General features: G+C 46.7%; 4 protein-coding genes across 5 annotated transcripts; 2 read left to right on the top strand and 2 right to left on the bottom strand.

Annotated features, from left to right (window-relative positions):
• Positions 1-3,703: 3,703 nt before the first annotated feature.
• LOC119376171 (tRNA selenocysteine 1-associated protein 1) lies at positions 3,704-30,645 on the bottom strand. Its single transcript, XM_049411369.1, has 10 exons — positions 30,483-30,645; positions 30,202-30,299; positions 30,011-30,110; positions 29,477-29,532; positions 19,263-19,366; positions 16,970-17,117; positions 13,117-13,333; positions 12,761-12,872; positions 4,164-4,225; positions 3,704-3,810 (listed from the first exon to the last, which is right to left on the bottom strand). The coding sequence occupies exons 1-10, from the start codon at positions 30,510-30,512 to the stop codon at positions 3,733-3,735; spliced, it is 1,005 nt and encodes a 334-aa protein (XP_049267326.1). The 5' UTR covers positions 30,513-30,645; the 3' UTR covers positions 3,704-3,732.
• Positions 30,646-36,266: 5,621 nt separating this feature from the next.
• LOC119376177 (afadin-like) lies at positions 36,267-100,338 on the bottom strand. 2 transcript variants are annotated; one of them, XM_037646106.2, is made up of 24 exons: positions 99,963-100,338; positions 91,600-91,792; positions 90,668-90,777; positions 89,187-89,270; positions 87,222-87,390; positions 85,339-85,626; positions 80,976-81,193; positions 79,993-80,270; positions 76,906-77,039; positions 70,946-71,386; positions 66,775-67,127; positions 64,524-64,751; positions 62,913-63,086; positions 61,999-62,138; positions 58,439-58,659; positions 57,616-57,710; positions 55,823-55,926; positions 54,294-54,591; positions 44,909-45,039; positions 44,471-44,534; positions 42,797-43,000; positions 41,951-42,040; positions 40,183-40,677; positions 36,267-37,723 (listed from the first exon to the last, which is right to left on the bottom strand). In XM_037646106.2, exons 1-24 carry the CDS (start codon positions 100,071-100,073, stop codon positions 37,382-37,384), a joined length of 4,965 nt encoding a protein of 1,654 aa, XP_037502034.1. In that variant the 5' UTR covers positions 100,074-100,338; the 3' UTR covers positions 36,267-37,381. The 2 variants fall into 2 exon arrangements, with proteins under 2 accessions (XP_037502034.1, XP_037502035.1); XM_037646107.2 differs by having other exon boundaries at positions 42,824-43,000; positions 99,963-100,337.
• A 4,089-nt stretch (positions 100,339-104,427) lies between these two features.
• On the top strand, positions 104,428-106,923 carry LOC125756123 (U6 snRNA-associated Sm-like protein LSm2). The gene is made up of 4 exons (XM_037646105.2): positions 104,428-104,547; positions 104,735-104,802; positions 104,879-104,969; positions 106,632-106,923. Exons 1-4 carry the CDS (start codon positions 104,545-104,547, stop codon positions 106,755-106,757), a joined length of 288 nt encoding a protein of 95 aa, XP_037502033.1. The 5' UTR covers positions 104,428-104,544; the 3' UTR covers positions 106,758-106,923.
• A 1,620-nt stretch (positions 106,924-108,543) lies between these two features.
• Positions 108,544-124,355, top strand: LOC119376176 (uncharacterized). Its single transcript, XM_049411368.1, is given in 12 exon segments — positions 108,544-109,110; positions 109,950-110,040; positions 111,249-111,307; positions 112,472-112,550; positions 113,227-113,279; positions 113,281-113,313; positions 113,771-113,824; positions 114,102-114,209; positions 120,966-121,077; positions 121,489-121,648; positions 123,624-123,718; positions 124,165-124,355. Coding segments are annotated over 12 exon segments (1,011 nt in total). The 5' UTR covers positions 108,544-109,035; the 3' UTR covers positions 124,257-124,355.
• The last annotated feature ends 11,439 nt before the right edge of the window (positions 124,356-135,794 follow it).

Raw genomic sequence — 135,794 nt, 5'->3', positions numbered from 1 at the left:
ACCGTGAGTGACGTCACACATATGCAAGCGAGTAACGTCAGCGAATGCATCTACGATACACTAAGATGCTACAAACGTTTCCATGACTCGATTTGAGCACTAGTGCCTCAAACTCGATGATCTGACCGATCAGTGCCTCCTCTGCTGGACCGATACGCCACTAGCTGCATGCCTCATCGTCCTCAGGGAGAAAAGAACATTTTAAAGTTATGTCCAGCGTTCCAAGAAAGCACGCTGAGCAAACAGATACTTGGCAAAAGGCTAGTTCGTCTGAAAATTTCGGAATGGTACAGAGCGCTTTGCAGCCCCCATACGCTGCCTATACCACTTCCGCAATATATGGCATTTTCCAGCACTACTTTAATGGGATTCAAATGTAAATTAATAGCCGCGACGTGTGTCACACCTCAATATTTTTTTAATGATATTGATACAATGAATCAATTCAGACGGATAAATTATTCTTCGCAAGCTCTACTGCCGTTAATTTCACCATCATTAGTTCTTAATCGAAGAGAAAATGAAGGTCAATGTCTCATTCTTAAATTTCGCGCCGAAATCTCTGCAAATGAACGTTAGCGTGACGTCAGGGATTTTAGCGACTACATTTTTTTTTCATATTTTGGCCACATGGGGTCAACAAAATTTCCCAAAACTTGGGTACGTTATAAAGGGACACTAAAGGCAAATAACAATTTATGTCAGAGTGAAATCTCAATGTATGACAACGTCTAAAGCGACATCATCAACAGCAGCGCCCTACTTACCGAGAAATTAACTGCGCCTCCCTCTTAGGTGACTGAGGGGGGGGGGGGGCTAGTCACCTAAGGGGGAGGCGCAGAGTCTGCCCCATACATTGACTTAATAGGGAGGAGGGGCGCCGCGATGACCCTTCGGCCCCCCTGAAGGGGAACCCTGCGCATGCCTATGATCCCGATGACGTCAGAGCGTCCGACTACAATTAATCACAAGTAATCAAACTGGCTGCAATAAAAAAAGAACCTTCCGTGCACCGAGACGTAATAAAATGCTGCTTGTTCGTTTCTGTTTGATTCATGGAAAAAAGAACCTCTTTGGCGGGGAACGGCGCGCGTAGTTCAAACGTTCAAAGGTTCCGTTTTCGTCGAACTGCGCTTCGCCCGGCGCCCTGCTTCGTTCATGCGGTCGGGTCTCAGTGGTAGTTTCGGTAATGCATACTGCCGCGTGTGTTTTGCACGCTCGTGAAAGTCGCTCCGTCAGAAAGTTTGACAAAATGGCGCATGCATGTGGCGTTTTGTCGCATGCATGCGCAGTAAAGGCGGGCAACGTTGGGCACGACAACAGTGACGTCAGAAAGACCGCTTTCAGGCGGGTGATTTGAAGTGCGCTAAGGCGATGCGGACGACTAAAACGTGATTTTATTTCAAAATAAGCACTTCCTTGGCACAAAAGTAGCACTACGAGGTTTCCGGACCGCTATGTCAACAATCAACATCGACTTAATATTTGCCTTTAGTGTCCCTTTAAGCTCTGTTACCCTAAAACAGGGGCGTAGCCAGGGGGGGGGGGGGGGGAAGGAGGATTGGGGGTTCAAACACCCTCCCCCGAAATTTTTCAGTTTTGCCTGCGTATATATACACGCGCACATACAAACGCACGCACGAACATACATAATGTATTGGTGACCCCCCCCCCCCCGAAAAAAAATTTCTGGCTACGCCCCTGCCCTCAAAGGACAATGAGTCTCACTTTTACCGATTAAGAGCTACAGTTAAACTTTGGTACAACGAACTCCAATGTAAAGGTAATGCCGATATAACGAAGTATTTCAGCTTTTACAACTTCATGTTTTTGACAATATAAGGAAGCGCTTTTTTGTCCCCGCGATTCTACTTTAGCGAAGTTTGACTGGTACCAAAGATGAAGGCTAAAGCATTAAATCTAAGCATGGTTCATTGTACGAGATTTTTTTAGAGCACATTTCTCAAATCACGCGAAGCGCGAAAGAGCGGCCGCCCAAGCTAAGCAACGCGCAACTCAATGCAATCCTCGCCTTCGGAGCGGTGGCGAGGGAGATGATGATGATAACAACTTTATTGTTCCGCCAGAAAAGGAGGCCCCCTACTCCCCGTCCTCGGCACACAGGCCTAGGCAACGGGGGCCGGCACCTCCGCTATTAGAAGCAGGCGAAGAGGTCTTGAATCCTCGCGGCTTCTTCCGCCAGGCGGATGGCTTGTTGCTGTGAAGCGGGAGATTATGCGTCTGACGTGGGCATGCAGGAACCTTGGAGCATCGTGTCGCGCGCTCCTCTACCAGTAGCGTAGGCAGCAATTTTTTTCGGGAGGGGGGGGAAGGGCACCTCCCCGATTCTACATGGGTCTGGGCAGATAAACGCGGTCTAGCGTCATTTCGTGCTCTGTATCCCATGGGGAAGAAATTTCGAGGGGGGGGGGGGGCACGGGCCCGGTGTGCCACCCGCTGTCTACGTCACTGTCCTCTACCTACTTATCGGCTGTCCCTCCACCCTGCGTAGTTCCCTATTCTGACCCGCCACGGCGGTGAATTGGTTATGGTGCTCGACTGCTCACCTGCAGGGCGCGGGATCGAATCCCGGAGCTAAAGGCACGTGCACTTAGATTTGGGTGGTCGTTAAAGAACCCCAGATGGTCGAAATTTCCGGATTCCTCCACTAAGGCATCCCTCATAATCATTCGTGGTTTTGGGACGCATAAACCCCAACAATTATTATATTGTTATTAGTTCCGCATCTTGCTCGGCGCGTGACGTGCGTCAGCGCCCGAGTGGGTGCTTTTTTCATATCGCCGCGTGTCTAGTAAAGTAGCCGCAGGGGCGGTAGCAGTAACACAACCAGCTCTGTTACCTCGCAATCAATTTCGACGAGAGAAAAAAAAAAGACGCCGCTTGTTTGCTCGCAAACTCGCACTCCGTGTTTCTGAACTCGAGAGGCCTTTCTAGGCTCTGAAGAATAAAATTCCCAGCGAAAGCAATCGGAACAGGCGCATTTTACCATAAATGGAAGTGCTGGCGCGGCATCAAATTGTGGTCGCCGGATCTCAAATTTACGCAACTGAAATTAGTTCAAGTGAAGTTTTAACTGAAAATAAAAATTAACTGAATTTTTTTTATTGAACTGAAGCTATTTTGTCATCTGCCGTTAAACATTCTTGCGGCGCTTTCTGTGTAAAGATGAATCCTTTGGCAACAATACTGTGCATAAAAGATCGAACTTCAAATTAACAAAATACCCATATAACAAAGTGAATTACCAGTTTTAGTTCACTATATTGAGATATAACAGTATTTTACATTAAAAAAGGAATTATCTGCCAGGGCCTTACACATTTGACAGCAACTCACAGGGGTAAGGAGGTGAAAGCTTGGCAAGTTGGCCAGGCTGGTAAAGGTGCATGACTTCAAATGAATAGCGCACAAAAAAAAAAAAAAAAAAAAAAAGCGGAGGCAAAAGAAAGGTGTGGACAGGACAAGCTCTAAACTTCAAAGTTCAGCACCTGTCCCGTCTAGGTCTCTCTCTCTATTTTTTTTTGTCTCTGTTGTTTACGCGCTACACATTTGGGGTCAAGCTTACAGAAATTGTCACAATTCCTTTGTCTGCCTAAGCCAGCACCTTGTACAAACAGAATTTTCAGGTGCCAGAAAAAGTTTTCGAAAAACATGATTATGTAACAAACGAGCAGCAACACAATGGACAAGTACAGCTATTTATTTCAAAAATCATTTGACAGAGACCAAAGGTGGGTCCAGTCCTTCTGTTGGGAGCCACCGACTGCTGTCAAATGCCGAGTACAGGTCCTGCATCAAATGAAAGTAGCACATCAGAGCTAAGATCAACAGCACGACTGCACTGAAAGCTAGCCTCATGCATTTCCAGAAGTGCAACAGTGCACTGAAACTGACACGGTGAATCATCTTTTCTTCTTCTCATGCAGGTCAGCTCATAAGGATGCAATAGAATCATAGCTGAGCTGAAAATAAATATTACGAAGAACTGATTCCAAACAATGTGCTCAGATTCTCTTTCTCTCCTAACCCTATCCACCACAAACACCACCACCAACATATGCATTTTTAAAACTGCCACGAATAGCGTGAAAAAAAAAAAAAAACAAAAAAACATTCTACGAAAACTGGTTTTGGTGGATCACCTCAGATCGAGCCAGGAGGAGTTTGTTGCTGGCCTCCACGTCCGGCATGCCCATGTCGTGGTCTAGAAGAGCCAAGGGGTACAAACAGTATTGCCATCAGTGCATATCAGTAAGCAATCAGAGCAGGTTTGCTTGGAGTGGTAAAAAACTCGTGCACAAAACACACAGCATGACCGATACGAACAGACACCCAACCAGTGCAGTTTAAGCAATATAGTTCACACCAGGGTTCTCCCCAGAATTCTGCAAGGAGTGAGCTGGAGGAGGGGGGCTGAATACAAGCAAACAAATTCTCCCTTCCTTGCTTTTCTTCTCCATTACTTTTTTTTCAACATGAGCATGTGCCATATTAAATGCTACATTAAAGGGCACCTAACCACTCAGAGGCCGAAAGTTAGTTGTGGTGCTGTAGTTGTGCGCGAGTCTGCAACAAACATGTAGTGCCGCAATAGTGGAGTTTGTGGGGATCCGAGGCGCGCCCGAAGCCACTGCGCGGGCATTTCGAATCCTTTCCCTCTCCCGTTCTCCGCGACGGGGTGGCGCCATTTGCGCTCCGCGGCTCGTGGTGGCGCTGCGCGGTCGGAGCCGCGAAATTCGGCGGGACAGACGCGCGTGCAGGCCGGAACGAACTCTCTCTCTCCTCGGACGCCGCTGGGTAAGCACGTATTTTCCTTCCGGTCCAACGTCCCCTTTGGGAATCGCTGGACTGTAGCCTGCCTGGGTGCCTCGGCATCCTTGCAGGCGTGTTTACCTCAGTGTTAGCTCCGGTTCGTACGTGAAGCCAAAGAGCGGTGCCTAGTGCTCGCGCGCGGTCGTACCACGCCGAGTCGCACTTGCCGGAGGCCCACACGTACGGAGATTGCCCTAACCCTCGCGACCAGGCCCAGTGGTCATCGCGAGAGTGCGCAGCATAGCCGCGAGGGACCTTTTCCCGAGCGGCGTGTCAAAGCTCGCCATTGCGAGCTGCGACGTGCTTCGCGGAACCCCTTGGTGTATCGTCCGCGCGGGAGCCCTTTGCTTCCCCGTGCCCGGGAGCGGACGTGTACTGTGTGTTGGGGTGCCGCAGAAGGCAAATAAAGTGTTTGTGTGTATGTTAGCTCGAACACTGTGTTTATGCTGCGCGGCGCTCAACGCCTTTGCTAGCTGAGCGCGTGCGGAGCGGTGCGCTAAACGTAAGCAGGCGACGGTAGACGCGGCCCTGTGGCTCGCTAAGCCTGAACCCGCGGTAGTCTTCGGCTCCGGTGAGCATCGAGGCTACCACACTGGCGCCCAACGCGGTATCAAAGGCTCATTAAGCCTTTGATTAGACTTAGTCGAGTCAGCACGCCTTTGCGTATCAGGCTCGCCGTGTTACCCGCGTTATGTCTGCTAGGCGTGAGTTTTGTCCGCTGTCGTTTTTAGCAGATACCGCTTTGCTCGAAACAGGGCCAGTGCCCCCTTCGAGCAGCATGCGCAACAGGCGCTCCCCGAGAACGCGACGCCGGCCGGTATCCCTTTTGAAACCGCGCCGCTTATCGAGCTCGGAGACAGTTCCCCACCGCTCGAACGCGCCGTTAACGCAGACAGCTTCCTTTGAAGGGTGCACAGACGCTGCTGCAAAATGCCGCCCAAATGATACAGGCGCTCACAGGGGCAGTCCAAACGCTTTCGGCTGTTCCGAAACGCACTCATCCCGCTGTCATGTTGGCCGTTCCGACCTACAGCGGGTACGGTGATCTGCAAAGTGCACGCGATTACCTGGACTCCCTCACACGTTACCAGAGAGCCATGGGTCTGGACGATCAGGAGGTGCTCGGACGCGTCGTCCCGGCTGCACTGACTGACACGGCGGCGAGGTGGTATCGGCTTTCAGGCCACCGAGCAGCAACCCTCGATGAGTTCCGCGCGGCCTTCCTGCGCGAATTCTTACCCGCTGACTACGAGAGTAGGATGCGGCGCGAGCTCGAGCTCCGCACGCAAGCTCCTGATGAGTCGCTTCAGGAGTACGTACGCGCGATGGAAGACCTTTTCTCTATCGCTGAGCCCAGAGCTTCGAACGAGGAACGCGTCGAACGGGTGATAGGCAGGCGCATCCGACCTTTTCGGCGTACCTGCGCGGCAGCCGCTTCCGAGATTTAGAGGAATTGGCCGCCGAGGCGAAGCGCATTCAAGGCGACATTCTCGCCGCGCGCGCCTATCGCCCGCCACCGCCAGCCAGCGTGGCCCTTGAACCGCGCTGCGCGTGGGGAGGGGCCGTGCCCTCCCCAACGGCAACAGCCCGCCGGAGCTGCCTTTGCGGCTCCCGCTAGAAGCGGGCACAGTTGGGAGCTGAGCGATCGCGCTCTAGATCCCTACGCGTACGCGAGGCGCGCAGCAGCCTGTGCTGCACCGCAACTCGACGCGCGCGAGCAGGGACGCTATCCGACCCAGCGCATCGATGAGGGTGACACTCGTCATAACAGATCCTTTGATCAACAGGCGAACCGACCCCTGCCGCTAGAGGCTGCTCCTCCTCGGGAGAGGGGCCGCGACGGCGCATCTTCCCTTTCCCGACGGAATGCGCTGCTTCCGCTGCCGCGAGCGAGGGCACATAGCGAGGGAGTGTCCCGTATCTAGGCCTCCTGTGAGGCAGGGAAACGGGGGCGCGGGTCGTTCGTGAAGGCACGAGCGGCCGAACCCTTGCTTCTCCCCTCCGCGTACCGGGCAAGCAGTCTTGCTGGTGCGCACGCGCCGTTTATTTCGGTCATTATTGCCGGCCGCGAATTTTCGGCGTTGCTAGACACGGGCGCGAGCGCTTCGTTGTTTGGCGAACAGGTTTTGTCCCACTTGCGGAAGCACTCGGTGCGCTTGCGGGACAGCCGAACGACATTCACCCTCGCGAAAGGCGTGGCCCAGTCGGCTGGCGCCGCAAGGTTGACTGTCACATGGGGAGATCGAAGGAGACGCACGCGTTTCGTTCATCTTCCAGGGCTCAGTGTTCCTGTGATTCTCGGTCGGGACTTTCTCCTAAAAACCGGTATCGTTGTGGACATTGCGAATGGCGGCTATCGCGACGGACCTTTTTCCCAGCTCAAGCCGTTCATCAGCCCGCCGGCGTATACAACTGCCTGTGCAGTAGAGGCGTCGGAACCGTGTCGCGTGCAAAGTTCGGGGGCAGGCCCCTGCGCTATGCGCTCGTCGGCTCAAAATCCCCATCGGGATCGAGCGGCACGACACGCAGAGGCTCCGCATCCTTTGACCGCCTGTGCGACTCATTTGGATGATACACAGAAGGCTCGTTTGTCGGCACTGTTACGCGAGTACGACGAGCTCTTCACCGATCAGCCGGGCTGTACTGAGTTGGTGAGCCACGCGATCGAAACTGGCGACGCGCTTCCTTTGAAGTGTAACCCCAGGCCCGTCAGCCTGGCCAAGAGGCAGGTTATTGACGGCTTGCTGGACGATATGCTTTCAGCTGGCATTGTTCGCCGTTCGTCCAGCGCCTGGGCGTCTCCAATTGTGTTGGTGCCTAAGAAAGATGGCAGTCATCGCCTGTGCGTAGACTACCGCCGTCTGAACGGAGTGACTCGTAAGGATGCCTATCCGCTCCCCACGATTAGCTCCATCGTAGGAAACCTCGGCACTGCGCGGTACTTCACCACGTTAGATGCCTCCAAAGGTTACCTACAGGTCCGGATGGATGAGCGTGACCGGTGCAAGACCGCGTTCACCTCCCACAGAGGGTTGTTTGAGTTCACTCGTATGCCCTTTGGTCTTTGTAATGCTCCTGCGACTTTTCAGAGACTCATGGACCGCGTCCTCGGGGAAGCAAAGTGGTCATACTGCATGTGCTACCTCGACGACATCGTGATTTATTCACGAACCTTCGAAGAGCACTTGGCCCATGTTGCCGATGTGCTCGGGAGGGTGAGGGCTGCCGGGATGACGTTAAATCCCGCGAAAGCCCAATTAGCGCAGACTCGAGTTCAGTTACTTGGGTTTACGCTGGGCGAAGGCTCCATTGAGCCAGACCGGGAGAAACTTCGAGCAATCCTCGATTTCCCCGTGCCCAAGGACGTACGCGGCCTGCGCCGCTTTCTTGGAATGGCCAACTTTTACCGGTCGTTCATTCCGTCCTGTGCCCGAGTGCAGGCGCCCTTGACCAAGCTCTTGGGTAAGTCCGTGTGGCGATGGGGACCTGAGCAGCAAGAGGCGTTTTGCCATCTGTCTAGCGCCATTGCGGAGACAGCGCAGCTCAAGCTCCCCGACCTGACCAGACCGTTTGTTGTCCAGACTGACGCGAGTGATCTGGGATTAGGAGCAGTTCTCCTACAGGAATACGATGGCGTGTTGCAGCCGCTGGCCTTTGCCAGCCGCTCGCTGATACCCGCGGAGAAGAATTATTCCGTGACTGAGAGGGAGTGTCTCGCCATCGTGTTTGCACTGCGTAAGTTTGACGTCTACCTGGATGGGACGAAGTTCGTGGTGCAAACAGATCACAGCGCGCTAAGCTGGCTGATGCGGCTCCGTGAGCCTGCGGGCAGGCTGGCGCGCTGGGCTCTTAATACAGCATTATGACTTTTCAGTGCAGTATCGGAAGGGGAGCACTAACGTGGTAGCTGACGCGCTATCCGTGCCCCAGTGTCTACCGGGAGCCTGGATTCGGTGCGACAACCGCTAGCGGTGCCTTTGCGCAAGCAAGCGTCGGGGGCGAAACGGCGGCCGAGCCGCCGAGCGGAGAGAAGGGTGAGTGCGCCGACGAGCGAACCCTTTCCGCGAGCCAGGCAAGCAGCGCGCCGCGACGCGGGCGAGAGGGTGAGCAACACGAAGCGAACCCATGACGCCGACGCAAGCGGCAGCGATGGCTGCAGTCCTGAGTAACGATACCAGGCTCCCCTTTGGGAGAATGGGAATCGCTTTCAGCAGGCAAGAGCTACTGAAGGCCCAGCAAGATGATCCGTTTTGTCGCGAGTTGAGCGACGGTCTCAGGGAGACGGAGCGCCGTGACGCTGCTGGTAGTGCGGCGGGCGCAGGGGGACGGGAACCGGCGTGTGTCGCTGGGTCCCCCGCGGATACATACTTGCTGGACCATGACGGGCTCCTGCTGAAATACATAGCCACCGATGAGGAGTCCGTGGACCCGTTTAAGGTGGTTATGCCCAAAAGTCTGAGAGCCGCACTGTTGCGATCCTCTCACGACGAACCCATGGCCGGTCACCTGAGTGGCTCCAAAGTTTTTGCAAAACTGAGCAAGACTGTGACCTGGCTTGGCATGAAGCGTGACATTTTCCGCTATTGCCGTTCCTGCCATGTCTGTCAAGCGGTGAAATCAAGGGGTGGCAAGCCGCCCGGCCTGATGAAACCGATTGTCAGTGAGCGTCCGTGGCAAGTAGCCACCTGCGATCTAATGGGGCCGTTCCCCAGAAGCAAGCAGGGGTTCATACATCTGATGGTAGTCGTGGATCATTTTTCGAAGTGGGTGGAGTTGTTCCGCTTCGGAAGGTGACAGCGCGAGCGGTGCTGAGAGGCTGCAGGAAGTGTTTTGTCGGTTCGGCTTTCCGGAAAGCTGATACTGACAACGCGTCGTATTTCACCGCTCGGGTGTTTGGTGATACGTGCCGTTCCCTAGGAATTAATCACTGCACCACTTCGCCCTACCATCCCCAGTCCAATTTGACGGAGCGAACCAATCGTACGCTCAAACCGATGTTGGCGGCCTTTGCCGAAAGTCAAAAAGACTGGGCAGACCATTTGAGTGAGCTCGCGTTCGCAATCCGAACCTCCGAGAGTCGCTCTACTGGTTTCTCTCCTGCTTTCCTCAACTTCGGAAGGGAGTTGGCAAATCCGGTGACCAGTGTCATGCAATGCCAGCTCGGAGACGAGGAAGCACCAGCAGACTGTTCTGCTTACGCATCAAAGCTTCGGGACAGGCTTTGTCGAGCTCTCAGTAGAGCAAGGCAGAGTTTGGCATCGGCCAGGGCTGCGCAGAAGGCCCAGTATGACCGGAAACATCGCCATCTTTCATTTAAGGTAGGTGATCTTGTCCTGAAGCGCAACCACGCTCTTAGCGACGCGAGCAAGGGGTTCTCAGCCTCGCTCGCTCCTAAGTGGCTTGGTCCGTACCGAGTGGAGAAAGCTTGGACTCCGCTCGCGTACTTGCTGAAAGATCCCCTTTCGGGAAAACTCAGCCGTGCCCACATCGCAGACCTGAAAGCCTTTGCGTCGAGGTCTGACGAGCTCCGCCAGCGCCCAGTGGCACTGCGCGCAAGCAACGGGGCACACCCGGGACGGCGGACCGCATTCGGACCACGCACCGGTATAATCTGAGGAAGCGGTCACCTTAGTGATTTCGCGCCGGACGGCGGACTTATTTCCGCAACCGAAGGCCCTCACTATCTAGCCTCAGTGCCTAACTTCTTTACGGCCTGTGCTCGCAAAGAAGTCGGCCCCGCCCAGTTTGCTGCTTTTTTGTTTGTTTGAGTGTTCATGTTTACTTGATGTGTTTTTTTCTCGTATTTTTCGCGTATGGAGTGTCATTTTGTTTTGTTTGCTTTTCGCGTGTTTTTTCTTTGCCTGCGGAAGGGGTCGTGCATACTGGTGCTTATGCGGGGGGAGAGGTACGAAGGACGCTACGCGCCTTCCATCGCGTGGCGCGTTGGGAGAAGCCCGTCTTCGGAGCTGTGTGTGTGTGTGTGTGTGTGTACGTGCGTGGTGGATCTGTGCGTGCCCTGGAAGTGTGCGGCGTGGTGACGACACCATAGGAAACCACCTTCACCCTATCGCCGTGGACCCTGGAGGTGTTCGGGAACCCGCTGACGTCAGGCGGACGCCCGGCTGTGTCCTTGTCTCGGCCGTCGTCGAGAAGCCTGCTGCCGTTGCCTCACGGCTGCTGCGCGAGGCTAGCTGACATGGCAGCTGCGCCCGGCTCTCTGCCGACGCCGGGACGCCTTGCACCAATTTGGTTTGGCGTCAGGATTACAGCAGGACCGGCTGTCCCAGCGAGGTCTTTGGTCATCCAGCCTGGAATTCGGGACCTCCGAACCACCACCGAAGCGGCGTTCGTCGGACTCGCGGGTCTGTCGACTAGAGACGAGCCGAAGGTGAGCCCGTTCCGGGCATGCGGACATCAAACAGGCCTCTTGCCTCGCACTCTGGCCAGCAACATTACGCACCGCCTCCCCCCGCGCCGTGGACGCTCTCCCGTGTGAGCATCACGAACACTCGTCTTAATTTCTTTTACCCCCTTCCGTAGCACCATATTGTATAGTATAGTGTATTTCAAGTGTATTGTGTTATTATTTCTTTTTTTTTCATTTTTTTATTTGTAGAGTAATTAGCAGCAGTTGTGGGCCTGGGCTGAGGTTAGCTGTTGCTCATTGCATAACGCCTTTGCATGCATGGGCGACGACCGGCTGCCTTTGCAGACCGGTATAGGCGCGCCTCGGATCCCCACAAGTTACACGCGTTTTATGATCGAAAAGCAGCCCTCGCACGTTTCTCGCTTTCCTTCACTATGCTCCATTTGTGGGCTCCTCTCTCCTCCTCGTGGGGAGCATGTGTTCTTGAGGGCAGACTAACAGGTTTTCGCTGTTGCTGACATGAGAAGATATGCGTGGTGATGTCACGACCAACTCTGGGTATACCGAAAGAACCGGAGAGAAGCACAGGATTGTCTTTCTTATTTTTTGGTGTCTTTCTTATTTCTTGGCTCGCAGCGCTGCCACGTTTGGCACCGTTGATTGTGACGGCATTCTGAACTCTATGCGAGTGTTTACTTGAAATGATCAAAATATATATATATATATATATATATATATATATATATATATATATATATATATTGAAGGTGGTTTGGGGCCCTTTAAACAATTTCGCATTTTGGATTCATTAACAAAAGAATGCAAGCAGCGTCACAGTCTAGTACAAGCATGTCAGAGCGATTGAAATTTGCATCAGCCAACACTTCCAACGCACGTGGTCACAGTAACGAATCACAGAGCTGGTTTTCCACGTTTGCTTGTTCTCTCACTTTTAGTGTTGCACGTTAAAAGTGCGGTGCTGCCACTACATGAGCTATGACAATGCCAAGACTGCCAAATTTCATCAGCAGGAAACTTCCTGAAGGCCAATTTTCCACCCAAGAGCTGACTAGACATCACACCAGAAAAGTGAGATTTAGTGAACTCTACTTAAAATTACTTTTTAATATTTTCCCAAGTAATAATCACAATGACTATAGTAATAAACATCCACCGAGAGTAGCAGGAATGGAAAAAGTGAATCAATGACAGAAACTTTAAAGTTTGTTCTGAAACATCTGAGACAACAGACCCTTTTTATAATCCGCAAGTGCGCTTCCCTGGCCTGCATATTTGCCCAACTAATGGCGGCACCTGTCTTGCTCAGAATGGAGACAAGGTCCTAGTTGCATATGCTGGGGCTTGTCTATTATGCGTGTTTATGTCAAGAGAGCCGAGTCTACATTTTCCACGTCGTAGCGTAAGCGAAATTCACGTGATCACGCTGTTTGCAGTAAGTGACTAGCCGCCATTAGTTGGGCAAACTGCATAGCAGGAAAGCTAGCTTTACAATTGAGAAAAGGGTGTACTGTACTAAGAAGTTATGCCCGACAAGCTCACCTTCGACTTCGTTGTCCGACTCTGGTGCTGGGGGCGCCGTTTGAGGCAAAGGTGGGTTCGGGCCGTGGGGCACTGCCGCAGCAGCAGTCGCAGCATCCTCGTAACCAGTGTGCTGCACAAGGACATCACAGCTACTATGCCAGAGGCAATGCTAACTTGCTTCTACTGCATTATTACGTTACTCGTTCCTCTAACGATGACCAAAAGCAGTGTATAAAGAAAGAATGCTGCAATCTTGACAATTCATTTATATTTTTTTGTACCTTGAACAATTCACGATAATGAACTGATATTGATACTGGGCCCTTAGGGTAAATAAATCAAATGAAATGAAAAAAAAAAAAAAAAAGTCTCACAGCGACAGCTGATGGATCGGTGTGCTGTGGATACTCTGGCTGCTGTCCATAGTAGCCTGGGTAGCCCTGATAGCCCTGGTATCCAGCGTAGTACTGCTGATAGCCCTGCCAGGGGTTGTAGTAGTTCTGGTAGTTGTAGCCGTAGTTGCCGTAATACTGCTGGTAAGTCTGCTGACCCGGTGGTGTAGCCATGCTCACCGTAGTTGGGACGTTGCTTCTGCCGGAAAAACAAACCAGAGGAGAGAGAGGGATAGCACAACCTTAAAAACTGCCAGTTGCTCTCAAGAATAAAGCAAGATGAAAAAATAAAAATCAGACGTGGAGAAAACCTGACAGTCACAACTGTCTGGTTAGTGTGGTTAATGAGAGCTAACAGACAATAATGCCAAGGAAAGTATAGGGGATGTTTTTAGTAATAAATGTAAGGTAATTGTGAAGAACGAAAAGTGGACGAAAAGATAGCTTGCCGCGGGCAGGGACCGAACTTGCGACCTTCGAATAACGCGTCCGATGCTCTACCAACTGAGCTACCGCGGCGGCCATCCCCCGTCCAATAGGGTATATGTGTGCATTTAAACGTGGGAGCGTCAGTCAGCGCCGCCAGTAGCCATGACGGCGAGTGTGGAACACTCTTTTTCTGCCTTGTTGGCGTCACGTAGCACGTGAACTTATTAAGGCTTTACATTTTGTGCATGAAGAGGGCGAGATAGCGTTCATACATAATCATACAAGATGAGAATACTTTCCCCCAGGAACGATGTATTGCTGCTTAGAGTGCCACTTAGAGTGCCACCCTGTATTGCTGCTTAGTGTGCCACAAGCAAAACTGTAACGTAATCATTTCAGGGCGAGAGCCTCAAATGGCTCATGACAAAGGTCCCTCAGCAAAAAGCTGGTGCGTGGTACAAAAGGCCACATGACCACCTGAGCATTCACTTTATCTTTGCAGTGATCGTGTGACTAAAAAAATTTAACAAGCGGTGTTCATGCGATATGAAGTACACAGTAAAACAGCCAAACCATATGGCTTTTGCCTTCAAGTTATGTTAGGCAAATGCATAAGGGACCCTAGGAGTTTTTTCTTTCTATGTGCATCGTGGCGGCACAGATGAACCTAATCGACCCTTCTTTTCAGTGTTAGTACATTTCCAACACATAGTCAACAAGCCCACATTGAAACATTTTTCAAAGAAAAATAAGAAAGAATGTAGAAGAAAAAAAAAAAGAGGACTGGGCCCTCAAGTTCATCCCATGTTTTTACAACCAAGGAAGCAACCTTCCAAAGGTAAAAAAAAAAAAAAAAAAAAAAACACAGTAAGGATGGTAGCCAGGAAAACACGTTAAGCAAGCTTATACCCTAACCAAAGAACAAGCTCTTCAATAGTAACTATAAATCGCTGCCGCATCCCACCTACTAAAAGAACCACAATAGAGAAGACATTCTTAAAAAAAAATACGATTATTATTTACACAAAAAAAAAAGAAATATTGTCAAAGTGAGAAGACTAATCAGCAAGATGGTGGAGACAAGCTTTGTATGCAATGAGGAGGAGAAGGTTAGGACATGAGACATTCAATGTTGCATGCAATGAAACTAAGCCCTACCTTGCCCCTAAGCCTCCTAAAATTTGCATTCAAAGCTTCATATGAAAAGCGGAAGCCTAGCATGACAGCAATCTTTTTAACTGACAAACTTAAACACATAAGCTAAATGTGAAGACGAGAGAAGGGGAATGGACCTGTTGGTTCCATTAGATTGGTGGAACTCATTCTCTGCGGGAACAACTATTTAGGCAACAGTTTCGAGATCCAGTCTGCACCACCACTAAGGATAACCATCACAAAAATAAGGAAGGTGTGCTGTTCTGTTTTACGGCTTTTGTGATGTGACCATGGAACCACAAGACCATAAAAACCCATACTTTTAATTCAAAATGAACAAGAAAAATGCTGCCTATTGTTACCATTAGCCAATTCAACATCTTCTGAATGATAAAAGCCTTTAGCAATGTCAAATTAGCACCCCTGTCCTGTTTGAACCAACTTCACCACAAGCCTGCCAATTTCCTTATCCCATCGCACTACCTTATCCTCAGCTAGCCTTAACTGCTTTTGTACCCCTTTCCTTGGTGCGTTTTTTTCTTACTTTAGTTAGTCTGACAAACAACCAGTTACTCATACTATTTATTTTACATAACTTAGCTAGCTTAATTTCATCTCTCTCAATTTGAACTAACAATTTTTAACGATCAGATTCTGCCCTCTAAACAAGATTACTGTCACCTTGCCTCTTAATGCTGTCTAAAATTTTGTGTCATCACTATTTAGGTTAAAGGGACACTAAAGGCAAATAACCAATTTATGTCAGAGTGAAAGCCCAATGTATGACAACTTCTAAAACGGCAAATATATCAACAGCAGTGCCCTACTTACCGAGAAATTAAGCTAAATGTATCACATGAGCGCCACGAGTGGGGACATTTTCGAAGTATCCCGATGACGTAGGGAAGTCGGCCTACAATAAATCACTAGTATCAAACTGCAGCAGTAAAAAAAAGAACATTCCGAGCAACAAAAGACGTAATAAAATGCTGTTTGTTCGTTTCCGCTTGATTCATGAAAACAAAACCTCCGTGGCGTTGCCATGGGGAACGGCGCGCGTGGTTCAAACATGGTTCAAAGGTTCCGTTTTCGCCGAACTGTGCCTCGCCCGTCTCAGTGGTAGTTTCGGGATCGCGTATGCCAGTGCGTGTTTTGCGCGCTCGTGAAAGTCGCTCTGACAGAAAGTTCGACAAAATGCCGCATGCGTGGTGATATTGCCGGATGCCCGAATGGTGCCAAACGCCAGTGCTGCGCAAGGAAAACCGGTTGGCTTTTCACTGGGTGCCGCGGAATGAACCCTACGCTCGAAGTGGCTTAATGTCATGCCATTGCGCCAGTGTGCTAAACAGTAACCTCTGCGTGTGTGCTCGCTGCACTTGTTCGAGGATTACGAGACCAACCGCAACTTGGTGACGGCTTTGAATGTGCCCATCCGAGCAAGTCTTTGCCGCAGCGCCCCGTTGTTGCTACTGTGGGTCCCGCTACTTCCGCTCGGCTGCTGCTAGTGTCGGCGGCCGCGCAGTAAAAGCGGGCAACGTTGGGCACGGCAGCAGTGAGTATGAGAGTCGTATTTTCAGGCGGGAGATTTGAAGCGCGCTAACGCGATGCGGACACTAAAAACGTGATTTATTTCAAAATAAGCACTTCCTTGGCACAAAAGCAGCACTACGAGGTTTCTGGACCGCTATTTCAACAATCAACGTCGACTTAATATTTGCCTTTAGTGTCCCTTTAACTGCCATGCAATATGTAACTCGCTGAGCAGTCAATTTGTACAGCCACTATGCTCAGAGTGACAGTACTGCCACATTAGTACAAGCAAAAACTCACTTTTACTTCAAAGTTTACCAGTTCATGCAACATTTCACTGTGATCCCATTCATGCACTTATTCATTTTATATTATTATTATTATTCTAGCACCTTAATATGTGCCAATCACACATGGGAATGTTAAACAGGTGCCAGAGGTGTTACAACTTTTGTTTTTCCTTTTTCCATTTCAAAGTGGCAGTACATGCAGTGACCAAGAGTCATGGCATGAAAATTACGTTTGGCACACATATACAGCATCATCTTTCCCTTTCCATTCTCATTTCCACTTATGCATGCACTTGCTGCAGTGCTTGGCAAACCTGAGCTCTGTGTAAGCGGGACAACATGATGATGATGATGATGATAACAATGATGACCCCAGACAATGCCCTTCCAAGCAAAAGAAGGAGCAAAGGTGTGGAAGGGCTGGTGGCTACCTTTTGGGGGTGGCACTGCTAACGCGCAATGCCTTGCCGCCCAGCCCCTCGAAGCCGTTCATGATCTCAAGTGCCTGCTGGTGCTCCTCTTGGTTGCCGAAGCGTACAAAGCCATAGCCCCGGCTCTTGCCACTCTCGTCCAGCACCACTGAAACAACACACCGCGCCCGGACCACACCGGCCACAGACAAGCTTGCACCCACTCACACCTGCTGCTTCTCCAGGGGCCTGACCAGCAAAAGGTGGCAGCCTCACACAAACTACACAAGGGGGGGTGCCTTACAACAGTACTGTCCCCACACCACAAGCAAATTCTGCGTTGGCCCAAAGCAATGTCAATGCTAGGATAAAGGCAGAACCGTTACAATTACTGCAGCCAAAGGTATCGGATTCCACCAACATGAAGCACCATGCTGCAGATCTTCGTTGTTACGCTGACACCAACTAGCTACCTTTCTATGCCATCCGTGTTCACAGCTGTATGTATGCCATTGATCAAGAATCGCATGATATATCTGCATAACAGTTACCAAGCACATGTACTACTGGGAAGACACCTGGCAAGTAGCCAATTCATCAGCAACAATCTGCTATCATGTATACACCGAACCATCTGATTTAACAGAGCTACTCCAGGAGATCCCCAAAGTCAATTAAAGTTCCACACTACAAGTTTGGAGTTTTTAACAAACGAAAACTGTAGAAAAGAAGAAGGGATGACAAAATATGCAAAAGCTAAACAAAGAAAGATATTTAATTCTGACGGATCAATGCAATTTTAGTTTTTGCGCACAGGAATTAGAATCTTAATGCTCCACTATCAACAGTAGCCTGCCTGTCATCCAAATCCTATTTGACCCTTTGCAAACGGGCCACAGGTTTGGTCATAGGGTCACAGTACCTAAATGTGGCAAAGGTCCCTTTACTGCTGCTAATGTTGTCCAACTAAATTCACCGCACCAACATGCCCAGCTAACACACCACACTAGGCCTTTTGCAGCCTGAAACGGGCCAAAAGAGAGCCATGGCTCTATGTTCACCCCCTTATGTGCGTCTGTCGGGGTCCACCTTACTGGTAAGTGCCCATGGAGAAAGAAAGAAAATGCACACACGCGAGGCTTCGCAGCCATTGAAATTCCCACAGAAAAAAAGTACTGAATGTTGAAAGGCATACATGTCGTCAGCGTCCACAGTCATCCCGTCACCACGACACCTGAAGCCGCCACAATCAATTAGCATTAGTAAGCACATGTGCAGAACAGCCTCTACGAAATAATACGAGCAGCTCTTGCAGCAGTAACCAAACGAGAAATTCACACGATTTACAACGATCAAGGTGCTTACTATCGGCAGCTGTGGAATCCAGGGTTGCATCAAGCATGCTGTAAAGAACATTTATTTGTTCACATAAGTTAGCAGGGTGTCAAATGCAAGAAAATATTCTGGCTCACACACTGCACCTACGCAGGTACCACACACTATACAGTGAATGGCAAAACTCGCACCAACAAATCTGGAAAGCAAAATAGCGGTTGCCACGAGTACACGAGTTAAATGTGGAAAGCAAAATAGCGGTTGCCACGAGTACACGAGTTAACTGCTGTTCAGCTATGAATGTATGTGCTGACCCATACTCACACTTTCATACTTTGAACCACCATAAGATATTGGCCTACAGCTAAGGAACATTACTTTTGTCTGAATTCATTAAAAACGAGAAGTATTATATGCCCCTGAAGCAGCCTTGGGAAAAAGAAAAACACATGGATAATAATATAAGTACAGTTTTCTCATTAGCTTTAACCCTTAGCGGTCCACTGTCAGCCTCTGCCTGACAACACAATGCGGCCATAGTGGTTCCACGTCAGAGGCTGTCCGACAAGGGCGTTAGGAGTTCTATTTCGTGGGTTTTCTCTCTGCCATATGCGCGCTTTCTCCCCATACATGATGCACCATGTTTTGTCGATGTTTACTTTTTTTTTTCACACAAGGGTGCAGCACAATATTCGGCTCCTCAAACCTTCTAGATATCCCACCCCCCACCCAGGATTTTGATACAAAACTTGCTTATCTTTGGGAACCTTTTTTTTTCGTAACAGTAGGTAAATGCTGTACAATTTTAGACATTCGGCTGTACTAAGGAATTTTTATTACAACTTTATGACTAAGAATGGTGCATTTGTGATTGCACCCCGAAATAATTCAGGATTGCCAAACAGCAGGTAGAAGAATCCTTCAAACATAAGGCATGTTACAACATTCATCTATGCTTTCACGATGAATGTCGACTTACCCTTTGCTGCTTTCACCGATGGAAACCTTGAATGAAATGCTGTGTAGAGGCCCAGGTCATCAACCTCCGGAGTCAAGTTTCCAATAAAGGCAGAATGCTCAATTCTGGAAACAGATGCAGCAGGAGAACACTGATGTTTTATCAATGAAACTGAATATTCCATGAGTTCATAAAATGTGTAACTTGTAACACCTGCTTTAACTCGTAAGGTTTTTCAGGGTGTCTACCGAGTTGACTTTTCTAAATTCCCTGAGTTTTCCAGGTTTTCCCTGAGTGTTTTTGCTAAAATTCCCTGAGTGAAGCAGAACTTTGTTTTATGTCAAGATGGGTAGAGACCATATCGCTCGGTGATGTCACTCTCTAATACGCACGTTAGAAAATAAAAACGACTTAATCCCATTTGAATAGTACATAGAACAGTTAAACCTCAATATAGCGAAGTTGGTAAAAGCGGCAACTCACTTCGTTATATCGAAACTTCGTTAAACTGAAATTTGACCTTTCATGCAAGGCATAGTTACTGAAGGATTAATCGTAAACTGAAAATGCCACAAGAATGCTCAACTAATATGGCAACATGAAAAAACTTTTTTTATTTTTTGCGTGAAAAAAAAAATCAATTTTGTTGAGCCTGAAGTGCAGCAATCACAGTTAAATGCCTTGCCGAGTGTCACATGTATATACGAAACAAATGCGGGTTTAATATACTGTGGAATTGCGCTTGTTCTGCTGCTGCGGGTTGTTGTCAAATCCTCGCGCGTTGCCCAGAGCAATGCAACGCCTTTGCTACCATGTTGCCCAGCCGAACCATTTGCTCTCCACGAATGCAAAACATCGAAAACCATCCCACGTTAGAAAAAAAGAGTCACAGTTTCACCGCGAGAGCAAAACAGTAAATCCGATAGCAACAAAGAGGAATTTTATATGAATGTAGGCTGGCAGCTCGCTCCTTCAGAAAATGCAGCCGCTGCACTGAGAGGCTGAAGCCCTTAAAAAGGCTGAAGCCCCCGCTCAGCAGTGCATTTTGGTGGGTCACGCCTATTTAGAACAGCCCAGAGGGGATTATGGCGGTGTGTAAGAAGCCTTCGTTGTAAATGTGCATAGGGAAGCAGGAAAAGGTAGAGTGATGAGAGAGGTAGAGAGCAGGGACAAGATTCTCTTTACCCCTTTTGGGTAGTGGCAGGCAAAGCAACCTGAAAAAGGGGGCCAACTCAACAGGCAGCCTGACAAAGGAGGTGGACGACAGGCACTGAAGGGAGGGGGCGGGGGCTGGCTTAAGGGGGGGGATCGCCGCTACGCCCCCCCCCCCTTGGATCCGCCACTGCTATGGCTTCAACGGAAGTTTTGCAATTAGAGCACAATACCTGCAAAGGTATGAGCCGTCTGCTGATCCCCACTAAAGATACCGCGGCACACGCGACCACGCCCGCTGCTACAAAGTACGCACTTCCTGTCGGACTCACGCAGCCCCCCCCCCCCCCCCCCCCCCCCAACCCGCCGGCTCCTATCTCCATGTGCTCATCACGCGAACGAGACGGTCGGCTCGTTTCATCTCTGCTTAAGCCCCGTTCGTCGGCAGCGCTCGCGCGCTTTCACTCGCGCATGGAGCATACGACGCGCGGGGTGATGTAATCGCGATTTGGACTTGATAAGGAAGATCATGGCGAAGGCATAAAATTCGCGTCGGAGTGTCTATACAATTGCTATCGCAAAAAAAGAAACCAATATAGCTGCGGGCTAAGATCTCATGAAAGCACGGTAACAGCCTGAATTACGGCACATCCGATTATGGTGGAAACGTTACTGTTTTCCGACATTGCGCGCCGAATCGAGCCAATGGGACCCGTGCTGGAGTCGCGAATTTCGGTCGCCGCTATGCCTTGGCTCTGAAAAGTTTTGTAATTCGGCTTTGTAGCAAACATCCACGTGATGTGGCTGGTAATTGCGAGCTGCAGCCCCCCCAAAATATCGGTCGACTGCCTAAAACTTGTTTCAGCATGTGCCCTCATCGGGAAAAAAAGAAAAAAAAAAGCTTTCACTTGCTGTGAGTTACGCTAGCTCTTGTCTGGAAATTTATTCTATTCTTCACGGAGTCCTAAATAGCATCTTTGAAGCTCGGTATCCGAGCGAGTGAGCGCTCCGATAACAGCCAACAAGCGTCGTCTTTTTTCTCGCTGATCGGGATGGCTTGCCAGATACCAGCCTTGTCGAAGACATCCGCTTCCTGAACTATCGCGATCGCTTGCTAGATAACTCAAGCTCGTTACATCTACTGCTACCGCTTCTACAACTAATCATGCTTGTTACTTGACACGCGGCGATAACAAAAACGCCATATCGGGCGCTAACGTACAGCACGCGCGAGAAAGAATACAGAACTACACCGCGTAGTCACACAACACCCTGACAACATTGCGCGATACAATGTGTCGTGGTTCATGGTTCCTGCATGCCGCGCATTAGCCTGATTCTCTCCCACTCCACCGCTCCGAAGGCGATGACAGCATCGAGGTGCGCCACTTCCCCGCAGCTGCAGCGGCCGTTTGATTAGAAAAATGCGTTCACAAAATATCGAGCCAGGGCTACCGCGACTTTCGTTGCCTTTCAATAAAGTTACTGTGAATTTTCCCTGATGGGAGCACAATTTCCCTGAGTTTTCCCTGAGAATTTCCAGACTACCCAAAATCCCTGAGAATTCCCGGTTTTCCCGGTTTTCCCGGTCGGTAGACACCCTGGTTTTTGTATTTATGAAAGTGAAAGGGCCCTTGGACCGCTCAACTTCAAGATTTCTTCAGTAAAAATGCGAATGCATTTGATGACAGATCAGGTAAGGGCAAATAAGCGAGAAAGCTACTTTAGTCTCTCTATGACATGAGGCTACATTCTTTGCTGCATACTCACATAAGCCTTGTCTACAGATCAGTAATGTCTTTTTTAGTCTATTTTAAAAGTGTCTTAGGGCCCCAAGCCCCAAAATAGTGGACTGCATGCATATGTGCTGTCTACAGATAAAAACTTCAGTTGCCGACAACATTCTGCTGGCTTGAAATAAAACATCACACATCATAACAGCCTTCTCGTTCTGTGGTGCATCTTTCGGCAAAGGCATGTTTCACTTGGCGCATTCTCAACTCGTCCATTCATGAGGCTGGGATAATTACCTTGTGAGTGCTTTTGAATAAATATCAACAAATGCTTTTCTGCTGTATGTTTAAAGTGGTACTGACACCAACTTTCGAAGCTGAGTTTACTCTTGTCATACAAGTCTCCTGTACACAGAGACATCTCTGACCAAGTGTGAAGTTTAGAAAATGCTGATAACGTAATTTGACACTGAAGTGAATTTTCACATAGCAAACCTACTGACATCAACACTCGAACGACGTCGAGCTAGAAAATTCTGGCGACTTCACGCTGCAGTATGGCTAGTTGTGATTACATCAGGTGCAAAAACATACAAAATGGCCGCTCACACGTGCCTTTCTCATTCCTCACCATCGAGTCACCATAGTTTAGTGACAAGCGAGCGAGCAAAGTCGAACTTCTGCTCTATTGCCATGTGTGCACGCAAGTACACAGTCTAAAGTGATCACAAGGTAAGGGGATCGTTTTATTAAAGATGATATTCTTTCTTGGGATACTTGAAGGCAGAAATTTTGGTCTGTCTGTCTATCACACGATTCAGCCACCCGGCCAAAGTTTAAGCAATTGCTGAACGCCCAGCCATCTTGAACTGGTAGCTGCGTTCATACTTGTGAATACTGTCGATCAAAAAGCAATTATTATGCATATCTGCGAGTATTAGGTGGTCAGTGGCGTAGCCAGAATTTGGGGGGGGGGGGGGGGCTGGCAAGTCAGCAGATTACACATACACACACACACACACTCCCGAGAGCCAAGGAGTTGAGCAGTCCCGCAGAGTGCTGGCGAGCCTTGCATCGGTTGGGATTGCAGAGCAGTCTTTTCCCGGGAGTCTAGTTTCGCCACCTATGCAGGTGGCATTCTCAGTATACACTGGCAACAAATAAGCGGAGATCGACCAGTGTCACATACGTCCTTGTAAACTTCTGGCTGGGGGCTGCAGTTGTTGCTGCAAGCCGATGGCTTAAGATAAATGAACCATGGTCACGGGAGTTTTCTTTTGTCCCACTTTCGATTCCGAGCCAACGTCGTCACATCGTTTAGGTCAAAGCTATGTCCTGTGCAGGGGTCTGCATGGGTGCTGTTGCGACTTGGCGTGACCAGTGTGGACACGAGGGGGCATTGTGCCCGGAGCAGTCAGCAGGACAAATTGATGGAAGAAAATACTCTATGCACAAGTACAGTAGAACCTCGTTGATACGTTTCCGGAAAAAAAAAAACGCGGAAAATAAACGTACGATCCGGGAAAACGTACGATCCGAATCCAGTAAAAATTGAGGCTGACAAGCCCATATTGAGGTGCAAGGGCAAAAAACATTTATTTCTCAAAAAAAAAAGGGGGGCCATGAGGCGATGCGAAGCAGCGTTGCGGCATGTAGAGCCCGCGTTTCAGAGGGGGTGTGGAGAGAGGGAAAAGGGAGAGAGGGAGTAGAAAGAGGGAGGGGAGACGGAGAGGAGGTGTGTGGAGAGGGCTTGCACATGCGCAGTAAGGGTGGTCACGCTGCACACCACAACCGCCACCACCACTGGATTGAACTCCGCTATAAGATGCTTCATATCTAAAACATGGAGGGACTCTTCGATTTTCAAACTCCTGGCATCTCGCTGGCAGCCAGAGGTCAGCCAGCTAGTTCCGGTCCTGACCTAAAGTAATGTCGTGGTCACGTGCATTGAAATCCCGAGACAACCCGAATATCGCAAAATCAAACTCTGGGACAACCAGCGTAAACGTAAAGAAACGCTACCGCCGTGTCAGCATGCGAAACATTGCGCCGCATGAGCGTCGGTTCTTTGTGCATTGCCGCTTGGAAATATGGGGCTAGGTTTGCCGAAGAGCAGAAGTGATATTTTCGAGCATACGCATTTGGGATGCGATCACGTACGTTCGCAAGATCACACGTGACTTGCCCCGTCCGTGAAGAAAACTGCCGCCCCGCTAAAGGCTTAACAAGCTCAACTCTTCGCAGTGCATGTAACAATCGCGGTACAGCACGATATGCGAAATCTCGCGAAAGTGATAAGCGTCCCCGAAAGCGACAGCTGTTCGCGGCTATCGCATACTACGTCGCACACTAGCGCTGATCAGTTTGCGTTCTGTCTTAACTTGAGACATGCGCTGGTATGTTCGCCACCACTCGTAATCGCACCATCTCGCACGGCGGAACGGGCTTTAAAAGATAACGCCCGGCGTAATGGCAACCGAAGGTGACGTCCCCAAGCGTCCGCACTGCGATCTGTCGAGTCCTCAAAAAGATGGCGGCGAGCGCGCATCGTCTCGTTTTGGCGTCTGATAACCAGAAACCTCCCAGATATCTTCCAGCACAAGTCTTTTCTGGCAGCTTCTGACGGCCCGCTGGTAGACAGAATTGCCCAGCCAGCAACCCAAAAACGAATGCGCTCCGGGAGAAAAGTGTGGGGAAAATTATCGGCCATATTTACTGGGCACAATGGCGGCGTTGCTATGGTTACGGGTCGCGGCGATGCGGCGGCAGCATGTGGGTTTCCGCGGCAAACCGTTTGAAGATTTTGCCGGCCAGCGTCGCCGCCTACCTTCGGGTCGGTGTGTGGTTGACAGAGCGCGGCGATCGAGCAATTCGGAGAAGACACGGAGGGGACGATCGAGCAATTCGGAAGAGACGCCGAGGAGACAGTTGAGCAAAGCAGAGAAAGCGCGGAGGGGTAAAGGCATGCCGCCGACGCCGCGCGGCGACTGTCTGCCACTTCGCGCTTCACAAGTGCGAAAGAGGGCTCTTTTTGCACGCCTGAATGGGAGTTTCTGACTACAAAACGTATGATACGACCGCAGTTTTCCGCGGTGCTGAACGTTGCTGCCGAATAATCGTATTTTCCGGGAACGTATTAACCGGAACGTATTACACACAGCTGTATTGGGTTATTTTTAATTTTCGCGATTTCGAGCGTAGGAGCCGGGAAATCGTACAGCGGGAACGTATCAACGAGGTTCTACTCGTTCGATCTCAGTGAACAGGCACCAGCGCTCTTCAGTGCACCGGATTAAATAACATGGTTGGGGTTCACCTCCTCTTTCTCTCAATGCGGTGGCCGCGATTCCACCAATCCTGCAGCACCGGTAAGTGCATAATGAAAAGCCCATCTGAACCTCAAAAATCAATGTCCAGTTGACAACGTAGCGCTTTGAGGCTGAAGACTGACACCTCAGATGATCCTTTTTGGGGAATTGGCGGCTTGTTGACCCCACTTAGTCGCACCTGGACTGGATGAGGCCAGAATGGTGAGAGGATCTGCACGGTATTGGAGAGACGACACCACAGGTGCACGGAACGCTACTGTTTATCTCTTCCATCCCGCTCAGAAATGTTGTTTCCAACCACTGAGAAGCGTGGGAGAACGGCGACTGGCGTCGACGGTCGAGGCTGCCAAGGCAATGGCATAACAGTGTATATGAGGCGAAACGTCCATGTCATTTTGTTAATAATTGTTTTGTTAAATCGGGGTGGACCTTCTACAACCATGAATTCACCCATCTTTTGGAACATTTTTGCGTCTAAAGAGATGTATGCATCCTGCATCTGCGATTTTCTCATGGAAACTGAGTGATGTCTTCGTTCCCAGCCCATGTGGCACACAGTCATTTCATCGCTTTATAGCTCTGACACAAGGGCACTCTAAAGTCCTTTACGTAAGGGGACATCTTCCGGAAAGGCGTTCATATGCAGTGTGTGGGGATCCAAGGTGCGCCCGAAGTAACTACGCGGGCATTTCGCCGTTCCGCGAATCCTTTCCCTCTCCCGTTCTCCCGCGACGGCAAGTGGCGTCATCTTGCGCTACGCGCTGGCTCTCGTGGTGGCGCTGCACGCGCACGGTCTCTGAGCCGCGAGATTCGGCGTGACTGACGCGCGTGCACGCCGGGACGAGCTCTCTCTCCTCGGACGCCGCTGGGTAAGCACGCGTTTCCTTTTGGTCCGACGTCCCCTTTGGGAATTGCCGGACTGTAGCCTGCCTGGGTGCCTCGGCATCCTTCCAGGCGTGTTTACCTCAGTGTTAGCTCCGGTTCGTATGTTAAGCCAAAGAGCGGTGCCTAGTGCTCGTGTGCGGTCGTACCACGCCGAGCTGCACTTGCCGGAGGCCCACGCGCACAGAGATTGCCCTAGCTCTCGCGACCAGGCCCAGTGGTCACTGCGAGAGTGCGCAGCATAGCCGCAAGGGACCTTTTCCTGAGCGGCATGTCAAAGCTCGCCATTGCCAGCTGCGACGTGCTCGCGGTCCCCCTTGGTGTATCGTCCGCGTGGGAAGCCCTTTGCTTCCCCGTGCCCCGGAAGCGGACGCTGTACTGTGTGTGTGCAGGGGTGCCGCAGAAGGCAAATAAAGTGTTTGTGTGTGTGTTATCTCGAACACTGTGTTTATGCCGCGCGGCGCTCGACACCTTTGCTAGCTGAGCGCGCGAGGAGCGGTGCGCTAAACGTAAGCAGGCGACGGTAGACGCGGCCCTGTGGCTCGCTAAGCCTGAACCCGCGGTAGTCTTCGACTCCAGTGAGCATCGAGGCTACCACAAGTGACACATGATAAAGGGGTATCTCCCTCCCGGCAATGTTCCTTTCTCGGAAAGCAGATCCCGCATCCACCTTTCGAACGTAAAGTGTGCTTGGCTCTCGCACACAGCGTGCACAGCTCAACAATGCAGCCTTTTAACGAAGGTTCTGTGGGTGCCGCCTAATCCCTCTGTGATGTAATTATGACTAACCTCCCGAAAATACACTGCCGAGGCAGTGACATCACCCTCTGTGTGCCCGCATCAAGTTGCTAGTGCCGACATGTTGAATCCCGGCAGTGTCATTTTCTTTGTGAATAGTGCAGTGCATTGTAGTCTGCACAGTGGGCGCCGTCAACAAAAGCCCCAACTACAACAGCGTGGTTTTTTAAATGTTTTCTCTCCTGCTGATTTAAGCAGCGCCTCTTTTAGATGCGAAGCAGCTTATGGTCGACCCTACCTCCCTCCCTCACTCCGCCGTCCACGCTAGTACCGCCTCTCTGTGCTGCGCATGCGCCAGGCACAGTTGTGGTGCATGCGACAGCGGAGTGAGGGAGGGAGGTAGGGTGCCTGGCTGTGCCTGGCTCTGTTCCCATGCGCCGGTTTAGCTCGAGGTTTCGGTGCCACCCGCTTTAGGCGCCACGGTAGCTCAACGGTATAAAATGGCCTGCGCCCGCTCCACTCTTCATTCTCTCCAGTGACATGATGAACAACAACACCACCGGCAACGCCAATGCCAATGCAAATGCAAAGGCTGCAGAGGATGAGAAGAGGGCTTGAGCCACTGCCGCAAAATGGCAGCGGCGGCAAGCCGATCCCGAACTCCGGGCTAGAGAAGTGGAAGCGCGCCGTAAACGCCGGCAAGAAGCTACGGATACAATGAGGGCTCGGGAAGCCGAAGCGAGACGTCATGACGAACGATTCGAATCCGCAAACGGAAACTCTAACGGAAGCTCTTACTGAACTCCATGTCGCCCCCTCGACTGCTTCGCATGATCCTCATGGTTCCCTCACGAGGACATGTGCTGGATTTTTTTTTTCTTTTCTCTCACTTTCTTTTTCTGTGGCGCTCACTTGAGAAACTAATTAGGGAGCTAATCGCGGAGGCCACGAACCACCTAAGGAACCTAGTGCAGTGTCATGTGCTACCGACGGAACTTTTCTGCAAGTTGTCCCTTCAGAGCAACGAAATGGGCTTACTCTGAAGTACTGTACTTTTTGCCCACGCATGAGGTGCATTAATTAAAAAGACCAAGAAGTCTGTCGAAAACGACTACCCGCTGTCCGTACAGGGGCAAGAGAACGAAACGTCCCTGCAGCCAGCTGTCAAATATGACCACCCCCTCTTTGGGCCCTCCGCTAGCTGGATATGATCCTTTCACGTTCAAGACGTCCCCGCCGCAACGCTGCATTCACAATACCGTCTCTATAGCTTAATCATGAGCTTCCAGCTAGTCAACAATAATATGGCTCAGCATGGGAGAGCGGAGCTCGTGTCAACGCGTCACAATGGCAATCCATAGAGCTGTGCCTCTGCTTGCATGCTTGCAGGGAATTTTTGACGGTCATGCGCTGCGCAGCCAGTTACAGGACTGCCACGGGCGCAGTGAGGACAGCCAGTCAAATCAGCAATGTTCGCACCAAAATATCTTTTCGACCATGGAAAGCAATTCTAGAAAAAATCTGGGATGACTTCAGGCGCAGGTGGCTGTTTTGGTCGGCGGTACACGACAGTACGAAAAAATTTCGTGGGGAGAGGGGGGGCTGCTGCCCGGTCAGCCAACCCCTGGCTATGCCACTGTAGGCGGTGTGTTCCTTTACTAGAAAATACATAGATACGTAATTCTAAAAACCCTAGTGTTTCTTAGGCTGCACTGAAAATGCAATGCTATGCACGAAAAAGTCCTCTGCCGATGATATGATGTTGCCACCTGGCAGTGGCCCTGGGAACAGCATCACGGGTGGCCGCGGATGAGACCAGGATTCATGTAGTACGGCCAGCAGAAGACTATAATCTTTTGACAACATTTGCAGCGAAGCATGCAGATACACGGCCAATTTTTTTCAATTGGTTGCCATGGTACCGACATTGTGCCCCCTGAAATCTTGCACTTGTAGAACGGGAGATAATAGTTCCATATATTCCCGGTGCTCAAACAATCATGGGTCGATTGCGTGCGACACAGGCGAGGCAGCAACTGTACGCTGACCAAGAGCAGACAAAATTTCATTGCTTGCCACATGGGTGCGTGGGATGGAGTGGCTGTGGAAACATCACGATATCTTGAGCAAGCACATCACAAGAACACGATGTGTCTACACTGTCGTGATGTCAGGACATAGTACAGAACCAAAACTAGCTTTTAAGAAACATGTTGCAATTTTTTCAAGCGCACTCAAGCTTACTCTTACATTTTCTAGGCTCTTGAGGGTTTGGCCTTTCTTTTGACACAAAAGACTGACAAAGGAAAAATCGTGTGTCAGTACCGCTTTAAAATCTTTATAGAATGAACAATGCGGAATTACTTTTAGAACAGCATACACAAGGAACCAAGATACTCACTGCTGTTGCGCAGCGTCTTTGCTGTGACAAGCGTGGTTCAGTTTAAACTTTTTGCTCTGCAAAAGTGGACAGCAAAAACAAAAAAGAATTTCAAATCAATATTTGTTTCAACGTTAGCACCTGAAACAATACATATATTTCAACACTGTCAAAGATCAATCCAAGTCCTGCTACAGATTGTAAGCCTGGTACAATATACTCTTCACAATTTGACCTACTTCAAGTGGAGATTCCACAGCATCAGTACAAACCGCATGCCGTACTTAGTTTGATAAAGAAAATTTGAACAAGTGAGCCCGCTGGGTGCGATTACATTACACCCCCTCTTCTCTTGCGAGGCTACTGCTTGCAGGCGCACTTTTTTATACGTCTCGCAAGAGAAACCGAGGCTTGTTACCTGCACTGCAATAACGCAAGGGAGCTTGACACGTAAGCTTTTCTTAAATTTAACATCTTCGCAATTGCGTCAAGAAACTTGCTGGCGTACAGCGAGCGCACACATATATTTCACGCAGTTGAGAAAGCAACTCTTACAGGATTGGAGCCAGGTATCGGCTTGCCGTCGCACTTGAGAAGTATCCTCTGCGCCGTGTGTTCGTCAATGAACTCGAGGAAGCCGTAGCCCAACGGGAGTCTGCGAATGAGTGAAAACAAGCACAAGCAAGACGTTGAGCCCCTCGAGTAGGCCCGGTGCGTAGGGGGTTGGGTTGAGTGGGGCCACTTACCCGGTTAACTTATTCGTGATGATTTTCGTGGACAAGCAAGTTTCCCCCATCACGGCGAAGGCTTGCTTCAAGAATGCCTCATCCATGTAAGGCTCAATCTGGCGAGAATATAGCAGCGCGACTCCTAGACCCCTCCTTAACCGGCAAATCGTACCAATCTCGCGAAATGGCAAGCTCACGCTCAACCGCAGGCTAATCCCCGTTCCCATTTCGCACGCTAAGCCTAGTTACGGCGTTACTCCGCCACTTAAATATGGAAGCGAAGACAAAAATCAACTTACATCACCAATCCACAGCGTCCCTTTAGACATAATGATTTCCTTGTGTCGCTGATCCTGCAGCCATTAACAACAAACGCCTTACTTTTATTATATTACGTTAATTACGTGCCCGTTTCGCGCACTTCGGAAAATAAACAGCGTGGAAAAACAATGTTGCCCGATGAGCGTGACTGTTGTGGCTGTCTCAACTGTCCTTAAAATGACTAAAGAAAAATAAAGAATGCAAGAATGCTAAAAAGTTACTCCCGACAATTAAGTTATGAATTTCGTTGACAATAACACTAATATTTTTACTTACACTAGTTTCAAACAAATATTTTCTAGATATATGGCAGTTGAGTTGAAGAGTACGATAAAACACGAACAAATAAGCAAATAAGCATCATATGTTTATGTAAATAATAATGTAGCTATGAATACAGTAGTGGTCATCCCCAGGCCATTTGTATCCACGTTTATGAGTGGAAAAAAACAGCGCTAAAATGACGTGACAAGAAAGGACCACGACGGTCCTTTCTCGTCCAGTCTTTCTAGCGCTGTTTTTTCCAGTCGTAATCATGAACCATGCAACCAGCCCAAATGCGTACATTACTACCGTATCCACGTGTTATGATCTTCGCGGCCTTGGCGCGAGATAATCCCCGACACTTATCATAAAGGTGACGTTCCGTCTTCGCCGCTCGCGATTGGTCGAGGCTCCCACAAACGTCACGAACGGAGGAGGTGCGCCCGAGCGTCGACCAATCGTGCGCGGCGAAGACGAACGTTCTATTACAGAACGCGTAGAAGATCACACCCATGAGGCGATATGCACGTGTGAACAGTCGCGCGGTGACATCACAACGCTCTTCCTAAAAGCGCCGACTTCGCATGGCCCGACCAAAAAGGAAACGTAGGGCCAAACAGCCTCGGTCTGGTGCATTATCATTGCTTGTTGTTCTTATTATGATCAAATTCCGCAAAAAATCGCACCAGGCCATTCAAATGTCGTCAGTAATTTGATATATATTTTTCTCTCTCTCGTTGCCTAATAACCTTTCCAGGATCATTCTGTGTGAAATAGTAGATATGTGTTACCTCATCTACATTGAGAAAGCGATCGTGAAACTAGATACGAATCGGGCTCGATTGCTTCCGAAAGTGCCCCATGAGAATGGCGCTTTATTTTTGTTAATACTGTGCTTTTGCGTTGCATTAAAAGCCACATGGTCTGATAGCCTCATCAAAATTTGTGTAAGGCAGCACAGATTAATCTTCTTGAGTGACCAGCATCGAAGACATTGAATTCACTGTTTTTGTGCAACCTTTTCAACCGAACAACAGAGTGCACTGACGATCGACTTAAAGACGTACTCAAAAAGCTCAGGTGGAACTTGTGGCTATCAAACACAGGCAGTACTAAGCATCACATGAAATTGAGCAAGTATAACAATAAAACTCTCAGTGTTGCTGTGAACACGCAGCAGCAGCAAACAGCTCTTGCATATGATTACATCAAAGCAAGATGCGAGGTCAAGGTGTGCAGTTGGCAAGTATGGCCTCGACCCAAAACTAAGCTTCTGCATGTGAATCGCCTCGAATTTATACACAATGGCAGATGTAGAAAGGAACATTCACGCTTTAGTTGATTTTCATTCCAGCATGACAGTACATATTCCTTGTGTCAACACGTGACTGCCTCTACCAAATGCAAAAAGTGAAAGCTGGTGTTAATTATTTACAGCTCCTGGGCAAGTTCTAAGACTACCGAGAAACAAAGCAGCGGCACAGTCAGCCGGGCTGTTCGAGGTGTCCTTGGTCTTCTATGGAAACCAGTCATCTTCCTGATGGCAGCATGCACTGCTATAGTTGCTGGCCTTGGCAAATTCTGCAGATGGCCAACAAATGAAACATCTGCTTCTGTTCATCCATCACGCAGCCCACCAGATGTCATACCAGGAAAGGTGAGAGCTTATACTAAATAGTAAGCATCAGACGGCAATTCGTCATTTCTTTTGCAGGGATGTGGAATGCTGGGAGCAGTGACTGCTATGCCAGTGAACCTGTACATGCGTGCCAGGGACTTGTTGGCAGGTTCATGTCCCAACAGCAGTAAAAGCACCAGTCAGCCACTGCTGGGTTATTCTGAACAATCTACATTGTCTGGAACAGAAAGTCCGACATCTGATGATGCCCTGCTTCCCCAGCTGTTAACATCTTCTGATGAAGAATTTGGTGTTGATGGTAAAGAAATAATTACGGCAGATGATAGGGCAACCGAAAATGGAACACCGGTTGAGGATGTCATCAAGTGCCAAAATACGAGCTTCGTGTCCAAGCAACCCACAAGACCAACCAAGAACAGGGGAACGTCTGCAAAAAAGGAAAACAGGAAAGCTACTTCTACCCAAAAGGCAAAGCCACCTTTTGCAAAACCAAAGCTAAGTCAAACACACCTAAATGACAACATGAAGGCTAGACATGGATCTCATGCACATCATGAACAGACAGCAAGCACTAAACAAAGAAACACTATTGCCAAAGGTGTATTAGCAGGCCCAGCTGAGAAACCAAAGCCTAAAGCTTCTGAAAAAAACAGTACCGAGTTGCAGCGGCCATCGGAGTTGCCCAGAGAGGCAAGCAAACAGGACAGACACAAAAAGAATCGGGAGAGTCAGCCAAAGAGGTCAACAGAATCACTGAAACCGCATTCTGGGCAACGTATGAAGCATGCTGCAAGCTTCGAGGAAAAGACTGTGCTACCTAATAAACCGTCATCAGGAGCAGCTCCGTTGAGCATCCCCGAAATGCAAAACACAAGCAACAAGCAACCTTTAGGCACTGCTACTTGCTCCACTGCAGGACAAAGCAATGCCCCTTCACAGAATAAACCACAACCCAAATCTGAAGCAAGAAAAGAGAACACTGTGGGCCTTCCAGGAAAGTCAGGCATACCTGATAACTTGTCAGCACAAACAAGTTCACTGAAAGTACCTGCACCACAGACCACAATTGATGAGCAGCCTCCAGAGACTGGTGCTAGCTTTTGTGAAGTGCCAAGCATTTCCCCTTATGGGCACATGGATGAACCGCAACCCAAATTCAAGACGGGTGCAATGAACAATGCAGGACTTCAAAAAAAGACTCAATTATCTAGCAAGCCACCTACGCAAACAGTCTCACCAAAATTACTTGCACCAGAGAACACTAGCGAGAAGCAACCGTTAAAGGCGACTACCAGAACTACCAAATCACAAAACAAATCACATAAGCTGACAGACAGACAACCCAAACATGAGCCAAGAAAGAAACACCCTGTAGGTCTTCACCAAAAAACAGAGCCACCCAAAAATTTATCACAAAGCGTAAAACAAAAGGTATGTGCACCAAAGACAAGCAAGAAGCAGCCTTCAGGGACAACAGCCAGCTCCGATCAGGAACCAGCAAGCATAGGACATAGGCCAAGAAGCAGAATGCAAAAAATGTCTGATCCAAGTAGTGAAAAGCATCCTGTAAATGTTCAAGGAAGGACAAGTTTACGTAACAAGTCATCACAACGAGCTCCGTCAAATGCTCTGGCACCAAAGAAAACAAGCAACAAACGGCCATCAAGGACAGCAGACAAATCTGATGATGCACCGAGAAACATTCCTTCAGATAGACCGCAACCAATACATGAGCCAAGAAGTGGAAAGCTCCCTAGAAACCTTAAAGAAAACATCAGGTTGCCTAACAAATTGTCATCACAGAAGGCTCAATCAGATGCACCCACACCAAACAATACAAGCAACAAGCAGTATTCTAGATTAGCACCACGATCTGACGAGGTGTCGAGCTACATTCCCTCACGAGAGCCAACAAACAGACCACAACTTAAATTTGAACAAAATAATAAAAAGCACCCTGCAGATCTTCAAGGAATTGCAGGGTTAGTTGACAAGCCGGCATCACAAATAGCACCAGGATCGCCTCAGAACACAAGTGACGATCAGCCTTCACAAAACGACGCCCACAGGTCAAGAAGGGAACACAAGACTCCTAGTGACAGCACTATGGTGGACGACTCTGCAGACAAGAAAAAACATACGAAGCCAAAAAAACACCATCTAACTGCAAACAGAAGCCAGGAAGAACCAAAGGAAGACACAGAATCGAAAATAACTGCTGGGAACAAGGTTGCAGAAGCACCGATTGACGACAAAGACAACCAACAAAAAGACTCCACAAAAGAAACTAAGAAACAATCAGGGTCTCCAAGAGATGACCAGGCGGCATATGTTACAAAGCCACCCACGAGGTCTTCAGAGAAAAGGAAAGGCCTCAAAGTCGCAGGGCAGAATTCAGTGCCAGGGCCACAGCAAATTAACACTCAAGACTCGCAGGACATGCCGAGTGGCAAGTGGCCACACATTGTTTCTGCGAGAATTGAAGGTTTTGGACCAGCCGTAGTAATTAACGCTCGAAAGATAGAGCCGCAGATACCACACAGTCATAAGGTACCACATAAAAAGAAATCGCTGCTGGATGCAGTCCACAAAATCATGGAGGCTTGTGCCAAAATGACACATCTCCTTGAAACAAGCAGCACTGATGATTCCACATTTTCTAAAGCAATAAGCTCGAGTCCGAATTCCATCTCTAGAAAACCAAAGTTACACGACGATATGACCACAGCCATTGAAAACTATGGCACTAGAAACATGGACTCTGAGGAGCTGCCACCTGTAGATGAAAATGAGCAAAATGACAAAAATTTTAATTCTAAGAAAATTTGCAGGTCTAATGAGCAAATGGGTATCAAGAGTGATTTCTTTTCTTGGTCAACCGGGTCGAAAACCACACCACCTGTTAATCTAAACAAGCCGCCACCTAGAGTTGCAGACCAAGGTACCCAGACAGAAGGCAGGTTAAAACAAACCAAAAGTGTGGCAACAGACTGTACAGATATTTTACCTGCACCTACTGAAGGCTCAAGCGAACAACATACAGGTGCTGTCATCAGCAATAAAGCCCAGAAAGCTCTGCAGATAGACTTACCAAAAAATAATGTCACTTCACTCGTTCAACTCCTGGAAGGAAAAGCCCAGCAACGAGGCAGTGATGAACCAGCATCCCCAAAACAGCTTTCCAATGTAGCGGGTATGGGGCAGGGCAATGGTGTGGCGAATGCCGACATCACCAAAAGTGACAACGTGCGACCATCAGCTGTCGGGGAAGATGTGCCTTTGCCCTTCCAGAATAATGGAAAAGCTACACCCATAGACCGTCCAAAAACACCGCCTCCAATAAAACTGCCAAATGGTAGCCCGCACGTACACTCAATGGTCAATTTCTTTCATCAAAGATGTGCCAAGCAACAGGATCAAAGTGAGCCAGCTTCTACATCAAAAGGAGTTGGAGACCACAAACCAGCAACATACCACAGTGGTAACAAAACTGAGAAAGCGGAAGTGGTGGACATAATAAAGCCATACCAGCATACTGGAAATGCAGAGTCCTCCGAGATGGCTACACAAACAGCTATCTCCAATGGCCAAGGGTCAGTTCTGCATCTGAACGTGCCAAGAAATGTACGCTCACTTGTGCAATTGCTAGAACTGAATTCCCCAAAAAGAAACAAAACCGTCTCTTATAAACCAGCTTCCAAGCTCGCACGTACTGCTTTACAAAAAAGAACAAAAAATGATGAAATTAGTAGAAGTGAAGACATGCAAGCACCTGCCTGCCACAAAGACCAACCATGGCCTTGCCAGCGTCCCAGGATGTTCAGGCGTACTGTTTCCACGCCCAAGAAAACACGTGATGCAACTTTCAGGTAGCTCTTTATTTAGTCAATGCACAGTAATAAAAAAACAGGCACTCTGGTAAAATAGCACATCATATGACACAACAGCTTTTGTGCACAATGCTTTGCACTCCAACCCGGAGTAGTGTCACTGTGTGACAGTGGCTGTACACTCAGTATGTGTGTGTTAGCTGCTCTCAGTTAGCTGCACGATGATAAAAGAGGAGAGGCACTCCGGTGAATGAAGAGGCAAAATGAAGCGTGTTGTAAAGCACCATTGAGAAGCTGAGTGAAAAGCTGGCCCTATGGCCATTGTGACTCTCTTGCGCATGTCTGGAGGTGCGAGCAAATGCAAATATATATATATATATATATAGGTAGACATATATTTCTCTCATCAGTAAAAATGTTCTTGCAATTTAAAATTGGTCATACAACAAATGTATTTAACATCTGCATTGGAAAACTGAGTACTCCTCACACAACCACGCTTCAGTAATAACCCTTAATGTCTCGGCAAGTATAGAAATAATGGATGTTGCACGTTTAGCTTGAGTAAATCTGCATTCAAAGAGCGAGAGTATAATTAAAAACAGCCTGTAGTAGGCCAACTAGGCCATTGACTAAAGGCATCCTCATGGCTAGTGACACAACATAGCTTGCCACTAATGAGTACCAAACTTTGAGCTAAATGGTAATGACAACTTTCTTAGAATGCTATAGAATGAGTCGTAAAAAGAAAATGTCATCAGCCATAAGGATGAATAACAAGTTGCTAAACTAGACGAGTTCATTAGAAGTGCATAAAAACAGCCACATTTCCTCCTGAAGCAGCGTTTAGCTGCAGTTCATTACATTGTTATTTATAACAGCTGCCCTGTATGTTGTCCCTCACGTATTATGGTTCAAGTTGATCAGTAGGAAAGGACGTCGTAACAACACGGCTGGAAGGGCAGAACAGTAACAACCTACTCAAGCTGCACAAAAGTCCAAACAATGGCAGAAACCATATTTTCTGCAATTCAAAACACACAGTTTGCTTCAGTCTAAAGCAGCAGAGAAATGGTCCACCATTTAGTCCTTCAATTTGCATTACAGTGGCATTTGATTTTGCTTGATCGTTTTGGTGCAAGTCTCAACGGTTGGGCGTAGGCACACCGTTGAGGCTGGTCTCAATCTCCCGCTGTGCGCGAGATATCTTCATCTTGTCTCGTGGCGTGTGCTCCTCACCCGTCTCACGAGCAAACATGCGCATCTTCTCGCGGAAGGTGAGCTTCTCGGGTCCGGGTGGCCGACTTGGCTGCTGCAGGGCTCGCTGACGTTCGATTCTCTGTCGAGGGTCACGATATACCTCCTGTGCACCAATGACGCCTGGCGTGGATGCCACCAGGTAACCACCTGGTGGAGCATTCAGCACTGCATCAATATCCTGCAAGGTGTAGCCAGAATCCTCCTCTTCATCGTCCTGGGGGCACACCTGCAATTGCATTAACACAGCGAACGACTGATGAAGGACAAGGGCTCCGAGCTGGGCTGGTTGGCTTATAACAACAGGAAGCTGAGCTAGTTTGGATTCCTTATAAAAGAAGGTGAGGCGTGGATACACAGTCACATTAAGACAACAGCATCTGCATTGTCTTGATCTCTTCTCGTGTATGCATTTGCACACCTTGCCTTCTTGCCATCCTTGCCATCTGCAGCTGGGACGACAACAGGGACGACAACAGGAATGGCATGAAACCAATGCAAATGAGTTGAAGTTGCCTTCCACTTCTTCACTGGCGATTCTATGCGCAGCCGCATAGAGATTGCTCAAAATCTGGTAATAATTGTTAGGCTCACTGGCACTCACACAGGAAAAGCCAGCATGCGCAAAGCAGTTGGCAATGTGCAAAGTAGGCCATATGTGGGGCATGCATAACAAATCACTACAAAAACAGGTGTCTACGCAGTTTGCAACAGTCCAGAATGGATCTAGATGGGTGTGCAGTGGGCACTGAAGTGACTGAACTCTGAACTACGCGACCGCTGGCCACCAACACAAAGAAATTAGCGCGTAGATTGGGCAGTGCCGCAAAACGCCAATAGTGTGACTTGTGGTTGAGTGACGTTGAACTAGCACAACGCATGCTGCACGTAGCAGTACATCTGTGCGTTTCTTTGCACACTATATTTAGCCGTGCTCGCCTGCTCTGCGCCACTCTGCCCTGGATTTATCAGGTTTCCCGCGTCAGGGCCAAAGCCCCTGCACTGTGCAGCTTTTTTTCTCCCTTTGCTCCTTCGTGCACGCTGGCGGTGGCGACAGAGAGACAGAGAGGGGTCACCCCCCACTCGGTATGGCCGCTGCCATTGGGGCCATGGCCTCGCTAATTCGCTTTAAGTGGAGCGGGCGAATACAGTAGCATTCTTGGCAATACGAACCCGGCTGATATGAATTCGTAAAATTCCCCGGCCGAATTCTGCTGTGTCCAATGGGCCAAAATTTGGATGTTCCGAACACTTTTCCGTGTTGCTACGGGCGATACGAAGTTAGGTACCGAAACTGAGGAGCGACGGCTGACAGCAGTGTGCTTCAGAAGCTCTGAAAGTACACGCAGCCAGCTCACACAGAATCAAAGCTGTGCTTATCGTTTGCCACAATCGCTGTGGACGAACCCACAGTCACTTTCAGCACGATCATGTACGGGAACGATGAAAATCCTAAAGTACACATGCATCCAATGCTCACCGAGTCAAACTGATGCTGCTTGCCACAACTGCTGCGGACAAAAGTGCGGTGGTTGTGATATAGATAGCAATGATGCAGTTCTGAAGGCACGTGAGCAGCCAGTGCACATGGATTGAGTATGGAACTACCATTTATCGCAACCGCTTCGCACAAAACCGCAGTCACTATCGACGTGATCATCAATAGTGACTGCGCAGCTCTGAAGGTACGTGGCTCACGCAGCGGTAGATAAATGCAATAAAGTCGTAAAAAGGCGTGAAGTGTTTTGGCATTCCTGTCATTCGCTTATGACTATGGTGGAATTAAATAGTCAACTTCGCGCCAAAATCACATTCACACAGAAGAAGAAACAAGACAGGACGGGCGCTCACTTACAACTGTTTATTCCTTATTAATTCAGACATGTACCAACTAGCCCGACAGCGAGTTCTACTAGACTATGGTGGAGTAGACTTCGGCACTTGGTTTTCAGCTGGCCTCAAGTAAATACTGTGCACGTTCGCGGCAGCCCTTAGTGTTCCGTTCGCGTGTCCCCTCAGAAAGACATACACGAGTACTTTCTATGGAAATAGATGTTTTGTACATATATCGTGGTCTGAAGCAAATTTCACTAGTTTTTTGGTGATACGAAATTTTGGGTGACATGAATACTCTCACTCTCCCTTGAGATTCGTATCACCGACATTCTACTGTAGTATAGGGTACGTAACCTGGTGCCTGAAGGTGCAAGTGCTATGCTTTTGCAATCATTGTGTAGTCAACTTACATACTAAATATTTCGTTGTATGATATGCCAAAACCAAGATAGCATTATGCGGAGTCCCACGGAAGACTCCAGGCTAATTCTGACTACCTGTGGTTCTCTCAACATGCACCTAAATCGAAGTAGTGTTCTTGCATTTTGGCCCCATTGAAATGTAGCTGCCATGGACAGGAATCAAACCTACACTTTTGTGCTTATCAATGCAGCACCACAGCCACTCAATAAGCTACCACAGCGGCTCAACCTTTGCACTGTTGCAAGATTGAGTGCGATGCCGACACATGTCAGCCATCCATTCTAACTTGCTCTACATTTTAACTTCCATGCCAGTGTTGGCGAGACATTATCTGAACAAGCTATGCTAGAAAGGCTAGCAAGGGAGCATGTCGTGCTATGTTTACCTTACTGTGCAACAACCATAGGAATTTGTCACTAGTACACTTGCCTCAACAGGGGGTGCTTCCGTAAAGGACACCTTCTTGGAGGGTGGAGGTCTGCGGTCTGGTGGTGGCGGTGGGCATGCTGGCAGCGGTGGTGGCTGGTCATCCTGAGGCTGTTGCTCTTCCTGCTGATGCTGATGCTGCTGTAGCTGGTGGTGGTGCTGTTGCTGGTCTTGATATTGCTGTTGCTGATGTTGCTGCTGCTGCTGTTGTTGCTGCTGCAACTGTTGCTGCTGCTGCAATTGTCGCTGTTGCTGCAATTGTTGCTGTTGCTGCAATTGTTGCTGTTGCTGCAATTGTTGTTGTTGCTGCAATTGTTGCTGTTTCTGCAATTGTTGCTGTTGCTGCAATTGTTGCTGCTGCTGCTGATGTTGCAGCTGCTGTTGCTGTCGGCGCTGCGCCTCACGCAGCAGTTGCTCTTCAGCCATACGTTGAGCAGCCAGCTCCTGCTGCTTACCACTCTCCTCCAGTCGCAGCTGCCGCAGACGATCCTCTTGTTCCTGAAAGAAAATGCATCGACTGAGAGACTGACCACTAAGGCCAAGGTGTGCACCAAGGCTACACATGATGGCATGCTCCTTATATGTGCATTCAGATCTTACTACACATCCATCACAATTCCGTGCCACGAAAGCAACTATCCAGCAGTCATTTCTAGATTCTCTGTGAGTGTAGCCAACACATGAGACAGGCGCTCTTCACAAGATTTTTTAAGACTATGGAGTAGAAAGAACGACTATTCAATTCAGACTCTAAGCAAACCAAGTGAGCTGGTAGACACTGCAATCAAGAGTTGCAGCATCTAATTGACCCTGTGCTTCACAATGAGGCCGATGAACATTAGCCAATGCCAAGCTCATTTAACTTGTGCACCACCTTGATCCCACTTGCATGCCTGCTAAAGCTGTAAGGTCCGTTCAATTAGCGTGCACCACTCTGAACCGGTTCAAAGTGGTGCAGAAGTCCAGAAATTGTGCATGCCTAGTTCAGTGGTGCAGGTAGAATGCAACACTAGAAACAAATGGAGAGGTGCGGACATGGTGCAGGCTTTGCTTTTGTCCGCTTAATGTGCGCCGTCTACGTAGGATTGAGATGTCACAAACTGCACAAATGGTCAGTTTCTGAGGTGCAAACACACCCCATGTTGCTTAGAAACAGCAGATGCACGTAAGTGACGTTGAAAGGGTGGCTATGCCTATATGCTACATAGTCTGCTGTGCTGCTAGTGTACACACACGCCTACACCAAGCTGGCACTGTCAGCAGAGAGGGTGCAGGAAAATCGTGAATCAGCGCTTCATCTTTCCTGCACCTTTTGCAATGAATGACGTGGTTCAGGGGACACCACTGCTGCACCAATGCAACAGCTGGGTGCAGCACGTCGTGAACTGATTTAGGCGGTCCAGGCAAATCAAACGGAGCAGTAATCTATTTTTCAACTTAATAGTGTTTTCAGCAAAATACCTTTGACAGCATTGTAACATTAAATGCATTTCTCTTTTTATGAACACAATTTAACTCCGTGGATTGTTAACAACTTCTGAACATGAAGATCCTGATGATTATGATGTTTCTCAATGGCAAAAAAGCAAGCTCATCATCGAAAAAATTGGTTGAGGCTGACTGAAGTTGTGCCAAGCACTGCCATATATGGATGCACTGTTTGCAGTGCTTGTTCACTCTTATTCCTCTATTCTATAGAACAGGGTAGCAAACTGCAGAAGCCTTGGGCTTGCCCCCTCGTCCATGCTCTCTCTCTCTCTCAAGAACTCACCTCCAGATGACGAGGAGTAATTGCATGAACTGGCTCCCAAGGATGCTGGGAGGGGCGTTCCTTCATAGGTGGCACCTCAGATGACAAGTCCTGAAAGCGGGAGGAAAAGAAAGCCGGTCACGAGGTGTCCCACTGTGTGGCCTTCCAGGAACACATGTGCAAGGAACAAGGGACACCTACTTCCCCAGAAGCTGGACGTGCCAATCCAGTGCTTCCCAAAGCAGCATGCGTGGTATGCCAGAAAGCAGAATGTTAACAAGTGCACATAGACACAGCAAGCAAGCTGACACAAAGAGTCATCTCTACTTGAACACACAATGGCTGCAGCAACAACAACAGCAAAGAAAGGTTTGGCTTTTAATAAGCTACAGCTACTGCCATAATAGAGATGCTGCATTGAGGTGCATGAAATGCAAGTTATGGACTACCAAAAGTGACATCTTGGTGCACACAAATTTTTCCAAATCTGTAGTATCCTATAGGAGAGATTTTAGTTTAAATATCTTGAAAATAAGACAACACCTGATACTCCTGCAACTGCATCCTCAACTAGTCACCCCAGAGAACCCTAGCAGAGCTACAAAGGTATTGCAGGGCAGCAAATGAAGCTTCATTATAAGAATAAGTGGTTTCTAATGTGCCTGATGATCACTGCCAGACCATTCTGTTCCCTGCAATACAGCATCATAAAACAATAGTTTGGAGCGGCGCGGCTGGAGTGACTTGAAATGGCCAGCCGAAGCATCGCACGCAGGAGCAATAGAGCAATGTGTACAGTGCACCAAGAGCACTCCCAGCACTGCACTTGATGCAGCCAGTGCAGCCAAAGTGAGGAGACCCAATTACACGACTGCTCGATGCCGGCTCTAGCACCTGTTCTTCGTCGTCATCGTCCCCAGCAAGTTCCTGTGCCCGCCGCTCAAACTCGCGTTCCAGCCTCAGGGTCCTGAGACGTTCCTCCTGCCGGCTCGTCCGATTTGGTAGTGACTCTAGCTCTTGCAACTCCTCGTCTCGCATCTGGCGCATTTCTTCCAGTCGCTGGAGGCGCCGCTGTAAACACAAGTTTGAACGTTCAGCATTCAGCAATCCTCCAGCTCAGTGTTCTAGGCACTCCCATGTGCATCACATCAGCACAAGTGGATCATTCCAGGCTCTATCAGCAAAGGTCACAACTGACACTTATGCTAAGTGGTCCTCCCAATTTGTGGCAAAATTCTCCAGACCAACTGACTCCACACTGTACCAAGTGCAGAGTGACACAGTGGTGCCGTGATCTAATGCACTGGTCTAATATCTTAGTGAAAATGTGCAAAAAGGCTTGAGGGTGTCCGAGTTTGTGCGTGCTATGGTGCCAAGGTTCACTGCACACAGCAATACCGAAGACCGGCAGAAGAGTGAGCATCATCATGCTGCCTTCAAATTAGAAAAAGGAAAGCGCTATCGTAAGGCTCAGTGGTTCTAGCCGAGAGATTAAAATCGAGAGCACGTTTTAATTACACAATGGTGGCAATTTGGGCCAATCAAAAAGGCAGTAGCAGCTTTCCAGGTCAGTAGAAGTTGGCAAGATAATGGATTTGACCTTATTACTAGAATATTCTACTCCCGCACACACGTTTAGAGCAAGCACACTTAAACTCTATTACTGTCACTAGAGGTACAGTGTAGCACAGACTGAACACACAAGGCACCATAAAAGGGGCACAGCACTACCAATGCGGGGCAGCGGTTTCGATCACCGAGTAGCTGACAACACGTTTGTAACAAAGGAACACTGGTGGCAAGCACACAATTAGAACATGCTGAATGTTATTGCAGTTACTCTATTCACCGTGTCCTGCAATCCCAGGGAAAAGGTGGCTACTACCTAGAGGTACTGTAAATTCTTATCTGCTAGATACAACCATTATATCGCGAAACTGCACGGAACTAAAGTTGGGAGTGCAACCATTACAAAGGCAAAAACGAAAATCCTAATTTTCAAGAGCAGAGTTGAGGGTGCATTCATACAGAGTAATTCCACACCTCTACTACACAAGTGCTAAACAAGGTGTGTGCATGAAGCACACACACACCTACAGCTGATGGTATCTCGACCCTGCCGAGTTGCTGCATTAGTTGCATGGTAATACAATTAATCACTTGCCTTGCGCCTGCCGAGTTTTTCTACACATAAAGGTTTACTGCACTGCAAGCAGCTTTTCTGTGTGATGTCACGACACAACTGGAACTCTCCAATTAAAACAGATGACAAAATTGACAATTAAGAGCCAGCAGGAATCTACACAATCCTACGAGAACAAATCAATTATTTACAACTTCCGTAAAGCATCCAAAATCGTTTGTTCATAATTGCAAAAAGGAAAATAAAGACTGAATGAAGTGCAATGAAGTGCCTACTCTATGGTTTTTAACATTAACACAGTGACCAAAGTTTGCACACACAGCACAGTTAATGGAATTCATAGCCCATCTGCACTGCCTTAGCTTGCCCTCCATGTTTGTGGACAGGAAAGAACTCACCATTTCCTTTTCCTCTCGTTCCCATGGTGAGGGACTGGCCACCTGAGCAGGATCTCGGGGTATCCTGCACATTCAGTGTTCGTTGTCTTAAAATTGGAAGTCACAGCCAAGCAATAATTTTGCCACATTAGAGTTTAAGACTGAGGAAGCAATAGAGTTTTCAGATGTTGGGTCACTTGAACGAATGGCTGTTCTATCAAAGCATACACAACAAATGCTACGCAGTCCATCACTTCACTGATGTGAACACCCACTCATTAAAAAGCCGATGTAACAGAAACATTCACTTTTATAAGATACAAAGAAGTATGTGACATAACCCACTGATTGTACATTTATACAAGGCAGTTGTTCTACGAGTCTTTATGCCATATCTTGGCAACAAGAGACTGACGGACTACAAGACGGACTTGATTCCACTCCCCAAGGGAAACTTGCCTGTTATTTGGGTGATGCCCATTGCTGGTCTCCGGAGGTGGTGGTGACCTGACACCTTGCTGTGGGTGCTGTTTCATCGGCGGTTTCGTGATCAATGGCTGGTGGAGGTCCCGCTCCTCTCGTCGCCGTACCTGAGAATTGCCCAAGCATTTTTGTAGCGTTAGCTACACTGGCCGAAGTGGAGCAGTTTCGCGTGGCAGTCTGAGAGCCGTGCTGCATATGCGCGAGGAGCAGTGACGTCACACAGCGCACGCCTCGCTGGTCTACGCACTCGGCATCCCTTCTTCACGAGGAGACGCAGACGCAGTGCAGTCTGGGTAACGTCACCGGCACGGAATGCAGCATGTCGAATTTCACGCCGGCTGCAGCCGGGGCGCGCTGATGGACGCCAGATGCATCGGTCGCATCGCGCGTCGGACTATAGAGTGCTGCGTGCTTGTTAGCGTAGCGTCGCTGTGCCAAGCGTGTGCGTGCGTCTACGTTACACTGGAGTATACAGTAAAAGCTTGTTAATTCGACTCTCGTTAACACGAAAAATCGGTTAATTCGGACACGTCATCTGGTCCCTGTAAATATACGCATCACTCTATGAGACTGGGCGCTCGTTATTTTGGACAGACTTGACCGCAAATCGGATAATTTGGCGACTTTCGGGCCACTGCCGAGGCTCGAAAATGAAAAAAGAATAATTCGGAACAAAAGTGAAGCTCAAACGCAGCATCGCCATGGACATCAATTATCGACTTGGCTTGACTTGAGACTGGTTGGACGCCTTTTCTTCGCGTGTGGGTTTGGCGGTGCCATTTTGTTGCTTTGTTCCCGTTGGTGTGCTGCATCACTGAACGCCATTTTATCGAGGAACGATTCAGTACGGCTCCTTTAGCTTAATCGTTGCTGGTGCTTTTGTGCTGACTTCTCGTGTGAACGCACTCTCTTCCGATGGCAACGCCGGCGAAGCGGCCCAAGTACGAGGCCAAGGACTTCACCACCAAAGTAGAAATCCTGCGTGCCCTGAAAAATGGGCTCTCCCGACAAGAAGTTGCTCCTGTGCCATGACGTCGGCAAACAATACAACGCGAGTCTCCTGAGCACAGTTAGCATTCTTGCGTATGTGTGGCAGAACACGCTTGCGCACGCCATTGCCAGCTGTTTCAGGCACAGTGGCTTTGTTGTACCCGACTCCAGCGATGCTGAAGTGCCGCCGGACGACGGTGCCGATGACGGGCAGGATTTCGGAAGTGTTATGCCTGATGCAGTGACACTTGACAATTATATCGGCATTGATGATGGCGTTGCCACTGCCGGCTCTCTAACTGATGAGCAAATTGTCAAGGAAGTGATGCATGGTGACGAATTCGAGAATGAAGAGCCTGAAGAGGAGCAGCCACGCAGGCCCTTGTCGTCCTTGAATTTTGTTTTGGCATTGCAGATAGCATGTGAGCTGCTGCGCACCTTGAAGGGCTCAGGAAAATTGTGTCCACAGGAATTTCTACTCGAAAACAGACACGCATCCGCGATTACTTTGTAAAGTAAAGGTATGTTGAAAAAACTCTTGCATTTATTGTGTTTATTTCGACCATTCGATAATTCGGACATTTTTTCCGGTCCCTAGAAATCCGAATTAACGAGCTTTTACTGTATTAGCTCCCTAATTTGATGCGCATACGCAGACGTATTAGTGGGGAGGAGGAGGAGGAAATGAAAAATTGGACCATCTCCCCGAAGGGAACACTGATGGGATGCGAAGCAGCAGCGTTGCGCACAGGTGGCGTCACGGGTTGAACGGCGCTAACGCGGGTGCTGCGGTGAGCGCTGGAAGATTCGTTTGAAGCGAAACTCGGTGTAGCGTTTACTGGTGTAAACGTTTGTTTGAAACACAGACACGGGAGGCAGCGGGCAGCTGTGGCGCTCCGGCGGGTGAGGGAGAGTGTGACGTACACGCGCACCTGCGAGGGAAGCGTGCGAGGGGTGCGTGACGTCAACGCCCAGCTGAGGCGTGACCTACTTGGCACCGCTCCAACACCTGCACCGAGGGAAGCGCGTTGCCTCGCGTTTGTGTGGACGGACAGCGTTACACAGGCTAGTCAAAGAGCTGCTACGCATCTAAAAAACGGAAGGACAGGGAGGTTAGCCATTTTTCAGACCTGCTGGCTGGCATTTGCCAGTGTGGTACAGCCATGGAGAAGGAGAGCGCAAATGCTGCTAAGTGGCGCAGAAAAGCTTAGAAGCTTGACAACCAAGAAGACTAAGAATAATCAGCTGAACCTTAGCTAATGCTACGTGTATCCTGGCATAGCCGAGCTAAGCCACCGCAAATTTTTTAAAATGAACTTTTTAGTGATGGTGCCTATCAGAATAAATTACATATTGTAACAACATATTGTGAGATACATTTCCTAATACCACTTTTTATTGTCATCAGTTCCACTATCAGATTTTGATTACTAGGTCAAAATTATTTTTCAAGTAAGACATAAATGTGAGAGAAAGACACGCACAACACAGTGAAGAAACACAAGTGGAACAAGACAAGTAGCTTGTATCATTGTATGCGTCTTCCTTGCGCTATGCCTGTCTTTTAGCAACAATTATGTTTATCAGCAAGTACCAACTACGCCACAAACATGTTTTCTTGCGCAATTTCTGAATTTCGTGCTGAAACACCAACCGTAGCATGCCAGTGGGATGTCACAGAGTTCAAGGTTTTTTTTTTGCATTGTGGCCAAAGTTGCAAATAAAAGTAAGGGTGTGCGAATATTCGAAATTTCGAATATTTTTCGAATAGTGCTTGCTATTCGATTCGATTCGCACTGGAATTTTACTATTCGAACTATTCGAACTTCCCAAAAACAAATACAGTCAACGTCCTACTAAAAGTGACCCCTTCAGATTTTCAATATGGTTCACCTCATCACACCCTGGTATAGGCACCCGGCAATGCAGTTTGCTTGTACACGTCGCGCCGCCTAGCAGCGGTGATTAGAACCCACGGGGCGGCCCTTCTCGCCATTCCACCGTTGTGCGCATTGCGAACAGGCGCAATGGATTTACCGCAGTCCGTTGACCACTCCGTCGTCAGAGGTGGGAAAAAAAAGAACAAACGCAGATACTGCTGCGTTAAAGATTGCCACAATAAAGAAGGGGATGTCGGCATCGTGATGTATCGCTTCCCATCGAGACCGTGGGAAGCAACTCGGCGGCAGAAGTGGATCGCAGCTGTTCGGCGCGTCAAGTATGTGTCGCCCTTGCGAATTTTCGTTAAACGACATCAGAGCAACAACAACAACGGGAAGCATTCGTGCAACGCACGGCAACGTTACAACTGCTCACAAGCGTGTGTTAAAACACGCACAGTGGTTGTCACTCGTGAAACCTAACGTCGTAAAAGCTTGGACGCACGGCGCATTTTTCCACGCATTAATTTGTCAACGTGCCTTGGCGCTCATTTGTGCACCAGGACGATGACTAGACGTCTGCGGGCAGCTCGTACACGAAGAGTCCTCGTGTAGGTTTACGTAGAGTGCCACCGCTGCGCAGTGTTTACAGTTGCCCAAGGCGCCGTAACGGCACGTACAATTGCCGCTGAGAATTTCTCGGGGCGTTATCGACAACTTTGCATGAAAAAAAAAAAAAAGAAACGACACAAAAAGAGAAAAAGTGAGAGATGATCATCAGGCATGACACATGCTGGAACAACAACACTCGTATGCATCGCGAGCGGCTGTCGACATGAGCGTGGCAATGCCTGTCTTACGCGAGGTGCAAGTTCACTTATAAGTAGAACAGTAGATATAAAGGGACGGACGGAGACACACGTCACTGGTTATACGTAGAAAAATACCGTAAAAACCCGCATATAGCTCGGACCCGCATATAGTCCGGGGTGTAATTCGGGGATAGCAAACGTGAGAAAAAAAGTTTTCACCCGAATATAGTCCGAGGAAAATGGAAAAAATGCATTTATTGACATTTCATTCATCGTCGTCGTCGGACGCACTCTCTTCCGAAGCTCCCTTGTCGGAAATGTTCTCCCACAGCACATCATCCTCAGTGCCATCAAGCGCGTTGGAGATGGAGCACTTTTTGAAGGCGCGGCAAACGAGCGCCTCTGGAATGCAGGCCCAAGCCTCGACTATCCACGAGCAGAGCATCGCTGGCGAGGCCCGTTTCAGCCGTCCGGCAGGGGTCACTTCTGGTTCTCCGGACCTCATCCACTCCACGTACAGGCGCTTGACATGGTCCTTAAATGGCTTATTAAGGCACACATCAAGCGGCTGCAGCTGTGATGTCATCCCTCCCGGGATGACGACGAGCTCGGTGCGGGAGTCGCGCAGCAGTCGCTTTACGGAGTCGGCCAGGTGACACCGAAACGCGTCAAGCACAAGCATCGAAGGGAGCCCCAGCAGTGCTCCGGGCCGTCGACACCACACGGACTTTATCCAGTCAAGGACTAACGATTCGTCCATCCACCCCTTGTCCTGGCAGCGGACGACGACATTTTTCGGGAACTTCTCCCCCTTCGGCAGCGTCTTTCGTTTGAACACCACGTAGGGTGGCAGCTTGCGACCGTCAGCCGTGCAGGATAACATTACAGTCACCCGCGTTTTTTCGTTTCCAGTCGACCGCACGATAACTTGCCTGGAGCCTTTTTGATGCACCGTCAGCGCCGAGGGCATATCCAGGTAGACCGGCGTCTGATCCGCGTTGCCGATCTGGCCCAGCTGAAAGGGGACTGCCTTTCGCAACGCAATTATGTACCTTTGAAAAGCCACGAGGTGCTCTTCGTAGCTCTCTGGTAGCTTCTGGGAGATCGACGTACGCCGACGTAGGGAGAACCCAGCGCGGCGCATGAAGCGAGACACCCAATGCTTGCTCGCTTGAAATCCTCCGGCTGAATGCCTTTGTCTCGAGCGATCTCCCTTGCCTTCGCTTGTAGCAGCTCGATGTTGACAGCGATGCAGCTCGCTGCTCCCGCACAAAGTCTGTGAGTTCTCGTTCCACGTCAGGAAATGCTCCATTTTTGGTCCGAAACTTTTTCGCTGGCCGCTGCATGCAAAGAGGGCTTCCTTCTGCTTCCGCCAACCGCGAATGCTCCGCTCGTTGACTCCGAACTGCCGCTCCGCGGCACAGTTGCCGATGGTTTCGGCAGCAGCGATAACTTTTCTTTTAAAAGCAGCAGAGTACTGCCTGCGCGGTCCTGACATGGCGTAAAATCACAGGAGCAAAATCGAGGCCGTCGTTATGGGCACCAAGTTGAAGCAAAGGCCACTGACCAACTGACCAGTTAAGACTAACGCCGCTAACACTACCTAGCGCAGAAGCGCGCAGACAGCTGATGATGATGATAGCACCGCGCTATGCCGAAACCGAAACTGAATTTGGGCCGAAAATTCTTGGGACCCGCATATAGTACGGGGCCGAAATTTCGCACCCTAAAATCTAGAAAAAAACCCCGGGCTATACGCGGGTTTTTACGGTAACCCCAAAGAGATTCAACGTAGGCACGTGTCGCTGCTTTATTCTGTTCTTGCTTATCTTTCCCAACCCAGCAAATATTAGGCAAGCTCTTAGTAATAAGACAAGTGACAGCTGATCGAGAAACGTATACGGTCGTATTTGTGCGCTTAAGTGGGATAAGATAATGACTTTTCAACTTGTAGTTCAACGTCGTAAGCATGCTTGCTTTGCTGTGACAAGCACTTCGCTGCGATGTCGGTGTTCACTTCTTTAACACCATACACATGGTCGTTGTCGTACAGTGCGCGTCCCTTTTCAAGCGTCGGTGGTCGAAAATGGGCATCGATGTTTTCAATCGCCTTAAAACCGCAATACAAAACTAGCGACATGCTTCAAACAGCACGACAAACACACGCCATGCACGGTAGAAATGGCTCGTTGGCCGCCTCGACGCTACGCGGAATCGACACCGCGGCGCTGATGGCTGGGCCGATCGCAGCGCCACCTAACCATTGTCGGTTGCCTATTGCGGCAAAGCTGCCTTTCAAGCTCCGTTACGGTCGAACTTTGCTAAGACACAGTCAACGTCCGATTGGAAGTGGTCCCTAGATTTTCAATATGCTTCAGCTCATCACACCCCCTTATTGAGGCAAATCTGCCTTTCAAGCTCCGTTACGGTCGAACTTAGCCAAGACACCGTCAACGTCTAATTGAAAGTGGTCCCTAGATTTTCAATATGCTTCACCTCATCACACTTAAATATTGCGACAAAGCTGCCTTTCAAGCTCTGCTAGGGTCACATATGTACTAAGAAAACGCTGGTTCCAACATGGAAATGAAAGATGTGGCAGAGTTGGGGGCTCAATTAATGCTGTTGTTTTGGGCCTGAAATTTGGGCAGAAAGTCTGAAAAATCGGACGCCGAAGCTTTTTAGCATCCAAAATCTCAGATGTTCTTATATATATCGACGCCTACGAGGCAGATGTGGAACTCCGGACTTGAAGGGAGCGCACCCTTGTCCGCCACATCAGTCGGGCTTGCACAGAAGCTGAAAGAGGAGGAGAGGCTGAGGAAATGGCATCTTTGCCTATCACGTGCAAAGTGTTGTCGGCAACACTTTGGTTGCACCAAATCATGTACATAAGTACAATTCGGCCTCTACAGTGCCTCATTCTTGATAAGACAACCAGAAACACCACCACCCGCAGTGCTTCATCAACCTAGCGAAAAGAAACACTTTCATGTTGCTATCTCATAAGAATATGCTTAGGAATCCTCTCCAACTTTTTTTTCTGCAATTTCGTTTCCAAGTATTCGAAAAATATTCTAGAAATATTCGAGAAATATTCTAAAAATATTCGATTCGATTCGCACTCACACTTCAATATTCGAATTCGCTTCGCACCCAAAATTTTGCTATTCGCACAGCTCTAAATAAAAGTTAACTTTCCATCGTCTATGGTTCTTTACAGCCCAATGTAATCTACTTTTACCAGTAAAGTATCATGCAGTATTGGTAAAGTATTAAGTGTATCAATAAAGTATCATGTAGGCCTTAGCAGATGCCGCCAAAATCGACATCATGGTGAGCTGCTGTAGGAACTTCAAAACAGTGTAACCACCTCTTTTCTTTTTTGGTACATTTTCTGGCTTATAAGAGCCCTCATGCCATGAGAATGGTGCTCTCGTAATTGCACAATAATACAGCAGTTGCTCGCGTGCAATCCACACAAAATGTATACAAAATTTGCGCCTAAAGTCGGGCTGCGGATTAATATAAGAACTTTGGTGTGCAAGGTGGCTTCACGGTAATGCACGAAAGGCGGCTTCACAATAATATATGAGGAAATTTATTTATTTATTTATTATTATTTTTTTGCAGTTTGCAGTTGTAGGTGCTGGTTATATGCAGGGGACAGTTATACACAAGAAAATTGCTAATATAATACAAATGAAATCATTTTGCTCTTTTGTGTGCCTTTAGAATTTTCCTGGGGCAGGTTTAAAAAGTAGGTGTTCTAAATGGGAAACGATGTGTGCTTGGCACATTCAACAAATAATGAAGCCAAGAAAGGCACAGGTGGTGTCATTTGTAGTTTTTTAAAATTCAACTGTACTAGTAATTATGAGATACAAATGAAGTGGAAAAAGCAACTTGTTGTCATTGGGGCCAAACCCACAACCTTTGACTTGTGCGTGCAATACTCTACCAATACAGCCCCGTGCCTTCATTTTAGCTGTGTCTAATTAAAAATGAGCCCCTGAATTCATTCCCCTTCTTTTTGACACATTCACTGTATTCTAAGAGCTGCCAATGTGGACACTGCTGCTCACCAATGGGGTCACTATGGGATCGGGTTCATGTAAGATGACCAGCGAGGTTTGAATTATCCTGTAAATGCTAATTTCAGAATTGAAATAACACAAGTGTAACGCAAGTGTGGGCTCTTGTTGAGACCTTTGGTAGAGATTGAATTAACAGGAGTTTAACGTATCTGTAAACATTTGGCTCCATGTACACACGTATGCAAGTGATCCTGAGGCATTGACCCTTCATACTCCAAAATATGAACACAGACTTAATTATTGTAAAAATTTGAGAACACTTGCATGTAGCAGAGCATGGCTTTAACATACACTGGCTGCTACACTCGGGACTGACACCCTCATTGTTCCAGTGAGGCGTGGTTCCTGTGGGAGGTGCCCACCACATGTACAGTAGAACCCCGCTGATACGTTTTTGAAGGGACCGTAGGAAATAAACGTAAGAGACGGGAAACGTAAGAGCCGAAAAAAGGAAAAACGGCAAAATATTTAGTGGTACAGAATTTTATTTCAATTCTTACGAGCAGCACGAAAATTGGCGCGCTCAGCCGCGATCTAGTCGATGGATAGAAACGCGGAGCTTAGGACGGCCTTATCCACAGAAATGTAATCAACGTATGTGATTTTTTTAACACCAACAGCTGTAGGCATGAAAGAACTAAGCACACCCATCACGACCGGCACGGCGAGTCCGACCGCGAACCGCACGCACGACCACGCGAGCTCCAACCAGCTCGAACTCCTCCCGTTCTCCGACAAATAACGATGATGATGAGTCTACGCCAACGCGATGGCAGAAGTGAATGCCAATCTCGAAGGCCTTGCTTTCGCAAGCGATTACGTCATACACGCCATGTTTGTGCAATGCAAATCTCAGAGGCTATGCTTTTTGTCAATAGTAAATGCCAATCTCGAAGGCCTTGCTTTCGCGAGCAGTTACGTCATAGACGCCATTTTTGCAATTTGAATCTCAAAGGCCATGCTTTTGTTTGCATCAATTGAAAGATTCTGTTGCTTGCGCCTCTCATGCGGCTAATATTACGGTCAAACGAGGCCAAGCTGCGTGAAAATGCACCATGGCCACTCTCTTTGGTAGTCACTCGGTCGGCTCCGGGCGCACTTCGCGACGTATCATACGGGAACGGTCCGACAGTTACGACGTAACAGCGGGGTTCCCAATACATTGTATCCTATGGGAGCTATGCCGGGACCGGCGGAAAACGACGTAACAGCCGGGAAAACGCAGCAGTGAGGAACGTAACAGCGGGGTTCTACTGTATTCGGAGAGGCAGCGATAAACAGCAGCTGCTGGCCAGCAAAGCAACACAGCATCGTTCAGGTGTGGTAGCCCTGAGCCTTCTGTCTAGCACACGCCTGGGTCGTGCATTGCTAATTGCAATTTTCTTTCATAGCCCTTGCAAGTGCCTGCTACCGGCACCACTAAATTTCATTTTACGACTTCCCATTCGAACTTACACACTTATTTTTGTAAAAAGGGAAGAATTTCCTTTCCGCATGGCCGTCAGCCAAGCGCGCCAAATGCTGCCTTTTTTTTGTGTGCGGAGCACTGCAAATGCTGTAGTAACGAAACCCATCTGCCAACCTCCTCTTTCATTTCCTCCATCTTGGCCTCTTGTCGAAGCAGGTCTCGTTGTGCCCTCAGATCTGGCGGAGGCGGGTGGGGGCTCCAGTGGGCAGGGGGCTCGGCCGGTGGGCCCCCATGAGGGCCCGAGTGATGACCCACGGCCAGGGAACCGAGGCTGCTCACGTACTGCTCCTGCTCTCGTGGGCTCACCAGCGTCGAGAGAGGTCTGGTGCCCATTTCCGGCCGGGGCGGTGCGTTGCCACCGCTGCTACTCGTAGGAGGACTCCACGGCAAGGGCTGCGAACCGTGGCTCGCCCTGCATACCAGTACGACAATCTGAGTTTATCCCACAAATTCTAGACTGTCCCTCCCACTCAACACTCCACCTCAACTTGAGAAAGTCTACGGGGATGCCGCCCCTTGGCAGATGAGCAATAATAGGCAACAATCCTTGCTATTTCAAACAGACTCTCCGCTGCTTTCTGCTCTGTTCACACTCAGCAGCATATTGGAGAAATCTGCGTTGGCCAAGTTGGTGGTGCATATACAGCATTTGTGTAGTGTGTGTGGTCTACGACTATGAGAGCTGGTGGTCAAAAGCGTGACTACAGAAGAGAATTAGCATTATCTTTTTTTAGTAAAAAAATAATGTTTTAATTCATCTGATTGCCCGGAGAGTCAATTCTCAATTCACAGTGGCTGTAACATTCTTAAGGAGATAGTACACATCTTGGGATGCTCCGATGAAGTTGTTCCCACAACCTTATCAGGAAACGCCAGAATTAGAAGTATTTGCACGGCTAGCAGCTTTACTATGACTGTGGAGCCTCTCGAGTTGGCCCACACTTCTGACAACGCAGTCCAGCATGAAGCTTTCCTACAAACTCACACGGCTCATGGCGCTACTCCTGCATTCCAGTAGGCGTGCTTATGAGTAAAGTTGGAAGTGCCAGCACGATCTCAACATTCATAGCTGAAACATTCATTGCTGAGCATTTAGAATGTGTGCACATGCCACTGCTCGCTGGATAACTGAAGTAGAACATGAAAAATGCTTAGACATACATCCCTTGATAGAAGAAGCATAAACGACAGCTTGAGAAGCATTCCTCCAACCACTAACACCGTGCTGAACAAAACGGGCAAACAAAAAGTATTACTAGGCCATACGCAGGCTCCTGGAGTACTTGAGTCTAAACCCAAGCACTTAGGAGCCGAGCAGAGTGCCTTCGTCAGATGCCCACTTTCATTGGCTAGCAAAGCAAACTGCTATTTAAGTTCTTTTACTCCAGTGCTTCCCTGTGCAAAGGCAAAGGAGTTCATGGATTACAATACTAGCACAGTAATGCCTCGTTAATTCAACCATTGTTATTTATGAAAATCAGGCAATCCAGACTTGTCGTCTGGTCCTGGCAAGCATACACATTATTTAATGGCATCAACCTCTCGTTAATTCAGTTATATTTGGCCACATTGTGGTTAAACGTGTGGTTTGCTTCCCCTACCAAAACAAACCCTCACAGACTATGAGGGGTATCTGGTCTCACCTAGTCACTGGTGGTTGTGGCTGCTGCGACAGCTGTTGCTGGTGTTGCTGCTGGTACAAGCCAATATTCTGGTACTGACGCTCCTCCATGGCTGCTTGCCTGGGCTGCACAGAAACCAATGCAAAGAGCCGACAGAAGGCCCCTTGTGGACAACAATAGCAGCCAAGTGCAACAATTTAACGAGGCAGTCTGCTTTGCAGAACTTCTCTAGTTTAGGTCCTATGCCTGTTTATACCTCCAGGACACACTGGCATCTGCACTGTATAACTCCTTAAGCGTATACTACATTTAACTTATCACAATAGATTTCTGGAATGGACTACAGTCAGACCATCAAACACAGGCCCATTCAAACTTATTTTCTAGCCTGTTAGCTGCCAACTCACTTCTTTAAAAACAAAAAGACATTCGAATCTTTCTAGCACTACAAAGTAAGAAATTTTGGCTAAATGTCCACAAGCATTTTTGAAGTGGCTGTGATTCTTCCTTTTTTGCTCCCTCCTCATTTTTTTTAAAGTACAGTTAAACCTGCCTATAACGAACCTCCATACAACTAATTCCTCGAGATTACAAAGTTTTTCTGCTCCCCGCCGTTACACCATAGAAGCATATGCAATGCGACCTCTATGTAACAAAGTGGCAGCAGGAGACACCCTTGATATAACAAATTTTCGGCGCCGACATCCTAGGGATTCTGTCCCGAATTTTGACATTTTGGCACGAACAGGAGCTGCATGTATCTTCTGCGGTTACCTCGCTGACGAGAGCGCAAAGCGGCGTCGCGTATGGCGCACTCGAAGCGCCGGCGACTGCGAGAGTGAGCAATCATTTGTGCGTGCGGGTGTGCGCGAGGCAGGCAGGCAGGCTTGCGCCGCAGGTGCCACCACGCTAAAAGCACCGGCTTTTTCTAAAAAAAAGAAAGAAAAATTTTTTTTTTTAAATATCGGCTTCTGCATTGGCAGCGCCCCTCTTCGGTTGTTGCAGTAGTCTGAACTGCACTTCGTTAACGTGACACCAGGTGACGCCACTAAAAAAGAAAAATCTTTGCTCTTTATCATTAAGTCTCGAATTCGCACCGCATATGGTGTTCGTTCTTCGTTTTCAACACTGTGTGCACGTGCATGGTTTCACTGTGCACGCATGGAGCAGCCCCTGATCACGTGCAGATTTTGCGATGTTTTTTAATGCCGACAACTGTGTCGTCACTACCGAGGAGATGTCAAATTAGGCGCTGGTGGAAACTGTCCGCGACCACGGTCACAACGACGGATCTTCGGAGGTCGACTCGTCACTGTCGTCATGCGCTTTGCCGTCTTGCACTGCACGAATTGGCTCCGGCCATGCGCTGTCGCGTTGCCAGAGCCAATCTCAGAGGCTACGGCTAGACGATGACTGAGCAGCATTGTACAAACAAGCAATAGAGCAAAATGCTGCAGTTTTTGCCGCTAAATAAATGTTTTGGGTGAGCTCTGCCTTCAATTCTCCTTGTGTTTAATTTGTGCGTTTCTTTTCCGAATTTTCGTGCAGAAACTGCATATAACGAAAACCTGTTTATAACGAATTTTTTTCGAGAATTTGTCAATTTTGTTATATCCAGGTTTAACTGTAATACATTTCAAGCAGCTGATGACAACCAAAACCATCTTGTTACTGCTAATACAATACACATATTTTTTTATTGAGTAAGCACAAGAAGGGGAGTTATAACATTCCCTCATCTTGAAACGCAAGGACAAGTAAATTGCATGTTGAAAAAATGTCTGATACACATGAATGAGCAGCAGACCGCATACCGAATAAGAAGGCCCTGGGGGGTAGCTTCGTGATGGCATCGTCATGGAACTACCAGGTGCCATATGCTGGCTACTATCCATGGCTGCAGATCCACCTGAGAATAAAATTGCACATGTAATACCGAAACTGGCAGTTATTAGCGAAAGCCCTGCAGCAACATAAAGTGTGCTTGTACATTACGTGATGGTTAGCGTCCAATCAATTTACAACAGACATCTTCACAAGTACATCGGGCACTGCACTTGCCATACATATGCTCAGGAGGAAAACCTTTGCCCTATAACTTCCACAGTTTTGAATGCTGCGTGTATCAGACAATTGTTTTATTGTCTAGCAAAATTTTGCAAACTATATTTGCAAAATTCGAAAGTTTCTTACATGTGCTGTTTGTTACGTATATTCATCAACACACACGCAAGGTTCCAGTATCGTTATACTGACAAAGAATAATGAAAAAGATCATCATCAAAGGATATGTTCAAATGCCAAAAATTTACACAAGCATGATGTTCGGGCATATAAGCACAATTCAGATTGGGTAAAGGCAAAAAGGAAGCGCTTACCCTGTTGCCTTTTGCTGCTTGTCCTCTTTTTTTTTTTTTTTAGATTTTGCATTTACTCCATCCGAGTTGCTCTAAAACACCTAAATAGTATCATGCTATAACGAATCACCCAATCTGCCACCCTCAACGACCTTTACGCAAGCATTTCTGCATTTCGTTCTCACTGAAACATGGCCAATGCAGCTGGAATGCCTAGAGGCTTCTTTCAAGAAAGCACGAGAATACGCATGGCAAGGCCTAACAGCAAAGGGTCACGTACAATTGAGAGCAGGCACACTCTTGCTGCCCTGGATCCTGGGAGGGGGCTCTTCGTGGGCTAGACGGCCAGGGATGTCGCGTTCACTGAGGCGGCCACTGCCGCGCTGCAGGAGCAGAGGCGATGGTTGGCAGAGCAGTGATGCCAGCCCGTGGTGGATGGCCCCCTGTTTGGCCACCTCCAGCTGGACTAGTGGGCCGGTGCGTGTCATCAGCTCTGCCGCCCTGCATGCATTGCGTTCATGAACCACTATTGGTGCAAGTGACAGCAACAAATGTGTCATTTCTTCCATGCACTCTTTGCAGCTAACCTCTCCTAAACATCTACACGTCTCCAAAACGTCTTGGTTTTATGTGAACATTCGTGGTCGCTGTCCATTTTCATTTTCCTCCTGTCTTTTCCCGACCAGATGTGTTTCCGTATGTCTCTCGGTTAGCTCTAGTCTCTCGACTAGAGCTAACCTGTCCAGAGAGAGTGGACGCCTGCTTCACCTACATGGGCAAAAAAACACACTTTTATTATCAACAGGAGTATGGTGTACCCTCTGTCCTGGTTTGTGTGTATAGTGCCTCATTTAAAAACTTTCTGCCTGAAGGCTTTCAGAAAAATATTTATTCCCTTGACACATGCCACGCCCACGCGAAACTGCCATTTACGGTAGCATGCAAGAATGCCATCACTAGTTAGAAGAGAAGCTGTCCGAATTTATGCATGAATACCGTGGGTATTTTTTGCCCATAAATGCTCAGCATCTAAACATCCAACTATAAAGATGTAGCTGTCACGCCTCGTGAAGTTTTTAAAGCCACATCTTTTGGTACCCTCAACTAGGGCTGCCCTAAAGGGTACCGACGTTATAATCATTACCCCAAATTTTTTCATTTCCTTAAGAGCACGAACAAACCCTCTCGTTATATTTGCAGTCGCATTATAACAAATGTACATATGGTAGTTCCTAGGCATGTGAGAATATTCGAGCAGTTCGAATATTCGAACGAATACATATTACAGTATTCAAATTCGCTTCGAAACGAATTTAAATTATTGCAAATTTCGAAATAGTCGAAATTTGCCGCCCGCATCGCCATGTCATCTCAGTTTGCCCAATTTAAAACTGCCGTAAAAAGCCATATTTTATCCTTGTAAATGTTATCTACTGCTGTTTTTCTATTTTGTTGTTAATGTTGGTGCTGTTTTGATTTTTTTTTATCTATCATGTTTTCTTGCCCACCCCTCATGTAATGTCCTTCGGAACCCTTGAGGTAATAATAAACGAACGAAACGAATGAACTAGACATATACAAACCGCATGTAACCCCCTGTAAAGGTAGTTTCACTGCTATACCGTGAATACAACTATCCAGGAAAAATCCACATTGCTGCGAAGCCCCACTTCAAGGTTCAACACACAAATTACCCTGACATCGATTCATCATTATTTAAGTTTAAAAGCTCGTTATACTGACCTATATGCTCTAAGTAAATTTTAAAACGTAATGTAAGAATCTTGCAAGTTATCACTTGCATTCTACCGAAAGTCAAATCCTGCTACTATTCAAAGTTACTTCCACTTCCCTTTGAACCAAAAAGAATGACATTTGCGCATTCCTTGTTTCAATTTTGAAGAATATTGTGCAACTTAGTGGGTCACGACTAGAGGCCAGATTTTTAGGCACTAAAAAAGAGTGTTTCGGGCGCCAAAAATAGGCAGGCACAAAACACCGTTTCAGGCCTGCTAAATCGTAAATATAGGCCCAATAAATTTTCACATAAATTCAAACAATTTCAATGAAAGATGTGCAGGACCTGTATCTACGACAGGAAAGCAATAAAATGTTATTGTTTATGATGGCACAAAGGCACCAACCGGTTGAACATAGCCACGCAATTGTTCTTTTTCCCATACGGTTTGCAGAACACGGTTTCCCGTTTCATTGCCTAGCATGGTGAGTCAAGTGTCCAGCATCGAATCAACGCACTCCTGGGTATCTCTTTGGCATGGCTGAGAAGAGCAGCACAGGATCAGATAGCCAGACCAATAAAGGACTAGAAGGGAGGGTGCCTCGTATTGGCCAAGTCTAATCGCGCAGGGTCAATTTCTCCTCTGTTGGTGAACGCCTTAAAATGCCCCTCACCAGGTTTCAGCATTTCGAGCCGACAAATGTATTGAATGCACTGGGCACTCACGATCACGTCTGCCAAGATTTGCAACGCTACGCCCCGCGGAAAGACGTGAAATTTTAAAATGCTGCTTGCCCTTCATCTCGCGGGCGCGCGTCCCGAGATGGAGGGGATGATGTACAACAAGGAATGGTCCTATGTAGTTATCTGTGCATTCACGTGGCTCCTCTACGTAGACATTAGTGCTCTGACATCGCTCACAGTAGCACATGACACTGCGAGAATTATTTGAGGTGATATGTGTAATTTGTGTAATCTGTTGCTTGAATAGATGAATAAAAGTTGAGAGAAATAAAGCAGATAAATGGAATGTGTGCAGGTTATTATTTTTGTTTTTTACTTCGAATCGCAGCGAGGTGCGAGACTAACATGCTTGTGCTTGATGCATTCAAGTGTCACCTGGATCAGCGCGTGAAAGATGAACTGGCGGCTTGCCATACAGGCTTGGTGGTGATTCCGGGTGGCATGATGTCTCAGCTTTAACCGCTGGACGTTTGCATTAACAAGCCCATGAAAGACCGCATGCGGGCACTGTATAGTGAGTGGCTAGTCGACGGGAGCCATACGTTCACATCAAGCAACAGGCTGAAGCGTGCCTCGATTGAAGACATGACAAGGTGGGTGGCTGAAGCTTGGCATGGGATTCCATCTGGCATAGTTGAGAAAGCCTTCAAGAAATGTGGAATCTCCAATGCTATGGACGAAATTGAAGACGAGATGCTCTGGTCCGAGAGTGACAAAGAGCTCTCTGAGTGCAATAGCGATTAAATAAACTTTTTTTTCCCTTGCTGAAAATACTTTGCTTCCTTTTTCTCCCGTTCGTTCGCGGAAATCACGTGCTCGTTCCAATCAGGTATGTCTCTTTTTCTTTTTTCGGATTCGGGTGCGCGTTAGAATCGGGTCTCTCATTTTTTTTTTCTGTTGCCAAATCAGGGTGCGCGTTAGAATCGGGGACGCATTAGATTTGGGTAAATAAGGTAATAGGAACGCAAGGAACAAAATGGGCATTTGCCTAAAATCATCTCTAGTCATGGCAGATATGCTCCTTTTTCTTTATAATATGTTACATATACCATTCAAATTCAATTAGAAATTATTCAACCAAATCACTATTCGCTTCAAACCTAAAATTTACTATTCGCAAAAGCCTAGTAGTACTTCCCTAAAAAATATATACATAAATATTGCTTAACTTAAAAAAAGAAATGGCAGTTTTATTCACGAAAGGGAAAGAGCAAGATCAAAGGAGCTGCAAAGGATGCCTGGAATACTCCAAATTTGTGCGTCTACAATCGTTGGCAAATGAACACCAAGTTGCTTTACAAAAAGAAGGGCAGACAAGAATGTTACAATTGGTAGAACTATCACGTAGGACAGCTCACTTTTCTTGCGAGACGCCGACCAGGGAGTGGCCGTCAACTCGGAGTAGCTGGTCACCGGCTTGGAGGCGGCCGTCTAGGTCAGCTGCCCCGCCTCGGACAACACTCTTCACGTAGATACCCAACCGGTCCTGGTTGGAGCCCTGCGAAGAAAGCACAAAGCCCTCAGGAGACAATACAAAAGGAACAACTTCACGTAGAAAGCAAGGCACGTCAACACAACATCTGTTCCAGTCCTCATCGTAACCCTGCACACGGCTGAAGACGGTGGAAACTCACGATGAATGACGTGCGTTTACATACAATTTATATGCAAATTTACAGGAAACCTACAGTTTCCCACAATGTAAATTTGGATGTATGAGTTAATGTTGCATGTAACAAGGCCATGTCACTGACAATGCAAAGAGTGCGGCATCGAAATGAAGAGAGGCCAAGCTGCACGTCTCGCATTTTATCACACAGCATGCTTGTGTCGAACCGAGCTTCAAAAAAGGCAGAAAAAAATTGCAAGGAAAGTTTTCCACATATGCATTTGAACTTGGTTGACAGCAGAGTCGCTATTCTACAGTAACACTTCCAGCTCGACTCAATGCCAGCCTGATGGCTATACCGTAGGCGTTTTTTCCCAGTCCTCTGAAATAATTAAACGAAGTTTAGCTGTAATGAAATATTTTTTACATTTAAACAAGCTATCAGTGCAGAATTTCAGAAAAGCTTGTTAATTTGTTGTTTGTATTAACGAGATTTCACAGTATTGCTCTGCCACTTACACCAAAATGTAAGTCAGCAATGCCCCGGCAGGGCCACATTCAGCATTTCTCAATCAATGCCCAACTACAGCCATACCACACTGAACAGGTACCATTTCAGTATATGAGAAAGAGTGGTCTAGAAGTTAATGTAAAGGTACTCACCCTGGCAGCCACAATGCTCAGTCCCATGCCAGAAGGGCTTTTCTTCAGAGCCAGTGTAACGATTCGGGGACCAAGGACGTCCTGGTCGCACATGTAGATGGTCCAGTGACCCAGTGAAGTGGGCTGCAGGGTCAGCCTACAGAGCCCAGCAAGGCACAGTGGCTGCAGAAACTCCTGCACAGTGGAACAAAGAACACAATAATCGATAAGACGGTAACTTGAGCGAGTTGGTAATCGCTGATCTTGGTTCAAACAGCGCACAATGAAAACTGGGACAAAGAAAGAGCAACACACACACACAAGAAGTGACAGTGCTAGTTGTGCGTGTGTTGCTCTTCATCGTAGTTTTTATTGTGCACTGTTTAATCAAGATGAACAAAATAGACGAGAGTGTAATTTACAACCAAATGTAAATACATTACTTACGTAAAGAAGCAGCGGTGTCACTGTTGCACATGCTCCGTACTTATTATTTTTTTTTCTGAACTGCTGACATTACGTGCACAAGGAGACAGTGCATACAAAGCTACCAGCCATCTAGGCTCACCAGGCCTTTCTATCCAACACAAATTACCAGGAAGTTAAGCAACACTGGCCGCCTATGCTCAACATCTTGGATGGGCTGCACAAAAAATGAAGACACAAAGTACAAAAGAACACACGACAGCGCTGCCTTGTGTTCCAAGCCAGTTCCAACTTGCCCAAATGTCTGCCTACGCTGCTCAGTCGCATTGTAAACAGTGTAGTCTGCGTGTGGCTGTATGTGTAATGTGTTTATCAGTGTATATATCACAATCATCGCCCAGCACCTGGAGTAGCATGTCAGGCGAATAGCCCGGCTAACATCTCCAGCTTCTCATTAAAATATTTCTCTCTATCTCTCAGTCGCTGTGACAACCATTACCCGGAGCACGTGTGGCCGGGATGACTCGCACATACCTGCAACTCCACCACACCTCCTCCACTACAGCTGGGCTCATTATAGGAGGATATGCACGCTCTCCTCAGAGTACAGAGGCATCTTCATTTTCATTTTCATTGTATTTACCCTCAAGACCTGAAGTATTACAGAGGGGAGTGGTTAACAATATATACAAAAGTAAAACAAAACAAAGCAGCAGAAGTGGCTAGGTAACACAAAGAATAAGTGGTCAGTTAAGTCTGGGAGTGATGATGTCCGAAATGGCCGAGCGAAATGGTGACTTCCAACTGCTACTTTCACTGCTGAGATTTTTAGATACCTCAAGTTCAGCGTGGAAGCTTTTTGAGATAAACGGTGAAAATTACGTAGCGCTGACAGCTATTGAGATCACTGTGATGTCTGCAGTGAAAGTGGTATCACCAATGCTATACGTTGCTCTTTGGTGAGAAGATAGAAATTAAAACGCATCTCCGGCACGCCGATATCATATACTGCCACACGTAAATAAGTTAACCAAGGGTTTACTGTACTGTTCTCTTTACAGTTCTTTCTTAGTGCCAGTCCACACGTCCCATTTATGTAAACACTCCGATTGGTACATTTTGGTTCCAAGTAATGTCGCACTATGGACATCATTTACCCTACCATCGGGCATTACACACCAAACAGCAAAAGCTGTGGCCACCCACCTGCAGTCCTGGTGGTACGCCCCGCACAGTCTCACACGAGTATCCATCCTCGGGTAGCAGAAAAGGCAGGGCCAGCTGAGGCTCTTCGGCCAGTTGAAGCGGGCGGCCTTCCTCGGCGAGGCGAGCATCTTCACCTTTGCGCGCTTCATGCACCAATGCATCGATCAAACCGGGGCCAACCTGGTCCCCTGGTCCCAATGGCTGGAACCGCTCTAGCAGGTGCCGCACCTGCCACACAAGGCAGGCACAAAAACGTCTTCATAATGTGCAAAGCAGAATATGTGCACAGTTGCTCAAGTACACTAGTCACAAAACACCCCTGCAAACCACGCATCATATACCGTATTTACTCGAATCTAACGCGCACCTTTTTTTCGGCAAAACGAGTCGTAAAATCGCATGCGCGTTAGAATCGAGTACCGAAAAAACGGTTATCGTATTGCCATCGGCATTTCAAAATGGCCGCCTCCTACGTGCCTCGGCCATTTCTGTCATTGTTTCAGTTCATACGTATGCTGAGGAGTTTGTCATCTCGTTCTGCATTCGCATCGGCGGCATGGAAGTGCCCCCTCCAAATACTCGACGAGTGCACCACGATGTCGCATTTCAAAGAAAAGTTATGTGCAGAGACGGACGGAAATCGGGCCGCATCGCGGTCGTTCAGAGTTGCCGAAACGTGCGTGCGAGACTGACGCTAACAGAAGAAGAAGATTGTTTTACAGCAAAGCTTCACGAAAAAGTTTCTGTGGACAAAAGCAGGGCCGGTTTGCCGAACTCGAAGAGCGTTGACAGCGACGAAGACTGATCCATTACGCGACTCGTATCGCCGCCGTAGTGGTGACAGTTTCAGCGGCAAGGCCCGCCGTTTGACTTTGTGTTTTCTTTTTTTGAAACTTTAGTTCTTTAAAACCCAAATACCTGTTCCTCTGAATGTGCGAAGGTAGACTCCTTAGTACTTTTGTTCATTTCTCTCACGAAAAATGGGTGCGCGTTAGAATCGATGGTGTACATTTTTTTTTTCTTTTTGGTCATGGAAAACAGGTGCGCGTTACAATCGAGGGCGCGGTAGAATCGAGTAAATACGGTACCTGCATGCTGATAAACCCAAAAAAGCTCGCATCTCTGCATCGTTGCCACACCACTTGAAACAGGCACATAATGAGATGTGCTGCCCAATGGAGCTGACTGCTCCACAAATGCCAGCTTTATTCTCAATTACGGGGGCGTGGGGGGGGGGGGGGCAAACAAAACTGTACAAATGCCATCTAGCTTCCAAGACCTTGGGACAGGGAATGGCTGTTTCCAACTTTGTTGTAGCACAGGAAAAAATGAGGATACACAGAAAAGAGCACATTTTATTTATTTATTTATTTATTTATTTATTTATTTATAAATACAGCACTTCAGGATGGCTGAATTGTACGTAGGAGATACACAGACCCATGTTTACACACAAACCACTTAAACGATGACAACAAAGTATGAATTATAAGAAGGAAGAATGGCAGCAACATAAAAAATGTGGGCAGCTTGCACTAGTGGTGCAAGGCTCGACTAACAGTGTGGCCAGCCTAGATTATTAGCAAGGTCTTAGCATGGTCCTAATTAATATTGTGCAAGTGTAATTAACAGTCTTGATTAGCTGATCCTACCTAATTAGCATGGGCTTAATTAGCAAGGTTCTCCCTCTCTGCACCTATTTCTTTCTCTCTGATTCTTTCTCTCCTTTCTCTTCTGTTTATCTGTTCTGTGCTTCTCTTTTGTTTTCTTCAGAAGGCACAAGCATTGAAGAAACGTCTACATTTCACATCCATCGTGTCAACCTAGAGCTCCGCTGTTAAAGATAGTGTGACTTACTCTGTCCAATAGTCAGTAACATGCACTTGGTTGCACTGTCAGAGTGCTTCGGGATATTTTTAAACTCTGGCTAAAGATAGCTGGGGCAACCTGTATAGCACAAGCCAGCAAACATCTCTGCGACTTTGCATCTCCATTTGCAGTGCTATGTTTGCTAAGTTCACTCCAATTAGCCCAGCTTTTACAGTGGCACAGATCGCTCAACTTCTGTAATAGGAAGTGATGCAAGCTTTCGCTATCTCATTCCTTTATGCAATGTTGGCCAACTTTTCACAGTCATCGCTCGAAATCTTTACATTTCTGTGTTCTCACAGAGGCACTATCTCCATCCACTGGAGCAAGGCAAGTTCACAACACACGGAATGGCATAGTGGAGATCCCTTTGTCAGAATACCTGGATAGAATTAAGCTTGAAACAGGCGTCAGCAAGCAGGGGCAGGTCATGCTGTGGGTGGGCCTTTGGTGCCGCCAGCAGGTGAGCAGCCTGGATGAGACGTGCAAGGTGGCAGTCGGCAGCCAGCTCTAGGCCTTGCTGCTCTGCCCAGGCTACCAGGTGAGCCAGCCGGCGCTTTAGCAGGGCACCCGTTGGCCGACATAGTGGAGGGCGCCCGTGCAAGAGGAGGCTGTTGAGCAGCCACGCATTGACATGGTGAAAGAGCCAGGAGAATAACTGGATCGTCAGCGCGGCATTCACCCGGCAGCGTCGCAGCAGGCTCATGCTGCTAGCCAACACGCCAAGAGCCTCGCCTGCAGAGAAACGTCGAGGTGTGGGAATAAAGTACGCTGGAGAGGACATAAACAAGTTGACATATGCCATGGTGATCCGAAATGCATACAACCACTGAAATGCATTTTATGCATTTCAGCAGTTTTCCTTTAGTTGTATGCATGAAATGCACGCAACTGCAAAGGACACGCACGTAAAGCTGTCCCGCACAAGAAAGCGGCACACTGGGTTTGGGTTGTTGCCTATTAGGCGTGTAGTAGGCATTATAATGGCGCCGCACCGTGCACGTTGCACAGCAGATATCTCGGATGCTTATGGCAATAGGATTGTTAGCGATAACATACTGTCAGTGGTTGCCATCACATTCCCATGCACTTCCAATGCTTATCCATACACAGTCGCCGAAGGACTTTTCGGACTCTGAAAATTTGGACTTGATGGATATTTTGGACTTCATAAGTGCACCATCAAGGTTCCCATAGCTCTAATACATTTTCATGATAAATTTTTCTTACGAGTTTATGCCCTAAAGTTCAATTTTTTGGATAAATTGCTAGTTTCGAGCCATGCCGCTCAATTTTGAAAGCCACGATGTTAAATTTTTCACTGGCATGGTCAAGTTTGGTTTCCAGTAGCCAGTTGTGTGGCCTCCAAGATTGAGAGCGTGCACAATCTTCCGGTTTCAGAGGCCATGCCCACTCTTCCTTGGCTGACAAAACGCTCTTCGGGACGCAACTTTTCTTTTCAAGTCAGGCTTATCGTCATCATTACTACACGGGTAGGTTTTTTTTCTCTTTTGTGCGTTTGTTTTTCGGGTTGTTATTCCGCATATGGTAGTGTTGTTGGTGTGTCAAGTGTGTTTTTTAGACATTGTGCAAGTCACATGTTCTCTGCCATTGCGGTTGCTTAGTGGTCGGCGTTTGGCTGCTGACCTCAAACTCGCGGGTTTGATCACGGCCATGGTGGACGCGTTTCGATGGAGGTAAAATGCTGGAGGCTCACGTACTGTGCTGTGTCAGTGCAGGTACAAAACCCCAGATTGCGTCGTTAAATTCCCCCAACCAACCGATACGTTGCGTGCATCCTTTTGTGACCAGCTTCAAATTTTGTCTGCTTGGTGCCATGGGGCCACCTGGTGTGCTGCCCGCAACAGTCGGCGGCAGCGATCGCTAATGCACCGATGATGTCACTGTAGCCAAACTACAACCAAATCTGTTCGTCTGCAAGCGTAGCATGAAGCAGGACATTATTAGAGACTTTTTTAGGCTGATGTCATCCAAATAAATTTTATTTCATGTCTTAACGACTTTCTCAGACTGTTAGATATTTCGGACTATTTTGCGATCACTGCCAGGTCCGGAAAATCAGTCGGCAACTGTATATGAAAAGTCGCTGCCTTGACAAAGACAAGTCCTCTTTCAAAACATCGGCATCAGTGACATTCCGTTTAAAATTTCATCACTTCAAGCCTCCATCCTCCCCCGAACCTCTGTCTTGTCTGGATTATCCACATACAGTCAAACCTGCCTATAACAAGCCTCCATACAACGAATTCCTCTATATTACAAAGTTTTTCTATTCCCCGCCGTTATTCCATAGAAGCACATGTATTTGCGAACTCTATGCAACAAAGTGGCAACAGGAGACACCCTTGACATAACGAATTTTCGCCGCTGACAACCTAGGGATTTTGTCCCGAATTTTGTAATTTGGCACGACCAGGAGCCACATGAATCTTCTGCGGTTACCCCGCCGAAGTGAGCGCGAAGCAGCAGCGTCGTGCGTGGCATGCTCGAAGCCCCGGCTACTGCGAGGCGAGAGCGAGTGCTCCTTTGTGTGTGCAGCGTGCGCAAGGCGGGCAGGCAGGTGACGTCGCGTGCGCGTGCGCAGGCATGCCCCCCCCCTTCTCCCTTCAAACCTCATCTAGCCGCTCGTGGGTGCCACCATGCTAACGGCGCCGGTTTTCTTAAAGAAAAAAAAAAACGAAAGAAAATCGGCTTTTCTGTTGGAAACTGCGGAAACTGGAACTGCAGAAACTGGATATAACGAAAAGCCTGTTTATAACGAATATTTTTGGGAATTTGTCAATTTTGTTATATCCAGGTTTAACTGTATAAACATTTCATCCTTGGTCGACAGGTCTTTGCAATCGGTAGGCACAGCATGGTGTCAGCCACAACACATTACAAGTTGAGGAGCGCGCTTAACTTTTCTCATGAGAAAAAAGCAGTAGTATGGCAGTGCACTCCATTGTTTACTCCACAGTGTATTACAGTAAAAGCTCGTTTTATTCGACTCTCGTTAATTCGGAAAATCGGTTAATTCGGATACGTCATCTGGTCCCTGTAAATATACGCATCACTCTATGAGACTGGGCGCTCGTTATTTCGGACAGATTTGACCGCAAATCGGATAATTCGGCGACTTTCGGGCCGCTGGCGAGGCTCGAAAACGAAAAAAGAACAATTCGGAACAAAAGCGAAGCTCAAACGCAGCATCGCCATGGACATCAATTATCGACTTGGCTTGGATTGAGACTGGTCGAACGCCTTTTTTTCGCGTGTGGGTTTTGTTGCTTTGTTCCCGTTGGTGTGCTGCATCGTTGATCGCCGATTTATCGAGGAACGTTTCAGTACGGCTCCTTTAGCTTGATCGTTGCTGGTGCTTTTGTGCTGACTTCTCGTGTGACCGCACTCTCCGCCGATGGCAACGCCGGCGAAGCGGCCCAAGTACGAGGCCAAGGACTTCACCACCAAAGTAGAAATTTTGCGTGCTCTGAATAATGGGCTCTCCCGACAAGAAGTGATGAAGAGTGATGAAAGGGGACATTGTATCGGCGGCAAAAGAAGCAAGGAACGAGTAACCGTACTTTTAGCCGCCAATGTGACGGGAACAGAGCGCTTGCCGCTTCTCGTTATCGGAAAGGTTCAAAAGCCACTCTGCTTTAAGAACATCAACAATCTTCCCGTGGATTACCGTGCCAACCGAAAAGCGTGGATGACGGGTGAAACTTTTGCGGCCACTGCAGACAGCATGCGAGCTGCTGAGCACCTTGAAGGGCTCAGAAAATTGTGTCCGCGCGAATATCTGCTCGAAAACAGACAAGCATCCGGGATTACTTTGTTAAGTAAAGGTATGTTGAAAAAACTCATGCATTTATTGTGTTTATTTCGACCATTCGATAATTCGGACATTCGGTTAATTCGGACATTTTTTCCGGTCCCTAGAAATCCGAATTAACGAGCTTTTACTGTATTTTGCTGCCATTTCCAATGGCTACCAGCACAGCCACAGCGTCAATGTCATAAGTGTTGTTCAACCAGTTTCCACGACCAAAAATGCAGGTCTTTTGTAGCACATTGTGGCATTAACACTGTTAATGCTTGTTGGTGGCCTAGTCGGTTTTGATGCATATTAAAACGAAAAACAGCATGAGAAGACAGAGACTGAAGGGGTGATCGAGTTTCGTTATATTGTTGCAACTAAATCGAATTTCGTTATATCGAGGTTCAACAGCATCTTGTCAGTCCTCCAACAACCTAAAGACCTCCCCTGCAGAAATCCAATAATGCTGCCGTCTCATCCACACAGAAGTAAATAAGAACACTGTAAGCTTTGCGGTTTACGAAAGAGGCCTCATGCACATAAGGTTAAGGCGCCTGCAAGCGTATCTTGTAAAGCTATAAAATTGGAACTTTCTCTTGTCTAATGCAAGTGTTCTTATATAAAAAGGTACAAGCCGCACAAACAAAACTCTTCCACATTATGGGAAAAGCAAAAAGCAGACTCAAACTAGACCCAAATCACACTACATTTTCTCCAGCAAAGGGGAACTTACCAATCGGTGCATCTGTGGCCGTGTCGGGGCTCAGGAAAGCCCGGGGCAGAGCCTGAGCCAACTCTCGTCGCTGTGCTGAAACAAGCTGCCTAAACGCCAGCTGGAGTGCCTCGGTGAGGAGGTCTTGAGCGTCCAAGGTGTAGGCACTGAGGTGTCGGTCCTGTCGTAGGAAGTGCAGCAGCTCACTGGCATTGGCCAACCAGAAGGCCAACGGCCCTGCGTCTCGTTGCTGCTGCTCCACAGCTTCCCGCACTCGAGCACCTATGTTGGTGGCGAGCGCCGTCAACCGTTGGGCACGCTCAGTAGGGCTCGTCTCGGGTCGAAAGTGCGTGGAAGCCCGATAGCGGCAAGCCATGTAGAGAGTATATGCAGGAACCAGTTTAAACTGGACCGACAGCCAGTCCAGTTGGTTGATGACCGCATCCAAGAACAGGGATTCGTCTGCAAGAACAACAATAATAAAGCGTCAAGACTGAATTATTGTACTGAAAGGTTTTACTGTAAAACATGTTGCTGAAGCACTCAGCTCTACTCAGTGGAACACAAAAGCAAGCAGCTGCCTGTGCTGAACACTGAACATTTTCCAAAGGCATACAGTAGAATCTCATTAATTCGGCCCCCGTCAATTCGGAAATTCGGATAATTCGTCATTCCCGCACCCTCCCTTCAAAAATGTTCATAGCTCTATGGCAACAAACATTCGCTAATTCGACGCAAAATTGCCCGCGCACTGGTTAATTCGGACTGGAGGCAAGCCAAAGACGGTGAAACTGAAACTGCGTCTCGGAGGCCATAATATTTATCCCATTGCGTTTTCTTTGCCACACATGTGCAAGGTTTCTGAGATGGGCTCCAGCAGCAACGGTGCACTGTCGATGCCGATCGCGGAGGCCAAGGAAAACCGCATTTTTTTTCGAAAACTTATGAAAGGGGACGGAAGGTGGTGTTTTGGAGCACGCATCGTCCTGTCATCGGCGAAGAACGGATAACAAAGAAACAAGGCCTCAGACGGATAGCGTGCGGGCCTGCAGGCATCGGTTGTGCTTTTTTTCCCCCTCTTCGGTGCATTGTGACATATCGGCGTATCGGAAGTGTCGGTGCACGAGCTGGTGGTCGGGCCATAGTGGTGGTGTGATATATCACCCTGTCGCGATGTCGGAACCGGCGAAACGCGCGAAGTACGCAGCGAAGGACTTCGCAACTTAAGTGAAGATACTAAAGGAACTCAAAGACAGCGCTTCCGGAGAAGAGGTGTTGCATCAGGTCGACGTAGAAAGAAGCACGCTATTGACGTACATGAAAAACGAGGCTCAAATAACGGAAGCGTTTGAGGGCGAGAAATTTCACGTCGGACGAAAGCGATTACGCACCACAGCCCACCCACAACTGGAGGAAGTGATGTTGCAGTGGATCGTTACTGCACGCAAGTCGAAGATGCCGTTGAGTGGACCACTTATATGTGCGCAAGCAGAGAGGTGTGCTCTACGAATGAACATAAGACTCATTCAAGGCATTGGAGGGTTGGCTTGCGCATTTGAAAGAACGGCATGGCCTCGTGTTCAAGACCGTGTGCGGGAAGAGGGGTGAGGTGGACGAAGAAGTTGTGAAAGACTGGCAAAACGTGCAGCTTAAGGACCACATGGCAGCCTAGGACTCTAACGACGTTTTCAACGCCGACGAAACGGCACTCCTTTTTAAAGCACTGCCAGATAAAACCGTCACCTTTAAAGGGGACCCGTGCACCGGCGGCAAACGAAGCAAGGAGCGGGATCATCAGTGCTGCCCTCGGTGAGACGAATGAGGCGTCCGACGAAGACCCATGCGATGAACTACGCCCGGTGTGTCGTACCGCAGAAGAAGCCGCGGACGCTCTCATCGTTCTAGAGGAGTTTTTGTTATGTTGTTGCTGTCATCAGCCTGGACGGTTTGATGTAGCGCCACAAGATGGCGTTCTTATCGCTTTTATAATCACTGAAATAAACGTGCTGCTGGCGGCATACGTCAGTCAGCATTTGGACTGAGCCTCGTGCGTGTGCTGTCTCGGGGAGAACATGACAACTGGCGACAAGAGATAAAATCTGTGAGTTGGGAGCGGCAGAAAGCACCCGCGCCTGGATTCAACAAGAATGTCGTCCGTGGGCAGACTGGAAGCGTTCGACGCAAGCACAAGTGAGTGGCCGGAATATCACGAGCGTGTTTTGCTTTACTTCGCTGCGAACGATGTGGCCGAGGATAAAAAGAAGGCGGTATTCCTGACAGAAGGCGCTATTCCTCGTTGGTATGGAACCTACTGTCGCCTACAGAACCGACTGACGCGACACTTGCAGCTATCTTCACGGCCCTCGGCGCACACTTCAGGCCCAAAGTTTTCGAAGTGGTCGCAAGTTTCAAGTTTTTTTCGAGGAAAAGGCACGAAGGCGAGGCCGTTAGTGACTACGTAGCTGCACTTAACAAGCTAGTAGATGATTGCAACTTTGGCGCAGTGCGTGAGCCAATGATGCGCGACCAGATTGTCTGCGGAATTAACGACTCCGGAATGCAGACTCGCCTTTTGGAAAGTGCAGAATTGAACCTGGAAACGGCGAAAAATATGGTCATGGCGATAGAAACCGCAAGAAGAGACTCGCACATGCTAGGCGCCCCGTCCGTTTCTACAGATATGGTACAGTCGGCAAACTTTGTAGAGTGGCCAGCAAGAGAGATGACGGAGCTAAGGTGCACCCGGTGCAGTGGCAAACACCAGACAACGCGCTGCCGACACCGATACACCACCTGCTTCAAGTGCGGTCAACATGGCCACCTCGCAAGGGTTTGCAAGACAGCTGCGTCTAACGGAAGGAATGGGACGGGCTCCCGCTCCGTGCACAACATGAATGAACTTTCCGAAACAGAGCCGGGACAAGGTGAGGAATACACCTTGTTGTCTCTTCGTGCTACCGGACCGGAACCCATGAAAATCGAAGCTCTTGTCAATAACGTGCCAATAGTGATGGAATTGGACACCGGGGCCAGTGTTTCGATTATAAGCGACGCGAAATTTAACGCCCTTTTCCCAGGAGAGCCGTTGGAACATACTGACGTGTGGCTCAAAAGCTATTCTGGGGAGCTGTCTACCGTATTGGGAAAAATGTCGGCCACAGTAAAAGTCGGCACGCAGGAGGCAACTTTGTCGTTATTAGTTGTGAGCGGAGCGTGCCCGACACTTTTCGGAAGGGATTGGACGGAAGCGTTCGGTATTACCATCTTGAAGCCGTTAGATGTGAAAACAATCAGCAACGCTGAAGGCCTGGTCGAACAATTCGGCGATGTTTTTTCAGACAACCTTGGTACGATGAAGGGAGTCCTGGCCAGCATAACGCTACAAGAAGGAGCAAGGCCAAAATTCTTCAAGGCGCGACCAGTGCCGTTCGCGCTTGTTGACAGGTATGTCGAAGAGTTGCAGCGGTTACAGCGCGAAGGCATCATACGCCCTGTAAAGATGTCCAAGTGGGCCGCGCCAGTAGTTCCAGTGGTGAAGCAAGATGGTAGACTACGTGTGGTGGTGATTTCAAAGTCACTATCAGCCCAGTCACGGTCACTGAAAGTTACCCGATTCCCATAATCGAAGAGCTGTTGACCAAACTGTGTGGCGGTAAGAAGTTTACAAAACTTGATTACTGGGGCACGTAACGCATAACTGGTTTCCGCACGCGCGAGCTGCGGCGAATTGGAGTCTGAGAAAGGGTCACTGGCTTCGGGGCATCCCCCGGCGCACAACCACCCGGATCACTGGAGACACATGTGCCCTCGAATTCCCCAGGCGAAGCCCCCGTATTTGCAGTGGTGCCGGCGGTGTCTGCTGGTTCGTAGGGCGCGGTAGCACTCGCAGCATCCAGAGGCCCAGCTGGTTCCACGCCTGAAGCATTTGGAGGGTCTGTGTGGGAACGCCCAGAATACTCTGACAGCTCATGCTGCCGCGGCACTGTCCACTCGCCTTCATGAAATGAGTGTGCAGAGTGGTTGCATTCTGCTAGGAAGCAGGGTGATTGTGCCCGCGTCTATGCAGGTCGACGTGCTGCAGCTGCTACATGAAGGGCATCCAGGAGTGGCGAAAATGAAAGCGGTGGCCCGTAGCCACGTCTGGTGGCCTCCAATTCGCCGCAGCTCGCGCGTGCGGAAACCAGTTATGCGTTACGTGCCCCAGATATCAAGTTGAACACCGCTTGCGCATCGTAGCGCTCCTTGTGTTTTTTTTTGGTTTTTATTTCTGTTCTTTCACTTTCTGTTAAGGGAGGAAGGAATGTTATGTTGTTGCTGTCATCAGCCTGGACGGTTTGATGTAGCGCCACAAGATGGCGTTCTTATCGCTTTTATAATCACTGAAATAAACGTGCTGCTGGCGGCATACGTCAGTCAGCATTTGGACTGAGCCTCGTGCGTGTGCTGCCTCGGGAGAACATGACAGTTTTGTTACGATGTCCCAAGCAATACTCTTGCGCTAGAGGGTTTGTCACATGCCCGCAAACTAGTCCTTGCCTCCCAGCTGTCCACAAAAAAATAAACAAGCATCACGGACTACATCTCAAAATAAAGGTATGCGATAAAGGAATTGAAAATGTGCGTTTTTGTTATGCATTCGTTAATTCGACATTCGGATAATTCAGACATTTTTTTCACTCCCTTGAGGTCCGAATTAATGAGGTTTTACTGTAACTGTAGCTGCATAAATTCAAAGCAGAGCTCGGTATATTTGTAAACTTACACTGCAATTATGGTAGTGATGCTATTGCAGATACTTCTAAAAAAACATTTATTCCACAAGGTGCCTGCTAAGCAACATCTGCCCGCTAACCATAGTAACGTGAACCAAGCAGCCGCACATATCCAAGAATCTAAGCATGCAATTGGGATGTCTACATTCATTTAAATCTCCCAATGTTTAAAGTTTGACATCTGAGAACCAACGGCAGTGACAAAATTAACACTGGAAAAGAACACTATTGGGCGGGGCTCTCAAACCGAGTGCCTTGAAGAGATGAAAAATTGATGAACACGGGGTGTTGCTGGAGGTGACGTTTTGACAAGCGGACTTGCCTTCTCCAAGGCTGCAACTGGTTTCTCTAGTGCGTGTATGTATATGCTTTGTACCCTCTCCTCCAACCCAAACAAAGAAGGAGGAGAGGGAACGTGCAAAAACGGAGGTGCAGGAGAAGGAGGCGAATTGGTTGAGTCAAAAGGAACTTCTGCATTTTTTCAAGTTCCGTGAAGGCATTTTAGTAGGGCTGTGTGAATAGAATATTCGAGAACTTCAATTATTTGAAAGAGTATTACAGTATTGGAATTCACTTCGACACGAATTTCAAACTGAAAAAATTTTGAAGTACTATTCGAAGTGAACAAATAGATGCATTTCACCGCATCTAAACAGCCTCAAAAGGTGGTTTCACTACCGTGCGGGGCTGCTATGCTGTGAAACTGCCTATTCAGGGTATACCCACAGTGCCGCATTCATGTGCATATTACTGCACTTTATGCAGACATGGGCATGCACTCAGTGCGAGTGTGTGCAGCTTTCAAGCTGCCAGACGAAGGGCTTCTCCGTCGCCCAGGCAACCATTCCTCTCCTTCACCCTGCATGCCCTAGAGTTACTGCCACAGCTTTTCTTTTTTTGCCTTATTTGTTTGTTTGTTCGCCCTGCATCTCCTCCTCTGTACCTATTGCCCTAGTCACCCTCTGCTAGCTAGCTCTGCAAGCATCGCACAAACTCTCGAACATTGTGAATCTTGTGAATATGCTGCATCTGTAGCAATTTTTTTTTTCAACAACCTAAGTTGCGGCCAGTGAGAGGATGCTGCCTTTTTGTCTGAATGACAGTGGATGGATTCAACACAAGTTTGGGCTCCTCCACCATCTTGAGCCATTCAGCACACCGGAATTTGAAGAAATGCAATGCAGGGACAGATGGAATAAAGAGACTCACGTTCCTCCCAAAGTTCCAACACTGCTGGCAGAATGGGGTCACCTCTCCGCTGATCCCTGTGGTCAGCTGCCCCGATGGGACCCATTTGATCGGGCATGGCCACCATGCTGGTGGGTTCTGGTTCAGGGGCTCGCCTGCAGAACATCGCAGAAACTCTATGTCAAACCTCTATGCTGGCCTCTAGAGACCACCAGCAAGGACTGAACACAACTTGAGATGCCTCTAGAGCCAGTGGGCTTACACTGCTTGCATCAAACAAAAGTACAACAAAAGACTGCCAGACAAACAAATGGCTATCTAGCTATGGTGGCATGGTAGGCTCTTTGTCCAACCACCTGCTATATAAGTAAAACCTCGGTGATACGAATCTTGCGGGGTTACCAAGAATATTTGTATCATCTGAAATTCGTATCGCCAGAAAACATCGAAAATTATTATGCGACAAAAGAAAGTTGGCATACATCTTGATTTAGTGTTTGTCAGGGTCGCAGCGATGTCGTGAACAGCTCTGAACGATTGCCAGTAAAGTTTTTAGTCGTCAGCGATCATACTTGTACTCTTAAATATTTGGTGCGTGCGTGCGTGTGTAATTAATGAAGCAGATGTGTTGTGACCCGTGACCATAGTAGCCCCTTCCTAATCTTACTAAGCTTTTCTGCATGACACCAGAGTATTGCGGCGAAAGTGATTTAAGAAACGCTTTGCATGCGATAGATGAAGGCCAGAAAATTTTAGAATCGCTATCCTTTGTTGCTGTAATTTTCTTATAGCGGTGGTGTTGGGGGCGCTTTTCGGGAGATTTACGGCCGTGCCCGCACAATCGGGTGGTTTGCTCAAATTTTGGGAGTCTCCCATGCAAATTGGAGAGTTGGCAGGTGTGCACGTATGCTGCAATGCCTAGCTCCTTTGCCAAGAACGTCTGCTTTGTCTCTTGGGGTCTTCATCCACCTTTCATGGGAATTCATGATGGACCCGCAGCCCAAGTTTCAGGCCTGTTTCATAGAGCGTCTGATTGCGAGAACATGGCTTGCATCGACGTGGCAGGCATGTGTTAACACAGTACAAAGACGCTGCTGCCTCGTGCACAGCAGCACACGTCAATGCGTTGAGGGGGTCGGGGGGGAGAGAGAGAGAAAGAAAGAAAGAACGCGACGTCTACGCCATCTGTAATCTAAGCGTGAAGGCACATAACAACCTCCAAGATTCATGTACACAATCTCAGAGGCAACACGCACCGTTGATGGTCGCGCGTGGCTGCCGCATCTTCCATGACAGCCCGGGCAGCACCTGCTCGTATGTGTGCGCTAGCGCACGTTTGTATCAAACGTCGCGGGGTGCAATCGGTTCGCAACAACCATACTCCAATACAACGCAGGCTAATGGGCCTTGGCCAGGACCGCAGAAAAATTCTTATCACCCCGAAATTCATACGAGCCATGATCGTATCACCGAGGTTTTACCGTACATGGCAAGTGAAAAAAGAACACACATCAACCCAACTTTAAAGTAAGAGACATCTGTAGAAGCTTGCAACTAAGAGAGACAGGAAAAGAGAAAAGCTAGACCAATATTTTCTTGCACTGAAGAACCTGGCAACAAGCACAGGGAAGAACACTCATGTTAGTTATAGAGCCACAGCAGAATCTCAATGATACAAGTCTTGCAGGGTCACGAAAAATATTCGTATCACCAAAATTCATATCACTGAAAAACAAGGAATGCTAGTATGCCAGATTAGCATGCTACTAGTATGCCTAGTGTGTGACAAAATAAAACTGGCATGCATTTTGATTTATATTTTATCAGGGCTGCAGCAATGTCATAAACCGCTTTGAATGATTGCCAGTAGTTTCTAGACATCAGCCATCACAGTGGTATTCCATGACTTAAAGGGCCCTGCACACCTTTCTTAATTATAGGGAATAGTCTTATTGACGTATGATCTTCACCGTCAGTCATAGCCGCAAAAATTGTTCGAATCCGTCAAGTCTAAGTGGTGTTATACCAAATTATAGAGATCTCACGTTCACGCAGCTTTCTCTCTCAACTCAACGCAGCGAGCCGCGCGAAAGCTGCACGCGGCTTGAGTGGGAGAGGAGGGAGGGCGGAGGTGCGAGGCATGGCGACGTCAGCCGCGGCATTTTTTTCATTTTTTTCTCTCTGGCGTCTCGGCGCAACCCGTGGTCTCGTGCCGCCATTCCGGTCGGCTTGCGGTCGTTCTCGTCGAGCGGTCGTCGCGCTGTGTATCGCGCAGTGCTTGAAAACTGCGCGTCGGTTTGGTAACGTTGGGTGTGCACCCTCGAACGCCGTAGTGTTTTCATCACTCTGCCAACCATGGAAGCAAACGTGCGCGCTCGTTGGAACGAATGACAGCTGAGATCGTTTCGGCCATACTCCGAACACCGCCTCGTAAGACGGCACGTGGCAGACGACCCCGAAGCGCCGCCATTACCGGACCCAGCATTGTTATCGAGACACGCTCGCCCGTGCCTCGGTCGGTCGTGAGAACGTGCCGACGATGCAGTTTTTCAGCTGACGAGGCAACACTCGAACGGCTGCCACCTCAACGCCACCGGCGATGTCAAAAGCCAGAAAATATTCCGGCACGGCGCATGGCGAGAAAAACGGAACCACGCAACTACAGCAGACGAGCTGTCGGTGAGACCGGAAGTGCTACTATTAATGTTTGTTCGGTGTTTTTTAACGCGATAATACTAAATAAACGGACATATTATCTATGGATTAACTCAAAATTAACAAGAAAGTAATGAGGGTTTATCGTGATTATAACATCAGCCAATGGTGGAACTGCCGACAATCGCGTCATTTTTGCGGACTAATACATCATTTGTCGAGAGAAGAGGGAGCGATTTTCAGCTGACTTTGAGAATTTATTGTAAATTCCAGGCCGTTGCGCATCGCTATAATATTTGGCTCGCGTGTTCTCGAGAGCCTCGACTACCGATCGGCAGCGCTTTTTGAGCATGCTCGAAAAGTGTTGCAGGGCCCCTTTAAGACAAGAAGTGCTATGTCCCATCACAGCCCATATCTCTCAAAATGCTACCCATAGTTCAGGTAAACACTCACAGCCGATGGTCTTCCTCGTGTGGCGGTCGGTGGTTGTCACCCATGGTGGCAGGTGACGCAGGAGGTGGGGCAGCCGCCCGAGAAGGTGGTGCTTGCCAGAAGCGGAAAAGGTGACTGCGACCAAAGCGAACTGTGGCCCCGTGCTGTAGCAGTGTAGTGTCAAACACCCGTGCACCATCGACATAGGTCTCGGCTTCCGGCTGACTGGGTGTCACTGTAACCACACCCTCCGTGTGTGCTATCACGCAGTGCCTTGGCAGGATGCCTGGTCCCTGGAGCTATGGGCACGAAAAATTACAGAACAACACCTTGAAGCAGATTATCATTCGAGCATGTGCACTCAAACCTCGTTATAACGAACACAGATATAACGAATTACCGGTTATAATGAAGTAAATTAAGAATAGTCTTGTCATAGCTACAGTGTTACAAATAAACGTTTATAACGCATTTTCGGATATAACGAAGTTATTTTCGTGGCAGATGCGATTTTGTTATTATGAGGTTTGAGTGTACTGTATTGGACTGCCAACAAAACTGAACTGAACAGAAGATTTGCTGAAGAACCAGTTTGTCTGTACAGTTGCCAAACAATAATTTAGATGTGCTCAATTGTTTCTTAGCATCATTGCTCACCCAACAGACTTGCACTCCAGTTGCATGGCCCAAAGGGTCTTTGAAGTTAAGAAGCACAGAGCTTTCAAAGGAACATTAGTTCGAGGGAGATGTGTCGGTGTTACACTGTTTCCGTGAAAGCTTTTAACTATGCTTGAGCTAATAGCAAATTTAAATCAACGTTTCTTGCACAAGCTTTACAAAAAAGACAGCGACGAGACGTACATTGTTTTGTACGTTTTTCGTCGCTGTCTTCAGTTTCTTTTTTGTAAAGTTTGCGCAAGAAATGGTCACTTTTAACCAACTAGCCCATCGTCAAGTTTTCCCTTAGTATATTTAGAGTTGCTAGAATGGAGGCTGCTACACACTTGCAGCCCCTGGCTTCCCGAGGGTGCTGAGCCAATTTCAGTCATGTGGAGGGGAATCGGGTGGCAGGGGCCTGGGGGTCCACCACCCTGGGGCACCTCCTGCAGAAAGGGAAGGCCCTCTTCCGGGGGCACTGTCCCACCACCACTCGGTGCCTTCTTCTTGCGCTTTCGAGGCTGGTAGTCAGCAGGCCGCCGCCGTATGTGGAAGGACTGTGTCCCTGCACAAGACATTGACCATTGGCGAATACAGTCAAACCCGTTTATAATGAACTCCAAAGTGCTGCAAAAAGTGACTGTTATATCAGTTAGTTCGTTGCATATGGACTCGCTTTTAAAAACATGCACTTAGCGACCAAACCATTTATTTTTTTTCCTGCGCATCTTTATTAAAAAGTAGGGGTTTGCGAATATTAGAGTTTCGAATGCGAATCGAATAATGCCTAATCAAATCATTCGGTTCGACTTTCGAATAGCTAGTATTCGAAGTTTCGAATAATTCGACATGACGCGACAAAGACATCTAAAACGCGACAAAGGCCAATGGTGCAACTTGGTTAGGGTAGTGTATACGTGGCAAAACTAACGCTAACGTACGTCGTTACAGTAGGCTTCTCGTTAAAACTTTCATCGATATCCGTGCAAAAACGAGTACATGTTTATTTTAAAGAAGATTATGTCATTTCCACACGTTAAAAAAAAAACCCCGCAAACTGTCAACTCCTTTAGAACTACGCTTTCGAAACGAAGACTTCTTGCGTAGTGCGGTCGCGTATGCCGCAAGTGCCATAAAACTTTTCGACTTCGGCCTGTGAAACCCTCGATGATGGCTTCACATGTGAAAATTCGTTCACGCTGTGCAGTCGCCACTACCGTACCCCACCACTTGTTCAGAAACTCCTATCGTTCCGGCGCGCAGTTAAAACGTTGCTGTGACCGGGCGCCCAAAGATTTTTGGGCCCGAAACACTCATGACGACGAAGCTCAACATTACCGTTGTTCCTTCTCTCAATATTCAATAAAATGTTCTGTATTTGATATTCAACATTTTTGGCCACTATTCAGCACTATTCGATTTGAATTCGATTCGAGATGAAATTTCACTATTCGCACACCCCTATTAAAAAGTACTAACAAGTACCCTCTTTTGGTGACAAGTTAAGCCTTTTTCTCTTTGTGAAGCAATGCCCGCTGCGTTCTCACGGGTGAAATTAAACTGCCTTTGAAATAAACTGACACCGTTTCACCAAAGCGCAGTACCACCACATGGAACCGATCATACATGGCTAGTTGCGCGCAGCACGTCGCCTACTCAGCTCACGCCGTCAGTGCCGGGCCGCTTGCTGTATACCGTAGGCACGCATTTGTGCGCTCTTCGTGCCTGCTTCACTCTGGACCGAGCATGGGTGCAGCAAGTAGCCTGTTTGTTCAACGTGGCGACGAAAAGCATTCTGCAAGCATCGCATACTCTACGTCTCCGTGATCCTCTCGCAGCGGCCCTGCACGATGAGGCATGGCGCACTTGGGTTGTAGGCCTAATAAAACATGCAGTGTACGCTCGCTATCAGTGCACAGACTTTTCTTGGTGCCCACGCCACTCGACATCAGCGAGATACTTTCGTTTCTACAAAGTGACGTGCACTTTAAAGCGGTCTTGCACAACGTGGCGGCGGCAAAGACAGCATGTCACGCTTGTACCGCCGTCAATCCACACAGTTTACACCACAGGTGTAGCTGTCAAGCAGACAGCTGCAGATGACTGTAATAAATTTGTCGGCAATAAGTCGTAATGGCACGTTCATCATCGGCTGCCACCTTGCCTTCGTTCGCTCTTTTCTGATGCTTATCCGTGAAGGCATCGCCGCAATCGCGCGGAAGTCGTGATCATTGGTCGACCGTTCTCTGCCGTTATCGAAAAGACGGAAGACCTTTTGCGGCACATTATGGCATCGATTAGTTGAGGAGCGTAGTGAACTTTTATGCAACAAAAAGTTATTGCAGTTACCATTTCTTGCATTTATGGCTTCTTGTGTTCCAAGGCATTTTGTTTCATCGTAGGCGGTAGAAGCTGCAGAGAACGGTGCCAGAAAAGGTCACCGTGCAATAGCTGGCCGTAAGGCTTCATGCTGCCTCTTTTTTTTTTCTTCTTTTTTGTCCACATTGCCAATCCACAACTGAATAAATGCCTGGAAAGTGAGCGACCACGCTCGCAGCGTCCAAAATCTGCGTGGTGTGCTCGCCAATCTAGGATAGCTTCGTGGCAATTAAACTGGAGTGGGGCATGCAAGCGTCCTCCTCTCTCATGCTTTAGAAGGCCTCTTATACCTTTTTTTTTTTCACTTCGTATGCGCCATATTTTTACCACGGCCATGTCTGAAGTGTCTGTTGTAAAGGAAGGAGGCTTTCAAAAATGTTTGCTAATTGTGGATGCAGTTTCAATGGGTAGCATAGGAAAATCGTAAGTGCATCGAAATATGGCCGTTGTAACCGTTATAACTATACTCGGCGACAACTTATCTTGGCATTGGAGCGAAGGCTACGGAGGCGGGGCATCCGCACATTTGTGTTACTACGCAAGTAGTTCGCATCTTGCAGCCGATTTCAGTTCCAGTTTCGGTTTCGCTTGCTCGCATCGCTAGAGCGTTTAGCACCACGTCTACATGCAGAATGGGAACATCAGTGTGCGTAGATGCATCTACCTACTGTACTGATTATTGTCACATGGTTTTACGTTGACGAAGGCCAGTGTGTCGAAGATGAAACTATTTATTTGGCCAAACTTGTGGACGAGAAACGAGTCAGTCAGAGCGTCGTCCGTCAATTATGACAAGTCGTAAAGCGTTCGGCTTTTACATGTTCTATCGAATGTTCCAGTGTTATCGCTGGTGGCCACGTAATCTCTAAGACTATTCGCGTACCGCGCGCAATCTTAACAGAAAGATCTAAAACATCGTGGCGCTTCTGGACATCGCAATCGCGGTCGGGCCCGCAGAGCTTCAGCCTTTATACGCTTAACTGTTCGCTCACTCACTCCGTGGTGAGCTCGGCGACTGTCCGGCACACTGCATTTGCAGACAAGTCACGCTGACGGCCTCACTCCAGCGATGACAATGCAGATAACTTGCGTGGTCTGGTTTGATAGCCACTTTCTGTCACATTTAGAGTACAGCTTCTTCGGAGAACGAAACGGCGTTTGCGGCCGCAGACGGTTCAGGCCAACGAACAGGCGGTATCGCTGACGCCATGTTTACTGAGACTCTGAGAGAGCAGGCGTGAGGAAAATGTGGTGCTGTCCAAGAAATAAAGACCGAAACAAACTTGAAGGTTACAATGCCATTTTTTCACGAATGGCTTCCCATACGCGTTCTCTTTTTATAATGAAGAAATCTTTATTTATTCGAGCTAGGTAACTTTTCGAATGAGAAAATAAATATAGGTACTATTTCTTGGCGCGCGTGCATGCAGGCACTTTGGCTCTGTAGCTTCCACAGTGGTGCCAAGAAAAGTTGTCGCGGAGTATAGGGTCGCTATAAGTGGGTTCGGCCGTAATGCTGGCAACTGGGCAAGCTTGACAAATACCTTGCCTCTGTGATCACTTTAACCAATTTCATTGCATAATATGATTACCGACACTGAGCTTGCGTAAACTCAAGGTTACAATGCAGCCATCAGACCTTGTTTCATAAAACGTTGGCAAGTTCAAGAGACAAACAATCACACACCTGGGGTGCTATTCCGGATACCGTCGAATCCAGCCATATTGTTGAATTCCGTAATGGCACCATTTTAAGCTAATCAGAGAGGCCATAACAGGCATGTGGTTCAATCAAAGTTGACAACATGGCGAACTTAACAGTATGGCAGGATTTGACATTGTCCAGGAGAGCACCCAGGACAGATAATAGAGAGTTTGACAACTAAGGACTCAATACACTGGGTGCCCAAGCTGCGTTGGGTAGGCTGCTCTTGCGTTCGGAGGATGAGCAGAGTTTGAGAATTGAGTCAAACACAAGCTGCGTTGGAACGCATGGGGCGCCACACGTGGCAAAGTTAAAATTATGCGAGACTCGGGCCATACTGCGTCGTGGCTCGTGCTGCGCCTGTGTCGTCTCGCTGGTGATTCGTAACGCCTTGGAGACCCACGCTAGTTTTCGATTTTTGGGCCTTAGGTCAACACGCGCGCAAGAGGCCAAGAGTGGCTTGGTTTCTGCGCATGCACTCTGGCGGCTCACAAATTTCTTGGGTCCCCAATTCACAAAATGGTGCTGGAACACATTTTGTTGTGGATTCACATAGCCCAAGTGATAACTTGTTACCATCCCAATTCAAAGCCAATGCCATTATTGATTGTAATGAGACCACCCACCTTTCAATCGATTGTGCTGCCTCTCGATGGACAGGGGACAGTCGTCATCATCCAGAATAAACTCCTTGAGGCCTCCAGTGGGAGGATCCTGCGGACTGGGCAGGCCCCCCGGAGGCGGGGGCACCAGCACCTGGACCAAGCAGTAATGCTGAGGCTCCTCCTGCTCTAGTCCGTACTTGGCCAGTATCTCTCGAACCACATGCGTCGCAGTGTCCGTTGTGGAGAGTAGGAGAGTCTTGTATGGTACGTCCCGGTTCAGTGACTCACCGAAGATGCGCAGCGTGCCACCTGCACGCAAATGCAAGTGCACAGGTTCCAGCGTGTAGTAACGCGCTAATCTTGCAAAAAAAAAAACTGTCTCGTCATAGCACACAAACATGGATTTTAAGCCTTGTTCAATATATCGCCAAAAAATGTAAATTTCCGCTGACTGTAAGCACCAGTCAATTTTTTTCTACAAATCCTATAACATATAAGCTTCCATAGACTGATTAGAAGAATCCAAACCAACTACAAAAGATCTCCATTAATTCAACATCGGCTAATTCAATCATGACCCAACGTTCCAGCCAGCACCCCTACACGTTCTTGTAGCGGCAAACTGTCGTTGTTTTGACGCTCAAATGAGTTTTCACTGGATCATTTGAGTGTGGCCGGTCATCCTGTGGTGACCGGCCACACTCAAATGGTGACTACAGTAATGGTGACTACAGTAGCGGTTGCACTATGGTAGCAGGATCCAACCTTGTGGTGCCTCGGGTGCAGTGAGTGTGTCAAACACACATTACCTCCTGTCGAAATCACCCATTTTCTGGCCTGCCCCAGGAAGATTTTAGGGCAAGAATTGTAGTCGGCAATGAATTATTGCAGCATCTATACCACTCTGGCATATGCTTTTTTTGTCTGAATTTCATTACAAAATTTCTCAGGCGATACAATCTAGTATGAAACCATGAGTGTATACAACGATGTCAGAACCACGTTAGTAAATATATCACCATTGTCATTTCGAGACCACTGTGGAAGGAGAGTTCGCACAGCATAATAACGATGATATGCTGTTTTCAACTTTATGACGAGTGCACCTTGAAATGGCAAGTTATTTTACAACTATCGGCAACAAGTCACATCTGTGTCATTGGCATTCCAGAGATTTCCACATGTCGCACAACGGACTAGCAAAGTGGTTATGCTAGCCTAGTCTGCCATACCACTTGCGAGTGTTGAGGAGCCGTTTCATAAGTGCAGGACATCAAACACTCTATTGACCATAAAAAGGACAACATATTTTGTTCTTCATAGCAATAAAATGCTGCATAAGCCTGAGAACAGATGCTAATTAAATGAAGTTTCCTTCTGTGAAGATAAAAGTTCACTGGTTTGGCCTTGTTGCGAGTATCAGATATATCCTGTTTTTCTTGCTAAAAATCAAGTGCACATGCAATTTCTAAGTACTTTAGGTGCCGTCATTTTGAAGTTAATTTTCTACTTTGGACCCATAAAGTGCGGCAGCGTGTTGGATTTTGCAACGCGCTACAATTGGGTCAAATATTGCAAAGTGAATCTGTGGCATATTTTAATGTTTTTTCTGACTTTTGCTTAATTCCAGCTCACCGGATAATTCAATCAATCTTGCTGGTCCCTTCCAGGTTGCATCAACTGAAGTAGGCTGTATACTAGTATGAATTTTTATGCAGCACATGTGCCAAATGTATGCGAGTAGCGGGCTGCCCGCTTGTGCTACACCACAAATTATGAACCAGTGACTTCACAAACTGTTCTTTTGAGCACTCAAATATCATGAGAACAAGGACGTTCAAATACAAAGCACTGGCCAAAGGAAGGTTACGTCAGCATTCCATAAAAATGTTAATGCCACTTGCCAGCTTCGGGGCTTCCCTCTTGCCGAAACTGCTGCAATTTGCGCTCCAACTTCTGCTGCCGTCGACGACGCATCACGGCTTCCGGATTGGAGATCGATCGTGTAAAGCTCGTCTCGGGCAGCTCGGTGTAAAGCTTCTCTGCTATTCCATCCTTCTCCTCTGTCTGAGCCTGGAAGTCACATCATAACCAAATTCCTGAAACTTGACTTCAACCCACAGCTTTCATACCCATGCTTTTCAAGCGATGACTGCAGTGCTCATTGATTAAAATGAGACGTCAAAACTCTGAGTATAACGGCTACTATATGCGACTGCTTCAGATAACCACATAATGTGACTACAAATCTGGATGCTAAATGTAATGTTAAATCTGATATAAGTGTTTGAGTCGAAATGATGCCGACCTGACACAAGCTGAGAACAGTGGATACAAGAGTACCGTGTACACTCACGTAAGGGCTGCACTTTTTTTTTATCACGATTTTGACGGGGTGCGACCCTTCCACGGAAGTGAGAATCTTTTGTTTAATTTTTCGATCAACGTATGGAAAAACCTATTTAATCGTGCCATATATACCCAACGATGGGATATCTGGCATCTAGCTGCGGGCATCCTCGCGAGATGTCTTCATCAGCATTACTGCTTGGGCTCGGCTCGTCGCAGGATCAATGGCACCAGCGAGAAAAGCGACAAGATTTCCCAGATAGTGCTGCGCGCCCGAAGCTCACAGATAGCGCCGCGTGACGAATCCAGAGGATTGCTACTGCCATCTGGTGGCTCCCACGAAATGCGCCGTACGCGAGACGCGACGACGCTGCCGTTTGCTGGCGATTTTTTTTTTTTTTTTTTTAGACTGCCACGTTGGGGGGAGCGGCTCTTACACAAGTGCGGCCCTTAGTCAAGTGTATATGGTAAATGCATTACTTAGCTCTAAATTGTCACATATCAATCCATGAGGACTGCACCTTCCTCATTTCAGGGGATTAAAAAAAAAACTTCATTACTGCCAGGACACAAAAGCCTTCTTTAACAAAAACAAGGTTTGACAAACTACAAAACCCCAATGCCCACAGTTCTGCAGCGGCGCTTTCCCCTATTTTATTACTGTTATCATGTACCTTCACAGATGGTTGATACGATCGGTAACGCAGGCTGAGCGTTGCATCAACCACAAATGAAGCACACAAAAAGACATGGCATGGAAAAGACACTGTTGCAAATTCGTGCCCCAAATGCTGCATTCTAGCTGAAGCTCATAGTTTTTTGCCAGAATCTGAACATGTCAATCACTGCAAGCTGCAACTTACGCGTACAGAAAAAAAATTCACAACCAGTTTCAGCACAGCACAGGCAGTACTGTGCTTCTGTACTGCAACTCTTTTGTGCATGCCACACAAAAGCATAACACACCATCTCCTGCCTCCATCTTCTTTTCTATCTTGTCTTTGTACTATGTATTTTCTCGTGCTCTTAAAGAATTACAAACATCAGCTCCATACTGCCAACCTGTGAGCACATTACACAATGTTCACAAGTAGCAGCAAATTTCGAAGAGACTGCTCACATTGCAAATAATGTGTTCTGTTCTGCTCCTAGAAGAGCATAACACGTTGCTTCTAGATCATGCTGACTTCTTCAGCAGATCTGCTGTCATTGATCTCACCTGCTTTGAGAACTATCTCGAATCCAAGCAAGTGTACATTTGGTATATGGCTTCTTACACTGGCAGATGAGGGCTGCATAGGTGCCATCACAATTACATTTTCTGCATACATTTCTTGCAATATTGCACCATCTTACCAATCGATACCTTTAAAGTGTTTCTACAAACATAAATCCATTTTCATAAAGCATAACACAACATTTGTAAAACAGGGCCAAGTTTATAAACGTTATGAAAAATTTGGTAGGGTTGGCAAGTAAGCATCGCTGCTGTGCACACAAGTCAGGGAATAATACATTACCACTTCCTTGTTCTTTTTTTTCTTGTGCTCCCGACGTGAAAGTTTGCGACCAAACCGCAACGATTCCACCTTGAGTGTTGGCAGCTGCAAAAAAGTTACCCATCAGTCACCAAGGCACCTATATTTTTGCAAGCTCTTTCAACAAAGGTTAGGCTAAGATTAGACAATGAGCTATGACAGATCGACGATGAACACCACTAATGATGAATATCAGTATGAAAGATCTCCTCCAATGGTGCTCGGCAACACACACACACACAGTACAATGCAAAATGTGTCCCAAAAACAACTAAGCAGGCTACAAAGATAACAGAGAGCTTCGTGGGCAGCGGCGTCAACATGCAGATCCCTGCCACCTAAATTATGAATGAAAATGACTGTTGCCTGTAGGTCTTACTATGCACAGTATTACTTCTCTGATACCATTTTTAATGCACGCATCTCTAAGCTTTCCAAGTGCATGGTCGAAAACACAGATAATGCCAAATGCCAATCATGCCATTACTATCTTTCCCGCAAAAGCCTTTGTTATTTTTTTTTTTCAGAACCTATAAACAAGGCTCAATTACATTTAGTGCTAAAACCATTTAGTTAACAGGGGACACTGCTCTTAAAACTTCTTTTTAAATTCTTGATCGATTTTCACGAAACTTGCCAAGTTTATGTACATTCGTGCACTGATTTCAAATACATAATTATTTTTCTAGTATAACGTGTGTTTTTTTAAATATAAAATGTTTCATGTGCCTTTTAAGGAGCAAGATCTTTCGTAAACTGAGGGAGTTACAAAGTAAATCAGCACAACAAAAATTGATGTTCTAAACACATTTGAACAGAAGTTATGGTACGTTAAACATTCGCGAGTGAGTCATTCCAAGCTGGGATTTTGCTCATGAATGTTGGACATACCATAACGTTTGTTCAAATGGGTTTTAAAAATCTATTTCTGTTGTACTGCAAAATAAATAATAATTGTTGGGGATTAGAGTCCCATAATTACAATATGATTATGAGAGACGCCGTAGTGGAGGGCTCCGGAAATTTCGACCACCTGGGGTTCTTTAACGTGCGCCTAAATCTAAGTACACGGGCCTCAAACATTTTCACCTCCATCGAAAATGCAGCAGCCGCGGCCGGGATTTTATTGCACTGCATACAGTGCCGATTCCAGATTGCTGTGATATGCTGATTTAGTTTATAAGATCTTGCTCCCCAGATGGCACATGGAATATTTTATATTTTAAAAACTACACAATATACTACAAAAATAATTGCATATTTGAAATTAGTGCTCGAACATACATAAACTCTGCAAGTTTCATAATTATCAATCATGAAAAAAATTTTTTTGAGTGCCATGTCTCCTATTAACGAGCCTGACCCCAATTGCCACAAGCGCTGCAGCTTTACACTCACAGCAGCTACACTGACAGGGTGTCACTACTGAGGAAGGTCTGCTGCCAGGCCAATAGCCAACTCACCCGAGACTTGTGGTCCATGCGTCGAAAGAGGAACCGGCCCTCACGGTCATCTTGATGCCAGTTGAGTTGCACCAGGAGAGGGCGCTCGTCAGGGCCAAGCTTGCGTTCCTCTGTGAATTCAATCAGCAATCAATTTCTGGGGTTTCTTTGTGCCAAAGCCACAATGTGATTATGAGGCATGCCATGGTAGGCGACTCTGGATTAATTTTGACCACCCGAGGTTCTTTAGCATGCTAAGCCACCACAGTGGCTGTAATCGGTAGCAAGCCATGTTGCTGTTCAAGATAGCGCTAGTGCAATGAAGAAACAACACATGCAGAAGATGCACAATGTGCAAGACAACATATGCAGTCCTCCAGACTATTGCCATATTTGTTGCTGTGATTAAGAAAAAAAAAGGCTGCTTCTCTCTGGAAGTCCCAGGCATGATGAGGGCATCTGAACTGGGCAGTTTTGACACATTCACAAAATGTGTCAATAAATCTTAACCTTCTTAACGTGATCACCTGTGTCATGCTAATCTGAAATACTACAGATACAAAACTGACTGTGAGGGCATACACACAGTGAAAAAAAAAAAAACACCCTGCACAAGTTACAGAGTTTGCACATATTTCAATGGCAAAAATTCAAGGAAATTCAAGGCCCTGTGAGAGGTTTTTCCAGGAAGCACGGGACCTGTACACAACCTGTAGCTAAGATACTCTGTTCAACAGAGGCTGCTACACACTCAGGGCACCAGTAGCATTAAGTAGGACTGCCTCATGCAGAGGAAAGGATAACAGTGTTGGGCATGCATGACTGCTACACACACACATTCCTACAGACTAGGTGTACAATAGTTAAATTCTGGGGCCGAACAAGCGTCAGAGTTATCTGTCCAACTAGGAAGGCAAGCCAATACAGTACAGAGAAAATAACCTAAGGGTTACCTCCATTCTCGTGTATTTCGTAGAGGGCATAGTCCGGGACCGATAGCATGCGGATGTCTGGACGGAACTTTTCAATGAGTGTGCCAACCACATCAGTAACAGTGGCTGTGCTCGAAACACGTATGCACTTTGTTACAACTTTCTGGTCCGCATCTTGAAAGTAGAATCGCATCACCCCATGGAACTCCAGGTCCTGAAATTGGCACAACTGCAAGTCACCATCATGCGCTTCTGGCCTTGTCAAAGTCTCAATGCAACTAAAAGACAGCACAAATAGCTGTTTCTAGCACCAGGAATTTCGCCATGACACTTTACACTTTGACCATCAATATGGGCCAAACACTATCACTGTATCAAGCAACATTTGCACATTAAAGGGGTCATGAACTACCTTTCCAAGTAATAATCTAATGACCTCAGTATCGGAGTTTACTGCCTGCCGAATCAATTGCCGCAAAATTTTCTTGAATCCGTCAAGAACGAGCGGAGTTACAGGGGTTTGGCGCACGCTCCCGGCGCTTTCTCTCTTTTCTCGTGCCGACGAGCGCAATGGAAGCTAGACAGGGAGGGACGGCACGGGGGAAAGAAGTTACGTCAGCGCGCGTCGTGCAACGCGATCGCTCTCCCGCTGTGATTCCCGTGCGCGAGTGCGGCTACCGTATACTGAGGAGTGCGGTGCCGGCAAGTGGCGGCACCCCGTGGCAAGAAGCGCATCTGATCCGAATGCCGCTCTCGATTTACATCGGCTATCGGCCAATGACGATGCTATGTCTTTTGCGACGCGGCGATGCAGATCGCGACGTCCATTGGCAAACGCCCCGCCCACTGACGAGAGTGAGAACCGGCCTCTGTTTGAAAAGAGGGCGCCTGAGAAAACTGCAACTTCGCGTTCCGCTTGCAGCCTTTACGCAGCGCGCACGACTGCAATATTTGGCTGAGCAGTTCATAGCCGCGTCAGCTTTCCGCAGGATGTGTTTTTTTCAACAATCCCAAGGGGTGCTTCATGACCCCTTTAAAGAATAAAATACCGCTGCAGCGCCGCATGGCCCATGCTCTTGCCAGCCAATTTTGTTTGCAAAAACACCACGCCTGCACTGAAACCGCAGCACGGTCACAGCGAAAGCTGGAAGAGTGGCGTTTCTAGAGCCCGTTGTAAGCTCTCTTGGGGCTACTAATACAAGTACCCACTACGCCATAAATACAAGCAAGGTACCCACTACGCCATAAATCACAATTTTTGTGAAGTTGGGAAGCACCTACTAAGCCATTATTCGTCATTCTGCGGAGAAGCGAGGCACCAGATACACGTCTGTAAGGCATAATTTGCAGTTTTTTGACGCACGCGACGACTGATGACGATGAAGAATTATGGCTCAGCCCTTTGTAATGCGTTGGAAGCTTTAAAACGGCCCACCAGTAATGCAATTTGCATTGGGTGACGCCCGGTCGCTATTTCCTCTCCGCCATAACCGTAACATACGCTGACGTGGGAGAGAGGGGGGGGGGCCAAGAACTTTACTGAGACCCCGAGGAAATGGATCATGCGCACTTATGGGCTTCCTTGGCAACCAATACAAGTGCACTTGCGAGGAACCCACTACGCTATAAATTATTGTAATTTTTTAGAAGTAGGAAAGCAGGCACTATGCCATTTTTCGTCATTCTACGGAGAGCCGTGGTACCTGCTAAACGCATGTAAGGCAATATGCGCTTTGTTGATGCTGTGCCTGATGAAGATGAAGCACTATGACGGAGGCCTTTGTAATGGGTTGGAAGCATTCAACAACCTACTCGTTGCGCAATTCGCATTGTGTGACGCCTGCTTACAGAATTCGCGTTGTGCGACGCTTGGTGCTTATTTTACTCTTCTACGACGCTATATTGCATATGTTAATGTGGTTCTTTCCCGACATGAGGCCTGTATAGGACCTTTTTGCAAAGCAATTTTAAGCCCCGGCATGGCTCAGAGGTTGAATACTGGGCTCCCACGCAGAGGGCCCAGGTTCGAACTTCTTAATTTTTTTTCTTATTTCAAGCGATAGTGGTTACAGACACCGGCGGCGGCGGCAGTGGCAGACAACTACGGCGCCAAAACGGCCGCTGAAATGATCTCATAACAGCTTTCGCTGTAAAATTATCACTGTGCCTACTTTCACGGAAATTTCACTTGAAGTATTATCAAAATAACACTGTGCCTAATCATAGAGCATCCGAGAAGGTTACGACTGCTACTGCATGCAACCACAATATGCTACATTATACAGCCATATTCAGATACTGGTGCTCCAACAAATCAATAAATGTGGACAGGGACAATTAAAAAGAAAAACTATTCCGGGGTTTTACGAGCCAAACACCAGAAGGCGGTTATGAGACCCCGTAGCGGGGCCACCGTGGCTGGGGATCGAACCTGCATCCTCGAGTTTAGCAGAGCAACATGCAAGCCCCTAGGCTATTGTGGCAGGTAAACAGGGACAATGAATTTGACCCACTCAGCAGATGCATCTTAACAATTCTTTGTAATATAAATTTGATAATTGAGACAACATATACCATCAGGGCTTAGTAAATGAAAGCCAACCGGTAATAAGTGTCGACATCACACCTTAAAATAAAAGCATGCCTGCGCCTATTGGTGTTGACACACCTTACAGCTACAAGGAGAAATTCAGACAAACCCACTTCCTTCAAAACAATATTGGTGAACTTTATAGGGGCCCTGCAACACTTTTTGAACATGTTCAGAAAACTGTCGATCGGTAGTCGAGGCTCCTGTGAACATGCGAGCCAAATATCACAGCACTGTGAGAGACAGGAAATTTACACAGTAGGGTAAGTTTTCGGGCAAGTTGTTGGTTCATAGCAAAAAAAAAATATTGGTTCGCAACGGTTTCAACATGTCTATAACCTTTGTTTGCAGAACCTAAGAGTTATGCATCATCAAGAATGAATATTTCTACGCAAAAAAAAATCACAGTATTCGTGCCCTTTTTTATGTCTGGTACATGGTGCTCACTAAAAATAGTTATCCAACTGGTGGATAAAATACAAATTGAATGAAAGGAGTGCATGAACTCAGCGTTTTTCTTGCGCCAGTTGGCTAATATACAAAACCAAGCCCATATTTATAATATTGTGAATATACCGATGCATGGTGTTTATGGACATTTAGGTTAACTTATAATCTACAAGGCAAAAATGACTCATGCTGATATTGAAATCACTTATGCATAGTTTGCTTATAAAGGGACCTTGAATTGGTTTTGACAATTTCATGCAAAAGCATTTAACCAGGAGAGCAAGTCCTAAGGATCATTTCCAGACTAAGTTAAGCTCTCGTGCAAGGAAAAAATGGCTGCACGCAAGCTAGACAAGGGCACACAAGACACGGGCGCTCGTCCAATTCTCCTGTGTCCTTGTCTAGTGTGCGCGCAACCATTTTTTCCTTGCAAGTATGAACCAACTTGCCCAGCAGCAAGCTTTAGTGTTACGCTCTCTGCGTAAAGTGTTATAACTACAAGACTTCAAACGTGCGAATCACTACAGATCATGGCGGTTCATCCAAGCGAGTTTTCCAACGGCCACTTCCATTATACATAGCACTATTCTATTATAAATAGCATCGGCGACCAATCTGACTGGATATGTCCAATCAATGTCACTGACCATTTTTCCAACCTAATTGTGAACAAATGCTGTTTGTAATAGTTGAAACTCTTCACCATTTGTTTTGTTTAAGGAAAAGCTGTAACAGAAAGAGAATGCACATACAATCACAATTTACTACTAGACTTTGGGACCTGCGGTCGACAGCAAGCGTCATCGGCATGTTACCACCACAGTTAAAACATCCGTGTTGACGTGAGCTGCGCGACGGTGTTTATCACAAGGTTTGTTAACTCAAACACCATGAATAGCCCTAGCTGCATTGTGAGCTGCAAATATAGCGATCGATGGCTTGTAAAGCTGCAATATTGTTTAAGGCGTGTGAGGCAACCAGCAAGCAGGGTTGCTTTACTGCATCAATGCTGTGAGAGTCGGGTTCTCGCTATCCGATTAACACCAGGATCCACACATCTGCGGCCGTAACCTCTGAAAATGCCACCGCATTGCCCGGGTTTACGCTTATCAGTGATCGTTATCAGATACTTCTTGTTGGCCTGCATATTTCTTCGCGTTTGCAAATTATGTGAATGGTTGGTGTCGTTGCAGCAGCTAGCAGAGAAAATCTCAATCATGCACTTAATTTTATGTGGCCTCTGCGATTCATTTCATGCTGCTGGAGTTGACTGTGGAGGTCATGTAGAGGAAAGCGCAGCTTAACCCGTCAAGTGCGCTGCCATCGCCGGCTGAATTCAGAGTTGAGGAAAAGTAATACTGAGAAGTAGGGTGACATGCAGCTGCCCATAGCTCCTTTGATGCAAATTGCACTGCTCAATTTATAGTGCAAATGATTTGATGATGCTGCTGCCTAAACGCTAACACATTTTCAATAGCTGTTTCAGGGTTCCCATAAGGCCGCTAGCAAGCAGTTTTTTTTAAATTCACTTTGCATCCGTATCACACGTTTAAATTTTCATATCATTGTAAAATTAATACCAACCACCTGGTAGAAATGAATCTTCATTTCAGCCACTACAAGCTTTCACAGTCGGGAAACTATCTGACAATCACAAACTTCAATCACTCACGAGTGCATGACTCATACCTGTCTCCCGAATCTTAACCAAAGACATAAATTGTCCCTTAAGTTCTGGTTCAGTTCAGCTCACATAAAAATGTTTCTTTCTTTGGTTCAGTTCTGGTTCAATGCCTTGTTTAAAATGTTATCGAACTGCTCATTGCTTCCCGATAGCCTTCCAGCTGTTTCATTTAAAGGGGCCCTGCAACACTTCTTCAGCATGGTCAGAAAAAGCTGCCGATCGGTAGTCGAGGCTCCTGAGAATGCACGAGCCAAAGATTATAGTGCAGCATGCCCGGCCTGGAATTTACAATTCTCAAAGTCAGCTAGAAATAGTTCCCTCTTTTTTCTACAAATGATGCCATATACCCAAACGACCGCGTCATATACCTAAATTCATTGCCATTGGCTGATTTGAGTATCGCGAGCTGCGTAGTTACCGGGACCGCCTAGGGAGGCCGCCACGTGCCGCGATCACACTGAATGTAAGCCGCGCCTTCGAAGAAACGAAAAAAAAAAAAAGTGTTCAAGGTCATGATGCATGCGTCACGTAGCTTCCTTTCCCCCATGCCATCCCTCTCTGCTTAGGTTCCAGTGCGCTCGTTGGGACAAGAGAAGAGAGAAAGCAATTACAATGTGTGACAAATCTCTCAACTCTGCTCATACTTGACGGACTCTAAAAATGTTTGCGGCGGTCGATTCGTGAGGCAATAAACTCCTTCAATAAAGCCTTTCGATGGTTACTTGGAAAAGTGTTGCAGGGCCCCTTTAAGGTGCATTACATTTTAAACCAAATTTTTCTTTCTTTTGGAGTGATACTGCATCACTTGGCTATTCATTCTCACATTGCTGTCCTGATCTATGACTAATTGCATAGCGTAATGAAAGCATGCATTTCAGTAGGAAAAACGTTTTCTCGCCTTTTCTTTCTTCCAGCCTCACCAGGCCCTTATCCACTTCCACATAGAGTGGCACATGCCCTTGTCACCAGAAATCTCTCCATTTTATTAGGGAGCTTTCAATATGCAGTAAAGCCTTCAGTAACACTTAGCTAACATGCAGAACAGATAGGCTTTTAATTTAGACAATATGTCTGCAACAAAGACGTTGTCAGTATTCCTTGATTATACGACAGCTACGCCAGCCATACACGGCTCTGGTAACTGGGTATCCGCAGACAACCCCTACGGACAAACTAAAGCTACATACTGCCGGGATTGTACTGCATTGTGAATAGATAACTGCCTCAGCGCTCTCCATCACGCAGTGCCGTCTGCTCGACACGTGTGATAGTTCCACATCCCAGAGATTTGTATGCTTTTTGAAATCAGCGTTGCCCGATCCAAGTACGAGTCATTAAAGTTTTACATCATGCCATTTACACGTTACACATACACATTCTTACAGAACACATAAAAGTGGGCCAACGTATAGCAGCAAACTGCTGTGAACAGCAACGTGAGTGGCTGGTGAGCCCAACCCAAAAGTCGCGCCAATGTAGTGATGTCACTGCTTCCATCTTCACTTTCCGACATGCTGCTTCACAAATGATCAAATGAAAATGGCTCAGCACCAGTAATACTTTGGCTGCTCATGCAAATTGTTGCCCGAGTTAGGTGACGATGACAAAGTATGTAGCGCTTATTCCACTCTAATCCAGCGCTAATTCTGCAGTTAACGTAGTTCTTGTGTAGGTCTTGGTGTAGTTTTAAATCCTGTGCTTAATGCAGCTCCACTATCGTGAAACCTGAGGAAGTGCGTAGCATGGGCAACCCAGCTATTCCCTTGGGAATCGCGCGCTTGCCGAGGCAGTGGCACCCTCTCTTGCGCGGCGCGGGTATTAGCCGGATGTTTCAGAAGAATTTTCTGCGATTTTAGGTAAATTATTGCAATTAATTCTGGGTTATATCTGTAGTTTATATTATTTTAGACCTTGTCAGTTTATTTTGCACTGATTTTGAGCATTGTTAGCCTTGTTTTAGGCCTGTATTGACCACTGCGTGACCATGCAACATGAGACAGTGGATGAACAAGCCGAGCCCCTAAAGTGCTACGCACTTGAAACAAAATCACAGCAGCCAGCAAGTTTCGCACAGTGAACTGAGCTTTTCTGATATTTACACTCTTCCCAGCTCCTTCTCCAATCGCCGCACTAGATAAGTGCCGTAAGAGCATGAAATAGAGGTTCTCACAAATTTTGTGTCAGCATTCCTTTAAGGCTCGACCTTTGATTTTATGGTGAAATATTAACATTGTAAACCATGTAGGCATACAAGCTGTAAAATAAGGAAATAAGAAATTACACTGTTGGTACAGCTAGAAAAATTTCCAATGTGCTTGCTATGCTATTCTGCGGTTGCACTATAGCGAAGTTCAATTGAGAATTGCCACAACTCCGGCATGAAAGGGCAATTGCCACAAGGCGGCATGAAAGGCACTACAGATTCGGTCGCAACACCATAAGAGGCAGTGACAAACTCAAGCTAATAGCACCATAGTATGCTTATTTCAACATTTTACGATCCTTTAACACACACAAGACTTGTTAAAATATTGTGTTTATTTTTTATTATTACCCCAAAATTGCTCACTTAAGTCACTATTATTGACATCATGTCAAATGCCATTAGTTTAGACGTGTGTGCAGCTACACTGAAAAAAAATGTCATTTGGGAAGGCCATGCCATTTTTTTGTGCCAGTGTGACACGAATAAGGCATCATAGTGCTGCCACAGGGCAGTGCACCCTTTAACCTTGCAGCAAGTAGGTGCAGCAAAGTGCAATACAAGATGACCATTTTCATTTGTGGTGTGTGCCTTCTCTTAAACGGGCCTAATGTGAAGGCTCTGTATGAAAGTGAGAAACATCCCTACGCTCACTTTGTCACTGGCTTACCAGCACCCTAATACGAGTTGCATTTTGTCTGTCTGTGAGCTGGAATCACCAACTTTCAACAAACACACTGGCTTTAAAACGGGGTCAAACTCTGTGAAAAATGTCAACGTAGCACGCACGCATCCCTGAACGTTGCGTCAGGCACGCTGGTGACGTTGGGTAGCTGCAACAGTCATTTTGCTTGTTTACATTGCAATATTGGGCAACCCCAACAACGCTACGAGAAACGGTAGAGGGGTCCCATTACAAACGTGGAAGGCAGCGGCCTCGCCCGAATAAATGTGTAGAATTATAAGACGGAACGAATCGTCTTCACGTTCGGCATCCTGCAACTATCAATGATAACGTGGACTAAAGTAAGCGTATATTAGATAACGAAACTGTGAGCACCAACACTGGCGTTATCCACTTTGCTGCAAAAGCGACGAGTCATAGCAAGGTAGCAGCAAAATTTCAAGCTTCGTAAACTGTCAAGTTTCGGTCGTGAGCGAGGACGCCGCTAACGGCGACTGTCATGCCTCAGTGCCCGCGGGTGCTCCGATGACAGTGGCGTCGCCGGCACCGGAGCTGACAGCGAGCCCTCAGGGAAGCCGGAAATAGCTCTCAAAGCCGCTAATAAAGCGACAATTCCGCGTAATACAAGCGCACCAAGGCGCCATCTTGACGTGACACACTTCAAGACTCGGCCCGAAGTTGGGCTCCGAGACACATTTGAACGCACACGAGGCACGGTCAGAACACACCCGCGTTACGGACGGACGGCTCCAGAGCACCAGCACGCATTTACCTCGTTCGGTTCACTGAGTTCGAAAAGGTCGAGACGATTGGCATTCCACTGGTTGATGGTGTTTCGCAGGTTGATACGCTCCACGGCTTTCAGCTCTCGCTCGGACGCCATCTTAACGCCTTGCAGCGCGTCTGGAAGGCAAGACCGTTGTCCCCGCGCTCGAGACACTTCACATCACATGAGCAAACGGTTGCCTCCGATGCGTCCGGCTTAGGCACCTCGTCCTCGCATCGCTCGACGGCCTGTCAACTCCATCTGAGCCGCGGTTTCCGCGAACAGGTAGCATACAAGTGCGGACCCATGGAGCTGGCAAGAGCCCCACCAAATTCCTCGGCCTGCTCACGTGATTTCCGGCTTCCGTCGACTCCACCCTTCGCGATTCGGATGTGGTCGAGGCGTCGGTCGGTAGAATCTTTTGCGTTTCAAACCACGCTATGAAATCTTTGTGAACGAAGTGTTGTTTTTTCGAGGTAACGGCCACGTGGCAGTAGGTGAAGTCGAACACGGCAGGCTATGAAAAAACATCGAGCGCTAGCGCACGACGTCGTCTACGCCATACGGCGCACTTTCGATCGTAATCGAGTTTCTTGAACGCGATTGGCTTATTTGCGCAGGAACCGAAAGAGAACCAATCGTGATCCAGAAATTCCATCCCGATCAGGGTTCAATCGTGATCAAAAGTACCCGTTTGGTACATCGTGAATGACATATATCTGTTCGATTTTGTTTGAGCGAAGTGAAGGTACTGCGCTCACCGCAAGCGAAATCATGGTCGTTTCACTGTGGTAATTGAGATTCGGATTGGTGCATGTTTGCCATATTTTGAACACGAGCTCAAATATAAGTAGGAATGAAAGAAAACACTGGCGTGATCATGCGCAACAGGTGGAAGGGACGTGCATGCGTAATGTATATGCTGTGCGGCCTCCGCCTACACGCATGCGGATATGCCGCGCACCGAACTGTGGCGCGGTGCCAAGGTTAGTCATGGTGAGCCATGTTTGTAGCATAACTTCTTTTATTCGTTCCCACGATCGCGTTGTCGCTGACGGCGGAGAGGACGGACAATGGAAGCATCATCGTGTCCCATTCGGTGGTCGCGAGTCTACTAACATCAGCAGCAACGTCGTTTTGCGCAAGAAAAAAAAAAAAAAAACGCCTCTGGCGTATCGACTCGCTGAAAAGGATGCGCAGCCGACGTTCGCACAAAAATTAGAGTTCGTGAAAAACGCACATGCGGGGTCAACTGTATAAATCGGAGTTCGTTCTCGGGATGACTTCTTTTACCGATATTTTAGGAATATAAAAATACAAAAACGCGAAGTAATAAACAGCATCGAACCCTTCAGTACCACTGTAGAGAGCTTCCTGAGCACCTTCAAACAAAAGACCTCCCTTGGAATTTCAAAAGGCACAAACTTGAGCATAGAAATGGTGCAAGGCCTCGTTAACTACAAAATTACAGGTGTATAAAAACAAGTTGGCCTGATCTCGGAGCAGCAATCACAAGACTTATGGAAAAGAAGTAGTAAATTCAAAGCATGCCATCACAGTGCCTATTCTGGTCTCTGAAATGCTCCGGGACAGCTTTCAGATTGCCTATGGTTTGTTTGGTCCATCAGAAGTGAACCTGAAGGCAGGCTTTCAACTGTGACGCTTTGGGTGTCAACAACACCACAGTCAAGCTCAGGGCATTGTACTTGAATTACAACGCAAAGATGGTTCAAGTACTTATCACTTCTCTTTTTCTCTTAGCCCTCTTATTGGTCATATCCTACCGACCCTCCACAAAGCACCCATACAGCATCAGATTGCTTCCAGGTGTGCCCACGTTCTAAGCCTTTACGCCTCTGAATGCTTGGACACTATGGAACACAAGTCCAAGCTCGGACCCTGCAACATGCGCTCTATGTTCTTAGTGCACACGAAAATCCTAGTCTCATGGATGGTGCGTCGTTGCAGGGGCCAATCTGACAATGTCAAGTTTCTGAACCTGACCTAGGCAAACATAATTTGCCCGCAGGGAATGATGTAGTCTTGAAGTCACTCAAGGGAAGCAAGCGAACACATAGTGTTGAAGTTTACCTGTCTTTACCAAAATTAGTCCTTACACTTTGCTATCTTTAATTTGATTCAACCTACAAACTTTTGTCACTAGTATGGGAACTCCTTTAGCACCAATATATGCCAACATTTTTATAGGACACTCAGAGCTTTTGAAGTCACCTCCTCTGAAGCCTTGTACCTCTCTTCGCTACATAGACGACATATTTCTTATATGCAGAAGTTCAGTAGAACATGGAAGCTTGAAGCGATGAAAGATTCATGAACACGGGGTGTCACTGGAGCCAACATTTTGACAAGCGGTCTTGTCTTCTTCAATGCTGCAACTTCAAGGTTGCAGCTTTGAAGACGACAAGACCACTTGTTGAAATGTTGGCTCCAGCAATCACCCTTGCTCATGAAATTTTTGTTTATTATATGGGAACATGGCATAAGTGCACTAAGCACATCCATGAATTGTTTTAACAACTCTTACCCTAGTATTAAATTTACCATGCGCCATTGTTCCACTGAAATTATCTACCTCAACACAACAGTATCAATTTAAAGAGAAAAATAAAGACGACACTCTACAGAAAACCAACAGATAGACAACAATACCTCGATTACTGTAGTCATCACCTGCGACACTGCAAGCAAGAAATATTTGTCAGACAGGCGAGACATATAAGAAGGATCTTTAGCGACGATGGTAAATACGTTCACCACTGGAGCAATCTGGAAGAGACCCTAAAGCACAGTCCAACCAGCTGCTAGCATTTATAACAGCATATGAAAATGCACTCCCAAACATAAGCAATATTTCAAATTTCAACAATTCAAGAGCTATTGAGAAAATAGTGATAATTACTGATTATTCAATTCAACTTGGGTATATTAGGACACGCCTACAAATTATGAGCATGTATGACTGGTGACACTTATTGAGCAGATCATAAATGGTTCACTGCATTTTCATGCTTATATAACAAGAGGTTACTGACAGGCAACAAAAGCAATCTTTAATTGAAAGGGAACCAAAGGCTGCCATTGTGAACATTTTATTAATCTTGCAATGTCTGTGACTAAGCCCTTTGTAGGGTGACCCTTTGTGCTGCACACCAATGTTGTCATCTGGTGGAGTTCGATATATGCTTCAAAAAAGTGGGCAGCTTGCATTGTAGCCTGCAGGATGGACATAGGCTGCTTTCTGTGCAAGTTTCACTTTTTGATTATCAACAAAAACACTTTCGTTTCAGGAAAAGCACTACAGTCAGACACAAAGGCTCACAGGAATGAGTTACAATACTGTATCCAATGTGACACATTTGCCAGCATTCGGAATACAGCATAGGTTAACCCCTTCACCGTTTTGAATGAGCTACACTCGTCCACTTGAGATAATATCTCCCCATGAACATTTTGAACGAGACACGCTCGTTTGTGGGCTAGTTTGTGTATCACTTCAGCCAGCTGCGCTGATGTTCCTCGCCTTCCAGGGGCGTAGCCAGAAATTTTTTTCGGGGGGGTTCAACCATACTTTATGTATGTTCGTGCGTGCGTTTGTATGTGCGCGTGTATATATACGCAAGCAAAACTGAAAAATCTCGGGGGGGGGGGGGGGGGGTTGAACCATGTTTGAACCCCCCAATCCCCCTGGCTACGCCCTTGGTTTCAACGTGTGTTGTTGGTCCGTCGACACGAAAAGGGTTTTCTTGTTAGAATCATTAATGTTGTCAGAACGACGAAACCATTGTCAGAATGCTGAAAATTTCTATAGTTCTTCTCTTTTCTTCGATCTTGTTGATTACCAGCAGGTTAGCTACATTTCCCTTGAGCAATTAACAATAAATTTCATTATGATAATTTGAGTTAATTAGTATGTGCTTCAAATTTTTTCCAACAGCGAGAACTTGCTTTTTAGAAGGGAAATATTCAATATGAACTTGAACAACAAATAAGTTTCTGGGAGAAAAATTACGGAAAAAGAAAATGTTGTAGGTTAGTCTTAGGGTGTGTTGCTGCTGGTTCTTCCAAGCACGTATGAGAGGAATGCAAAAGGACGCTCGTGTGTGTGCCTTAGTTTCAATCACCCGGTGATTATCTTACAACAAAGACGCAGAGTAAGCTGTGTGAACAGTATCAAGAAAAGCAACCGTTGCCGGGCAGACATGTCCGCCTGTCACAGCGCAATCACGTTCTCGGCACCTTCATCTGCACTACAGTGTATCTGCACTTTCCTAGATTAACATTTTTGGCAAATAGAGTCTTCCGCTCAAAGGAAGACTGAGCGCGTGCTCCAAATTCAACAGTGTACGTAATCTATCAATTTAGTTGAGTTAATCGCGGAGGCCGTGCGGGCTCTTCGCTCTCTGGTAGCGCCGGTGGCGCCAGGCACCGGCCGCTCACGACACTAGAAACTCTTGCGTACCATGGTACCATCTCTGCCCTCTCTTCCTTTACAACGCTTGCACGCTTGTCACGCACGGGAAATTGACTTGTGCTTTCAAGAAAACCTTCTTGCTGCGTGTTTGCGAACATGGTGAGAAGCTTACTCATGTATCTTATTCGCTGTCCTGTCGGCTTAGAGATGCGACACACTAGCGCACGAGAAAGTGAACATTTATGCCTGCTTACTACTTCTCGTTTGCGTTGACAAAACGTTTTGGTGTATGAACGGTATGAACAAATTCAAACTGGTGTTTATATTTATGTAATGGCTTTTACAGCTGTTCTACTCGTTTTTCAAGTCCTTGGTCGGCAAGGATGTCGTTGTTGAGTTGAAAAACGACTTGAGGTGAGGAGTCTGTCAAGCTGCGATGCGCCTTTGGAATGCTTTATATTGAATTAATCTTTTTTTCTTTTTTGACTAGTATGTGCGGAACTCTACACTCAGTGGACCAGTATCTCAACATAAAGCTAACAGACATCAGTGTCACTGAGCAGGACAAATATCCTCACATGGTGAGTAATATTTGATCTCCGTGAATTATGGCGCGAAATACGACTGCACAGTTTATTCGAACTTGTTGGCTGCTGCATTTCAAAGCTTACGCTGATTTTGTGTGACCAGCCAAGTATGGTTTCAGGGCGAATCTGCCGCATGTGCTAGGAGTGCTGTAATGCGTCTTGTATGTTTTTCGCGCTTGCGAGATCGCGAGGAACAAATCACAGCAGCGCACACTATGTGAAGGGGGAGAAGCAGGCACTTTGAGTTGAACAGCAGATAATAATAACACCAGTGATGATGATGTTTATCTCTTGAGCATTTTACCGAAAGGTCTTGCAAGAGCTCTATACACATTTCTAGAATCTGTCAGGAGAGTTTGACCTCAAGGAACCTCCTGAATTACAGTGATGTAACAGAACCCTTGTGTGAGTTAGCAGTTACTCTAATCGCTATCACTGTGGTTCCTCTGCCTACCTCTTGTTGCGCGTTCATTAAATAAGGTGGCTGGAACTGCGCATGCAGGAGCCCCAAGGAACGACTTTAATTGTAGGAATTCAACATTTTATTGAAAATGACGACTAAAGTTGGAAAGGAAAGTTGTGAGGGAGCATAACAAGGAATGATCACAGGCATTCCGATAATGGAGGAGCTGCTGAACAGGTGCAGCCAAGTGCAGTGGCCACTTTAGGGCACGTCTGCTTCATGAGAGCAAAGCGCTGTCGCATACAGTCTTTTCTGTCTGGCGTTGTTGTTGATGATGATGATGATGACTTTGTGGCCAACCCTTCGCAACGGGTGGACGTGGAATCCACGCCTTAGCCAAACATGAAGCTCTACTTATTACCTGTTTTTTCAGTAAAATGGTAGGAAAAAAAAGAAAAAAGAAAAAAAGGGGGGGGGGGAGAAGAAACAGGAGCCGCTCTGACTAGGCAGCAGTCAAGAATGTCTCGCCGCAACAGCCGCTCGCCAGCATTCGAGGCGGCCCTTTGTCGCTGCGACCGCGGCTCTGTCCACACTATGGTCATCTCCGCCGGCCTGTTCGAAGCCCAGAGCAGTTTCCAGAGAGGCACCATCCGTCATCGCTGGGCCAATGCCCTCACACCGCAGTACCACATGTTCGATAGTTTCGTCCTGTAGACCGCACACACGACACCGCACATCACTAACATCCTTGCTAATAGCCTTAAGGCGTACAAGTGTGCGGAGTGCACCAGCTCTCGCCTCAAATAGTAGCTTGCTGCCAAGAGAGTTGTCGTACAAGTGTACCATGCCAATACTGTTCTTGTGACACCGGTACACCGCTAGCGTCGACTTCTCCGACATGTTGTGGATCCAACGTGCCTCCTCTTCTTCCCGCACTCGTTCCCGCGCCTGTTCCCAGTTACAACATGCGCCCTCTGGTGGCGGGGATCACTTTTGTCTCTTGGTGAGTGGGACTGCTTCTTCGATCGCCGAGGCAGTTGGGTGCCGTGCTTCAGTTATCTTGGCGGGCCCTCTCCTGCCTTCTTAAGTTGTGGCCGACTATAGTATGCTTGTCTATTGCAGTGTGATTACCAGTGACTTTGCATAGATAGGAAACAGCGAAGTGCTTCCTTCCTTGTAGCCAAATTTGACAGCTTGTGTACTCACGTTACCAACAAAGGTGTATGCTAAAATGGCTCATTTTGTTATTCCAGCTCTCTGTCAAGAACTGCTTCATAAGAGGTTCCGTTGTGCGTTATGTTCAGCTGCCAGCAGATGAAGTGGACACACAATTGCTCCAAGATGCTGCTAGGAAAGAGGCCTCGCAAAGCAAGCCATGAGTAGATGCACAGACATATGGAACAAGCAGTGTTACCTTCATCTCCTTGTTTTCGTCATTTGAAGTCTTCATGTGTTGTCACTATGATGTGTGGATAGTTGGTTTTGTTATCTGCTTAGGCATCTTGTAAATAGGAAATCAATAAAGTAAACCTGATGCATGGAGCTCACGTTCTACAAGGAAATCAGAGTTGCTGATTCTTGAAATGGGTTTTCTCGAATAGAGGGGGGGGGGGGCCCTAAACAAAGCTTTATAGGAGTACAGTGAACTGGGCTAGTTGGTGCTAGTTTATTATGTTGCAGCACAACAAGAACAAGAAAAAAAGCTAAGGCAGTCATATGACCGGACACAGCCCTGACTATCAACTGAATCTTTTATTCAAGAAACGTGTTTGGTATACGGAAGGCCAAACCTGCATGCAGTTAACTGCGACATACATGCTTGTAAAAAATTTCAAACTTAAAAGATTAGAAATGGTTCCCACGTGCCAACTTTATAATGGTGATGCCGCTGTATACATAGATGTATACATCTGACTGGACTAAATAGGCCAGCCATATTTTGGCAAACAAAAAATTGTACGTGGCTTTAACTGACATAACATTGTAAAGAACGAAGGACAGCGGAGCTAGAGGAAGCCTCAGCCATGGAGTGCAAGGTAATGCAAAGTTAGGGCGTCACCACTAACATCACACCACCTGCGTGACTGCACATTGCCTTCTCCCATGCCCAACTCCGCCCTACCACCAGTGCCGCTGCTCATCTCCGCTCACCCTCTCCTCCACTAAACTATGCTTTACCCTTCCTCCTCACCATCACTTCCCTTTGCCGCCCCTTGCTGTGCAATACTATATATGGATATGCTATGCTTTCATCTCACCCTCACTTCCATTCCCCACACCCTTGGACGAGGCTATGATATGCTTTACCCTCCTCCTCATTTCCCTTTCCCACCCCCCTTGCTATACTATACTATACATCACTATGCTATGGTAGGAGCTGCTTGGCACATCTGCTAGGCTAGTTGTTGACAGTTTCTTCATTTTTAGTGGACCGCAGGTGAGCAGTGGAGCTTGCCCAATATCCATGGCACATACCCGCTTAGCTTTGCTGCGAACACGGAGAAGAAAGGTTCAAGCCTGGCTTTAACAGAGTAAAAAACACAACACAGGAACTTTCGAAAATTTCCTGAAATAGAGAGAGTAGGTTTTGCTTCGTGACGTTGCAGATGTAGCACCGTGCACCAGAGGCGTCAGGCCTCCCCAACCACTGATCTCCACTATCCCCAACCACCACCCGGTGGAGGGGGGGCTTGGCCCCTTCTGTTCAATACTTGTAATGCTGGAATGAATGTTGCAGGAACTTCAGACTTTTGATCGCAACAACGTCAGGTCCTACTTGACCCCTCTGTACTTCCGGGCAAATGGAAAATCAACGCCTCCGTGCAGTGTCAACTGGCACTAACGGCTCCAACGTTTTGTGGCGAAATTTGAGAGGAAAAGCTTGATCTCTATTTTCTCCGGCCATAATGAAAACAACGTAACACGGTAACACCTTCAAATACTTTTACACCTTGACACGCAAGCGGGACACCAGATCGCGCTCGAAAGCTCAGTGCTAAATTTTGAAGCTCAAAAAGGACTCCCTTTCTTGATCTAGATATTTTAGTGTTTTATCAGTAATATTACGACGTTGATCGAAGTGGCATGCAGTACCGTTGCTGCCTGACACACGTGATCGTTTAAACTAGTGTTTCGGTTTCGGATACCACTGGCCAGCCCCATTGCCATTAACACCGCGCTTTGCGCTTCGCTTCGTTATGTCTGCTGCTGTGTGTGATTTGTGTCGCAGGAAGAGCAAGCAACAGCCGTGCATTTTGCGCAGATCAAAGACGCTCGATCACTTTCGACTCGTCGCCATGTGGTGAACAGCGTGCCACGCGAAACGTGCCATCTGAGGTGTCTGACCGCTGCGTCTCCGAGCGCATAGTGCATCGCCAAGCAGCCGAGGAGGATGCCTTCGACGCGGTGGTTGCGAGTCCTTGATGGACGCTGGCGCAATGAAACCCGTATGGCGCAGGCGTTTACTCCGCTGCTCTAGCGTCTGTGCAGCCGAGTCCACGACTCTGCGCTGGACTGGTTGGGACTGCGTGCAACAAAAATGCGTGCCCTTCGGGTCGAACCGAGATGACTGTTACAGAGCGTGCAGGCATTCGTCAGCTGCTGTTGTGTCCCATCACGTAAGGGCCTCGGGCCCCTACGCAAACACGGCGAACAGCAATGCAAAAGGAGGGTTCCCCCGTTTTTCTGCGGTACCACCAAGGTAGCGTACGCGGAGTATCGTTCAGCCCGCGGGTAAGTAGTCCTTAACTCAGTCTTCCTCCTGTAAACACGCCTCGACTGCTGGGTCAGCTGTTCGAGGAACTGACACGTACCGTTCACGGCGATGCGTATCCAACAACGCGCCAGCGCCGAGTTGATTTACAATGCTATGCTTGTGTCACGATGCGTCCACCGCGCGCTCGCGCAATTGAGAAGCACTGATAAGTGACTTGATATGTTTTTGTTTCTTCATACGCTCGCAATGTTGATTGATGACAGTCTGTAAAGATATGTTTTGCCTTCATAAGGTAAATGTCACGCCCTTGCAGACGCACCTATGCTGGTGTAAAATATGAGGGGAAAATCTGTTGCGATGTAGTACCGTTTTCTCGACCACCTGTTAGCATGATCCCCCCTCCCCCTCCCACTCTCACTTTTTTTTTTTTTGCTCGTTGGCTTAAACGAGCTTGCAAGGCAAAACAAGGCAAGATCGCATGAAAAATGCTGCGGACGGCTTTGCAACTTCGCCGCTAATCAAATATTCCAATTTCCTTAGAAATAAGCTGCAATCTAGAGGCAGCAATAAGAGATGCAATCAATAATTTGCTCGCGCTGTGGTATTCTGCCAAACTAAGCCATTACTCATTTTGGTTTATATGTGTCGTGTCTTTTTAGCTTTCGCTAGGGAGCTTGCTACTCGGCTGATGGCTGTGAAATAATAATAGTAAGCAAACAAATCATTTTGATATTGAAGTACATGTTTACTGCAGGAGTCATGGAAGTGTTACGTTAATTCAGCTTAGACGACCCTTCATCTGCAGCTGTTATGTGCTATGACTTAATTAATTATGTATTTCCTGCTGCTTACACAGGACAGGTACTTGTTCTGTTCGGGTGCCTATGATGGAAAAGTCAATCTGTACACAGCACAGCATATGGAGCTGCTTATGTGTTATCAGGCAAGTATCAATCATTGACAGCTGTTTATTCTTTTGCACCAATCTCTTTACTTTATCTAACTTCAGCCTCAAATCAGCCCCAGTTACTTATCCACATCACGGCTCTATCATAGTTTTTTTTTAAATATTTATTTCTAGTGCAGAGTGGAAGTTATCTCAGATGGATGGTTTGCTGAGCTAGTTGGTAATCTGTTTTCTTGTGAAATAGATATTGTAGTAAGTTGTCTTAAAATGTCAGGAAGTTATCTTATTTAACTGAGATATGCTATGTTCTGCTACATGCCATGTTCATTTAAGTTATTATTAGTCATTTGATAGTGTCCTCTAGGTAAATAAACTAATTTTCAGTGTGGGAGTGGTCGTTACTGTGCTCCTTATTCAATGGTGCTGTGTGGTTTCTCTTGGTGCACATCATTTTAAACCAATATCTGTTTGTTTGACAGTGTCTATTATCTTATTTATTGTAGTCCGTGACTCACTTGGCCATTCAATGATAATTTCAAGCCTACCTAAAATGCCTTCATAAATGAGGAGAAAATGCTTGTGTATGGAAGATTAACATCCGAAGCTGTCGTGCTGAATGATTAATCAACGTCGGAATTTAATCTTGCGTAACACATAGTCATAGGCGTGCGCAGGGTTCCCCATCAGGGGGGGGGGCAAAGGTTCATCGCAGCGCCCCCCACCCTTCTAAGTCAGTGTATGGGGCAGATTTTGCCCCCCCCCCTTTAGCTGATTAGAGGGGGCGGCCGCCCCCCCCCCCCCCTGTGTGCACGCCTATGCACATAGTTAAGGTTATGCACATATATACCCCATATATACCATATGCACATATATACCACATAAAGTGGACGGGAGAATGACTGCCACCGTAGCTCAGTGGTAGAGCATCGGTATTTAAAGGTCACAGGTTCGGTCCCTGCCGGTGGCAAGTTATCTTTTCGTCCACTTTACTTTCTTCACATCTATATCTTACTTACTACAAATAACATCCCCTCTACTTTCCTTGGCATTATTGTCTATTAGTTCTCATTAATATTGTTTCTAACAAAGAAAAACGAGCCCTTGAAAACCATCTCCTTTCCTACATAGTTAAGGTTACAACTTAAAGCATATCCTAGCGAGGCCATGGTATCTTCTGTGATGTGAACTAAAATTAAGGTGTTAGAGCATGTGCTTATTGCAACTTGCATTTGTGTCACGTGCAGATAGCATCCATGGGAATGACGCGCAACATCAATGCAGTTCGTTTCACCAGTGACGGCTCACGTGTAAGTGCAAGTTGATTTTATGAACACTAACTTGCATGTTGGATTTTAACGTGTTATTTTGCATTGACTGCATCCTTGTAGAAGAGTTTCAAAGGTAAAAATGTCGCAAATATAAAATGATAGATAGTCTAAGTGGATATGAATGGATAGATCACTGCTCTGGAGTTTTCTCTTCTTGAATTGGGGTTATTAAGTAGTTGGCCAAGACTAATCTAAGTCTTAGCATGGTAATAAACTTGGCAGTTCATTTGTTTTCTGTGCTAGTATTAGTCGGAAGCAGCACAGGCTACAAGAGCATGAGCACACTTGTCTTTCTTTAATGATGCTTTCTTGAAGACTGGCATTCTAAAAGCTTTCTTATACAAACCACCTTGACTGTCTCTATAAGTTCTTTTGATTCATGAGTTGTTTCTAAAGGCACCGTGTGCCAATGGCTTTTGCTGCACGAAAACCATTGTAGAGCTCTCTTCCACACCTTTCCTGGAAAATACTTGTTTTGTCATGCCCCAACTTCATTGAATCTTCACTCCATCCCAAGACATGCCTTAGTTGGCTGCTGTTAGTCGATGGCATAGTGGGCTTTGAATAATGATCAGCTAGCTGATCTGCATGAGCTGCACTGGCTGTTTTTCTTGGAGGCCTACATATAGTAGGATCACCTGACCTGAGAATGTGAATAAAATAGGAACATACTTTTCAAGAAATTTGCTTACGAGCAGTGGTGTAAATCCAGGTTAATCACTAGGGCGGACACACATCTTGCATGGCAGCCATTTTATTTTTTATTTTTATTTATATAAAAATAAAACTCATGCTTTGAAATAAAATTAAAAAAAAATGAGCATGGGTCCCAGCTTGTGTAATTGCATTGTTCTATTCAGTCTTCTCCGAAAGCAGTCAAGCGGCAGTTGCGATTTCAGTAGTCTCACACAGCTGAATTGTATTAAACACAGGCCTACACACACTACAAAATAAACAGACAAAAAAAAAAGTTGATTGCGCTATACTTAACTCTCAAGCAATTTAGTTATATAGCATTTGAAAGATAATCTCAAAGGGGGACAATGCAAGGGGTGTCCCCCCCAGCCTGAACACAAAGGGGGTCAGGACCCCCATGACCTCCTTGTGATTTACGCCAGTGCTTACGAGTTTTTTTCCATACAGATTCTTGCAGCGACCACAGCCAGGAGGTTGGCTGTGATAGATGTGGAACGTGGGGAGCAAGTTATGACCTACGACAACTGTGAGTATGCTTAATGAAAACTGGCATTTGAGTGGCATTGGTGTTTGTTTTTCTTTCTTTATTTTTTCCCCCTTTTGCAAGCAGTGCTTTACAGGCCTCTTTCGAATAATATCCACCACTGCACTGAACTGCAGTGACCTGCTTGTAATGTTATAGGTGCCAGGCTTGGAGAAGTGTAAATAGAAGGAAGTAGTGTTCATATCCCATAAGTAGCATGTTTTGGTTGGGTCATTGAAGGTTTCATACACAGTCAAAACTCGAATAACAGTGTTGCAGCCAACACAAACACCTTTAGTATATACACTATGTGTATATATTTGTTATATCTTATAGTTTATTGTTCAAGTGAATAAATAGGTGAGAGGAGGAGAGGTTGAGGAAAGGAAAAGGCGCAACTTCTGCAACCCTAATTGGGAGCACGGCTCAGCGCCAATAAATAGGTGAGATGTGATGGAGCTCTGTGCTGCAAGCAACACCCTCGACACGGGGTTGTAATGGCAGCAGGTGTAGACTCACAGCTGGACTTCTGTGTGTACGTCTTAGTTTTTTATGTGTTTGTCAAAAGTATTGCTCGCAGCGTAATGTTGCAACATATCGTACAACCACTTGACCCTCTACAGCACATTATTAGGTGAGACAGATGACCACAGCTGATGCGCAGTCTGTCCCCTCGCAGGTGCCTACGACACTAAGGACAGAGCAAGCCTGGCCGCTGACCCCATCTGCCCAAAACATGGCTGTCTGCAGCTCAGCCAATGGAAAGGTGCACACGAGATCCACGTCACTGTCACTCCAGTGGAGAAACATTTGCAAACCGTGCAGCTCGCTGTGCGAAAATGCCTTGTTGTTGATTCAGTTTGTTCTGTATAGCTAATTGCTTTTCTAAATTCACAGCCAAACATAGAGTGGCACGGGGCATGCGAACTGCATCTCTGGATCTGAATTTGCTTCATTTTTGTACCTCCTTCATTGTATGATACGTGAATTTTATACAGGATAGGTGGTGACCTAACTATTGTTTCACAGTTTCTTTAGGTCGGACGATAAAAAATACAAGATTTGACCAGAAGAGTGGATGAGGAATAGAAGATTTTTAGAGCGCTGACAGACTATAAATATTGTCTAACAGTTTGGCAAGTCACTACAAGCAGATTCAAAAAGCTAATGTTAATAATGCCGTGCCTGTCATTTCTTTTTTCGTTTGCTTTTTTTCTGTGCAGGGGCTGACTCTTTTTGACCTTCGAATGCCACTGCCACTTGACTTTGTGTATGATGTAAGTCCTCTGATATTCTTTTGCTTTTCTATGTGATCTTATTGTGTGAAGACAAATAGGTAAAAATATAGATGCCCTCACAATGACATTCACATTATTAATATTAAAACGTGATCTAGTATCATAATATTGTGACAGTCCAGATAAGGGACAGACACCATAAATGATGAAGATATGGAGGACGAGGGAGCTATACAAGGAATGCATTGGGTTTCCTTACTCCACTAGAAGACTAAGTGTGCCTAATAATCGTAGATGACTACTGCTTGGTTTTCAGCTGCACGACAATGCAATCCGGGACCTGCTGTTCTTGCACAGTAGCTGGCCGTTTGTGCGTAGTCACCAGAGCACGGTGCTGTCACTCTCTGCTGATGGTGTCTGCAAGGTGAGCTGCTCACACTGTCGCTTTTTATTTCTGAGCCCTTGACCAGGTACTGGCACTGCAAACAAACAAGTTCATTTTGATTTAAACAGCCCACAATAAAAGCTAGGACGAAGAAAGAGTAACACACAACAAGCGCTCACTCGCAACTGAATGATTTATTTATCGTTACACCCAAACATATACAAAACATAGTTGGCTATTTCCCTAACATGGTGAGATTAGTGGTAGCCACATTGCTAATCAGTTCTGTGGAATTCTGCCATGTGGCGAAAGGGTTAAGGATGGGAAATTGACAACCACCCATTTTTCGTACAAAGTCACAAGGCCCCAGAAAGGCGTTAATCCCGGGTTCGATCCCCGGACCAGAACGAATTTTTCGGCAACTGAGAAGCTTTCTTTCTGAGAAATCCGTATGGATTTCTTTATGGCTTCGTACTAAAAATGGGTGGTTGTCAATTTCTCTTTCATGGTAGCCACATTCTTTAAAGAAGCGGTGTGTTCCCTTAGTAAAGTAATAATACAGCATTTCGTTTGTCCACTGTACAAGTTGATCATGTTTTGCTTTGCCTCATGGTGATCGTGTCTGCAAAGTATGAAGCAGCTGTATGATGTGAAAGCGGTTGCAATTTTTAACAAAAGGCCACACACCCTCCTTGTTAAGTGAGCCATGCTTCAGGAAAGAAAGTGAGAAGCACGCATGTTCTAAGACAGAGGCATCACTGACCATGATTCGATCCACCCTTTATATATGTTTGTGTACATACAAAGTATAAAAATATGAAGGGGGCGGGAAGAAGGGGGTCTTTGGACCCCCGAAACCATTCCCCTCACCATGCCAATACAAGCAAGATATCAATATTGGAACATTGTGGGCTGTCTGTCACCGCATGCAGTTGAATTAGCTGGTTCAGCCGGATGGAATACTGGGCGAGTTGGTGCAGATTCATCGTGGCTAACAGCGCGAAAAACACAGACGAAGATGAGAAGTGGACACGACACAGCACTGACTTTCAACTGAATTTTTATTGAAGAAAACGGAACAGAACACCTCGTGACTAACCCGGCCTTGGCCATTCGACTAAAGAATACACTATGCACCTAAGCATTCTTAAGTACACATATAGAATGAGAAAAAAGTGGGAAAAAAAAAAGAAAACGTAACCACGACCCAAAACCCGGCACGAGGTAACATAAGATCCTCATCCACTACCTAATATGGAAAGTTCGTTATACAGTAAGGCAATGGATGACTGGCAGACACATTGAAACCCGTTCTTATTTATAAAGAATGCCTCCATAATCTCTTCATAGTTTGTCTGGGTGCCTGACGAGCACGTTTGTTTTATGAAACAGCGGGTGCCACTCACAATCGTGACAATGCATCAGTGTTGCGGAATGGGCGCCTCCATTCCATTCCAATTCCATTCCGGGGAATTATAACTTACCACAGTTCCATTCCTTTCAATTCCATTCCTGTAATTCCTCATTGTAGGAAAGGCACCTTGATAGTTTTATCGAGTTAAGAATGAACATAAAGCTGATGTCATCAGATGCATTAAGAACTGGAAAAGTACGCAAAACACGTTACCAAGGTCAAGTGATAGTACCTTGGTGACATATCTGCTGCAGTACGACCACCCCACTAATTCCCATAGCGGCAGTTCTCCCGCTACCTATAGCGTTTGCATGGTCAGCAAGTTTGAACGAATGGTGTTAATATTGTTTAAGCTTAGATGCGTGAATGCTAAAATGACGACATTGCGTATTTTTATGCTGACAAAAGTAGTGCTCAAGAAGACTAAGCAGTTTTGCCATGCGTCTGGAGCGCCTAGACAGGGGCACAGTATTGCAAAAGGGTATACCGCCGCCGTAGTTCCGCACGACGGATGCCAACGGCACAGAGCCGCGGTTACGCGAAGAATAGAGACAAACTTCGGAGCAACACGGTCTATATAAGGACAGAATTGTGGTAGGCGCGTTGCTTATAAATGTACGGTGCTTTGTAATCAGCCAAGCCATTTTGAAAATACTGCTTTATTATTAAATTCGAGGCTCTGACTTACTAATGGTTGAAGTTTGAAAAACAGTGCATAGGACGAAAACGTGCTCTATTTTTGGAAAAAGACCTAATTCCATTCCCATTCCCGTTCCATGCAAAAGGCGCTTAATTCCATTCCCATTCCATTCCTCCAAGCGTTGTCCCCATTCCATTCCGGGGTCGCGAAAATGTGGAATGATTCCGGAGTCATTCCGATTCTGGAGTGGCAACTCTGCAACACTGCAATGCATAGACAAATGCGAATGCGCAGAGACTTTCAGTGAACTGTGGTGTTCCCTCAACCGAATATTCAAATACCGCCCAGTATGACCTGTGTACTGACAACCGGATGAAAAAGGAATTAAATACACAATGTTCTGGATGCAAGGAACAAACTTCAGAGCATGTTTCATACAGCATTACTGATCTGTTCTACTCCCTTTTCTGTCTATGCACCCATTTAATGCCTGGAAAGTTCATTGTCTCCAGCGCTGTAAACAAGTAGTATAATTTTTAGAGCAAAATAACCCTGGGGGCTGCTTGGGCTTTAGTATAGGCACAGAAGATCTATATTATTCTTTGCCGCATGCACAGCTATTGAAGTTCGTCAAGGACTGCATCTAGGGGCAAAGGAGTGAGTTAGGCTTCGTCGATAACTGCCATATTCCGGTCGCTGGCTTCCTAGAGCTTCTGGAATTTTACTTGAAGTACACGTTCGTTGAGTGGCAAGGAAAGACAGTTATCCAAAGGGCTGGAGTTTGCATAGGTTCCTGCGTAGCGCCTGCATTGAGCAACATCTCTCTAAGTTCCGCTGATCGTAAAATTAAAAGTAACCTGGGTGACTTATTTCGCACATTTTCCACTATTTGGTTTTTATCGGCATGCTTAACTTCCCGAGGTCCATTGTCAACGTTGTGAACGTGTTTGAGGAACAGGGACAAGGTGTTAGGTTTACTTTTGAAGTTTTAGAGAAGGAAGAGTTGCAGTTCCTAGACCTTAGGCTCTCCTTCAAAGCAGATCATGTTTGTTGGTCTTATCTACCGAGGTCAAAGAAGTCTTCTTGACTTCAGGTCAGGGCACTCCGGATTGATTAAACAAGGTATCGCAACCTCCGCTGTAAGGGCCGCCCTCAACAAGTGCTGTCCCCATCGCATGCCTGACAGCGTTCAAAATCAGGTGGCGAGGCTGCGTGAAGCAGGTTATCCTAATTCTCTTATTTCTATGACCTGCGATAAGTTGCTTCTGGGGCAGCCCTCAAAAATGAGCGATAAGGAAGATTATGGCTGTTTTCTCTGTACCCATATGTTCATTTCTTTTCACAGATTAAAGAAAGTCGCATCTAAGTTTAGAATAAACGTTGGTTTTTCAAGTAAACCAAGCCAAAGGAAATTTGCCAGGAATTAGGGACTTTTAGCTTGTATGTATATTTCTTTGCATTACCGTGTTACGAGATACCGAATGGACTCTGCGCATGCGCGAACCTTTACGGAACGCAGAGGCTTGCGGAACGTAAACTACTCGCCTGTTAGGCTTTACGTTTACGGCCCTATTTCGCAAATCCACCTTTGTTCATGGCTACTCCGCTTTGCAGAGACTCCAGCGGCCGAGTCAAAATAAGCCAAAGTGCGAGCGCCACTTGTGATCACCTTGTTTCAGCCGGATTACGGAGACTAGAGCGAGCTAGAATACCGAATCCCTAAATGTGAGAGGCCTAAGGCGTCTGACAGGCTGGATAGGTGGCGCCATCTAGCGGGGCAAGCACAAAATTGTTACTGGAGAAACATCGGTCATTCTACTTCTAATGTAAATGCCTTGCAGCGGCATAATTACGAATGAGTTGCCTTCTTAATAATTCTTTTCCCTCAAAATCACTAGGCGAAAACAAACGCGTCCATGATTATGGTTGCACGAAGCGTCACAAGATGTCGACACCATCGTCCGGTAGCCCGGAATTGCCACACCCCTTTGAGTATACCAGGATACTGCAAACGCTAAAAACCTCTTTTATGATTTTGAAGCAACAGTAATTCAATACTATCTAAATTATATGTAGTTTAAATGCAGTTATCATCACCATTGAGTGGTTTGTGCAAACGTAAACGTTTACGTACGTACGTGAAGATTTACATTTGCTTAGCTAAAAACTTTACTAAAACTCGAGTTCCGGTAACGCGGTAAACGTAATCCGGTAACACGGTAACGTAAAGAAGCATACGTTCAAGCTGAAACTCCCTATTAAATAGGCGCGTAGATAGACAGAAAAGGGAGTAGAACAGATTAGCAATGCTGTATGAAACATGCTCTGAAGTTTGTTCCTTGCATCCGGAACATGTAGTATTCAATTCCTTTTTCATGCGGTTGTCAGTACATAGGTCAGACCGGGCGGCTTTTGAATATTTGGCTGAGGGAACGCCACAGTTCATCGAAAGGCTTTGCACATTCGCATTTGTCTATTCATTGTCGTGATTGTGAGTGCCACCCGCTGTTTGATAAAACAAACATGCTCTTCAGGCACCCAGACAAACTATCAAGAGAGATTATGGAGGCATTTTTATAAATAAGAACGGGTCTCATTGTGTCAGCCAGCCATCCATTGCCTTACTGGATAACAAACTTTCCATATTAGTAGTGGATGAGTATCTTACGTTATCTCTTGTCGGGTTTTGGGTAGTGGTCACCTTTTTTATTTTTTATTATTTTTTCGCATTCTATGCATGTATTTGACAATGCTTAGGTGTGCAGTGTATTTTTTAGTTGAATGGCCAAGGCTGGGTTAGTCACAAGGTGTTATGTTCCTGTACTGTATATGATATTGTTTTCTTCAATAAATATTCAGTTGAAAGTCAGCGCTGTGCCGTGTCCACCTCTCATCTTCGTCTGTGTTTTTCGCGTTGTTAGGCCCGATGAAGCTGGTTCACTCTCACGCTGTCATTATCTGCTGATTTATACCATTTTCTTACCTTCTTAAAAAAATGCTGCTGTGCCGTCTAATGGGCTATTGTCAACGGTAGGTAATTAGAGCACCTGCCTGGGGCATGCGAATGCCCCAGCCAGGTGCAAAAGTAGACTTTTTGCTAGTGAGCTAGGTTTTCAGGTGGGGTAACTGCTATTTACATTATCAAACAGATCTTCAATGTGTTCACACTGACATACAACCATAGGTCGGCAAAAAATGTGGAGCTCACTCAGACTCACTCAAGAAATATATTTTGTGCTTAGGGACCACTCGGACTCAGACTCGCCAAAATTTTCCTCAACCGGACTCACTCCGACTCAGACCCACAGCTCGATCCGAGTCTGAGTGAGCCTGTGTGAGTCGACCCATGAGTGCATTTGCCGAGCTATGCATACAACCATTTGACAAGTGGGTATGAATGAAATAGGGGGATTATGTCCCCACTCATTTGCAAATTGATGAGCCTTAAGTACAATCTCAACTAAACTCAAACCTTGATATAACGAATGCGGATATAACGAATTATTGGTTTTAAAGAAGTAAATGAAAAATAGTCCTGTCATTAGATACAGTGTTGTGAATGCATGTTTATAATGAATTTTCGTATATAACAAAGTTATTTTCGTCTCAGATGTGATTTTGTTATAATGAGGTTATAGTGTAGCATAATTGTACAAACACCAGAAAAGCTTGCATCATGCTCAGAACTTGCTTAGAAAACTATTTGAAACTATTTTAGGTCATATTTGATTGGTATCATTGCTGCGTGATTTGTATTTTGTTTTGTGCATTTTATTGGTATTTGGCTTGGCTTTCAAAAATTGCTGTTCAAGACCTGTTGGACACAAACTTTGGGCACACCAGTCTGCATGTATGAGCTACATGGACTGTGGAATGGTCTCTTTCTGTCGTTAATTAGCGTCACTTGCATGTTACTCATCCATCATTGAAGGTTTGTACAGCTGTTGTAAATGCTTAAAGGCCAACTCCGGCGATTTTTCGAGGTCGATGGATCTCAATGAAATTCGCTGGGTACGTTCCTTTGCACGTTTCCGTCATTTATGCCAAATTACAGGCTTGAGACATGCGCAGATTGTTTGCAAATGAATTTTAAAGATTGTCTGCAAACGCCCTCCTGGCTTCCAACAATTACTGGCAACATTGCGTCTGTGACGTCAGTATTGGGAAGGTGGCGGAAGTGACGCAGCCGAGGGCACTGCTAACTTCGGCGCTTCAGCCGCTACAGCGAACGTCTGCTGTGCACAAGGCGACAGACAGCGTTGGTTTGGCCGGCGCTTCGCTGGTCGTCCCGGCTGTTACAGTTTTCATACTCCGCGCCGGCGTGACCGGCATGCCTTGCACGACTTCCGGTTCGTTCGTAACAACGTCTACGTCATACGTAGACAGTACACTCGGTTGGGTTTCGGTTTCGGTGTTGCGCTTTTTTGCTTATTTAAAATTATTCTCCAATTTGCCGAGTATTTCTGCTATCATGCCCATAACAGGAGCGTCTCAGGAACATAAAAGCACCATTACTTTGACATGGCCAAAAAATCGCCGGAGTTGGCCTTTAAAAAGAGAAACACATGAAACGTTGGCCCACTGGTCCTTCTTTTGTATTGGGGGACATGAACACTACCTTTGAACTGATGCTGACAACTTTTAGCTGTGCAGTTGCACATGTGGCCAGATGGTGTGAATAACGGCATCCTCATTCTGATGCACATGAATGGGTGAACATTGATGTTGTCCACTGTTCCAGGTGACCACGTTGGACGGCCGGTACTTGCACGGATTTGAAGTGGGCCACGGTGCGAACTCGGTGGCAGCTACTCCAGAGGCCTATGGCTCAGCAGCTGAAGATGGCTTCCGCAGTGAGTGCTTGAATGCTGCCCTTTTTTGGATCGTGTTCTGCTATGGTTATCTTGTAGGTAATGTCAGTATTTTCACTTTCAACAGCTTCATATCTAGGTGTGACTTGTTTAATCTCATGGGGAGAAGTGACAACAGGGTAACATAGAAAAATTATTATGGTGTGCAGTCCATGCTCTATGCCCCTGTCCATATTTCTGCAAACATCTGTCATGTTTGTATGTGGAATATAACTACTGTATTGCACAGTGTGCATTTTTATTAAATGTGGTGTTCATATTGCTCGACTAGTTTGATTTACCTGACCATATCTCGATAACTACTTATTTTACTTATGTAGATGCAGCCTGTGTTGCTGTAGCTACGAGTGCACGTGCTTTCGTTCACCCTTCTGCAATGATTGTGTTGTGCAGGTGTGTTGCTCGTAGGGGGCGACACAGTATCGGGATACGTGCCAGACATCGGAGTCCAAGAGAGGCTGTGCGAACATGGCAAAAATTCCGTGTGGAAGCTGCGGTACACCTCCAACGGAGGCCTGCTATACACCGCTTGCAATGGCGGCATTGTCAGGAGGTGAGAAGGCATTTCAGCAGTGTATTTTTTAAACTGTAAGTGTTGGATGTTTTGAGCACACCCAAGTAATGGCTGAAGCAACTAGGGCTTGGTAGAGGGGCAGGTTTCCTTTTTTCAGCATTAACCGGGCGACCCTAGGCAAAACACCGAAAGTGGACTTCAACCTAAGCCATCTATGTCTTTGTGTGGAACTTGTACAGACAGTTTTCATCAGATTGGAAAAGGAGCCACATGGTATATTTCCGCTAGATTACTAGTCTGGTGCCACTGAAGCCAGAGATTTCGCATTGATCCTCTGACATAGCTTTAAAAAGAAAGCGACTCCTTCCCTAATCCAACAAACTAGGCATGTGCGAATATTCGAGCACTACGAATATTCGAACGAATATTGAAGTATTCGAATTGCTTCGAAACGAATTTGAGTTATTGGAAATTTCAAAGTATTCGAAATGAACGAATAGACATGTAAACTGCATGTGACCCCCTGTAAAGCTGGTTTCACTGCAGTGGAGGGGTGCTGTACCATGAACACACCTATCCAGGGAAAATCTGCACTGCCGCAAAGTCCCACTTCAAGGTTAAATGAACATATTACCCCCACATCGAGTCATCATTTTTTAAGTTTAAAAGCTTGTTATACTGGAATATATGCTCTAAGTATACCAAATTTTAAAACAAACCACATTTTACTGGTTATCATTTGCATTCTACGAAAAGTCAAATTCAAAGTTGCTTCCACTTCCTTTGAACCAAAAAGAATGACATTTGCGCATGCCTTGTTTCAATTTTTAAAAAATATTGTGCAGGTTAGTTGGGTTGGGTCATGACAAATATGCTCATTTTTCTTTATAATATGTTATATATACTTTTCGAATTCAGTTCGAAATTGTTCGACCAAATCAATATTTGCTTCGAACCTAAAATTTACTATTTGCACAAGCCTACAACAAACAATGCTTGATACGTATAAATCAGTGTTGGCTGGAGACTGCTCTATGAAAGGGGCTAGTCAATGGCTTTTCATACTTGCTTATGCGCTACCGTGTTACTAAAAACACATACAGATGGGTGTGCATGCCACTTGTCTGTAGTGTTTTTGGCAAAATGCTAGCGCATAAGCAAAAAAGGCTGAAGATAGTAGTTAGTCAAGGACTCCATACTCAAACTAAAAATTAAGCGAGAAAAATAAAATATATTTCTTGCTCTGTTACCTACGACACTCATCCAAAAGTGAACGAAGTCAACTGGGGCAAAGCTATGGGGTGTGTAAAAAGCTAGTTTCATGAAGCATAGATACAGGATAGTCTCCATGCAAAGTATTGTGTTTGAAATATAATTGCATGGTTCATGAAAGGCCAGCAAGCATGGGCATTTTTTGATACTGAAGCTGTGAAAAAAGAAACTCAATTACCTTGGTCAATAGATTGTACTAGTATACAAATAAAACGGGCAAAAACGGCACGAGGCTGGTCACCATGGGCAATACACTAACAGATATACTCTTGTGATTACAAAGGAAATAACCATGTAAAAGGGTTGCTGTAATATGAGACAAACAACGAAAAATAACTTGGTTCTTGGGCTGTTTGGTTAATACCAGACAGTTTCCGATATACACTATCTGAACCTAGGATTCTTTGCAGGCTGAAATGTAGTAGCAGCTAGCCCTTGGGAAGCTTGCATACATGAATTCTCTAGATTTCAGTGTACGTAAAAATCTAAAGAATCAGTGGTGCCAGACTGTGCCATATGGCTAAACTGTGCTAACTACACAAGCGCTCAGCATCTTGCCAACGGTGAGCAGCATTTGGCTTGCTTGGTTGAGTGTTGATGCCTGCTGTTTTGCCACGGAACAATTGTGTTCATCTCGAGTGAGCCACTTATAGTGTCCACAGCAAGTGTTCCTATCTTCGTTTTATATGTTTAGCAAACGGCAGCACCTATGGTGACCACTTCTCGCTCGTGCTGCGTGCAGGTACCGGCGCTACCCCGATCAGCACAAGTTCCTGGGCGAGGTGCTCTGGCACGAAGCGAACATTCAAGACATGGATCTGTCGCTGTACGATGATTGTATCCTTTGATGATCAGCTAGGATATGTCTGCTGCTCGGGTTTTCATCATCTCAAGTGCCGAGGCTTTCAGTCTATGCCACTGGATGTTTCCACTTAACTCCTGTTGCGCAGGCACAATAGCATTTTACAGAGGGACCAATTTAACACTGCATCATTTGCAAGCAGTTCTTCCTGGAACTATAATGAGTAATTTTTTTAGAAAAATCATTTAGAATGAAACCTGCACACGACTGGTCACGTGAGGTGGTGTTATGCCAACAACAACCGTGAACAAGGTAGCCAGTGTGATTCCAGTAGATTCCAGTTGCAATTAAGCAAGGTAGAGCGAGTTTGACCGCTGCTACACTGCCCACCTAGCAAGGGACGTCTTGCCGTGTGTCTTTTTTGCACTGGTACATCAGACAAAGCAACCCATCAGTTGGTGTCCTTGACCGAGTCTGGCAGACTTGATCACCGCATCCAAGGACCGCTCAGTGGGGGTACTTCCACTTGGCCCACCTAACCACGGTTGGACGGAGTACTGTGAGCTCTGCTGAGCCTGCCAGCAGCAGCTGCAGCATGGCGTTTGTTGCTGATGCAATGAAGAGTGCATAAATTAAAGAAGCAAAAGACTTGCCACTCATCAACTTCTCACAGCTATGCCTCCATTTCCATTTACTATTTGATATCACCAGCATTTGAATCCTGCATCCTGGAGTCTGTGCCTCTGTTCCTTGCACAGAATAGCCTACAAGGGTGAGGCTAGTCTAAAGTAACAACTTATTTGCTAGTGCACAAGGTTGTTTGGTTGGAGAACGCAGTGTGGACTAACTGGCCTTGTAGGATTGCCAAGGAAGTCGGATTTTACGGGGACTGATGCAAGAAGAGGAAAAAAAATCACTGGAGCCGCTCAATTTTGTATCAAGGCCAAGGAAAGGAAGGAAAGCATCTATGTGTTCTGACATGTTTTAGCAGCCATGCTCCATCACACTAATGTACACTCAAACCTCGTTATAGCGAACTCGGATATAACGAATTATCGGTTATAACGAAGTAAATGAAGAATAGTCTAGTCATAGCTGCAGTGTTACAAATAAACGTTTATAACGAATTTTCGGATATAACGAAGCTATTTTCGTGGCAGATGCGGCTGTTATAATGAGGTTTGAGTGTAAATCAACACGTTACAGTCCAGCAGTAAAAAATTTGTGCAAATTAATGCTCTGGGCAAGCAAAGTTGTACATCACAATACCAATGTTCTGCAGTTCTCTTCTTGCATCTGCCATGCATTGCTGTGTTAAAATTTCTTAATGTCAAACTCATTTCGCTAGGCATGAAAGAAAACAGATGCAAGGAAATCACTTCTTTTATAAATACATTTGCATCATAGCCCTGTTAGGCATTGACGAAGTGAGCGCAACAAATGTTTGGGGACTACCCAGTGTCCTTCATTATAATAAGAAAATTTCGAGGGTCTAAGATGACTTAAAGGCACAAGCCTTAGTGGCGATGCATTAAAGACTGAAATGTCAAGCGAGATTTCGACGAACAGTTTGGCTCGTCATGCCTCATTTCGTGCTTGTTGACCCTCCTCTGGCATTGCACACTTTTTCGGCCCAACACAGTATCCACTAGGCCCTGGCTCAGCGTCTTCCATAGTGCACCCTTTCCGCGTTACTCCATAGCGCTCAGTAGGCTGAGTCACGCAAACTGCACTTTTTTTTAATGCTCTCCAAGCAGCCGGCACCACTCTGCAGAAGCGTTTCGCAACATCTGCTCTGCCAGGGGATAATCTTTCTTGGTGAAACTGCGCGGTGGGACGGGACACGAAGAAAAAAGTGAGACAAACAAGCGTAGACTAACAACTGGGTTTATAAGGACGAAAGCAGCCTTTTTAACAGTCTCAGCCCATGGCATGTCCTTCTCGGGGTTAACAATGGAATATCTAAAAGTAGAGCTGTGCGAATAGCAAAATTTTGGGTGCGAAGCGAATTCGAATATTGAAGTGTGAGTGCGAATCGAATCGAATATTTCTTGAATATTTCTCGAATATTTCTAGAATATTTTTCGAATACTTCGAAGCCAAATTGCAGAAAAAAAAATTAGAGAGGATTCCTATGCATATTCTTATGAAAGTGTTTCTTTTCGCTAGGTTGGTGAAGCACTGGCGGGGTGGTGTTTCATAGTTGTCTTATCAAAAATGAGGCAATGTAGAGGCCGAATTCTATTTATGTACATGATTTGGTGCAACCAAAGTGTTGCCGACAACACTTTACACGTGATGGGCAAAGATGCCATTTCCTCAGCCTCTCCACCTCTTTTAACTTCTGTGGAAGCCCAACTGATGTGGCGGACAAGAGTGTGCTCCCTTCAAGTCCGGAGTTCCAAATCTGCCTCGTAGATGTCGATATACAAGAACATCTGAAATTTTGGATGCTAAAAAGTTTCGGCTTCCGATTTTTCGGACTTCCTGCCCAAATTTCAGCTCCAAAACAGCACTAATTGAGCCCCCACCTCTGCCACATCTTTCATCTCCATGTTGGAACCAGTGTTTTCTTGAGTTAATACATTTGCGACCGTAGCGGGGCTTGAAAGGCAGCTTTGCCACAGTACCGGGGTGTGATGAGGTGAAGCACATTGAAAATCTAGCGACCACTTCCAATCGGACGTTGACTGTGTCTTGGCAAAGTTCGACCGTAACGGAGCTTGAAAGGCAGCTTTGCCGCAATACCGGGGTGTGATGAGGTGAAGCATATTGAAAATTTAGGGACCATTTCCAATCGGACGTTGACTGTCTCTTGACAAAGTTCAGCCGTAACGGAGCTTGAAAGGCAGCTTTGCCGCAATACCGGGGTGTGATGAGGGGAAGCATATTGAAAATCTAGGGACCACTTTCAATCGGACGCTCTCTCTTGGCAAAGTTCGACCGTAACGGAGCTTGAAAGGCAGCTTTGCCGCAATACGAGAGTGTAATGAGGTGAAGCATATTGAAAATTTGAAGCGGTCACTTTTAATCGGGCATTGACTGTATTTGTTTTTGTGAAGTTCGAATAGTTCGAATAGTAAAATTCCAGTGCGAATCGAATCGAATAGCAAACACCATTCGAAAAATATTCGAAATTTCGAATATTCGCACACCCCTATCTAAAAGCCATGAAAGAAGGCACGTTATGGGTGCATATGCTCAAGTGTGTGCCTATGTTCTCATGCACATCGCGCTTTTTTCATGTTTTTCTCATGGCCTGGTACGTGTCTTTTTGATAGATTTTAGCTGTTTCATAGTTAGTCCATAACGCACCTTCTTTCATGGCTTGTAGATGTTCCATTGTTGACCCCTAGCGGGACATGTAATATGGCCTGAGACTGTTAAAAAGGCTGCTTTCATCCTTCTAAACCCAGTTGTTAGTTTACGCTTGTTTGTCTCACTTCTTTCTTCGTGTCCCATCCCACCGCGCAGTTTGACCAAAAATGAATACTTACCAACTTGCCCAACTTTGCACACTGCTTACTCACCTTCATCTTCTTTATCGCCTGGCTTCACGCTTTCACAAAGACAAGTGAGCGTGCAGCTTGCGCACCTCAAGCCAAGCTTGAGAGGTCGGGCGACTTTTTTTTTACCGTTTGTGCTCACGCCAGTTTTCATTCCAAGCCTACCCTCACACGAGACCTATAAGGCTTTACACCTTTTAAGTATTCCGATGGCACTGTGCTCCACTAAAGTACTACCAGAGAACATTGCAGTTCAGTTGGACCGACTGCTGGGCTAGTTGGTCTTGCATTATCACAATGTTGATTAAAGCACATACTAGTGTGGTAATGCACACTAGTGGACACAAAAGCACTCATCCTTGTCTGTGCTGTACTTTTGTATCTGTTTAAATAGCAATAACAACACTGCAATTGTTCACAGGAAGTGTACCAGTGAGAAGACTGACAGCTGTCTGAAGTCATATGTTTAATGAGGCTTCACAAAAACAGAAATGTTGGCAGTTATTACAGGAAATGTGCGCCATTGTAGACAACCAGCACAGTGCACTCACAACACTGCCTTGCTATTCACTGCAAGCAAACAGACAACAATGTAACAGCAAGAAACAAAATGTAAAATTAACTGCAGGCCTTCAACTTGTTCACTGCATGTTCTGTTGACAAGAAAGCCCAGTATAACCAGTTCCTCTGGTATAAACCACTATCCTGTTCCCTCGAATTCCATAGCGGTGTCGTGCGACAGTGCATTTTGTTTGATACTGTGCCTGGCTGCTGTACCCAAACATTTCATTCAGCATAAATTGGAATTGCACACCTGCAGCAATGCCTCGCCAAACAAGATGAGGGTAAACAACTTGGAAACACTCGTCTGTGTATTTTACTTCTGGTGTGACGCTGAAATGTGATAAGGAAATGGGGCTATCGTTGCCAATGTTGTTTAAGATTTTGCACTATGATATGCTGCCACTGTCTGAAATTCGAGCTTTGGTTATAAAGATGAAGCAGAAGACACAAGTGCATGTACTGAGTTGATCTGCAAGAGCACGAATTGAGCTTCTGCGATGAATGCTTATGAGCAATAAATTACTTCCAGCAGCAAGAAGTACTAGAGTAGACAATCTGTTGGCATTGGAGCAAAGCTTTTGGATAAGTTAGGAGGCATGGCTTTACGAGTCAGTGTTTTCCATAACAAGCAAACAAAAAACAAGCTCTTGACACGTTTATCACACTTGCAAGCTGCTGCACATTTGTGACACATCAAGACAAAGCCTGGGCCACACAGAGCACTGCACACATGTCTGGTTATGCATCTTTGGTGGCTTGCACACCTTGCAATCACAATGTGATGTCGTACAACATAATGCTCATATAGACATGTACGTACAAGGCGTACAAGTCCGCATTCACTAGGTATCAATGTCATGTCCTCCAACATATGACTCGACGTGCGACATTATATGCCCAGTAGCTAGCTTGGACAACAGTTTCTGAAGACTGATGCTACCTGGCTGCTTACTTGTAAAATATGTCAGACTTTCAGTGCAGAATTACACGGAAGTCATTAAATAAAACAGAACAAATTGCCCTGCTTGTTCATTCTGATTATTTCTGCGTAATTCTGCACTGAAATTCACAATCCCAACTCGCCCGAAAAATTGGGCAGTTTCACCAACAGGGCTAAGCATTGAGAGTGATAGCAAGGTTTAACATTGTACTTGGGCTCCTAGGACGGTGCTGTAACTATACATGGGTGTGATGACATGACATAGCACAGAATGCAACTACTGCTGGAGGGAAACAGCAGCACCATGGCATATACCAGGTATCTCGCAACGCTCGTGTGTTGTCAGTGAAACTGCAGGTGTTGTTACTACAGTGGTGCATAATATGAGACTGATGAAAAACTGATCATCAATCTGGTCACTCACTGTGATCAGACTGATGGCTGAGCAGTTTGAGCTGCCATACCCTTCCATTACGTTACGTCAGGTTGTTACATTAGTAGGCACATGGAACCCATTAGATACATGAATTGTGAGGGTTACTACTTGCCCTTCTCACTAACAGATGCATACGGACCGTGAGCAGTGCAAGATGATGCGGGCACATAACTAAGCAAGTGAGCAGTGCTCCGTGAGGGTCGGCTTAAGACACATCTATTTCACGCAGCATAACGCAGACAAACACGTACAAACGTGCACAAAATATTTCGCCACTCTTCTGGTATGTAGACAGGCCACTACAAAGGTGCAAAAATGAGGTGGTGCAGAACAGACTTTAGCCGACTAATCAGGCGCCCAAGAACGGCAGCCTCACACATTAACACTAGGTCGTCCTGCTCTTCAAAAAAAGCAAGGTGAATACAGTGGGAGAGTGCAGCACTAAAAAGACAGTGCTATGTAAAACAGGAACCAACCAAACCCTGAATAACGGAAGGAAAGCTGCGACCCAAGGTTAACCAACTACAGACCTTGCCAGGAAGTCTGAAAGAAATACTTCATGCATGCGTAAACATGGATATAGAAGCACATGTTTACGTATCTACAGATAAAAACAAATCTATGACATAAAGCCACTGCTGCAAGATAATTGGGTCTGTCCCACGAGCGAGAACTAAGTTTAGCATGTTCACACTGTGGCAATGCCTTTTGCAAAAACAATGTAATGATAAATGGGGTGTAGGAAGAAAGAGGAAATATATAACAAAATTGAAACAAATAATACCGCATAACTACCTTGACTGGGTTCTCGAAAGAATTTTTGTTCACTAGGTGCATACATGAGTGGACGATGTGTGTCAGAGGGAAAAAAGCGCAATCACACAGGACTGTGTGTGTCACAGTGGGGGTTAAGGTTTGTTTGGGAGGCACTGGTATCTTGTAAAATTCCAAAATTCAATGTGAACAATACAATGTAGTGCTCCCCTCTGGCCACACCATTGTAGAGAGAGGTATGCTTGCGAAAACATCTAGAAATACTTCAACGTGTACATACAACATGCCATCCCCAGACACTTCCAGTAATCTCGTGCAGTTGGGCGCTACTGCATTCCATCTCACTGTTGTTAACCACACTCTTTGGCAGTGCTGTTTCATGAAAAAGGCACAAAGGATCATTTGTTTACCATGGCAGTGGAACAGAAGGAAACAGGGTACAGGACTGGAATACATCATGGTGGCCAACCTCACAAAAGCATACCATCGCAAGGGCCAAACTCGAAAGGCACGTCAAGGTGTCCGTGTACATCGCGGTCCTTGCAAAAGTTTCAGAGCTGCAGCCCAAACGTACAATCCTGACGATTGAAAATAGTAAGGGCACAATTTGTTCGTTGCAGCAGTGCTCTCCATTGACAGTTGTTATAATTAAGCTGCACAATTCTATGCTGCACTAGAAAAGTTATGACTATGATAAATCTCATACTGCAGTGTTGTTGGTACTTCTTAGAGAACTCTTGGAATTACGCTGCTCTTATACAGTCTTTGTCAAAATTATATGGGCTATGTTGCCTGCAATAAGTTCCAATGCCTTTAGGAATGAAAAGAACTCTTGTACTTGTCACCCAGCTGTTGTACCAAAGGAACCACGCCAAGCAGCCACAAGACATGCGATGAAAGTGCAGAGCAGCACACACACTTTTGTAAAAGGCTGTACATGTAGTGTTCCTAACTGCAGGACCTAAGTGGTGACGATGGATATAATGAACCAAAGAGCTTTTTCCAAGCCTACGGCCATGGCTGTATGTGGTGTTATGTAGCATCTTAATCATCCATGTATCCCTTCACAACTTTAGAACAAAAAATTTTCATCCACGTGTTAGATTTGTGGTAGCATTACATTTGTCAAGACAAGGTTTCTACAGCATAGCAGTAAAGGGCAGAGACTTTGTCACAACGTCAACAGCTGCATGAAAAGAAAAGAAGGCACTTTGTGAAGGCAAATGTAAACAACAACTGGCAAACCGACACACTGTTTACAAAAAAAAAAAAAAAAGAAAGCCAGTAAAACACGAGCAACAACATTCATAAAGCAGACCTCGGTGTTTGCGGACGGCTGCGAAAAGAGGTACGTTTCGCTAGATACAACTACTAGTGTGCGCAGTAAATTCACCAGAAAAAATCGGGCTTGAGGCGTCGCAAATTGAGAAATGATAGAAAAAAAAATTAAGTAGCAAACATAAGTAGTGTTTGAGTATGTCTTCAAGAAAGGCACTGCACTTGCTGTGGCTTGCCTTCGACCAGTAAATGAGTCTACAAATGGGAAAAAGAGAAGAAAATAGTGTGATATGCATACTGTTAAATATGCTAGTGTGATTGCGATGCCTAGTCATGCTTTTCTGCATTATCTAGGTCAGGTGTAGAGCTACTTACTCTCTCAGCTCTGTTTGACAGGCACTACAGCAACAGTTTAATGAACCACTAAATGGAAAGTAGTATCACCAAAATACTTTTCGTGTGGTTCTATCCAACATTCCGTTTTATGCTTGTGCTGACTGCATTATAACACTGCCTGAGTTGTATTTGACGCTTTGATTATGACTGGTGCAAAATACCCCCCTCCCCCTAGCAGGAATTTTAAGCCATAACATTGTGGCTGTGACGTAGTGTGAAATGACTAATGCAATCCTGAAAACAGCACGTGAAAAATATACCAGAAATATTCACTGCAACTTATGCTTTCAAGGACCCCTGACACCAAAATTGAAACCTTGAGATGTTTGTGTTGTTGTTTGATTGTCCTGTATACGGGGGCACTCCTGACTAATTATTATTGCCAGACGTTAGCTTTAAGATATTTTAATTTGGTTGTAAAGTAAGCGTGAGCGCTCATCTGAGTTGGCAGCACCTCGCGACATAGCCACTGGTACGACGTAGGCTGTGGCCCCGTGTGACATTCCACAAGTAAAGCGAGTATTGTCGACGTCAGAAGATTTGCGGGGCGGGCACAACACCACGACTGACACCCGGCGGACTATTGTTCTTCACCCCTCTCGCTCTGTTGTTGGGCTGTTCACCCAGGAATGCTTTTTTTTTCTTTTTCCTGGGGAGGTAGCGGGGGAGGGGTGCATGCGCTTAAGGGGGGACGCGGCTTTCGTATCGCGCAAAATCGCAAAAAAATCGATTTTTTGAAAATCACATTTTCGGTTTCTGTAGCCCTTTTTCTATCTGATTCCAAAATATCTTCACTGAAAACCACCTAGAAGTGCTTTAAAAAATTAGTTGCGCGGGCTGAGGTGTCGAAAATTATTGGGATCGCAAAAAAACAGTGCTTTTCAAAAATTTCTTGCTCCGCAACGGTACAACCGGGCGCCGCCATTTTGAGCTCGCCGTAAAGGGCATTTCTTCCTTTCAAATTCCCCGCCTCAGCTGGCGCCTCCCTTTAAAAACAAGCGCACAAAAAGCAAATCTCTGAAGGTTGTTTCGAGGCCTCCGATTGGCCGCGTCCGCCATGTTGCTCTAGGACGCCTCGCCATTGGTCCGATGCTCGCTTCGAGAGGACAGTCGTCTGCTGCTTACGCGTCGCGATGTTACCTGATGTTACGACTGTCGAAAATCACGCTACTTAGTGACGCGTCCGCTCTCGTTCTGTGTACATGGGTCGACGATAATTTAGAATATGATTACCCTGTAGTTTGACAGCTGCAAGCGGAAGCGCCGTCATCAGTGTACGATAGACGGTAGCGTGCCGCGCTTGTCGCGAACATCGCAGATGCGCGTCTCGGGTAGTTCAGCTTGTCAGCACTTCGTCCTCCGTGACGAAGAACTTCGCGGGACTACTCTTTGTACTCGCGATCGAACATGACGTGCTTTGAAACATCGGGCACCGCGGCCACGCACACCGCGACCGAGCTTGCTGCTCGGAGTCGTGGCTAGGCCTAACTCCGCTTACGGCGCTGGTTTACGAGACGAATCCGAACTTTGCGGGCACGGACATCGCGCTAGCGACAAGCCGCACTGTGCTTCGTCGCAAGCAACACAATCGCATCGTCCGCTGGCTACTCGAAAGTGCGGATGGGCACTTTACGCATCGGCAGCGGACTCCCGGTCAAGCTCGTCGCGCATTGACCGCTCCGAGCAGCGGCTAGCAATTTCGCGCGTCGGCGCCGCAAAATGAGAGACCAAGTACGTTACGCGCGCCGATTTTTCGTCGCCGCGGCTGAGCACTGCGTATTGTCGCCGAATGCCGCCAGCCAGCATATAGTGCGCGACTTCCCGACCCCGCGGCCGAGTACATCGGCATGAAAGAAAGCGCTGGTGATGCAATTTAGGCACGCTTGGATTCGTGCTTGGTATCGCCGCTAGCTCTGATGAATCTTCTAAAATAACGAAAGCCTCGCAAATTACCGTTTCCGCGACCGAGTGGATGACGAAACGCATCACAGGCGAGGTTTGCAAATGAGCGTGGCGTGTGTGAAGCAGGGAGTTGAATTTATATCTGACCAACTCGCGTTATTGAATAAACTGCTCATATATTTCATCCCAGAAATGTTTGCAATAAGTGTGCCAATTTTCATGAAAACCTACGAAGGAATAAGAAAGTTGGTACTGAATGCCACGACCCCCACCTTAATTTTATTCAGAAGCTCACTGGAAAGAATGACCTCCGACACACATCCAATGTTTGATGGAGACAGTGATACTTCCCTGACTCTTTCTGAAGAAAGAACATACGGATTTATTCCATTGGCTAAAGAGACTGTATAAATCATGTCAAAAATAGGATGGGTACAGCTCTGCCAACACCTGTATCAAGAAGCAAAAAAGATCAACCACTTGGAGGATGGGCCGGCCTGACTCAAGACCTGATTAATTTAAAGACTGACTGGTTATGGTATGGCTATCCGTGACAACGTTGACATTGATGACATGCAAAAGGCCATAATGGCAACGTTCCATCATGTCACCTCGAGAGAGGAGCCACGCCATGAATTCTGCCCACTTGGGTCCCTGAGCTGGTGCAAGTACCGTGCTGCAGAAGCTGAAGGCAAGGCTCCACCACCGCACACGTATAAATTGGCAGCACTGCATTGCTGCCAGTCTACTAAAACCTGACCACACTCAGTTGCTCGGCTGTTGCCAAAAAAAAAAAGTCAAATGCGGCCGAGAGTCTTCATTCGGTAGTTTGGTCAATTCTACCAGAAGAGCTAAACGCTTCACTGATTGCCGCCGAAACAGCTGTCAATGAGGCAGTCTGCAAGTATAATACTGGCACTCTCCATGCTTATAGAGAGTTTTGTGCATCACTTGGCCCGAAGCCTGGAAAGCACTCCACTCAATGAGCTGCAGAGAAGGATGCCACACGGGAAAAAAAGGCATCAAAAGTGCACCAAAGCAAGCACCAAACGCTCAAGAGACCTCACATCACTAAGAACACCAAAAACTATGATCCTGGTGCATTCCAGATCACTGGACGCAAGGTGAAACTTCGAGAGCCGTTTTCTCAAAAGTGCCTTTTTGCCTGCCTGCCAAGTTTGCGCAGCCATTTTCTTCCTAACCGTTTGGCGTATTTTGACTCCGTTTCTTTTGTCATGTTTCTTAGACTACAATGCATGTCGTGACATTCTTTCTTTCTCACTTTGACGCTTTGTAATTTTACAAAGTGACTACTCGTTCATCCCAAGAGTGTGCCCGATTTGAAGGTGTCAAAAGAATCGCAATGCAAGAATATTGTGTTGCAAAAAAATAAAGCAAGAATTTCATGACACTCAGCGTGCATTTAGCTATGCAAAAATTCACCTAGCCTTCTAGTCCTTTTTTAAACTCTCCAGGCATTGCGCAAAGTGCAAGAAAATGCAAGAAGTAAAATTTAATTGAATAAAAAGTTCTGAAGATATCACTCTGAAACTTTTTTAGAAGCAGCAGGGAGACATGCTGAATATTTGTACCAATTTTCATCAACATCTGTTAAGTTATAAGAAAGTTGGTTTTCCAAAGCCACGTCCCCCCTTAACATACCAAATCACCCGCATAACTTCATTCTTAACCGCGCACAGGGCCCTGAGTTGAAAAATGTGCTTTCAACGACACCAAAGCTTGAGTGCACGTGATCTTGGGCGCTCCCCCGCTGTAGGGCGCTAGTTTCTTATGGTATTTAGCTGTGCGTTTCAAACTGACTCAAAACTGTTCTTAATTAACGATGCTAGCATTAATTATACAATGCATTAGAGCATTTACAATTCAATTTCAGGATTACCAGACACAAAGCTACAAATTACAGTAAAAAAGTTGCAAACAAAGCTTTCGCTGTCGAGGGTCCTTTAAATCTACCAGCCATTCTGGCTCTTAACTTCCCACTGTTTAGGAACAGATTAAAGGCTGCAGTTCCTTTCAGGGTTGATTCACTGCCTCACACCAAGAACACTGCCGTTGCATACAACAGTTCATTAATAAGTCTTGCATGCTTTGTTTTTCAGAAGTTTGCCTCTATGCAGTAGATCCTGTGTAAAATGAGCATTTTCCAAATACCATGCTCTATCCTCTCATGAGTGAGCGCAATACAAAAAAAAAAAAAAAAAAACAACAAAGAAGCAAAGAACAAGATAGCAAAAGGTGTACAGGAGACATCAAACCAGCACAAAGACCTTTTGCCAGGCAGAAAACTAGCATGT

This window comes from Rhipicephalus sanguineus, unplaced genomic scaffold (assembly GCF_013339695.2).
Source record: "Rhipicephalus sanguineus isolate Rsan-2018 unplaced genomic scaffold, BIME_Rsan_1.4 Seq1108, whole genome shotgun sequence".
Classification (NCBI taxonomy): Eukaryota; Metazoa; Arthropoda; class Arachnida; order Ixodida; family Ixodidae; genus Rhipicephalus; species Rhipicephalus sanguineus.
This window is presented reverse-complemented; position numbering and strand designations above follow the sequence as displayed.

Bases quoted from the DNA above. Each gene is read 5' to 3' on its own strand.
- LOC119376171 (XM_049411369.1), bottom strand. From the start codon at position 30,512: ATGTCTAAAGGGACGCTGTGGATTGGTGAT. The intron at 29,533-30,010 runs GTAAGAGTTGCT...CCACTTTTGCAG, and splicing joins CGATACCTGGCTCCAATCCT to AGCAAAAAGTTTAAACTGAA. The intron at 3,811-4,163 runs GTGATCCACCAA...CATTTGATGCAG, and splicing joins TCCTCCTGGCTCGATCTGAG to GACCTGTACTCGGCATTTGA.
- LOC119376177 (XM_037646106.2), bottom strand. From the start codon at position 100,073: ATGGCGTCCGAGCGAGAGCTGAAAGCCGTGGAGCGTATCAACCTGCGA. The intron at 85,627-87,221 runs GCAAGTGGCATT...ATTTGCGTGCAG, and splicing joins AGAGGGAAGCCCCGAAGCTG to GTGGCACGCTGCGCATCTTC. The intron at 44,535-44,908 runs GCAAGTTTCCCT...CTGAATGTGCAG, and splicing joins GGGCATCACCCAAATAACAG to GATACCCCGAGATCCTGCTC.
- LOC125756123 (XM_037646105.2), top strand. The intron at 104,803-104,878 runs GTGAGGAGTCTG...TTTTTTGACTAG, and splicing joins GAGTTGAAAAACGACTTGAG to TATGTGCGGAACTCTACACT. The intron at 104,970-106,631 runs GTGAGTAATATT...TTGTTATTCCAG, and splicing joins AGGACAAATATCCTCACATG to CTCTCTGTCAAGAACTGCTT.